This window comes from Podarcis melisellensis, assembly GCF_964234715.1.
Source record: "Podarcis melisellensis genome assembly, chromosome: 7".
Classification (NCBI taxonomy): Eukaryota; Metazoa; Chordata; class Lepidosauria; order Squamata; family Lacertidae; genus Podarcis; species Podarcis melisellensis.
This window is the reverse complement of record NC_138539.1, coordinates 10,257,067-10,390,285: the sequence shown is the minus strand read 5'-3', so window position 1 is coordinate 10,390,285 and position 133,219 is coordinate 10,257,067. Positions and strand designations below refer to the sequence as shown.

Genomic DNA, 133,219 nt, shown 5'->3' with positions numbered 1-133,219 from the left:
TCTAAGAAAATGCAGGTCCCAGGATGCTTTGGGGGAAAGCCATTTGCTGTTGATACACAGCTGTCAGGAACAAGCAGGAGTCTGAAGGATGGACAGAGAAGGCAGTAAGGAGAGAAACAGAGAGGAGAGAGGGAGACCAAAAATGCAAAATACAGTGGTACCTCAGGTTACATACGCTTCAGGTTACATATGCTTCAGGTTACAAACTCCGCTAACCCAGAAATAGTGCTTCAGGTTAAGAACTTTGCTTCAGGATGAGAACAGAAATTGTGCTCTGACAGAGAGGCGGCAGCAGGAGGCCCCATTAGCTAAAGTGGTGCTTCAGGTTAAGAACAGATTCAGGTTAAGTACCGACCTCCGGAACAAATTAAGTACTTAACCCAAGGTACCACTGTACATTAGACCACTAAGTCAGTTAGGGAACAAAAAATGACAGCGGGTGACTCTTGCAAAAGAGGAATTGCTGCTGCACACAGATTTGCAGTGAATGTTCAGAAGCCACGTGGCAGCCTAGTTCTTCCTCAACGTGGTCCTGGGCATGTTCCCAAGAGATACTCAAGTGTGTCACAGCATATAAAGAATGAAGCGACCTGTTTGTAAATCAGAAATAAGGCCAAGAGATTGTAAGCAGATGACTTATTGGCTGAAGCTACTGGACAGCATCCACGGTGCATATTTCATTTCGGGGCTGTGGAGTGTGTGTTTGTGTGTGTGTGCGTGTGTGTGTGTTTGTGTGTGTGTGTGTGTTTGTGTGTGTGTGTGTGTGTGTTTGTGTGTGATCCCTGTTTACGCATATACTATGCACCTTTGAAGCAAGCCAGCTGAACACAAAGTGCTAAAAAAAGCCCTCTCTTTCTAACAGTTTCCTAAAGAACGTTCCAGAATTTAGCGCTCCAACTATCAAGTAGAGATTGATTTAGAAGAATTATTTTGGGGTGGTTTTAAAACGGCCAAGCCGTACTCTCTCCAAACGGGATGCTTGCCTGACTCTAAAACAAATAATTATTTTACTTGACAGTCCAAGCGAAAGTCTGCTGTTTGTTGTTGATTCCTTGGGTGTTTCTCATACAAGGCTTCACACCAGTCCTTCCCTTCAATCTGGCTGTCAGATCTACAGGGGCCAGAATGCTCACTTGTATCACCAAGGCCAGCTCACTGGTGTAGTGGTTAAGAGCAGTGGACTCGTAATCTGGTGAACCGGGTTCGATTCCCTGCTCCTCCACATGCAGCTGCTGGGTGACCTTGGGCCAGTCACACTTCTTTGAAGTCTCTTTGCCCCACTCACCCCACAGAATGTTTGTTGTGGGGGAGGAGGGCAAAGGAGATTGTTAGTTGCTTTGAGACTCCTTCGGGTAGTGATAAAGCGGGATATCAAATCCAAACTCACCACTTTCTCTTCTCAATTAGCAACCAGGACTGGCCCAAGGCACTGAAAGCTGCTGTCCACTGATGCCAGACTGTTGACCCATTTGGCACAGTAATGTCTACACTGACTGGTAGCAGCTGTCCAGTATTTCAGGCAGGAGACTTTTCCCAGCCCTACCTGGAGATGCTGGGGACTGAACCTGGCGTGAGATAACCAACCTCATATAACCAAGATGCTTAAGTCTAACTGATACATGAAAGGGTTAAGACCATAGAGTAAGCTGTCTTGTCAGACTTAACCTAGGTCACTCCCCCTCATCTTGGGAGGAAGAGTAAAAAGCTTTTAGTCTACCTGAGAAGCTCAGCATGTGAGGAGGTCTCAGCTGGTTGCTCCAAGCTCAAACCGCATGGCTCTCACAAGCCACTCTTGTGCTAGGAACTTTCACCACTTTGCAATGAAACCAAATTTTACTACCTTTGCAACTTTTCTGGCTGATGTATGGAAAAGCACATGAACCCGACCTTTGAAGAGTTTGTAAGAAAACCGATTTTTAACTCACCAAACGTGTGGACTTTCCCCCCTATACCGAGGGGAAAGGAACATTTTGGAATTCACAAGTTACCAAAGAGTACTTGTCCCAAACCTGGATCTTGGCATCCAAGGAATTATCGTTTTATACCTATTTTTTCCTTGTACCAAAACCTGGGACCTTCTGACACAGCGTGGCTGTTCTGCCAGTGAGCTACAGGCCGCCTTTCCCCTTTTGCTGACTGAGGTGAAAGACACAATGGAGCTCACTCAGAGATGAATGAATCTGTCAATTTTGGTTTCCCTTTGTTTCTCATTTTTTGAAGTCTTACGTCCAGTTCCATGCATTTCCACACAAGTTTGTGAGTTCTTTGAAAAAAGTCCTCATGAAAATGTGCCACCATTTTGGTGCAAATTTCTCATAAAATACACACTTTAGAGAATCTGCTGCTACAGGGTGTGGTTATGGTCACTGACGGCTTTACTAAGGGCTAGGCAATTTCACTGAGAATATCCATCAGGATTAGTAATGATAACTGATTTTGAGAATATTCAGAATTGGTACATCTCTGAATTCCAGTTGCCAGGGAACCAGACAGAAGGGCAGCTATTGCACTGATGTCCTGCTTACAGGTTTCTGAGATGCGTCTGTTTTCATAATTTAATACTACCATTTCAGAATTTGCTTTTTCACTTCCTTTATTTTTTGCAGCAACAATAGGTAAAGGGACCCCTGACCATTAGGTCCAGTCATGACCGACTCTGGGGTTGTGGTGCTCATCTCGCTTTATTGGCCAAGGGAGCCGGTGTACAGCTTCCGGATCATGTGGCCAGCATGACTAAGCCGCTTCTGGCGAACCAGAGCAGCGCACGAAAATGCCTATTTATCTACTTGCACTTTGACGTGCTTTTGAACTGCTAGGTGGGCAGGAGCAGAGACCGAACAATGGGAGCTCACCCCATCACGGGGATTCGAACCACCGACCTTCTGATCGGCAAGCCCTAGGCTCTGTGGTTTAATCCACAGCGCCACCCACGTCCCTGCAGCAACAATAGTCTTAGGGTATTTCCCTCGTAGAACCACAGTTGCCAGAGTTCCTTTGAGAAGAGCGACTGATTGTTAAACCACTCTAGGAATTGCAGCTCTAATGAGGGGGATAGGAGACCTGCTAACAACTCTCACACCCTTAACAAGCCACAGCTCCCAGAATTCTTTGGGGGAAGCCTGGCGTGCCAACTCTATGGGGCTGAGGCCTCTACAGCCCTTCCAATGTCCACTGGGAGATGACTCAGCCTCCCCCAATCTTGAGGGGGCAGAGGAGGCCTGGTGGGATGTCACCTTGACATGGCTTGGCCTGGCGGGAAGTTGACCCGGGCTGACCAGTGTGGCCTGGTGCGCAAATATCGCATTACGAGGAGCTCTGGTTGACCTCTCCTGATGTTGTCATGCTGTTCTCGTGGACTCCTTCCTTCCATCGCCCCTCTTTCTGGGAGCCTTGGGCTGCACAGCCCCCATCTTGACAAGCGTTTTGGATGAGATTTGTATCACTCGCTTGCAAAAAAAAGGAAAAGAAATATTGTTGTTCCAATCCAGCCAGGACCTGTTGGCAAGGCCTCCAGTGCAGTGCTCCTTGCTGTGTGCGGAGAAATGAGCAGGTGTTTTCCATTAGCGGAGAGATGGAGAAAGCACAGAGGGCATGTGACCTTGGCTGGCTTTGGGGGAACAGCAGCAGGAAGCTAAAAAATTGAGGAGGGGAAGGGGTGGGCAGGGAGCCAGGGTTGTCCTCAAACCATTAGCAGTGGTATGTTGAGGACCTCTTGGACAAGGTGTTAAGAGCCGAGACTGAAATGTGGCACCGTTTGGTCTGCAAGGTGAGCAACAAACACCTTATGTGCTATAAAGGACATTAGCCAGAAGGAGATTATCTATGACTCACCTACGCAAGCCATTTAGCCTGGGAGGAAAGACTGTGAGTCTGGGGACATTAAGGGAGAAGCTTGTGGCAGGCTCAGCCTTATAAGCACCAACTTACCAGCCCACATAAAAAGTGTTTTGGAGGCAAAGGCTCCATCTGCCTCACCTTGCCCTATGTCTGTTCATGGGGGATAGGGTTGCAATGGCTTCAGACCTTGAGAGATATGTTCTGCCTCTGTTGTAGACAGTAATGCTTCCGAATACCAGTTTCTGGAAACCACAGGAGGAGAGAGTGGTGTTATGCTCATTACCTGCTTATGGGCTTCCCACTTGATGCTGGCCTGGATGGGCCACTGGCCCATAACTGTGCGGACCATTTATAGCAGAGATGGGAACCCTCTGCCCGTTATTGGATTGCAACACACACCATCATTGAATATTCCAAGGAAAAGTAATAATAATAATAATAATAATAATAATAATAATAATAATAATACAGTGGTACCTCTGGTTACGTTCTTAATTCATTTCGGAGGTCTGTTCCTAACCTGAAACTGTTCTTAACCTGAAGCACCACTTTAGCTGCACGATTTCTGTTCTCATCCTGAAGCAAATTTCTTAACCCGTAGTACTATTTCTGGGTTAGTGGGGTCTGTAACCTGAAGCGTATGTAACCCAATGTACCACCGTAATAATTATTCTTATTTATACCCCGCCCATCTGGCTGGGCTTCCCCAGCCACTCTGGGTGGCTTCCAGAAAAATATTAAAATACAGTAATGCATCAAACATTAAAAGCTTCCCTAAACAGGGCTGCCTTCAGATGTCTTCTAAAAGTCTGGTAGTTGTTTTTCTCTTTGACATCTAGTGGGAGGGCATTCCACAGGGTGGGTGCCACTACTGAGAAGGCCCTCTGCCCGGTTCCCTGTAACTTGGCTTCTCGCATTGAGGGAACCAGCAGAAGGCCCTCAGCACTGGACCTCAGTGTCTGGGTAGAACAATGGGGGTGGAGATGCTCCTTCAGGTATACTGAACCGAAATTGTTCCACTTAACGCAATGACTATGTTCAAGTCAACCCAAAGTTCTTTTGCTGCTCTTGGTCAGGACTGGAGAAGGGGAGGCGTGACCAGGCCTTCTTCCCATGGTGACCTTCAGATATTTCGGAGTATAACTCAGCAGCACCCCAGACTAATGATCTAGCTGGAACTGGTGAGGGTTGCTGGTCTAGTCAGATGGAGATTGGGTTCTCCATCAGCCTCCATATGTCTTATGCCCATCAAGATAGCTGAGTGTTATCAAGAAGTAACCCAATGCCAGGAATGAAAGTCTCGCACAGTCTTAGGGTGGCTTGGTATCACTTCTGTGGATCTGCAGTTCCTCCTCTCTCTGCTGTGTCGATTACTTTCTTCTTTAACGAAGGAGCCGAGAGAGGCTGGGAGTGCAGCCAGCATCTTCTTTGGAGTCCAACTTCAAGGACCAAGGAGAGGCTACGATGCCAGGGAAACACATTAGAGGCTTAAAAGGGGGAAGAGAAGGAGAGGACTGAGAAGAAACAGGGCCAGCCAAGCTGACCTGGATCCAGGACAATCAAAAATGTTCAGCTTGGCTTTCAGGGTCAAGATTGCACACACACACACACACACACACACACACACACACAGAGCTCTCCTTAGAGTGAGTTTTGATGAGCGTTTTCATGGGTCTTCATCAGAGAACTACTTCCGCAAAAGGCCCCCTTTCTCCATCCAGCACTGGAGAGGAGGATGAATGAAAAAGAAAATGTCTTGCAAGGAGGAGAAAAGCCTAGCAGAAACTATGCTACTGACATATACACATGCAAGAATGGAGCCCTTTGCGCCAGCAGAGCAAAAGACTTGGTGCTACTTTGGGTACAAGAGCTGGCACCCTCCAGATGTTTCGTACTATAGCTCCCATCAGTTTGTGAATTTTTTTAAAAAGAAGTCCTCACAATAATTCAGTGAGCATTTACTGTGCATTTCTCTCTCTCTCCACACGCACACAAACACACACATGCATTTCTGTGTGCAATTGTATCTAAACTGATGCATTTCTGTATGTTATTTCACATTTTTTTATGTACACTTACACCCAATACACACCTGTTTTATGCACATTCTTTGGTCACAGACCTGCATCATAAAATTCAGAAGTTTGGGGATTTTGAAGGATAGCTGTGCTTTAGTTCACTTATCGTTATCAGAAAGTGCAAAAGAGATCAGTATGAACTAAAATGCAAACCAAACTAAATCTCTCCTCCATGAACATTCAGAAATTTGCAAAATATTCATTGTGGCTCTTCTTCAAAACGACCGCAAAGGCATTTAACCAAACTTGTGACACTTATTTCTGAGTAAAGGGCTATAGCTCAGTAGGAGAGCCATGGATATGGATGCTTATATGTTTGTTTATATTATTATTATTATTATTATTATTATTATTATTATTATTATTATTATTATTATTATTACAGTCATATCTCATGTTATGTTTGCTTCATGTTACGTTCTTTCAGCTTACGTCCTGTGGTGACCCGGAAGTACTGGAAAGGGTTACTTCCGGGTTTCACCACTCGTGCATTGCGCACAAGTGCCAAATTGCACCACGCACCTGTGCAGATACGGCGCTTCAGGTTGCGCTCTTTTCATGTTGCAAATGGGCATCCAGAATGGATCCCGTTCGCAACCAGAGGTACCACTATATTATTAATTATTATTATTATTAGTTATTTATTAATTTTCAATACAGCCCTTCATCCAAGGATCACAAGGCATCTCACAATATAAAAAACACAAAAATGCATGACATAGAAACAAACGAAAACAATAACCCCTACCTTACACATTTATATTTATTCGATTTCTATATGTGTGGAATGTGTGGACATTGGGATTGTGTCTGGATCCTGCCATTGATTTCTCCATGTTTCTCCCAAACTGTGATCACAGCCTACACAGGCTTTAGATCAATGAGTAGGTGTCAGGGCAGACAAATAGATGCAACCCTGATCCCCCATACATTCACATTCATAGATACAGTGGTACCTCTGGTTACGTACTTAATACGTTCCGAAGGTCCGTTCTTAACCTGAAACACCACTTTAGCTAATGGGGCCTTCCGCTGCTGCCGTGTCGCCAGAGCACAATTTCTGTTCTCATCCTGAAGCAAAGTTCTTAACCCGAGGTAATATTTCTGGGTTAGCGGAGTCTGTAACCTGAAGTGTATGTAACCCGAGGTACCACTGTACGTCACTTGCAACAGTCAATGAGAATCTGTGATCAAACAGCCCTAGAATTATAAAGTCAGGGCATTAAGCAGCCATGGTCTTACTCTGCAAACAGAGTCTACTAAGAAAACAGTCTTTTAAGGACAAACCAGCACTGGAGACTCTACCTGCGTTGCCAAGTTATATTCTGCTTGGAGAGTTGTTTGTGTTGGTAGGGTGCATTTTAGCCTGTTAAAAATTATTTCCCTACATAGTCAGAGCATGAAAAGAGGCTCCTTTGTTACCATGTTATTTGCTTTGCATACCAGGGACAAATTTACTGAAGAGAATAATTATTTGGAAGGGAAATGTTTGTTAGGCTGCTTCTGACGAGAGGATCCGCAGAACAGGGAGTGTTTTCACATACGGAGTACGTTCAGAGAAAACAGCTGTGCTTGGGGGCAAGTACTGTTCATACTTTGTAGCTTAAATTTGGCTTTCTCGTTGGGTGACCATGGTTCAGGGTAATGGACCTTGGATCCCCAGATATTGTTGAACTTTGTTGTTTAGTCATTTAGTCGTGTCCGACTCTTCATGACCCCATGGACCAGAACATACCAGGCACTTCTGTTTTCCACTGCCTCCCGCAGTTTGGTCAAACTCATGCTGGTAGCTTCGAGAACACTGTCCAACCATCTCATCAGTGTGGTGTAGTGCTTCAGAGCGGTAGTCTTGTAATCTGGGGAAGCGGGTTCGCGTCTCCGCTCCTCCACATGCAGCTGCTGGGTGACCTTGGGCTAGTCACCCTTCTTTGAAGTCTCTCAGCCCCACTTACCTCACAGAGTGTTTGTTGTGGGGGAGGAAGGGAAAGGAGAATGTTAGCCGCTTTGAGTCTCCTTAAAGGGAGTGAAAGGCGGGATATCAAATCCAAACTCTTCTTCTTCTCTTCTTCGTCCTCTGTCCTTCTCCTTGTGCCCTCCATCTTTCCAACATCAGGGTCTTTTCCAGGGAGTCTTCTCTTCTCATGAGGTGGCCAAAGTCTTGGAGCCTCAGCTTCAGGATCTGTCCTTCCAGTGAGCACTCAGGGCTGATTTCCTTCAGAATGGAGAGGTTTGATCTTCTTGCAGTCCATGGGACTCTCAAGAGTCTCCTCCAGCACCATAATTCAAAAGCATTTATTCTTCAGCGATCAGCCTTCTTTATGGTCCAGCTCTCACTTCCATACATCACTACTGGGAAAACCATAGCTTTAACTACACAGACCTTTAATCTCCAACTAACTTAGCCAAGAGACAGTGATGATGGGAGCTGTGGTTCTAGATGATCCGGTAGGGTGCAACCTTGAAAAACAATGCCAGTAATTTACTAGGACTGGCCAATTTGCCAGGAATCTACTGGGGTTCAAATATTTGGGAGCTGTCGAAACCCACAGATTAACTTCACAGATCGATGATGGAGTCTCTTTTCCTGAATGAATGCATGTCCCTTTATCTGGTGCACTCAGGACCACACTAAACCACAGAACTGCAATTTGGCCGGGACATTTTGGACGTTTAGCCCAATGCCATGCTTGATACAGGAAGTTCAGAACTAGGGTGTCCCCAACAGAATAGGTGTCCAGTCCCTGGCTGAAGACCTCCAGTGAGAGACAGCTCACCAGCCCTTCCTTGGAGAGGACCTGAGATTGGCTTCCCTAGCCCTTCAATTACAAAAATAAATAAATACATGAAGTACCCTCAGGATCAAGTCATTTGCACATCAAGTCCAGCATCTGTATTTACAGGACCACCTCTCCTGGTATGCACCGCAGAGGACCTTAAGGTCCATGAATAATCATAGTTTAGAGGTCCCGGGCCCTGAGGAAGTCAGATTATCCTCCACCAGGGCCAGGGCCTTCTCAGTGATGGCTCCGACCTGGTGGAATGCTCTGTCCCAGGAGACTAGGGCCCTCTAGGATTTAACTTCCTTCCGCAGGGCCTGTAAGACAGAGCTATTTCACCTGGCTTTCAATTTGAAGTTAGCCTGATCTTTTATTCCCCTTCCTTCCTTCCCTCCGCCTCCCCTTTTTATGAAGATTATCCACTCTGGGATCCCACAGCTAATTCTCCCCTGGTCTCCTCGCTGGCCCAAGTGGGACTGATTTAGCCAGCTAGCCCTGGTGATCATCTAAAGTTTATTGGATGGACTTCCCCCCTAAATTGATTTTTTAATTCTGAATTTATTGTTATTCACGTTTTATACTGTATTTTATGATGTTTTTTGTTGCATCAAAGTGTTTTAAATTTGTTATTAGCCACCCCGAGGCCGGTTTTCTGAACCGGGAAGGGCAGGGTATAAATAAAAAAATTATTTATTTATTATTTATCCTTCCCTCACAGTGGCCAACCAGATATCTCTGAGATTCCCACAAGCAAGACCTGAGAACAACAGCACTTGCCTCTTCTGCAGCTTTCAGCAACAGTTATTCAGAAGCATATCGCCTCCAACAGTGGATAGGTAGCCATGGGTTGCCATACGTCCGGATTTCCCTGGACATTTAAGCAATTTCCGACCGGACACTGTTTCCGATGGCCGAATCCTGGCTATGGCCTGGAAATTCCAGACATGTGCTAACCCTAAATTTGTCCAGTCTTCTTTTAAAACCATCCACGTCCTGGGGGAGCGAGTGCCACAAGGCACTGCATGAAAACTTGTTTCCTTTTCTCTGTCTTGAACTTCGCAACATTCACAGATGTCCACGGTGTTTCGATTTCTGGCAATGGAGTTGAGAGACGACTTAACCTGGGTTGAAAACAGCAAAGACCTTATGAAGAGAGCACAGCAGAGGTTATATTTTCTGAGAATCCTCCAGAAAAACAATTTCTCAAAGGACCTGTTGATGGCATTTTACCATTGCACTGTGGAGAGTGTATTAACTTATGGTCTGTGTGTGTGGTTTGGGAGCTGCACGGGAAAACAATGCTGTCCAGGGTTGTAAAGACTGCAGAGAGAATAACTGGGTGCCCTCTTCCCACCTTAGATCAAATCTATGCTGCCAGGTGCCATAAGAAAGCGGCAGAGATAGCGCAGGATAGTGCGCACCCCGGAAATGATCTCTTTCAGCTTCTGCCTTCTGGAAGAAGGTACTGGGTTATAAAGACTGAGAAACAGTTTCTATTCAAATGCAATTTTGGTTCTAAATGCAGTATAAGGTGTCTCTACAGGAGTATATTGTATTTTAAAATGGGGTTTCAGAGTTTTTAGGGGGGGTGAATGTTTTATGTAGTTTTTCAGTTTCATTGTTCTGCATGGGACAATGACAATAAAGATATCGTATATCGTATATATAGAATTCTAGTGTTATAGGAGAGGGAGCAAAACTTTTCTCTATCCACTTTCTCCCCCCATGCATGATGCTATAAATTCCTGTCATGTCATCTCTCACTTGCTTTTTCTCCCAAAAAATAAACCAACCAACACCCCCTGAAGAAATGTGGAGAACTAAATTTAAGACTGGAAAAATGAGAAAGCAAGAGAACCAAAATCAACAGTCTCTGCCATCTCCACTTTGGAGGTACTTTGCCGGGATATTAATAATTTCAAAATGAGCTGGATGACAGGGAAAATGTAGCACCTCCTGCCACTACAAGTTCTCACATCTATTGGTCCGGCAAATTACATGTAAGTCCACATCCCTGTGATGTACAGATTAATCATCTTCTTCTTATTTGGTGATCACTCATAGCAGTGTAAGATTGTCTTCCATAAACACGGTGTTAACAATGAGTCCGTAAGTGACTGTGGAGGCCAATTCTGGATCCACATGTCCTTCCACAGTGGGGACATAGGTTTCCAGGCGGGGGTTGATCGCAGTGTGGATTTGCCAAGCATGCTTTCCTCTTAGCATGTTTCTCCCTTGTGACCTGAGTTCGAGTGTCTTCAAAGCCCATGACACCTTTGGAAAAGGCTGTTCTCCAACTGGAGCGCTCGCAGGCCAGTGTTTCCCAGTTGTCAGTGTTTATACTACATTTTTAAAGATTTGCCTTGAGACAGTCTTTAAACCTCTTTTGTTGACCACCAGCATTACACTTTCCATTTTTAAGTTCAGAATAGAGTAGTAGCTTTGGAAGATAATCAGGCATCGGCACAACATGACCAGTCCAATGAAGTTGATGTTGAAGAATCATTGCTTCAACACTGGTGATCTTTGCTTCTTCCAGTACACTGGTATTCGTTTGCCTGTCTTCCCAAGTGATGTGTAAAAATTTTCGGAGACAATGTTGATGGAATCTTTCAAGGAGTTGGAGATGGCATTTATAAGTGGTCCATGTTTCACAAGCATACAGTAAGGTTGGTAGTACAATAGCTTTGTAAACAAGCATTTTGATTTCCCTGTGAATGTCCTGGTCCTCAAACACTCTGCACTTCAATCAGGAGAAAGCCATACTTGCAGAGCTCAGGCGATGCTGAATTTCGGCATCAATGTCAGCCCTTGTGGAAAGATAACTGCCCAGGTAGGAGAAGTGATCGACATTTTCCAACGTTACACCATTGAGTTGGATTTGTGGTGCTGAAGAGGGGTTATTTTGTGCTTGTTGGTGCAGCTCTTTGGTTTTTTGGGATGTTGAGTGATAGGCCAAGCTTTTTGTAAGCTTCTGCGGTGATATTTAAGATTAATATTGGCATCTTGGTACATGAACTCTTTCAGATAAAAACACTTCTCTACACTTAGTTTAAGTAAACAGTTTCCTCATACTGCAAGTTGAGGGGGGAAACTGTGATTAATGACTCCTGTGGTTACTGGCTGAGCAAATGTATGTTCTTGGAGTTTGCCGAAACCAAGGAGGATGCTTTACTTAATGTGTGTGAAGTCATATTTGAACAGAACCTTGACTAAGATCCCGTTTCCCGAGGAGAGGACAGGGTGACTCCACCGTGGTTTGGCACTCCCCGCCTGGCTCAGGCCATGCTGGTTTCAAGTTTTCTGGCATTGTCAAAGTTTTCCATTTGTCGCAGAGCACTGAGCTTTCATTTCAGACAGATAAATAAAGTGCATGACAGCTTAGGTCCCATCTTGCACCACAACCTCAAACCTTCTCTCAGGACTAAGGCCTCATTTTCACTGAGCAGGTAAAGCTGTGCATTTGGAATGTGGTGGCCCGCTGGAATGCAGAGTTGAGCAGGGTTATCAACATCACCTTGCCAACAAAGGTCCGTATACTTAAAGCTATGGTTTTCCCAGTAGTGATGCATGGAAGTGAGAGCTGGACCATAAAGAAGGCTAATCGCTGAAGAATGGATGCTTCTGAATTATGGTGCTGGAGGAGACGCTTGAGAGTCCCATGGACTGCAAGAAGATCAAACCTCTCCATTGTGAAGGAAATCAGCCCTGAGTGCTCAGTGGAAGGACAGATCGTGAAGCTGAGGCTCCAATACTTTGGCCACCTCATGAGAAGAGAAGACTCCCTGGAAAAGACCCTGATGTTGGGAAATATTGAGGGCACAAGGAGAAGGGGATGGCAGAGGACAAGATGGCTGGACAGTGTTCTTGAAGCTACCAGCATGAGTTTGACCAAACTGCGGGAGGCAGTGGAAGACAGGAGTGCCTGGCGTACTCTGGTCCATGGGGTGATGAAGAGTCGGACCCGACTAAACGACTAAACAACAACTCCCTTCCATAGAGCTGCAATTCCCAGAGTTCCCTAGGACACTGCTTCCCAATTGGTGGTCCACGTAACCCACCAGGGGGTCTGTGGCACCATTCACACAACAAAAACTACCACAAAGATATCAGAATATTCAAAAGTAGGGGGTTCATGGCTTGGCTTTTGAAAAACAGGGGGTCCGCAGCTCCTGGCTAATTGGGAAGCACAGACCTAGCACGAAGGATTTAGAGCTAAATTATTCTGGAATTTCTAGTTCTGTGATAGAAACCAGGGTCCCCTAACAACTCTCAGCACCCATAACAAACTTCAGTCCCCAGGATACTTTGGGGGAAGCCATAATTGTTTAAAGTGGCATAAAAGTACAAGCTAAGAAGTGGAAAATGCAAGAACTACCAACTGTAGAAGAATGGCAGATGAAGATGATGGATTTTTCAGAGCTAGCCGACCTGACCGGAAGAGTCCGCGACCAGAATGAGGAGGAGTATCAGGAAGAATGGATGAAATTTTATTACTATTTAGTTAAATACGTTAAGTTAAACTAACTGGAAATAGCTTGCAAGTACTAGATCGGCTTAGGATTTTAAGTTAAGTGATGAATTAATATGTTTAATCCTGAATTGAAAACATAGAATGATAATTAGTGATTAAGTTAAGCTTATAAGAACTCTGATTTGGAAAACCGTTAAAAGGATATGCATTCAAATTCAACCAAGGGGAAGCGAGGAAGTCACTTAACAATGCTAATAAGTGCAATTTTAATAAGGGTTTGTTTGTTTGTTTGTCTGTTTATAATTTTATGAAAACAAATATTTTTTTAAAAAAATAAAGTGGTATAAAAGTGCTGTAAATATACAGTGCAGATAGAGCTACAGAGCTCTTGTCTCCCCCCCAAAATATTATTTATTCCCACACAGCCAAACCTACCTTGGCTGCCAAGGGCTGCCATAAATAACCATAATTACGGGTGAACTCTGAGCATTTGAGCATGGTGTGGAAATTACAGCTTCTCGTACCGATGTGCAGCGAGTTTTCCTTTAAGGATCTTCTGGCTGAAGGCAATACTGTGCGAAGGAGGAGGTGTGGGAAGGGGAAGGGAAAAGAAAAAAAATAAAAGGCAGGAAAAGTTACTCCCGAAGAAAAATGCAGGGCTCGTCCTTTACCCTGACGTCAGATCTGTCTTCAATAAAACCTCCCTTGGAGCCCAAAGGGAAAAGTCAGACTCACTGTCAACCTCGGCTGCGCTCTGCATTCCCTCAAAGAGGTGCCTAATTTGTTCCAAAAGGAGTTTTACTTTTTTCCTTTTTAAAAGATCTGGGTTCAATCAATGTCTTTCATCCTGGCTTCCAGTGATGAGGTGGCTTTTGCCCTGGATTCTAGCAACCAACGGCATTCTGCAGGTGGGTCTTCTCCTTTTTCCTCTTGCTTCCCAAATGTTTGGTTTTTTTGCAACCTGGATGAAAGGAATGCAAAAGGCTGTTTTCTACAGGATGGGTGGCGGAGAATGCAAGAACAGAAACCCTGCGTATCTTACTAGCAATAGAGTTTGGGGAAAGAAGCAGATGAAAAGAGGGGGGAGATGTCTGGTCTGGTGAGCAAGCAAAGCCCTCTTCAAAATGCATTGTGCCCCAGAGGGAATATGTTGAGGTTTTATTGACAGCTCAAATGATGATTGAGTGATGTAGGAAGGAAGAACTCAGACGCTGCTTCAGGGACAGATCTAATTTCTGTGCAGATCTCGCCCTGTGCCACTGGGGTGGTCTTGAGATGCCAGGGTGACTTTTGAGAGTGCCCTGGTGTCCTCAAAAATAAAAAAATCGAGAAAAAGAATAGGAGATGCAAGAAGTGCTATTCAGGGGGAAAGCTCAGCAGAGCCTCAAGGAGGAGACGGAGAATATTGTTTGGCTGCTGAGCGAGGGGGGAGTGAGCCCCCAGACACACCACACGTGGCAGCAGCTGTGGGGGTGATGCAGCGCCGGGAAATGCAAGCAAAGAGAGGTCAGCAAAACTGCAAATGCTTTGCATCGGGAAGGAGAGCTGGAGAAAAGCAGTGCAAAAGAGATCTGGCCAAAGAGCTTGCAGGAGAGAGGGAAGCGGTTCAAAGAAGCAGGCGGCGTTTTTGTTCATAGTGAAGATTTATACCGGACAGCAAGCTTTTTTCAGATGCTCATCCCAGGGCAGTGTCAAAACCAGGTAGGGATATAGGAGAAACTGCTGCATGACATGCAGTCTGGACACTGGGCATGCAACGTGTTACTTAAAATAATGTTGAGTAATGTGCAGTTTTCTTTTATGCTTGGAATATGCTTTTGCAGTGGGAGGTGATATATCAGTTTCCTGGGATGCTCAGGCAGGAGAGCTGGCAAGGCGGAGTGGCAGTCTTGCAGGTCCTCTGGGGCTCTGCAAAGCACATTCAGTCATCGTCCATCGTTGGTGAACAAGAGAGGGCTAAGGATGTGTATTACTACTAGGCAGATTTTACTTAAGGAACAAGAACAGCAGCCACCAGTAAGTTCTTTATACCGCCATTCCTAAACTGACCCATTGTGGAGCAGCAAGCAGCAGGAAGAGTCTATCTTAGGAGCGAGAAAAACGAAAACTCTTTACAAGGGCCAAACCAAGAATAGCTCCTGGAGACCTTTGAAGCTCTAGGCTCAGTGGTTGCCTAAACAAGCATGCTTTTAGCAGGTGCCCAAAAAACCACAGTGAAGATGCCTGCTTTAGATCAAGAGGCAGGGAGTTCCAATGTTCAGGTGCTGCAGCAGCAAACGATTGAGTTCTTACATATGCAGAACAGGTATTATGTGGTAACAGTAGTAGACCTGATTCCTCCAGCTGAAGAGGTTGAGTGGGCACAGGTGGGGTAAGGCCATCTCATAGGTAAACTATTTCTATATTCAGGGGTCACTGTTTTTAGCACCTCTCTTCTGTGCCATTCGAGAGATGCTTCTAGCCTGGCCATCAATTCAGCCCCACTAAGTTTATTCTCAAAACGTAAGAGTTCATTCTGAAACACACACAAAATTTCCGAATGGAAGGCAGTCCGGTTTTAGAATAAACTGAATTCCCATTAAGGGAAATACTCTAGAGATGTCTTCAAGTGCTTAGCAGTCCACTTTGACAACCAGAGGTAGTCGAGATGTAGTTAAGCTTATTTGTAGTGCTTATTATGGTGTATCCTTGCGTAGTTCAGTTGGTTAGAGTGTGGTGCTGATAACACCAAGGTCGCAGGTTCGATCCCCATATGGGAAAGCTGCAAATTCCTGTATTGCAAGGGGTTGGACTAGATGATCCTTAGGGTCCCTCCTAACTCTACATTTCTATGACTCTATTATTCTAAATGGGGCATAGAATGTTTGCAAGGGAGCCTGTGTTTCATCTGGGGCTGCGACCAGACCTCCCTCCATTGTGGCTGGAGCTGTGATCCCCTGAGATTGTCCTGCTGCACTTATTATTATTATTATTATTATTATTATTATTATTATTATTATTTAATTATTTATACCCTGCCCATCTGGCTGGGTTTCCCAAGCCATTCTGTGTGGCTTCCAACAGAGCACCAAAATACAATAACCTATTAAACATTAAAAGCTTCCCTAAACAGGGCTGCCTTTAGATGTCTGGTAGTTTTTCTCTTTGACATCTGGTGGGAGGGTGTTCCACAGGGCTGGCGCCACTACCGAGAAGGCCTTCTGCCTGGTTCCCTGTAACTTGGCTTCTCACAGTGAGGGAACCACCAGAAGGCCCTTGGCGCTGGACCTCAGTTTCCAGGCAAAACGATGGGGGTGGAGATGCTCCTTCAGATATACTGGGCCGAGGCTGAGCACTGGGTGAATACCCTCCTTGGAGGTTTTTTCAGCAGAGCTTGCATGGCCCCCTGCCATGTAGGATCTAGCTGAGATTCCTGCATTCCTCAAAGGTCCCTTCCAACTCTACACTTCTATGGTTTCTAAGAAGGCTTCTCCCAGAGTTGTTAAGTCCACCTGGTGCTCGTCGATCAATTACTTTTGAATCAAGATGAGTACCTATAGAGGTAAAGGTAAAGGACCCTTGGACGGTTAAGTCCAGTCAAAGGTGACTATGGGGTTGTGGCACTCATCTCGCTTTCAGGCCAAGGGAGCTGGTGTTTGTCCACAAACAGCTTTCCGGGTCATGTGGCCAGCAGGACTAAACTGCTTCTGGCGCAACGGAACACAGTGTCAGAAGCCAGAGCGCACAGAAACGCCGTTTACCTTCCCGCTGCAGTGGTATCTATTTATCTGCTTGCACTGGTGTGCTTTCAAACTGCTAGGTTGACAGGAGCTGGGACAGAGCAACAGGAGCTCACTCTGTCCCAGGGATTCGAATCACTGACCTTTGGATCGTCAAGCCCAAGAGGCTCAGTGGTTTAGACCACAGCGCCACCTGTGTCCCATGCAATTACGTATAGAACTGCATCACTTGCTATTGAATTCTCAGTGTTTGCTTTCATGCCATTGTGATTTTTGACAGGATTCTCTATTGATGGGATTGTGGCTTGCCTGCTTTTAATGCCTTGGCAAGCTGCTGTGGGCTCAGTGCTTTGTGGTTGGAGAAGTGGCATGCATCCTGCCGGTGCTTTCTTAGAACGAAGTTTCTTGCAAGGCAACCTAGGAAGTTGCCTTGTGCAATCAGACCAATGGTCCTTCTTGCTCTGCATCATCCACCCCAAGGATGGAGAACCTCAGACCAGTGGGCCAAATGTGGTCCTTTGGGTGTGTTTGGCCCCTGGGACTCTCTCTACCACCACACCCAATCCTTAGCCCTCCATAGGCTCTGTTCTGCACTCTCTGCCAGCTCCTTTGCCTGACTAGACTGTGTCCTTGAATTGCGATCACGTCTCTTTCTGGGATGGATGGAGAGTAGAAACCTCTGGCTTTCACATGGCTGGAATGCAGCCTGGTGTACGAAAGGGAGAGTTGCATCCATTTCTCTGCCCTCTTTCACCCCTGGCCCCCGTACCACAGGCATGTGGCCCTTGGCAAGTTGCCCAGGATGGAATGTGGATCTTGGGCTGGGAATGTTCCCCTGACTGGGTGTGGCTCTCCAGGGTTACGATACGATAATCTTTATTGTCATTGTCCCATACAGAGCAACGAAATTGAAAATCTACATCAGACATTCAGAAACCAACAAGCCTGCTATCCCAGCTTGGTTAGCCCCCTAAAAACTCTGATAATTAAATACAATATACTCCCATAGAGACTACCTTACACTGCATTTAAAACCAAAACCGCATTTGGGTAGAAACTGTTTCTCAGGCAGCTAGTCCTAGTCTTTATAACCCTGTTTTAAAATCGCCGAGTGATTTTAAAAGCAAGTCTTTTTCAGGGGAACGGAGTACTCATTGGTGGAAACTCACTTCTTTTCCCCGCTCTGTAGCTTTCCTGCGTGTTCTCTGATTCCGAATAAGAGTTGAACCCCCGTAAAGAGTCTCTTACTCACCGGGTTTCTCTTTTCCAAAATGTTTCACCCCCAAACATAGCTTACTCCCCGGTTTCTTGTACTTGGAAGCGGGGCGCTAGCCTTCTGCGAGATCTGGGCTGTCCGCTACTAGGGAGGGAGGAAATGGCTGCCCTGTACCTGCTGCTTCGCGACGCCGTTCTCTTCGCCTTTTTTTTAAAGGTTACCTGATGGTGAGGCGAGCAGCGTTCAGTCCCTGCTGGGCCCCTGTATCTCCGGACACCCTCCGGACGTGTGTCTGGGGTGCTTGCGCCCTTTTGCACCCCCTTTTGCCTCCCTTGTAGGACCGGCGCTCTCAGCCGACTCCCTTCTCGCTTCGAAGACGCGCTCCACCGGAAGTCCTGGAAGCATAGATTTAATCCAAAGTGGGAAGTGTGCACCCAATTATTCTCTCCGCAGTCTGTACAACCCTGGTTTTGCATAGAAGCAAGTGTTCTTCCACTGCGGTGGCTCTTTGTGGCTCATCATATGTCTGTGTGTGTGAGAGAGGGGGGGGGGGCATTGTTCTGTGTTCAAGATGTCTGCAGATTCACAGATTACATTCTTTATAGATTGAGAATCCCAAAGCTGGGACAAGTCCTGACGCGAAGCTATTTTTACGGACTTCACCCTTCCTCATTTTCCATTTCACTTCATTGATTAGACTTATTCGTCGCCTATCTCCCAAACGACTTACATCAAAAAAGAAAATGGGGAAGGGATATTCAATATATATTACCATAGAGGAGGAAATCAGGGGGAATATATTAGTAGTTCATATAATATAACAACCATAAAACTCAAATAACAAACAAAGCAATACTGAGAACCACTAATTCACAAATAAACAAACATAAACAAAACCTCATCCTCCCCTTAGTCCAAAAATCGTTCAAGCCAACAATCTCCCCCCTTTAGACTTCCAACCCAGAAGTGTGGTGTCAAGGCCAGCTGTTGCAACTCAGTGGGTGGGGGGGTCCATTCTCCCCCGGGGTGGCCCAGCGTCTTTACTCTCTCTTCAGGGGGGAGCAGTAGCAAAGCAAGACCCACAGCCTTGGGCTTGGCTCACTTCCTTGAGCTTTGCACGTGCCGTTGATTTCTCTGCCGTGGATATCACAGGCTGATGCAGAGACTACAGACCCTCCAAGTGTCCCTATTTTCCAGGGACAGTCCCGGATTTACAGAAGCTGCTCAGGTTTCTGATTTGATCCTGGAATGTCCCACTTTTCCTTAGGACACCCCAATTTCCGATGTAGAAATGTTGGAGGGTATGGAATAGAATGTCCTTACTTTCATTGGGGAAATGTTGGAGGCTCTGGAGACTAGTTCAAGTACAAATCTCCTCATCTGTAAAATCGGTACTTCCCCTACCCTCAGAATATACTTAATTCCTTAACGGTACGCTAGAAGTGTGTGGCATGGCTTTCTGCATAAAAATATATAGACATAAAACACATTTGCGAGCAGAAATCTCAGAAGTAGCCAATAGATGTCAAGGGACTACAACTCCCATGAATCCAGCCAGCATGGCCAATGGTTAGGGATGATGGCCAGTGATCTGGAGGACCCCACACTGGCTGTTTCTGCTATACATGCTTATCATGAAATAAATGCAGGGGAATTAAACAGGGGTTATTTCTGAGTAGAGATGCATTTGACTGCACCCAAACTATTAAATGGAAACCAAGCAGCGAAAAGCGCGATATGCCCTGCTAACGTAATAAGGGGAATGGACTTAGGAATTCAGCTGAGCTCCTATCTACACACATGCAGCTATTGGGTACACAATATTTATTCTCTTTTATAGATAATTATTTGCCCAATGAGGCAGAGGAGCATGCTGACTCTTGCAACGAAACATCCCCCGGCATAGCTTCTGTCTCGCTTCCGGGACGTCTGCGATCTAGCAGACTAAACAATTTCAGCAGAAAATACTCTAGACATCCTGCCGGTGAGTGGGAGGGGAGGACGGAGTAAATATGTGGCATTATTTTTATTTTTACCCAAGCGTAAGGCAGCACCTCCCACTCCACGGACTTCAAACACACTTGCTAATCTCCTTTCATTTTGTGCCAAATTTCCCTCGTACGTAACCTCGGCTCTGCTGAAACATCCCACATTCAAACAGCGGGAAAGGTCACTTGCTGTTAATCGGAGCTGGATCAAGTCCTTTTTTCAAAGAGCAAGAATGGGGAGTTGTTTCATTATCCACACAACCATTCTGAAAGGGTTAGAATCATAGAATCATAGAATCATAGAGTTGGAAGAGACCACAAGGGCCATCGAGTCCAACCCCCTGTCAAGCAGGAAACACCATCAGAGCACTCCTGACATATGGTTGTCAAGCCTCTGCTTAAAGACCTCCAAAGAAGGAGACTCCACCACACTCCTTGGTAGCAAATTCCACTGTCGAACAGCTCTTACTGTCAGGAAGTTCTTCCTAATGTTTAGGTGGAATCTTCTTTCTTGTAGTTTGGATCCATTGCTCCGTGTCCACTTCTCTGGAGCAGCAGAAAACAACCTTTCTCCCTCCTCTATGTGACATCCTTTTATATATTTGAACATGGCTATCATATCACCCCTTAACCTCCTCTTCTCCAGGCTAAACACGCCCAGCTCCCTTAGCCGTTCCTCATAAGGCATCGTTTCCAGGCCTTTGACCATTTTGGTTGCCCTCCTCTGGACACGTTCCAGTTTGTCAGTGTCCTTCTTGAACTGTGGTGCCCAGAACTGGACACAGTACTCCAGGTGAGGTCCTGGTTGATAGTGTCTTGAGCAGCGTGTGGAATTTGAGTGTGGAATCTGAACTCGGATCCGCTGGTCTATACCAGAGTTGGGCGATATATTGATAAACTATATCAGAGCTCCACCTGCCTGCCTGCCTGCTTACCTAAGGTGGGGTGGAAGAAGCAGCTGAGTTGCATTCCAGACATCGTGATATATCAAGCATATCATGGTAATTAGCTGCTGATATCTTCTTTGGCGATCACTCGTAGCTAAGTCAGATTATTTTCCATAAACATGGTTTTAAAAGTGATTCAGTAAGTGACTGTGGAGGCCAATTCTGGATCCACGCATACTTCCAGAGTGGGGACATTGGTTCCTGGATGGGAGTTGATCACGGTGAGGGTTTGCCTCCTGCCACTACAAGTTCTCACATCTATCAGTCCGGCAAATTACGTGGAAGTCCACATGCCTGTGACGTGCAGATTAATCATCATCTTCTTATTTGGTGATCACTTGTAGCAGAATAAGATTGTCTTCCATAAACACGGTTTTAACAATGAGTCCGTACGTGACTGTGGAGGCCAATTCTGGATCCACACGTCCTTCAACAGTGGGGCCATTGGTTTCCAGGCGGGAGTTGATCACAGTGTGGATTTGCCAAGCGTGCCTTCCTCTTAGCACATTTCTTCCTTGCGTCCTGAGTTCGATTGTCTTCAAAGCCCATGATACCTTTGGTAAAGGTTGTTCTCCAACTGAAGTGCTCGCAGGCCAGTGTTTCCCAGTTGCCAGTGTTTATACTACATTTTTTTTTAGATTTGCCTTGAGACAGTCTTTAAACTTCTTTTGTTGATCACCAGCATTACGCTTTCCATTTTTTAATTAGGAATAGAGTAGTAGCTTTGGAAGACAAAAATCAGGCATCTGCTGCTGATATATTACGATGCTGAAAACCAAATATTGCCCAGCCCTAGTCTATACCCAAGATTCTGTCTAGTGTAAAGGTAAAAAAAAACTAAAGGACCTCTGGATGTTGAAGTCCAGTCAAAGGTGACTATGGGATGTAGCACTCATCTTGCTTTTTAGGCCAAGGGAGCCAATGTTTGTCCACAGACAGCTTTCTGGGTCATGAGGCCAGCATGACTAAACCGCTTCTGGCGCAATGGAACACCGTGATGAATATCCATTTCTTGCCCTACCATTAGGTAAAGCAGTGGTCAGGACTTTGGAGTTCTCAAATTTCAGTGGTGCCCTGTGCGATGCTAAAACATGGTGCACCTCCCCAGCTCTCACTCTCCATTCTACAGCATTGCTGTGGCGCTCCCTGCTGCTGTGGAGGAACTCCCACTTCGCTCAAAAGAGGCCAGCCCAACTCTACAACTCTGTGGTTCTGTAATTTCTGTATCTATAGCCTTGTCCTCTTGCCTCAAGGTCACCAGTGCAATTGGGACTGATCTGGACTGAGAGCCATGTATATATGGGCTTTTTAATTGCACAAGCAATTCATTATTTTTTTTAAAAAAAATGCCACTTTTTATATGCTTGTAGCTAGGAGGGGAGTTTGACTTGTGAGCCACTTTGAGTCCTGATTCTGGGGGAAAGGCAGGATATATTATGTGGGGAGAAGAGCGTTAGGGGGATATAACGCTTTGTCTCCCACTATGGATCAAGGCCCCTATTTGCTTCAATTTCCTATGCAGATTGAAACTCTCCTGTTCTTGCTACTATCCTGATCCATATCTGAGCTTGCAACCTGTGTGCCAAAATAACTCCTGCACTTTAGGGCACAAATATCAAGCTAGCGTCTTGCCGGTTTTAGACCAGAATACATTAGCAGCACCATATCCTGCTATGCTCTCAAGTGAAACTCAAGGAAGATGTGGCCTGTGAATTTTTATTTTTAAAGAAGAACCAAAGCAACTAAATACCCCGGCAAAAAGTTTTCACCTGCAACCCTGCCCTCCTTCATTCTCAGTCTAGTCTTTCAAGTAAAGCGTGGCCTCAATTTTGCCTCAATGCTGCCCTCTTATGTCTAAAAGTTTCTTTTTCTTTCTTTCTTTCTTTTTATCAGGGGTCAGCAAACTTTTTCAGCAGGGGGCCGGTCCACTGTCCCTCAGACCTTGTGGGGGCGGCAGAAATGTATTTTTTGGGGAGGGGAGGAATGAACAAATTCCTATGCCCCACAAATAACCCAGGGATGCATTTTAAATAAAAGGACACATTCTACTCATGTAAAAACATGCTGATTCCAGGACCGTCCGCAGACCAGATTTAGAAGGTGATTGGGCCGGATCTGGCCTCCAGGCCTTAGTTTGCCTACCCCTGCTTTTTATGACACTTCTCGCATCACAATAAAAGGCAAACTTTGTTGTTGATTAGTTGTTTAGTCGTGTCCGACTCTTTGTGACCCCATGGACCAGAGCACGCCAGGCACTCCTGTCTTCCACTGCCTCCCGCAGTTTGGTCAAACTCATGCTGGTAGCTTTGAGAACACTGCCCAGCCATCTCATCCTCTGTCATCCACTTCTCCTTGTGCCCTCCATCTTTCCCAACATCAGGGTCTTTTCCAGGGAGTATTCTCTTCTCATGAGGCGGCCAAAGTATTGGAGCCTCAGTTTCAGGATCTGTCGTTCCAGTGAGCACTCAGGGCTGATTTCCTTTAGAATGGATAGGTTTGATCTTCTTGCAGTCCATGGGATTCTCAAGAGTCTCCTCCAGCACCATAATTCAAAAGCATCAATTCTTTGGCGATCAGCCTTCTTTATGGTTCAGCTCTCACTTCCATACATCACTACTGGGAAAACCATAGCTTTTACTATACGGACCTTTGTTGGCAAAGTGATGTCTCTGTGTTTTAAGATGCTGTCCAGGTTTGTCATTGCTTTTCTCCCAAGAACCAGGCGTCTTTCAATTTCGTGACTGCTGGTCACCATCTGCAGTGATCACAGAGCCCAAGAAAGTAAAATCTCTCACTGCCTCCATTTCTTCCCCTTCTATTTGCCAGGAGGTGATGGGCCCAGTGGCCATGACCTTAGTTTTTTTTATGTTGAGCTTCAGACCATATTTTGCGCTCTCCTCTTTCACCCTCATTAAAAGGCCAACTAATTACACACAAAAAAGAAAAAGTAAAAATGAAGGGGGGAAAAGAATAGAGAAATGATAGAAGAGATGGATAAGCACAGAATCCTATCTCACAGATACATCTTAACTTTTGTCCCTCTCTTCTCCCAGTCTCTCACTTCCTGGGTGGGAGCGAAAGAGAAACTGCATGTTCCCCACAACCAGTGCAATGGTTCCATATGCAAAAGGAACTGAGATGTAATGAAAACCAAGTTACTCCACAGCTGTCTGGGTGTGCCAGAATTCTGCCCACTGTTTCTCTTTCAAACACGGAGTCCAGAACTAATAAGCAGAATCCAAAAGCCACAATTCTGAGCCCTTTTCCAGAGTCCGCCAAGTGCAGCCTCAGCCAAGGCAGCCTTGTTGACTAAATTTCCAGCCGGGGCTATTTCTGCACAGATCTCAGTGCTCTTTACAAGGTGAAGAAAAGGAGAATTACAAAAAATTTAAATGTACTGTTTGCTTTCAGGTTGCACTTTCTTGTTGATACAGCTGCATGTGTTCTACCTAGATAAACAGCTCGACTAGAAACAGGGCATTAAAAGTGGAGAACGTTTCTTAAACTTTCTGCCCTAATGCTGGGTGAGATGCAGTCAAAATTCATTGCGTCCCCCTTCCCATTGATTTCGAGTTGGTAGATATTTAAGCCTTGTACAAAGGGTAGGTGACCTTTCTCAGCCGGAGGGCTACATTTCCTTCTGGGGAACTTTGAGAGGCCCATATTATTATTATTATTATTATTATTATTATTATTATTATTATTATTAGCCTCATCATTATTTGTATAATGCCTTTCATCCATAGATCTCAGGACAGTTCACAACATAAAACCACAATACAGAAACCACAAAATACATAGTAAAAATAGTTGGTAATGGGCTAACAAGAATTAGAACAGCACCACAAAATTCAGCTCTGAAACCCTGGCAATGTCCTTGGTTCCTTGCAGCCCCTGACTTTTTGCAGACAGCCATGTACCGTAATCATGTCGTTGAGCTTTGAGGGGACACTTAAGTTTAGGAAACACCCCAGTCACATATCTTCGGGAAAATTCAACAGAAGAAAAATCTAAGCAGGTAGGGGAAATGGCTGTAAAGAGTCATGTTTATTGCATGCAACAGAATATCTGTCCAAAAAGGAGGTGGAGGAAATAGAGCAATGGACGTAAAGCTTGCTTTTCTACATTAGGGTAATTCTTGCACATGCTCAAACAGCCTTCTGTGCTCTCAATCCAGGGAAACAAGAGGAATCATGGGAATTCAGGGTCGTCCCACAGCCAGGGGAGGAGGCAGGAACGTTCAAAGTAGGACCAGTGAAGGGTTTGCCTTGGGCTGGGGGTGTAACCTGGGGAGGCTTTCAAGGGCCTATTACCAATTATTATCAATTATCAATTATTAATTATTCACCCATACCCTCCGACATTTAGCCTGTAAAAGAGGAGACTGAGAGGAGATATGCTAGCCATCTTCAAATATCTCAAGGGCTGTCACATGGAAGAGGGAATAAGCTTGCCTTCTGTTATGTATTCAGTGGTCTGTGTTTGCCTGAGCCTGAGTCCGGACTAAGTTTTCTGAGCTCCTGATTCGATACAAGATGTCCAATCACAGAACATTTCAGGATTTGGGCCACTGCCATTGGCCCTTGAACTCTGAGTCTCGATTCGCAGCTTGGAAGTTTAGACAGCCAATCACACTGGGAGTGGGAGTGGCCCAGGCTTTCAGGAATGTATATAAGCGGTTGCTTTGCCCCTGTTTCCCAGTTATGTAGTTCAATAAAGGCTCTTCTCCTGCCCTAGAGGGTAGGACTTGAACCCATGGCTTCAAGTTACAAGGAAGGAAATTCCGACTAAACATCAGGAAAAACTTTCTGACAGTAAGAGCTGTTTGACAGTGGAATAGCCTCCCTCAGGAGATTATGGACTCTACTCCCTTGGAGGTTTTTATGCAGAGGTTGGAGGGCCAGTCTGTTGAGTCTCAAAACTGGGATGCACGTCTTCCCGTGCGAGTCATCCACACAAGATCACGGAGCCCCAAAAATACACTTTTTTCAGTGTTCTGCTCTCATGGTGCCCCAAAATGTATATTTTGGGGTGGCACACAGTACCATGTACCCCCAAAGTGTTTTTTGGGAGGAGAGATCACGGTAACCAAAATGGCCGCTGTGCTCTCGTTGGGGGAAAATGGATGCCCCTTTTTTTCGGGATGTTTGTGGAGTATGAGGGCTGCAAATTGTCAACGTGGGAAAGTGAACCAGGTATTCCCCAGTTCCTACATAAATCAAACACTGTTGGCAAAGAAACCCCAAATGGAAGGAGAATCAACAGCAAACTCTTCCCGTCTCCCCCTACCCTTAACACTGAATTCCTTCTGCCTGACCAAACAGAGAAAGAAGAAAATAAGTTTGGTGACTCTTCTGGGAAAACATTCAAGAATGCTGAGCACTAAGTGCTTCTGCCAACCCAAGCAACTTTTCGACCAAGAAGAATGTATGTGGTCCTTCATTTCTCATTTTAATTAGATGTATGTGGGAATCTGGAACTCAAAAAAGACTTTCCCACATGCTTCCCACAGACATCTTTACCGCACAATGCAACTAGAAATCCTTCTTGCATCTCAGTTAAAAATAGCAGCTTGGGCTAATCCAGCCATAAGTCTCTATAGGCCAGTCTATATATTGCATCAACAAATGTAGCTTTTTTAAAAAATAAAAAGCTCTCTCTCTCTCTCTTTCTCTCGTTTCACTTGTCCTCCTTACAGCCTCGCTGGGTGGTCCCAAAAATTGCTCCTGAGGATCCTACAATCCTCCAGATTATGCATCTGGACCAATTAGGCTGGTTGTTGGGATGTGAATACATGCTAGGAGATGATATATTTATTAGGTATTATCCTTTCTTCCCCACGTTTGTGAGTTCAGCAGGATACATCCCTTTGCAACTTGAAAGGGAAGCTTAGATAGGATAGTTTTAGCCGTTTAGTTTAAGTAATCCAGGGATGGATGTACACACAGGGGGGCGGGAACTCTATAAATAAGTCAGACATTAGATCGTTATAACAATAATAACAAAAACCCCTATGGGAAAAGGTGTATAAAAATTTCCTGCTCTCTGGCGCCATCTGGTGTTGCATGTTTATAGTGCCTTCAAATCGTTGTTTCTTTACTAATGTAGCTGAGTCCCAGGACTTATTAGTTAGTCCCACTACATATTAGGAAGTCTCTATTGCCTTTTCAGGATGCGGGTGGCGCTGTGGTCAATAATAATAATAATAATAATAATAATAATAATAATAATAATAATAATTTATTATTTGTACCCCGCCCATCTGGCTGGGTTTCCCCAGCCACTCTGGGCGGCTTCCAACAAAGATGAAGATACACTAAAATGTCACATATTAAAAACTTCCCTGAACAAGGCTGCCTTCAGATGTCTTCTGAATGTCAGGTAGATGTTTATCGCTTTGACATCTGATGGGAGGGCATTCCCCAGGGCGGGCGCCATTACCGAGAAGACCCTCTGCCTGGTTCCCTGTAACTTGGCCTCTCGCAGTGAGGGAACCACCAGAAGGCCCTCGGAGCTGGACCTCAGTGTCCGGGCAGAACGATGGGGGAGGAGACGCTCCTTCAGATATACTGGACCGAGGCCGTTTAGGGCTTTAAAGGTCAGCACCAACACTTTGAATTGTGCTCGGAAACGTACTGGGAGCCAATGTAGGTCTTTCAAGACCGGTGTTATATGGTCTCGGCGGCCACTCCCAGTCACCAGTTTAGCTGCCGCATTCTGGATTAGTTGTAGTTTCCGGGTCACCTTCAAAGGTAGCCCCACATAGAGCGCATTGCAGTAGTCCAAGCGGGAGATAGCCAGAGCATGTACCACTCTGGCGAGACAGTCTGCAGGTAGATAGGGTCTTAGCCTACGTACCAGATGGAGCTGGTAAACAGCTGCCCTGGATACAGATTTGACCTGTGCCTCCATGGACAGCTGTGAGTCCAAAATGACTCCCAGGCTGCGCACCTGGTCCTTCAGGGGCACAGTTACCCCATTCAGGACCAGGGAATCCTCCACACCTGCCCGCCTCCTGTCCCCCCAAAACAGTACTTCTGTCTTGTCAGGATTCAACCTCAATCTGTTAGCCGCCATCCATCCTCCAACTGCTTCCAGACACTCACACAGGACCTTCACTGCCCTCACTGGTTCTGATTTAAAAGAAAGGTAGAGCTGGGTATCATCTGCATACTGATGAACACCCAGCCCAAACCTCCTGATGTTCTCTCCCAGTGGCTGCATGTAAATGTTGAAAAGCATGGGGGAGAGGACAGAACCCTGAGGCACCCCACAAGTGAGAGCCCAGGGGTCTGAACACTCATCCCCCACCACCACCACACGGCCCAGGAGGAAGGAGCGGAACCACTGTATGACAGTGCCCCCAGCTCCCAGCCCCTCCAGACGGTCCAGAAGGATGTTATGGTCGATGGTATCAAACGCCGCTGAGAGATCCAGCAGAACTAGGAAGCAGCTCTCACCTTTGTCCCTAGCCCACCGGAGATCATCAACCAGTGCGACCAAGGCAGTTTCAGTCCCATGATGAGGCCTGAATCCTGACTGGAAGGGATCCAAACCACAGAGCCTAGAGCTTGCCGATCAGAAGGTCGGCAGTTCGAATTCTCCTGACTGGGTGAGCTCCCATTGCTCGGTCCCTCCTCCTGCCAACCTAGCAGTTCAAAAGCATGTCAAAGTGCAAGTAGATAAATAGGTACCACTCTGGCGGGAAGGTAAACGGCGTTTCCGTGCGCTGCTCTGGTTCGCCAGAAGCGGCTTAGTCATGCTGGCCACATGACCCGGAAGCTGTACGCTGGCTCCCTCAGCCAATAAAGCGAGATGAGCGCCACAACCCCAGAGTCGTCCACAACTGGACCTAACTGTCAGGGGTCCCTTTACCTTTATCTATTGGCTTTTCGGTGCCTGTTGAAGACCTTTCTCTCCCTGCAAGCCTTCTTTTATCCAGTGCAATTTTTTTCTAGAAAAAGAGGTGCCGGAACTCACCACAAACGCCTCCCTTGTTTTCTTATAATGGCAATGGCAACCAAATGAGAGGTGCCAAAACTGAGTTCTGGTGAGTTCTGGCTGCAAAAAAGCACTGCTTTTATCCCAGTTGATCTCTGGACTGGATCTAGGCTTGTTTCTCAGGCATTTGAAATTGTACAGAGTTGTACAAATCAACAAGTGTCCGCTCCATGTTACAAACACATGTGCATTCATCCAGACAGCTTGTTCCTGTGCTCAGTGTAATGTGTGAGTAAGCCTATAGCAAAGGTGATGGGATCTGGGAGTACAAGATCAGGAGACCTGTTGGTACCCCATCCCTGATACATTGAACAGTGCCTTATTCCTCCAGAAGTATAACATTTTGTAATTCTGATTTTAGCTTGGCTGGTTCATGCTCTTTATTTTATTTTGGGTTGCATCTGCTGCTGTTGGGTGGTGTCATACTTTTCTATTATAATTTTGGTTGCTAAAAGGAGGGTTGCAGACATCACCGCCAGTGAAACTTGCAATTGCAGGCTCAGAAAATATTTGCACCACTAGGTGGAGCCGCAGGAAAAGGCAACAGAGCCTGCAGCAAGTATCTCTTTGTCATACTACTATTTACTACTGGGTAATCATTGCCAATTATTTTCAACTGTCCCATTCCAGTGCTTTGCACAATGGTGAACAACAAAATAAGGTTTCCCTTTGCTTTGTCCCTTTGCAACAAAAATGGGTCATTTGCTAAACGTAGCTTGCTTTCTAGTGGCACAAAGAAGGGAGTCAGTCTTAAGAGATGGCAACTGCGCTTTCCTTCTAATCCACAAAAACACAGTGTTCACATCAGAGGAAGTAATAGTACTGCTCTATTCATGCTTTGGTGAAACCACACCTGGAATACTGTGTCCAGCTCTGGGTGCCACAATTTAAGAAGGATGTTGACAAGCTGGAATGTGCGCAGAAGAAGGCAAGCAAGATTATCAAAGGTCTGGAAACCAAGCCTGATGAGGAACGGTTGAGGGAATTGGGGAGGTTGCCATCTTGTCTGTTATCTCAAGCACTACCAGCTCTACCATTAGGCAGGTTGGGGCAGCCACCACCATTGGCAGATTCTGAGAGATACTCACCTGCCCTGCAACCCCTATCACAGTCTAATATTCTCAGATTTGTGGAGGATGCATCCTGGTCAGCCCAGTTGGGTTTTCTATGAGGAATAAGAGGCTGCCATCTTGTCCTTTGCATCAGACAGCAAAATATCTTGGGCTGCCTCTGACCTCAGGCAGCAAAATACATTGAGCAAGATCAGATGCTGGTTATTATTAATTACGATCTACACACAGCTTTCTGATAGCTAGTTATCAACATCCCCAGTGTTACTTGTCTGTGTATGGGGTGGTTGAGGAATGATTCTGTTGCAGGCTTCTTCTTAATTAAGGTCCCTCTATATACTTAAAGGTAAAGGGACCCCTGACCATTAGGTCCAGTCGTGGCTGACTCTGGGGTTGCGGCGCTCATCTCGCTTTATTGGCCAATGGAGCCGGCGTACAGCTTCCGGGTCATGTGGCCAGCATGACTAAGCCGCTTCTGGCGAACCAGAGCAGTGCATGGAAACGCCATTTACCTTCCCACCAGAGTGGTACCTATTTATCTACTTGCACTTTGACGTGCTTTCAAACTGCTAGGTTGGCAGGAGCAGGGACCGAGCAACAGGAGCTCACCCAATCGCGGAGATTCGAACTGCCGACCTTCTGATTGGAAAGTCCTAGGCTCTGTGGTTTAACACTGAGTAAATTATAAATTATTTGTGAATTATAAATAATTTGTAAATTATTACCATGCAGGGTTGTTGTAAGTGTATATAACCTGTTTCATTCTTACATCACATGAGCTCCTTGGAGGAAGGATAGAATACTTTGCTTTTGTTTAAGTAAGAAAAAGCGGAGAACTATTACTTGAAAGTATTATTCGGTGATCAATGGGCATCAAAATGAATGGCATGTTTTACGTGACCTTGGATTCACTTATGGTCTTCAGATGAAAAGCTTCAAGAGAACCTGAAAACTATTAACTAAATGCTATTAACAAAGGGAACCAACAGATTCCATTGCTGTGGTTGTGGGAACTCCTGCCTTTTAAGCAATAGGAATGAAATGTCCTTTCTAGTCCCTATGAAAGTGACATAATTAACTTTGCAATTGAAGCTTTAATTTTGGCATTAAAGGACAGACCTTTTAAGGGTGAAAAAGCAAACGCAGAACACCCACGGTAACTTTAGATCCCAGGACAGTGAACAAAACCCATAGCTAGCATGCAAGACAGACCAATGAATAGGGGGAAGGGACCGAAAATTGCCTGCGAGAACGCCAGGCTATATTCAATTCCTACAATGACGTCCATTCCATTTCTATCTCCTGAGAACTCACTCCTGGGGTAATTGTTCAGCAGAAAGGCACTGCGTTCCCTGACAGGTGCAAGAAGCTATTCCTCTTGGGAGCCGTCCAAACTCACAGGTCAGGCGTAATCTTCTCACAGGAATAAGCAGAGGAAATAGGTCAGGCCTTGGATTGATCCCTACGGAACTGCCCAATGACCTGGGGAACATGTGCTCAGTGCAATTTACCCAATGGCAAGCAATTGTGGCCTTGCACGCCTTCCCCATCTCAAAGTGATGAAATTTCCAGACCATCATGGAATAATAATAATAATAATAATAATAATAATAATAATAATAATAATAGTAATAATAATAATAATAATAATTATTATTATTATTATTATTATTATTATTATTATTATTATTATTTATTTGTACCCCGCCCATCTGGCTGGGTTTCCCCAGCCACTCTGGGTGGCTTCCAACAAAGATGAAAGATACACTGAAATGTCACATATTAAAAACTTCCCTGAACAGGGCTGCCTTAAGATGTCTTCTGAATGTCAGGTAGTTGTTTATCGCTTTGACATCTGCTGGAAGGGCGTTCCACAGGGAGGGCGCCACTACCGAGAAGGCCCTCTGCCTGGTTCCCTGTAGCTTTGCTTCTCGCAATGAGGGAACCGCCAGAAGGCCCTCGGCGCTGGACCTCAGCGTCTGGGCAGAACGATGGGGGTGGAGACGCTCCTTCAGATATACTGGACCGAGGCCGTTTAGGGCTTTAAAGGTCAGCACCAACACTTTGAATTGTGCTCGGATGAACTGATGAACACCCAGCTCAAACCTCCTGTTGATCTCTCCCAGTGGCTGCATGTAAATGTTGAAAAGCATGGGGGAGAGGACAGAACCCTGAGGCACCCCACAAGTGAGAGCCCAGGGGTCTGAACACTCATCCCCCCCCACCACTTTCTGAACACAGCCCAGGAGGAAGGAGCGGAACCACTGTATGACAGTGCCCCCAGCTCCCAGCCCCTCAGGCTGGAACATAGGAAGCATCCTTAAACTGGGTCAGGCTATTGATCTGTCCTGCTCAGCATCATAATATTGGATAGAAGCAGTGCTTTCCTGTTAAGCATAATTGTTTAGTTGACCTTGAAATGGAAATAACTCACTGCGTGTTTGAATGTGTATTGTTGAAAGTTTAACTGGAAAATTTCATTGGGGTATATATATCCTAAAGCTAAGAAGGGCTCTCTAAGCACCTAGATGGGTTGATAATAAACTGTTGGTGTTCACTGTTAGCTCTCATGTGGTGTTTAACCTTAGGTCTTGTGAGGGAGGTGTTCAGTTGCAAATTGCCATCTTGGGGAATTGGTCCTTGAGTCTTTCTCTGGGAGCCAAAAAGAACAGAGGATGTGCTTATGAAGTCTTTCTCCTGAAGAGAAAACAGGCTAATGGAGTCTGTGTGGAGAGAGACAGACCTCTGATTCTAGGTCTGTTGGGAGTAATCTAATATTTCTAAGAAGTTGAGCCTATGCCTGGACAAACATATGATTGAATGCAACTATTTGGATGCATCATTATTTGATTTTGTATCTGTTTTGAATAAAGTTATGGGAGTGAAACTTTTGAATTATGGGTTTGGATAATTTTTATGCCAATAAGAGTCAGTTTTTAGGCATATAAAGAGTCAGTATTTAAGGCAATAAGAGCTAGTTTTTAGCTGTTTCAGCTGCTTCAAGCTGTGCAATATTAATACAGTTGTACCTTGGAAGTCGAATGGAATCTGTTCCAGAAGTTTGTCCAACTTCCAAAGCATTCAGAAACCAAAGTGCAGCTTCTGATTGGCTGCAGGAAGCTCCTGCAGCCAATCAGAAGCTGCAGAAGCCCCGTCAGATGTTCGGGTTCCAAAGAACATTCACAAACCGGCACACACACTTCCGGGTTTGCGGCGTTTGGGAGCCAAAATGTCTGAGTACCAAGGCATTCGGGATCCAAGGTACGACTGTATCTGCAATATTCCTCTCCCCTGACCTTGTTGAAATACCTTGATAATAGTGCCGGGGGTGCCAGCACAAAATGGCTGTCATGGGCAGTGGGGAAAAGACATGGCAGAGAAGAATCATAGCTCAGTGGCAGATCATCTGCATTGCAAGCAGAAGGTCCTGAGTTCAACTCATGGCATCACCAGGTAGGGCTGAGAGAGACTTCTGCCCGAAACCCTGGAGAGCTGCTGCCAGTCAGTGTAGACAATACAAGGTAGGCCAATTGCCTGACTGTACAAGTCCTAGGTTTCTATGTTCTCCATACCAGTCAGTATCAGCACCGGGTAGATCTGTGAAGCAGGAGAGATTAGTGAACCTGTCACTGGATTCCTGAAGACTTCATGAGTTTCCCTGCTAAGCTTTTTCTTCTTTTCTGACCCAGGTCTTTGCCCAGAACATCACCACGACCACGACTACCATGTCACCCCCTGCCACCTCCACCGCGACCGAGGCTTACGTGCGGACGCAGTACTGTAAGTGGCCGTGCGAATGTCCGAAGACGCCGCCCATTTGCCCGGCGGGCGTCAGCCTGATGACCGATGGCTGTGAGTGCTGCAAGACGTGTGCCAAGCAGTTGGGGGAGAACTGCACAGAGGCGGACACTTGCGACGTCCACAGGGGACTGTACTGTGACTACAGCAGAGACAGACCTAGGTACGAAATAGGAGTGTGTTCACGTAAGTGATGTACCTCTTTTTTTTTTGCCCGAGATACGGGTCATGGCGCTTCCCGTCAGTCTGAACGTGTCCCAGGCTGTTTCTTCTCTTAAAGTAGACTGGGAAAGGCAGGATATTCAGTGGTCTTGAAAGACCTACATTGGCTCCCAGTACGTTTCTGAGCACAATTCAAAGTGTTGGTGCTGACCTTTAAAGCCCTAAATGGCCTCGGTCCTGTAGGGAAGGAGCGTCTCCACCCCCATCATTCAGCCTGGACACTGAGGTCCAGCTCCAAGGGCCTTCTGGTGGTTCCCTCACTGCGAGAAGCCAAGTTACAGGGTACCAGGCAGCGGGCACCCTCTGGTAGTGGCACCCTCCTTGTGGAACGCCCTCCCACCAGATGTCAAAGAGAACAACTACCAGACTTTTAGACAACATCTGAAGGCAGCCCTGTTTAGGGAAGCTTTTAATGTTTGATGCATTACTGTATTTTAATATTGTGTTGGAAGCCTCCCAGAGTGGCTGGGGAAACCCAGCGGGGTATAAATAATATATTATTAATAATAATAATAATAATATTATACCTTGGTTTTTGAACGTCTCCGTTGACGAACATTTCGGTTTCCGAACTCCGTAAATCCGGAAGTAAACGCTTTGGTTTTCAAACACGCCTTGGAAGTCGAACATGCCACGCGACTTCTGCTGAGTGCAGGATCCTGAGGCCTAGCTGTCGGCTATTGAGTTTTCGGTTTGCAAACGTTTCAGAACTCGGTCTTCCGGAACAGATTGCGTTCAAAACAAAGGTGCCACTGTAAATGCAATAAATAAAATAGGAATAACCACAACAATGATGTTGTGAAGCAACATTCAGTTTTCTTCCTCTAGCTGGGCCACCACTTTGAGATCCTTTGCTTCTGGATTTGACTTGTTCCACTCTAGCAACATCTGGCAACGTTGCTTCTTTTTCTTTTTCTTTATGCCAGAGGTTTTCAACCTTTTTGAGTCCATGACTCCCTCAACTAACTACATTCTTTCTGCGGCACCCCTGTGGGACTCAGGAGCCCAGTTATGTCATCTCTTGCCTGCACAGCCAGCAGCCCCTCACCCCATTTAAACACCCTCCCTTGTGAAATATTCCCTCAGCCCCCTATCCTTGGGAGTCTTTTAAAGGTAAAGGTAAAGGGGTCCCTGACCATTAGGTCCAGTCGTGGCCGACTCTGGGGTTGCAGTGCTCATCTCGCTTTATTGGCCGAGGGAGCCGGCGTACAGCTTCCGGGTCATGTGGCCAGCATGACTAAGCCGCTTCTGGCGAACCAGAGCAGCACATGGAAACGCTGTTTACCTTCCCGCCGGAGCGGTACCTATTTGTCTACTTGCACTTTGAAGTGCCTTCAAACTGCTAGGTTGGCAGGAGCAGGGAGCGAGCAACGGGAGCTCACCCCGTCGCGGGGATTCGAACCGCCGACCTTCTGATCGGCAAGTCCTAGGCGGGAGTCTTCTAGGCAGCTGCAACTGCTGACCCTTGTCTCTCAGCTGCCCCTCCCCACCCCAAAGAGAGGTGCCTCCTCACACTGCCCCACAGGGGCCTGGGAAGCACCCCCTGGCCAGTCCAAGAGGCACCATTCGCCTGGGGATCTTGTAGCCAGTGCTGCTGCAACAAACAGCTGTGCAAGCCTTTGGGAGCCAGAGATGCAAGAGGGCATCAGAAGAAGGGAGGGAAGGAAAGAGGGACAGAAGCCAGTGTTGCCCGCAGCACCCCTGACCATCATTCAAGGCACCCCAGGGTGCCACAAGACACTGGTTGAAAACCACTGATTTATGCATTTTCCCATTTTCATTTTACACCATAAATATTTCCTCTGACATTGTTTCTGCGCAGATTTTCCAACCTGAACTTCAGTGGCATTCTAACAAAGCCTTAATTTGCTACATCTCCATTAATTTCTCCACCCTTTTTTAATTCTCGTCCTTTCTTACTGTTGTTCAAAGAATTACCCCTACTTGCAGGTTTACTATAATGTCATTTCTTTTTCGATATTCTGTAAGGTATTCCCACTCTCCCCCCCTGCCCTTGTCTCCCCCTCGTCCCAGTTCCTTATTTTGGCTGTAGTGTTTGCTAATTCTGTGAGCTCTATCAATTTGTACAACCATTGTTCTTCTGTTGGTATATTTTCATCTTTTCACGCTTCTTCCTTTTCTTCTTAGCATCATTTCTTTGCTTCTTTGGGTGGTCCAGCTCACGGTTAAATTCAGACCAAAATATTTATTGCACGCTGTTCCAGAAAATTCAAGTTTCCAACCAATTTGTAAGGTCTGAGGTTACACAGTAAACACTGCAAGTGTCGAAATAGGATCGCCGAGGTATTGAAAACCTGGTTTGGCTTTGAAGCCGTGCAAAACATTGGCAAACCCAGGAGTGGGGGGAAACATGCAGATCTGCTTACAACTCGATCTCAAGTTAGGGAATTTCCCCCTCTATTTAAAACAAAATCCTACAAGAACACCCCCTTCCTCACACACCCACACTCCCAAATGGGCAGGATCATTGTTGTAAAAATGGAAAAAACAGAGACTCAATGGCTCAGTCCCATTTTTGTCTGCAGTTGAAACAGGATATTCTATTAAAACTACAGGAGCTGTGCGTGTTCCTGTGGGACAGAAATAAAGCTAAACAAACTACTGTAAGCATTTGTACAAACACCTGTGAACTCAAGACAAAAGGCGTTGGTTTTGAAAGGCTGCGTGGCACAAGCCGTAACCTGCACCGTGGATTTCACATTACCTTAAAAAGGGCTGTAGTTCACCTTTGGAACATCTCGTTTGCTTATGAAATGTCACTGCTTCAATCGATCTCTGGCCTCTTCAGGTAGGATTGAAAATGTCCCCTTTCTGAAATCCTGGAGAGAACCACTGTCCTTCAGTGTAGACCATACTGAGCTAGAAGGATCAATTCTTCGGCTCAGTATAAGGGCTCACCCACAGTTACCTTTTGCCCCACACTTTATAGGCATAGACCTTGTTAAGTTGTGGGTGCACATATCAGACGACACAGCAATTCTTCAAACAGCTCTTGTTTATTCACAGGCCAGAACAGAACTGAACTGAAGGGTTCAGCCAGCCTGCTTATATAGAGCTCCAGTACAACGCAACAGTAACCATTTTCTGTAACTATCCAATCACTGAACATCACTTTTGATCCCTTATTTGCATATGTGGACCTGAACTATCTACAGTATCCCCCGGCTGGCCCAGGGTGAGAACTTCAGTACGTAACAGTCCTCACTTTTAAAGCTCTGCGTCTGAGCATTTTTTGGAGGTTCCCCATCCCCCGCCCCTTAACCCAGGAAAACCCACTCTTTAATGCCAAATCTGAACAAAGGGAAATTTGGGTTTCCAATAGACTGCCATTCGCTCTGAATGAGTTGCTAGAAAGTGTGGGATAACCAACATGCTTAAGTCGAATTAATTCGTGAAGGGGTTAATGTCATAGAGTAAGCTGTCCTGCCAGGCTTAGCTAGATCACTTCCCCTCACCTTGGGAGAAAGGAAGCCAAGATATTGTTCCTTCAGTCTACCATGTGAATTCCTGCATGGAAAGAGGTCTGGGCTGGTTGCTCCAAGCTCAGACCGCATGGCCTTTACAAGCAATTATTGTGTTCCTGTACCAATAATTTAGGAATTTTCACGACTGTAACTAAGCCAAGTTGTACTGCGTGGTACTGCATGTAAAAGCACGTGAATCTCACCAGGCAAGTACTAACACCATGCAAGTACTAACAGCACATCTCCCTTCCTCATAATATTGGAAGCTGGGGTCCAACTATGAAACTGAAAGGTCGGAGATGTACCATTGTAGCATCGTTCAGCCCGGACACTGAGGTACAGCTCTGAGGGCCTTCTGGTGGTTCCTCCACTGCAGGAAGTGAGATTACAGGGAACCAGACAGAGGTCCTGCTTGGTAGTGGCACCTGCCCTGTGGAACACCCTCCCACCAGATGTCAAGGAAATGAGCAACTATCTGACTTTTAGAAGACATCTGAAGGCAGCCCTGTTTAGGGAAGTTTTTAATGTTTGATGTTCTGTTGTGTTTTTAACTTTGTTGGGAACCGCCCAGAGTGGCGGGGTATAAATAAATTATTATTATTATTATTATTATTATTATTATTATTATTGCCAATGGAGCTGGCTTTAACATTCCTAGAGGATAATGCCGTTGGCTCCTAGTCACAATGATTAGATGCTCCTTACATGATCAGGGTAGCATGCCTCTGGGTACCAGTTTCAACCTGGGAAACAACAGAGAGAAAGAACTACTGCCTTCGTGCTCTGCCTGTTGGGCTTCCCATAGGCATCTGGTTGGCTGTTGAGGAAGGAAGGAAGGAAAGCGATGGACCACATAGGGTTTTGGTTTAATCTGGCAGTTCTTATGTAAAGAAGTTCCTTTTCTCCAGGGAAGAAAAAATCTGTGTAAATCAGACGGGTACTTACATGTCAGGAGCTCAGCCTACACTCGAGTAGGACCCCGGCAGAGACACATGCCTGACTGGCATGTTCCCTCACTCCTGGTCAATCATTCGGGAGCTTCAAAAGATTTCTTCAACCCGAACATCACAGCAACCGATGCCAACCGACACTGGCACACTTAGGGCTTCGCAGAGTTTGCGCACCTTGCGTGACAGACCTCAGCAACTCAGCATTCTGGCTAATCTACTTTATTTACATATAAACACACACAGAGCACTGCAACATGGCTCCCCCTCTCTCTAGCATCAGACAGCAAAGAGAAAAAGAACAAAGGACAATAGTCCCACTTCATGGAACACAGTAACACAAACATCTTGTCTCCATCACTTCCCACTCTGTGGAGTCAAAACACATACCGTCATGTGATAGACAATAATCCCATGACTGCAACCATGGAGCAGGAATTCTAACATTACAATCCATATATCTCATTGCCTTCTGAAAACGTCATTGTTTCACCAAGTTTTAATTAGAAAATTAAACTGGCTATTATTATTACAGTCAAACCTCAGTTCCTGAACATTTCCATTATCATACTTTTTGGCTCCCAAACATCAAAAACCTGGAAGTACAGTGAGGGGGGAAAGTATTTGATCCCCTGCTAAATTTGCCTATTTGCCCTCTGACGAAGAAATGACCAGTTGTTATTCTGTTGCTATTCCTGTTGTTATTCTGTCTCTCACAGCTACAACAAACCTACCGTTAAAATTATGGACTGGTCATTTCTTCATCAGAGGGCAAACGGGCAAATTTAGCAGGGGATCAAATACTTTCCCCCCTTACTGTAAGTGTTCCAGTTTTTGAACATTTTTCAGAAGCCGAACATCTGACCCAACTTCCCCTTGAGTGCAGGAAGTTCCTTCAGCCAATCGGAAGCCGTGCCTCAGTTGTCGAACGTTTCGGAAGCCAAACCGATTAGGTTCAACAACCAAGGTTGGACTGTATTGTTGCTATTATTATTATGAGGCCCTATACCCGTAGGTCTAAGGGAGCTTCACAACATAAAATTTGACTAATTTATGTTATTTCTGCATTTTTACGATTTTACATTGCAGTGCTTTAATTTATTGTATCCCGCCTTGATAATTTAAAGAGTGGGCAGTCTACAAAAGTAAAGGTAAAGGTAAAGGGAGCCCTGACCATTAGGTCCAGTCGCAGACGACTCTGGGGTTGCGGTGCTCATCTCGCTTTATTGGCCGAGGGAGCCAGCGTACAGCTTCCGGGTCATGGGGCCAGCATGACTAAGCGAACCAGAGCAGCGCACGGAAACACCGTTTACCTTCCCGCTGGAGCAGTACCTATTTATCTACTTGCACTTAATGTGCTTTCGAACTGCTAGGTTGGCAGGAGCAGGGACCGAGCAACGGGAGCTCACCCCGCCGTGGGGATTTGAACTGCCGACCTTCTGATCGGCAAGCCCTAGGCTCTGTGGTTTAGACCACAGGACCACCCACGTCCCTTATAAGCAAATAGATAACCTGCCCTTGCCTGGTGCTGTGTCCGAGGAAGGAAGGAAGGAAGGAAGGAAGGAAGGAAGGAAGGAAGGAAGGAAGGAAGGAAGGAAGGAAGGAAGGAAGGAAAGAAAGAAAGAAAGAAAGAAAGAAAGAAAGAAAGAAAGAAAGAAAGAAAGAAAGAAAGAAAGAAAGAAAGAAAGAAAGAAAGAAAGAAAGAAAGAGGGAGGGAAAATCTGTGTATTCAAAACCTGATTGCTGCTGTGATATCAGATGTCATGTGAGCCTGGGCTTTTGAAACTCTCTCTCTCTCTCTCTCTGCATTTCCCCTCTTCCTTTTGTAGAAATTGTCGGCCTCGACTGCATCCTCGATGGAGTCAGGTACAAGAACGGACAGTCCTTCCAGCCCAATTGCAAGTACAATTGCACCTGTATCGGAGGAGCGGTGGGCTGTGTCCCCACCTGCAGAGACTCCAAGCCGCCCCTCGTTTGGTGCCCCAACCCCAAACAGATTAAGCTGAAGGGGCAATGCTGTGAACAGTGGGTCTGCGACGAGTCCAAGAAAATCAGAAAGACTTCCCCACGGCACATCTCCTCTGCAGGTATTGGCGGTGTGTGTGTGTGTGTGTGTGTGTGTGTGTGTGTGTGTGTGGAGCACGTGAGGAGGGGCAACTTTCTAAGACTTTGGAGGAAGGAAGCTCCCCACAGCTTTTAGGGGCAAACTCCCTGCAGCATGGAGTCCCAGGTATAACTTGTTCCACCCTTTCTCTACAATGAAAAGAAAACAAATTGAAACCAACAGCCACTTGAGGGCTGGTCTTGGAGGGAAGTGAGAAGAGGTGTTGAATTTTTTATCTGCTGGCCCTTTTCCAGCTCAACATTTTCCCTTCCAAAGTGGTTTTCCTCCAGCAGGGGAAAATGGTAGAAAAGCTGTATTATACAAGGGCAGACCACTGCTTCATCTAGCTCACATTTAAGCCACATTCGCATTATACAGTCATACCTCGGGTTACAGATTCTTTAGGTTGTGTTTTTTCGGGTTACGGACTGCCAAAACCCGGAAGTACTGGAACGGATTACTTCCAGGTTTTGGTGGTTGTGCATGCGCAGAAACGCTAAGCCACGCTTTGCGGATGCGCAGAAGTGCCGAATCGCAACCGGGTTGCAAAAGCTGTGGGTTGCGAACGTGCATCCCACACGGATCACGTTCACAACCCAAGCATCCACTGTACATTTAAACAAGCATCGTACCACTTTAAGCAGACATGGCTCCCCCCCAAGAATCCTGGGATCCGTAGTTTTTTAAGGGTGCTGTGAGTTGTTAGGAGACCCCAAGTCCCCTCACAGAGCCACAATTGCCAGAGTGGTTTAACAGAAAGAAAAAAGAAAAACCCAAAACCACCAGAATGCCTATATATATATAGTACCGGTATGCACATTTTTTATATCTTTGTATGTCACTTTGGAATTTGTGTAGCTATTTATATTACAAAGCATCTATGTTAATATGATTTAGAACTATGCACAGCTGATGAAGCCCCTTTGGGCGAAACAGGGGAATATCTAGGAATCCTTGTCTCGTCTGCCTGTGCCAGCATCCATTAGTGCCAGGTTCTTTCGTCTGCCAACCCAATCATCTTCATTAGACACTTAGAAGATTATTTCATGCCACTCTTCTAAGCAATACGACAGACAGAAAAATACAAGAGAAGATGAAGAAATTAGAAAAGAATGTACTACAGCACTGACAATATAGGACTTGTATTTTGTACATACTGGACTTGGTGGTCAACTGGAAAGCTACATTTTAATATATTATGTCGCAATGTTGATTTTGACATTATAAGAAGCTGTATCTAATTTTTGAGAAGTAAAGGGACCCCGACCATTAGGTCCAGTCGTGACCGACTCTGGGGTTGCGGCGATCATCTTGCTTTATTGGCCAAGGTACAGCTTCTGAGTCATGTGGCCAGCATGACTAAGCCGCTTCTGGCGATTCAGAGCAGTGCACGGAAACGCCGTTTACCTTCCTGCCAGAGTGGTACCTATTTATCTACTTGCACTTTGTGCTTTCGAACTGCTAGGTTGGCAGGAGCAGGGACCGAGCAATGGGAGCTCACCCCGTCGCGGGGATTCGAACCGCCGACCTTCTGATCTGCACGCCCTAGGTTCTGTGGTTTAACCCAGAGTGCCACCCGCATCCCCTTTTGAGAAGTAGTTTCTAGTAAATAGCTTTGTTACTATACGGCCTATTATATTTATGTGTTTTTTTCAATTAGAGCAGTTTAACAACCAATTCCTCTTCACAGGGAATTCCTGAGGCTGGCGCATAAGCTCACCTAATGCCATGTGTTCCTTTCCTCTCTTTTTTACAGTTTACGAAGGGGAAATTGAGTCGTGGCAGAAAAACTGCATCCTCCACACCTCTTCCTGGAGTCCCTGCTCAAAGACCTGCGGGATGGGCACGTCCCAAAGAATCACGAACGAGAACGACCAGTGCCGTCTGACAAAAGAGAGCCGGCTCTGCAACATGCGCCCATGTGAAGAGGACATCGCCAAGCACATTAAGGTATGGGATAATACAGGCAGAAATCCTCCTTGTTGCTCTAGCTTCACCACATTAAACACACTAAGGTGCTGCTTGTAGGATTGCTCTGGTTTCCCCATCCACCCACAAGAAGCTCCCACAATTTCTCCGCAACAGCCACTAGCTTTTTATGGCATCTCCAGATGATGCCATTTCTACAATAAGCCCTTGGCTTCTAGTGTTTTTCCGCATTCCCTTCCCAGGTGTGGTCACTTCCTTATTTACTTAAAGGTAAAGAGACCCCTGACCGTTAGGTCCAGTCATGGCTGACTCTGGGGTTGTGGCGCTCATCTCGCTTTATTGGCCAAGGGAGCCAACATACAGCTACCAGGTCATGTGGCCAGCATGACTAAGCCGCTGCTGGTGAACCAGAGCAGCACACAGAAACACCGTTTACCTTCCCGCCGGAGTGGTACCTATTTATCTTCTTGCACTTTGACGTGCTTTCAAACTGCTAGGTTAGCAGGAGCAGGGACCAAGCAACGGGAGCTCACCCCGTCACGGGGATTCGAACCGTCGACCTTCTGATCGGCAAGTCCTAGGCTCTGTGGTTTAACCCACAGTGCCACCCATGTCCCTTATTTACTTAGGCTATCCAATTGCAGCTCTGTTCTGTCCAAAGAGATGGACAACATGATGGGGTATGAGGCTTCAGGGAATCAGCTCCCCCCCCCTTTGGCAGTAGATAAGAAGAACAAAGAGAAAGGACTCTCTTACCAGTTAGAAACTTTGATGATCACAGAGAGAGAACAAAGAATCCATTGCTAGGAATGACGGTGCTCCTAATTAAGGGTTTCACCCACTTCCTCCCTAGTCACCCACATCACTACTGCATCTTGTAACCTGATCTCACAACCACTGTGCTTACTGTGCCGCCACCTTATCTGCTCTTCTTGACATTGTGCTGAGCAGGTGAATGCTTTCCAGCGACAGTAAGTCTGTTAACTCTCTCTCTCCCAGTGCTTCTCCTCCTAGCTATTCCCCATTCAGTATTTCCCAGCTCTGCCTTCTGAACTATGTCCCTCTGCAAACCGCTGTTCCAAATCTATACTGTGGGGAGATTCAGGATCCGGAGCAGGAGCAGGAGGAGGGAGAGGCTCCCACCATTCCTCCTCAGTGCAGCTCTCCTCAGCACGGTCCCTGACATGGAGGCACAGAGGCTTCTGGGAGTTGTGGTTTAAATCAAGGGGTTTTGCAACTGGGAACAAAGACTGCATAACCCAGGGATAGTCTACCTGTAAACCTCTAGATGTTGTTGGACGCTAGCCAGCATGGCCAATGGTCAGCGATGAAGAGAGCTGAGAGTTTCTAGCACTTTCCAGCCTCTTCATAGTTCTTGGAGAAGTTTTATTCTGTTTTCAGAGTTTCGTTCTGTTTTTAATGTTCTGTTGAAAGCCGCCCAGAGTGGCTGGGGAAACCCAGCCAGATGGGCGAGGTAGAAATAATAAATTATTATGAGTATTATTATTCCTGGAAGCGTAAATAAAAATGTTTAATCGATCAAGTTGATTGCTATCATCTCTCTCTCTCTCTCATGTTGTTTCTAGCCTGGAAAGAAATGCTTAGCAGTGTACAGGAGGCAGGAGCTGATGAACTATACTCTGTCTGGATGCGTGAGCAAGGCCGCTTACCGGCCGAAATACTGCGGCGTCTGTGTGGACAATCGCTGCTGTACTCCGTACAAGTCGAAGACCATCGGCGTGAGCTTCGAGTGCCCGGATGGGACCGGGTTCTCCAAGAAAGTCATGTGGATCAACGCTTGCTTTTGCAACCTGAGCTGCAAGAGCCCCAACGACATTTTCGCTGACTTAGCTCATTATCACGATTACTCCGAAGTTGCTAATTAAGTTGGCTGGGTATGATGGCATGCGGAGGGAGGGAGGGAGGGAGGGAGGGAGGGAGGGAGCGGGGACTCCTACGTTTTATTGCTCTGATTTTACAGAGGGTTGAAAATAAAAGAGAATCTTCCGTCTGCTGTATGTGAAAGCAAAACCATTTGTTGATTTAAATACTTTTTAAAAATTTCCTTTTAATCATCCTGGCCTGAGTCTGCGTTGATTCACCCTGTCATTTTAAATGCTTTTTTAACAACAGGATTTTCTGCAGAATGCCCTGGCTCTCAAATATTTTCTGTTCTCCGGGCTGCAGTGTAGACCTTTTGAATTATTATCTCCTTTGAGGTTTTGAAGCAGAGGTTGGATGGCCATCTGCCATGGATGCTTTAGCTGAGATTCCTGCATTGCAGGGGGTTGGACTAGATGACCCTTGGGGTCCCTTCCAACTCTAAGATTCCATTACTCTTTTTAAAGGGCTTCATCTACATAAAACACTTCTTGCCCGTTTACAGTGGTACTTTGGTTTACAACCATAATCTGTTCCGGAGGTCCATTTGTAAACCAAGACAGGTTGTAACCCAAGGCACACTTTCACCAATGGGGCCTCCAAAATTTTTTTGTTCATAATCCAAAAAAATTGGGTTGTAATCCAAAAAAAAAGTTGCAAACCGGGACACACACTTCCTGGTTTGAAGTGTTTGTAATCCAAAACGTATGCAAACCAAGGTACCACTGTATTTTCTTTAAACAGGATTTCTATACCGCTTAATCCTCAAAACCTCTAAATGCTTCACATTAAATAGACATTAAAACCTACCAATTAAATCAGATGTTAAAAACAAGTTGGCTTTTAAATATAAATAAGATCAGCCATTTTTCACACAAACACACAAACTTTTTTTTTTAATAAAAAAATACATATCAAACGGCATGCCAAATTTGCATGTGTGGGTTGGCTCGCCTAAACAACAATGTTTTTAGCAGGTGCTGAAGCCAGTACAGCAAAGACACCCGTCTAGTATCAATGGGCAGGGAGTTCCAGAGCGTACTTGCAACCACAGTGAAGGATCGATTCCTTGCACCTAGCACAAGTTGGGTAGCATTTCCCAGGTGACTTGGGCCTACTCTCTTTGTGAGCTTACAGGGCATGCTGCTCTTGTGAAACACCCGCTCAGCTCAGTAGAAGCAAGTCCAAATCACCACTGGATATTGGGATGGCTTTCTACATCTGTTCAATGGGGCTGTTGCAACATCCTTGGACCCACACTTTAGCTCTGGTTCCCATGCACAGCGGGGTGTTGGTGTGGGTGGGGGCTGTGCACCGGTTTTTCCTATCCTGTTAAAGAAGAATGATTTCATGCAGGTGGCTGCTTTAAGTCACTTGTGCTCCAAATATCATGCAATTGCACTACTGGGAAGCGCAGTCATACCTTGGAAGTCGAATGGAATCCATTCTGGTAGTCCTATTGACTTCCAACGCATTCGACTTCCAAATCATGGCTTCTGATTGGCTGCAGGATGGTCCTGCAGCCAATTGGAAGCCCCATCGGATGTTTGGCGTCCAAAAGAACATTCAGAAACCAGAACAGTCACTTCCGGGTTTCGATTTTCGAGAGCCAAAACTTCCGAGTTCCAGGGCGTTTGGGAGCCGAGGTACGACTGTAGTTGTTGTGGGAGTATGCAGACCCCTCGAGTGGCCATCCTAGATCACAGAAGCCTATCCCGGCTTCCCCTGGGATCCTGGAATGCCCTGTTTTTTGTTCCGGCACTCACTCTGGTGCAAGTCTGCTGATGAGCACCAGAGCACTGGACTGGCAGACATGCTGCTCCTGACATCCCAATTTGGGGGGTGAAAATGTTGGAGAGGATGGGTGTGGGAGTTTTCAAGCAGCAAGTTCCATTCCTAAAGTAAAGGTAAAGGTAAAGGGACCCCTGACCATTAGGTCCAATTGTGGCCAACTCTGGGGTTGCTGCGCTCATCTCTCTTTATTGGCCGAGGGAGCCAGCGTACAGCTTCCGGGTCATGTGGCCAGCATGATTAAACAAACCAGAGCAGCACACGGAAACGCTGTTTACCTTCCTGCCGGAGAGGTACCTATTTATCTACTTGCACTTTGACATGCTTTCAAACTGCTAGGTTGGCAGGAGCAGGGACCGAGCAATGGGAGCTCACCCCGTCACGGGGATTCGAACCGCCGACCTTCGGATCGGCAAGTCCTAGGCTCTGTGGTTTAACCCACAGCGCCACCCGCGTCCCATTCCTAAAGTAGGCAAACACATAACAAATGGCCTCTGAGTGTGTACAGAGTAACTAGTGAGGGAACTGGGGACCTTTGCAAACAGTTCCTTCATAGTGCAGCCAATGCACAGTCATTTATTTGGGAGAAATGATACTCCCCATGTGTACTAGGCCATACCACATCCTCTTCCTCTGCATCATGCCTTTGCTGAGAATCCCAGGTACAGCAATAAGTAACCAAACCAACCCCTGGGTTGCAAAGAGAAAGTCAGCCATGTCCAGGCTGACCATGTACATATGCAATAGACAATCTTTATAGAATTCCTTCAAACCATAACAAGTACAAAATGAAATCTTTAGTCTCAAAGTCTCTGAAAATCTTTAAATGAAGTGAGGTACCTGCCAACCTAGCAGTTCAAAAGCACATCAAAGTGCAAGTAGATCAATAGGTACAGCTCCAGCGGGAAGGTAAATGGCATTTCCGTACGCTGCTCTGGTTCGCCAGAAGCAGCTTAGTCATGCTGGCCACATGACCCGGAAGCTGTATGCCGGCTCCCTCGGCCAATAAAGCGAGATGAGTGCCACAACCCCAGAGTTGGGCACGAATGGACCTAATCGTCAGGGGTCCTCTTACCTTTACCAGACTTTGTACGATGAAAGACAAGCTGTGAAGCTTTGTGCATTCAGCAAATATGATTTCCAACACTGAACAGTGATTCCGGATATTGACTACTGTTTCGTAGAATTCTTCATCAGCGTGGTGGGAGGATATGGAATAGCTTCAGAAAACCATCTTATTTCAAATGAATGTATGTCAACGAAAATATCAAATGCTGTGGAACAGTGCTCATGTAATAATGTAGTCACTGCTTCTCACACGCATGTGTTTGGCCACTGTGAGAACAGGGTACTGGACTAAATGGGCCATTGGCTTGATCCAGCAGAATCAGGTTATGTTCTTACCCTAGAGCCTTTAAACTGGAGACACCGGTGCATAAACAATGTGCAAAACTTCTGTGGTCTTGGCCTTCTCTTAGTGAACAGATTCAGCCCAAGGTGCTGCGGTCAGGTGTAAGGAAACCAAACTATACGATCAAGAGATGATGCGGGAATATTCCAGCGGCTGGAGAATTGCGTTTAAGGGATGGAACAGCCTGTGATCTGACGAGAGTCTGGCAGCAGAAGAGGCACCACAATTATCTCATGCTACACAGACTTCTCAACAAAGCGTTGCCCAGGCAGGGCGCAGTCCCTATTCATTGAGTTCTGAAAGTCCCTATTGTGAGACGGCGCATGACGGTCACATTGTGGAATGGGCAGCTATGAGCGGCCCAGAAGAACAAAGCGCCTCTTCAGAATTCTGCGCTGCAAACAATGCTCCCAAGGTGAGACGGTACAGAAAAGGGGAAAACATTGAGGAGGCCAGGATTGGGTTAAGTGGGAAATGCCTCCTTCAAAAGGAGGTTGGAGACAGACAACGGTTTGCAAGAGGGTTCAAAGTGGTTGTTGAGAAGGGACACGTATTCCCGTGTTGCACAGAGCTCTTTTGTGCTTTCCTTGTGTCTCAGGCTAAACGGGGTTTTGGAAATGAATGGGACAGGCAGCTACAGAAATTGGATTTCAGGTTGCCCTTAAAGGCAAGTCTTCCTAAGTCACACTTCCAGAAACAACAAGTGCTGGACTACTGCAAATTTAAAGGTGCGGTTCTCCAGCCAAGCGGTGTGTACAGAAATGTCTATATCAGGATAAAGTGCACGTAATGATGCATATTATAGTGAAAATAACACAAAAAGGTATTCTATTTAGGGAACACTAATTGCAAGCTGTGGAAGTTGTGTGGAACATTTGGGTTCCAAAGAATGTTCGCAAACCAGAACACCCCCTTCTGGGTTTGCGACATTAGGGAACAAAAACAAGGTATGTTTTTGGAATCCAAGTTATGGCTGTATAAACTCTTACCCTGCCCTGACTGATCCCGCAATAGGGGGTTGTTAAAAGCAACTAAGGCAGTACCTCCTGTGGCTCCCCACAGCTTTCTGCCCCAAACACAGCAGGTCGATTCATTTATCATTGAATCCAAAGGTGCCCTTCAGCACAGCAAATGTAGCTTCCGTCAGACCATCACAAGAGGCTGACCCCAATCGTAACCTCCTGCTGGGTACTTCCAGGCACGAGTCACACAGACTGTCCTCCTTTGCCTGGGCAGGAATAGGATTTGGTCCGTGTCAAATGTGGGTCTGCCAACAAGGTTTCGGTGTTCACGTCACGCTGCCTTGCCAAGGGCTTTTCACAGCAGCAGGTGTGTGCCCAGTTATCTCAAGGAGGATTTGATTGCATCCTGCCCCGTCTTAAAGCTAAGCTGCTTACAGAGCGAGCCAGGCCCATGTAGATGGGACAATTATCTGTATCTGGGACAAGGCTCAGAAATAGCATAATGTACGCTTGGCGAAAGCGTCACGTTGTGGCGGCTTGTTCTAAGCAGACAGCACATGTGAACGTGCTTCTCCTCTTCTGTACCTGAGCTGCCCCCCACAGCAGTAGAGTTCTGTCACGAAGAGGTTTGGCTCCAAGCTACAAGAAAGAAGATTCCACCTAAACATTAGGAAGAACTTCCTGACAGTAAGAGCTGTTTGACAGTGGAATTTGCTGCCAAGGAGTGTGGTGGAGTCTCCTTCTTTGGAGGTCTTTAAGCAGAGGCTTGACAACCATATGTCAGCAGTGCTCTGATGGTGTTTCCTGCTTGTCAGGGGGTTGGACTCGATGGCCCTTGTGGTCTCTTCCAACTCTATGATTCTAGGTGGGCTTCGTCAAACAGGTAGATTTTTAGAAACGAAATGGATGGAGAAAGGAAAACTCTCCTGCCTTGTCAGGAATACATTCAAAATTAAGGTTCTTGAAAGCTCCAGGCTTTAATTGGATAAATTAATGTATCCATGCATAAGTCAAATGTGTGTTGATCTGTCAGCATGCAACACCGGTCACACCCCAGGAAATGGCTTTGACTGGATGGCTAAAGCAGCTCAGGATTAACCACCAGAGCACTCCTGACATATGGTTGTCAAGCCTCTGCTTAAAGACCTCCAAAGAAGGAGACTCCACCACACTCCTTGGCAACAAATTCCACTGTCAAACAGCTCTTACTGTCAGGAAGTTCTTCCTGATGTTTAGGTGGAATCTTCTTTCTTCTTTCACCTGACTGGTCTCAAACCCTCTGTGAGTTAGGGACGTCCCCTGCATGCAAAGACGGGCTCCAGCAGATTGTGTGGACAATAGTGGGTCCTATGGTCAAAAAGGCAGTTTCTGCATGTACAGTAGAGGGAAGTGAAACAGATGGGTCTCGCCAAACTTGGAAGGTAGCCCATCTAGGAGAAAGAAAATATCCTTCTCCTTGACCCTAGATCTCTGATGCCTTGCATAATATCTTTGGGAGAAGAAAAGGCAAAGGAGTAAACCCTACACAAATCCAGAGTCGATCCCTAAGATGGTTGCATGGCATCTTGTAGGTCTCATTCTGGCAACTGCTGCAGCAGAGCTGGTGCCAAATGCATTGCTCTGCTTTCCTTTGGACCAAGTCAGGGAGGTTGAGAGGTGGGTCTTGTCGTCAGGGCAGCTCAGGACCTCTTTATACTTGAAGGCCCGGTATACCTGAAGGAACGTCTCCACCCCTATCGCTCAGCCCAGACACTGAGGTCCACCTCCAAGGGTCTTCTGCTGGTTCCCTCACTGCGAGAAGTTAAAGGCTAAGGGCCTTCTCGGTAGTAGCACCCTCCCTGTGAAACACCCTCCCTTAGACATCAAGGAGCTAAAAGGACTACACAACTTTTAGAAGACATCTGAAGGCAGCCCTGTATAAGGTTTTAAATGTTTGATGTTTTATTATGTTTTTATTTATGCTGCAAGCTGCCCAGCGTGGGGAAAGCCAGCCAGATGGGCGGGGTATAAATAATGTTTTTATGGTGATGCCCAGGCTTGCATCCTGGGGAGGTCACTTAGGTGCTGCTAACACAGTGATTTAACTTCACCCCAGAGGCGCACTCCATTGTTTCTTGAGACAGTCAGGTTCCAGCAACAGTGCTAGATAAGGCAATTTGCATGTGGATTGTCCCATATTTATTCTCTGGCTCCCCCAGATTGGGCTGATAAGGACTTTTCTCAGTGTAGACCAGAGTAGGGGGACCTGAACCCCTCCAGCTACTGCTGGACTCCCATTCCTATATTCACTGACCGTTGGTGACTCTGGTTGGGGCTGCTGCTAGTTGGGAGTCCAACAGCTAGAAGGCCATAGGTTCTCAACTTTGGGTCCCCAGATGTTCTTGAACTACAACTCTCATTATCCCTGACCACTCGCCATGCTGGCTAGGAATGATGGCTACTGCAGTGCAATGTCTGAGAAAGGATGCTGTAGACAAATCTGAGCTAGATCCACTCGTGACCTGACTCTATACAGGACAGCTTCCTACGACCAACCCTATTGTAAATCACTTTAAGATGTCACCTAGGAAATTATTCATAAATGAAATCAGTCGCGATTCTCAAGGTTGTCTTCTTCCCAGTTGAAGTTAATGGTTGCACATGCTGCCTTCAACATAGCCAGATCCACCCAAATTATGCACATCCCTGATTTTCCCGTGTCACTGATAAAGGTGCATAACCCAGTGTTCATGTAAGGCCTGGCGAGTTTGGAGGTTGCCTTGGGCCTGGTCACCCTAACCTACAGGTGGCAAAGAGTAAATATAAATGTGGTTGTGGGGAAAGTCTTCCATAGCAGAATACATGCTATGCTTGGAAAAGGTCCCATCAGCAGGTAGATGGGAACAACTCCTACCCGACACCTTGGAGAACCAGCACCTGTCGATGCAGACTGTATATCATTCAGTATCTTGTTTCCAACCTGTCAACTGGATACTTCTGGATCCAGAACCCACAAACTTATTTCCAACACCTGACTGTCAGTATCCGACTCTGAATATGGGCATTCTGTTTAGCATTGTGGCCAACGGCCATAGGTAAAGGTAAAGGTACCCCTGCCCGTACGGGCCAGTCTTGCCAGACTCTGGGGTTGTGCACCCATCTCACTCAAGAGGCCAGGGGCCAGCGCTGTCCGAAGACACTTCCGGGTCACGTGGCCAGCGTGACATCGCTGCTCTGGCGAGCCAGAGCTGCACACGGAAACGCCGTTTACCTTCCCGCTAGAAAGCGGTCCCTATTTATCTACTTGCACCCGAGGGTGCTTTCGAACTGCTAGGTTGGCAGGTGCTGGGACCGAACAACGGGAGCGCACCCCGCCGCGGGGATTCGAACCGCCGACCTTTCGATCAGCAAGCCCTAGGCACTGAGGCTTTAACCCACAGCGCCACCCGCGTCCCACCCAACGGCCATAGGTATAGTTTTATCAATATGCCCAATTAGTGGCCATCATCACTTCTCAGGGTATGCAGTAAATTCCAAAAATGTGCTGTCAACTACTACTTCCACTTTTCTGTTTTGAAACTACCACCAATTTCCTTCGTTGAGTGACCCACCATTATAGTAACATGGGCTGGGGACAGAGAAATCTATTTGCTCAGCCTGTACAATTCACATTACCTGCTTTCATAACCATTTTTTTAAAAAGCAAAAGCTAACTAGTCCAAATGTGTTAGGCTTTGCATTTCACAAGTCCTTTTATTGGTCTTTTCTATACCCTTTCTGGTGTTCTATCCTCTTTGAGATGGGTCAACCAGAACTGCCACCATTTTTTATGAAGGAAATTAGGGTCATGCTTTTTCTCTTCTTTTACACTGCTGCCAACTAAGTTGACATTTCCAGCAAACTGTCCATCAAACAGCCATGTTACCTTTCCTAGCCAGAAACAGCAAATCGCACACCATCAGCATTAAAATATGAAATTCTCAACATCAACATGCTTTACACTTGCTTATATTAATCAGTCAACACAATTCTGTTTCCCAGTTTGCATGGTTCTGACTACTCTGGATCTTGAATAATTTGTTGTTATCTGCAAACTTATCTATGGCATGGCTCACCCAATCCAGGTCATTTTAAAAGTACTATCAAGCTCCAGTACAGAACTAATTTCTCCCCAATGTGAAAATGGTCCATTTATCCTCATCTTCTGCTTCCTGATGTTTAACCCATTGATGATCCATAAGAGAATGCACTCAAGGCAGTTTAAGTGATCCATACAAGTAGTGAGGTGCATTTTCAACCACCAGAGATGGACTTTCTGTTGTGTAGGGTCAACTGAAGTGCAGGGCCAACTGAAGTTGGAGAGTCAAACTCATTGGTTTTTTAATCCTTATCTCAAAGATCACCATCATTTTCAGGTCACAAAATAGATGCAAAACCACTGCAAAGTTACAAATTTATTTTTGAAATAAATACAAATAATTCATTAATAAACTTTTCTGAAATAGACAAGTTTCACCTCTCAATTACCATCTGTTCCTCCTCTCCGTGAACCACCTAAGAAACTCTGCAGTTGTCATTTTAAAAATAGGTGATTTGCCTACACTAGAGCTTAGTTCTCTTTGAAATACCAAAGATATTCAGGTGTAGAGATGCCTGATGTTTTAAATGCTTGATACCCCAAAATCATGAGCCATATTACAAATTGTGAAGTAGCAAATAGAAAGCCAGTGAAAAATAATCTGTAAAAAACAACAACCATTCTATGCTGGAAATCTGTTGCGATGCCCACTGCCCCAAAATGCAGCTCTGCAGACATCAGGACAGGCTGCAGAATCAATGCACCTCTACATTCACAGTCATCAAAATCTCCATTGCAGTCATGCACTTCTCGCTCATGAATAGTGTGGAAAGTATTCATCCAGCACTAGGTCTTAATCCTGAAATGGTAAGGGGCTGACCAACCTGGCAGCTGACTATAGAGCACTTTATAATCATTACACAACTTTTCCACCTTCTAAGACAATTTACTGCTGGTCCCCCAACCACCACACGCATTACCCTAAGTGGCCACAAGGCCAACTGATTTTGTCACCTCCAAACATCCTTTTGAGCTCCAAAACATAAGACCAAGTGCTGGCATGCTTTTGACCATAATTTGAACCTTGGCCTTTACTCGCTCAAGCAGTTTTAGTTCTAAAAGGAGAAAGACTGCCACTAAATAGCATGAAGGCTTAAGATTTTGTTTGCCTGAAATTGCAATATATTCCCTATTTTAATTATATATATGTATATATAATCATGTAGGAAAACAGGCCTTGAACACTACTCACAAGGCCAGACACAAAATCTCATTCGATTAATATGTACAGATTTGAGTAAATCCACCTTCAACCTGACTTTTAGACTTTTTCTAAAAGTCTCCAGTCATGCATTGTTTTCCCCAAAGCAAATTATTTAAAGTCACAATGGGAAAGGGCTTTTTTTAATAGTGTAAAAAAGGGAGGGGGGCAAGAGATGGATCATCTTCAAAGGCTTTGTTTCTGAACAAGATCCTAGGTAGCTTAGGTTTCAATCTTGGTGATCAAATGCTGTTAGCTTCACCACTGGACAAGTTTTAAAGCAATCTAGAATTAGTTGGAGAACAGAATAGCAGCAACCTCTGTTAAGGGAACAGAGAAACTTGAGATGCCTGCTTTATTGGTCCCTGCTGAACTCTAGGTGGGGGACAGAGTCATGTGTTACAGAAAACACTTTAGGTTAAGTATCAAGATACACAGTAGGTGGTGGTTAGGTCTCACTTCCAATTCAAGCCCCTTTCATTTAACAAGAAACTTCCATCGACTTGGGGCTGGGCTGCTCAGTGTTGTTTGCAGAGTTGGGAGTGAGCTCAATGTGAGTGTCAGTGTGAGCACGACTCCGGACGTTATCGCCAGTGTGGGACCTGCTCCTGGCACCCTCGCCAGTGTGGGCTCTGCTGCGGTTTCCTTCGCCAGTGTGGGACCTGCTCCTGCCCCCTTCGAGGGAGGAGACACTGGAACCAGATGCTGTGCGGGATCTCATCAGTCTGGTCATGCTTGCAGAAGGCACTGCAAAGGAAATGCAAGTGACAGGTGAAGATTAAAAAAAAAAGTCCTCCTGTATTGGTTAATGCAAATTATGAAGATCCGTGACCGGAATAGGCAACACACTAGACAGAAAATTAGATATGGGAGTGCATGTAATCCAAGGGGTGGGAGAAAGATAAGGTAAAGGGACCCCTGACCATTAGGTCCAGTCATGACCGACTCTGGGGTTGCGGTGCTCATCTCGCTTTATTGGTCGAGGGAGCCGGCGTACAGCTTCCAGGTCATGTGGCCAGCATGACTAAGCCACTTCTGACGAACCAGAGCAGCACACGGAAACGTCGTTTACCTTCCCACCAGAGCGGTACCTATTTATCTACTTGCACTTTGACATGCTTTTGAACTGCTAGGTTGGCAGGAGCAGGGACCGAGCAACAGGAGCTCACCCCGTCACAGGGATTCGAACTGCTGACCTTCTGATCAGCAAGTCCTAGGCTCTGTGGTTTAACCCACAGTGCCACCCGCATTCCATAAGGGAGAAAGATACAGAATATTTATAGACTATTAATAAGAAACACTGGGGAAGGAAGATGTGCTTGCATGAAATAGTTTAAGGAAAGCACACAGTCAAGTCAAGGAACAAGAACCTGAAGGAAGATTTGAGGGGAAATTGACCCAAGTGCCTAGGAACAAAAATGGATTGCAGCAGGAAGTGGATTAAGAAGGGAGGTTTGAAAGACTAAAGACAGTAAACCACAGTGCTGAGGTCAAAAGTGGCACTGGGATGTATTTGTGTGTGTGTGATGCATATGTGAGGCAGTGTGGTGTAGTAGTTAGGGTGCTGTACTACTGAGTACAACTCAAGCCATGAAGATCGCTGGGTGATCTGGTGCCAGTCACTGCCTCTCAGTCTCACCTACTTCACAGAGTAAATCAAAAAGTAAATCTAAATCAAGAAGCAAGACGGAGTTCTGAATAGGACAATTATGAGGCGGATTCAAAGTGTGTTGACCACAACACTTCAGACCTTTCTGCTTGATATCGGAAGGTCTAAGCCAAGCAGGCACATGTAGAGATCTGAGTGGTGCAGCTCCCCAAATGTATATAATAATAATAATTTATTATTTATACCCCGCCCACCTGGCTGGGCTTCCCCAGCCACTCTGGGCGGCTTCCAACAAAATATTAAAATACAGTAATATTCACCATAAACACCTGAACATGGCTAATGTGCTGCTCCAGTTTGGGACAAAGTTGATATCCCTTTAAGGGAGTCCAATACCGATGCACCCAAACTTGTACATTAAAAAACCCAACAATTCTAGAACATAACTTTCGCCAACAAGAGAGATCTGTTTAGTATGGCAGCTTAAAAGGACACTGCACATTTATTTCGAAACAAACATGTACTTACTGTATCCCATGCCCTGTATGAAGTACTTGAAAGCTTCAGCGAGCTTTGCAGGCTGTTAAAAGAAAATACCACATTTTTTAAAAAATTGCAAGTTACCAATGGCAAACTGTTTTCAGTTTTGGACTCCAATCTTCCAGTAACAGTAAGCCATGGAAATTTGAAAATGCTACCATGGCATGTTATCACTGCTAGGCCAGAAGCCAATCTCCTTTAAAAAGTGTGTGCTTGTTAAAACTCCTGCTAGTGAGTACACATAACTGAGCAAGAAGACTGGAGGTTTTGATGTGTGTTGCATCATTGTAGAGAGAAGTGCAATGCATCTATGGTGACCTTTTATTGAGAGGGTAGGGATCACCATTTGGAGGGCAGGGCTACCATGGAAGCATTTTAGAAAGGATGTATATTTTAGAAAGCAGTTGCAAACAGAGTTTGGCATTCTGTAACAGGGTCTCTAAGAAACCCATCACTGCAAAGCTATAGTACTCAAGGCCAAACCAGTAATATTAGGTTTTAATTCATAGCAGAGTGTGATTTCACTCTTGTCATTGTGTTCCCCACACCTTCAAACATTCTGGACTTCCCCACCCCAGCATGCATTCTGTTCAGTAAAATCTTACCTGAGAAACCTGAGGAAGACCACCACAGTCAGCCATCTGCAAAAATGAATAAAAGTATTAACCAGTCATTTATTGTGTTTGACTAAAAGCCATTACACATTCAGTTACAGATCCAGCAAGTCAATTAAAACCTGTTAAACGAAATGTAGAGATATACATCCATTTACAATAGGTCAAATTAATTTATCACCTGCACAGTTTACAGCATTGTCTTTTATATAGCTGGCACGAATACTTTTAGCAGCTTTAGCAAATAGGGCTGTTTCGTATGTGACATGCGGATCACAGTCAGATAATAGCCAACATATTTTCACTTCAGGGTTCTGTCCCAGTAGCGGTGCCAGCATCTGTTCCAAAAATCTCTTTTTGGGGTTTTGATAGAGCTGACAATGGAGTATATTATGGGGGAGATCTTCTTACCTCACCAACCCCACAAATACAATGTCTTAAATGCCTTAGAACATTTATATATCTTTGACCTAAGAGTAAGATTAAAATATATGTCTAAATGCGGGTTCTTTTTGTGTTGAGGAATTACTCATTAAACAATCCTATTTTGTTATGCCAGATTTACAATCTACTCACAAATTCCCTCCAACACCCCAGTACACCTAAAACTAGGGTGGGTAAAAATCAATGATTTTTTTTAATTGATTTTTAACAATTTAAATCGGATTTTTAAAATAAAATGTTTTAGGAGGCAAAATCTTTCTAAAGATAGTTTTCTATTTAAGTGACATTATAGTCCAAAGGCTATTCAGGAAATAATGATTTGTTTAAAGTTTTTCATGTGTGCTAAAACTCAGTCTAAGTTGTTGTTTTTTTTTAAATTGTTTAACCACATTGGTTAACAAACATGGATACATATGCTATAATGTTATTGTTTTAGTTAAATAAAGTGTTTAAATTGTTATTAAGGAAATGGTTATTTTTCTCCTTCCAATAAAGTACAGCAGAAAAGTTATCCAAATATAAACAATAATTTCATAATTATCTGTCTATGTATTTCTGATAGTATAACCAAATCAATCATTTTTGATGTAACTGTAAAAACTACTCTGGAAGTTTATTATTCCAAAAATGAAACCTTCTGCTGGTTGTTAATATTAAGTGGATGCCAGCAAGGTTGAACCTTTCCGTAAGCAAATTATTTAACTCAAGCCTTACTGACTAGTGATTTAAATCAATTTGATTTAAATCAAATCCACCCTGCCTAAGAATCATACTTTTGTATTTACATGTGTGAAAAGGAGTTTCACATAAGAAAAGCACAACTTCCGATTTCATTTGGGGGCAACGTGCTTCTGTTTTGAGGAGGGTGCAATAGGCTTCTTGGGATAATGTTTGTGCAAGATGTCAATGGGAAGGGCAGGAGAAGTGCAGATGCCAGAGCTTGCACACAGGAAGAGTTTAGGCTTTTTGCAAAGACATACCAAATTAGAATCAGCCAGACTTTTTTTTAAAAAGGCCTTTACAATTAGAACAGTGTTTCACTGTGGTACAGATGTCACAGTGTCCTTTTGTAGATTAGTGACAAGCATGTTAAATCCCTTGGCTGTTCTGGGAGCATAACATTAATCTGTAACCTCAGGGAGGGGATCATCCCCTGAATGTTGTTGACCAATAAACTTGCTCTTCATCAAGAATGAGATGCTCAGCTTTTACTAACAAGGGCACTGCAACTCAGCTGTGCAATCCCACAGAAACCAAGAGGTCAGGGCTCATCATGCACAAGGCTACCTTGCTTAGTGTATCTTTCATCTTTGTTGGAAGCCGCCCAGAGTGGCTGGGGAAACCCAGCCAGATGGGCGGGGTACAAATAATAAATTATTATTATTATTATATTCTGGTGAGGAAGTAATTCACCTTGCCCAGAAGCAGATTCTGCACATTACTGCTTAACAGACTGTTTTAGAGTGTACATGTTGTTTTTATTTATTTCTGGACTGGATGGGAACATGGGATGGGAGTGTGCTGAAAGTGAAGGATATGCACATTAAATGTTAAATTCCTTAGTGAGCAGCTAGGTACAAAATGACCTCATGCAACCAAACAAAATCACATAAGGCAGTGATGTGTGCCACTTTTCCCTAATAGTAACCAGAATACAGACATAAACTGGAGACAGATTAAATTTACAATGTGTAACTGAAATTCAGCACACTTATCGGTTCTCATAAAAAGAGGATGGAAGCATCTAGTGGAGGCCACTATTTCTCAGTTCCTCACCACAAGTCCAACAAGGAAATGCCAATGCAGGTAAAAGCTGGTTTGCTTGCAAATAAAAATCAGTAGCTTCAGGTAAACTAATGATCTTGCATATGATGAAAGAGGCAGCCAGGATTACCAATCTCTCAGTTCAGACTTTTTGATTTGACAATATTGATATAGACAGCTCTCACACTGGGCAGTCTTTAGATGCAGAAAGGCTTTATAACAGGGGTCTCTAATATCTGATCTCTCAGATGTTCAACTACAACTCCCGTCACCTGACCCATTGGTCACGCGGGTTGCAACTGATGGACGTTTCAAGTCCAACAACTTCTGGAGGGCCACAGGCTCCCCACCCCTGCTGCTGATTAAATGGTTTGAATTGCACAACGGCATTACTATACGATACAGGACATTCAAATGACCAAACTGTCAAACACTGGAAAAACTCCATCAAAGGCCAAGGACTTAAGCTATTTTCACCATCTTTGGCATGGTATAGATATATCTTCTCACCAGCCAGGGGGCAACAATGGGAGGAGATGAACTGCTGGAGTTCGTTATGTGACCTTCTGAAACTAACTACTGGCAGGATTAAAATCCATTATGGAATGAGTTTCTGGATGTAGTACTGGTAGCATTATCATCTTTTGCTGTCTAACAATGCTTACAGTCCTAATGCATGTAGAAAAATATAGGCCAGCTATTCTGTCTATAGTAGAGCAAAGGGGTGGGGCCTTAATGCTGCTGCAACTTTCTCCCCTACAGTGATTTTTTTACAGCTGTTATCTACAACATTCCCTGTCTAAGCAAGACACTTGCCAACAAGCAGCAGTCACTGTGTTTAAATACTCTAGAAAACATGAACTCCTCTGATTCTGGAGAAAAGTGCTTATGTTTATTACCTTTAAGAGTGTGGTCTTTGTTGGGTCAAGTTTAGCATTGCAGTCAACCTGTTTGGAAAAGGGAGGGGAGAAGAGTGAGCTTTATTTTTACGCTTAACACAAAAACGTTTGCAACACAGCCCTTATGGCTCTGACTTCAAAATGCCTCAGGAAGCAAAGAGCCGCAAAGGCATCCCGCAACCTCCAAGCAGTGATACTGCAGATAGAAGGGAGCCTCCACAATGTGGTTAAGCCTGCAAACCATAGAATTAAGGACCAAGCTGCACGTGATGCTCGTTGTATCACTGGTAGTTGTATTAAAACCAGAAACACACACCAGGGACACACCAACACCAATTGGGACTACGGTGTTTGGGGTTTATCCCTTTCCGTGTGTGTGTGTGTGTGTGTGTGTTGTTGTTGTTTTTTAAGGAACCCTGGATAAGCTGTCATTTTCCAGACTTTATTTTCCCATCTGCAAATTGGAAGTATGGACCACCTTACAGATTTGCTTAGAACAGTACGATAAATCACTTTGAACATTAGGAGAGATAAAAGATTCAATAATTCAAAAATTGATTGGTATTACAGTGCGATCAGTGTAATGGATTCCCAGCAGTGGATTATTGTGACACCTCTAAAGCTAATCTGTACGTACCACAGCATCAACTGCAGGAGAGCTGTCTCCAACCACCAACAGTGAAGGGCACCTGAAAGGAAATAACTGAAATTGCAGTCATTGCTATATAATTCACTCTCAATATACAAGATTTCTAAAACAAAAGTTTTTGTAACAAATTACTGAAGAAACAGACAGCTTCTGTATAAACCACAGAATCTCAAGATATTTGTTGGTGAGTTAACTGTCACTAAGAGGAATGCACAGAACTATTTGAAGCTGGAGCCAGCATATAGCTCAAAGAAATAATCCCCAACACTCTGGAGCCAATTTCTTGCAGTACCAAACTACTTTGTAATAGCAAAAATACATAATCCAAACAAACAAATGAACCTCAGCCCCAAAGTAACAACGAGCAGGAAGAGAGGACATGGAAGGGTGAAAAATAACTAGACAAACATCCCTTAGCAAGATGCATATCAAAGCAGAAAACAGTAAGGCAGCCATGATGAAATTGTCTACACCAGGCATTGTCAAACTCGGCCCTCCAGATGTTTTGGGACTACAACTCCCATCATCCCTGCCCACTGGTCCTGTTAGCTAGGGATGATGGGAGTTGTAGTCCCAAAACATCTGGAGGGCCGAGTTTGCCTATGCCTGGTCCACATTCCAACAAGGTGGCTTGTGGGCATCTGATGTTACCCTTAATGGTAGCTGTCACTAAATCACAGTAGTTATGATTCTATTTTGCTTCTCAAGCCTTAAGCAAATGTTTAGTTTCTTACCCATTTACAGCTAAGCTTTCATGATGTTTTGCACAACTTGCCATACCATGACACTTGTTTCTCAAGTCACAGCTCACTGCTGTGTACCTCAGTAACTGGGACAGCCCAGGAATAAACCACATACATCTCTAAGCGGTTAAGTCCTGTAAGCTTCGGTTTGTTGAGACATCAACAAGGTAGGAGATTAAGACATGCCCATGGCACGTTCTTCATAAATGAGATTAAAGTGCAAAGTATTCCCTTCCTTATGTTTGTTCAAATTAATACTTGAAATGGTATAGAAGAAATAGCTGAGGAAGGAGGAGCTTGATTGGGTATGAAAAGGAGGACAAGACACAGTCATAAAGAGCCCTTTGAAGATGATACTACAATTATAGCTGGTATGTCTAGGGCATTGTGCCTCTTGATTCTGCCACTGAAATTCTTGCTATCAATTTAGTGGCAAAAAAATGGCAACCATGAGAATTATACACTCAGTTTGACATACCAGTTTTATCTATAGATTTGTTTCAGAAATTAGCCACAACCAGATGACTACAACAGAATTAAAATGGAATATGAAAAATCCTTACTGTAGAGTTACAACAGTTGTTCCAGGTATAGGCCGCTCAATGTCTAGATCTCTTCGGCTGAAAAAAAAAAATGAACAGGAGACAAGTAAGCAGAAGGCCTCCATTTAACTTCTAAGCACTGTTCCTATAAAAAGGCAAGGAGAAGCCATAACTCAGAGTTGATTACATGCAATTTGAGGGCCACATGGAGTCCCTAAGGCATGTGGTCCATGAATGCTTGTCAGAGTTGGGCTCTACTTCAGCTTTCAGTTCTTCGAAAAGACCTAAATATGTCGGATACCACTACAGCAAGTCCATCTGACAAAGCTCATGTTTAGAACGAAGATTGTGCTAGCAGCAGTCTTCAAGAGAGATCTTTGGCCTTCCAGACATTGCTGACCTATGATTCCAGTCTGACCCCATTAGCATGCCAGTGATCCAGGGACATAGGAAGCTGCCTTATACACAATCAGAACATTGGTCCATTTAGCTCAGCACTGTCTACACTGACTGTCAGTGGCTCTCCAGAGTTTCAGAAAGGGGTCTCTCCCAGCCTAACCTGGAGGGACTGAATCTGGAACCTTTTCCATGCAAAGCATATGCTCTACTTCTGAGCTATGGCCCCTTTAACAAAATCTGGAGGGCCCAAGGTTCTTCATTGCGGATTCTGGAAGACTTCAAGGCATTCTGTGGCTGATTGGACTCAAATGGGTGCAGCTTGTTATCCCAAGTAATCCAGATGATCCCCAATAGCAGATTACCTGTTGTATGAGTTGACAAAGAGATGCAGATTGTTTTGATTCATATCATTGATGATGTGCTGGCGGTAAGTATGCATCAAATCCTGATGGTTGTGAATCTCTTCCTAAATTCAAAAAAAGCTCTCATTATATTTGGTAGATCAATACCGGCTTTTTATAACAGCTAAATGTTCTTTTCCAAGTGCTCCCTATACATCCGTAATCCCATTTCCTCCAGACAGTAAAATACTTGACAGTAAAGTATGTAACATGGAGCCCTGTCTCCGAAAGATAAACAGCAACATGCTACAGTGGGCTATTTTTCAATAGACGTTTTAGAACAGTAACACTAAAATAGCAGTTGAACTCCTGCCAGTATTGCCACATTTCAGTTACACAAACTGCCTGGTGTCTAAATCTTCCAGGTTTAATGTAGCGCTCTTAAATTTCAACATCAGAACCCACAAGGAGCAAAGTGCACAAGCTAAAGCCTGTCACCATTGAAAAGCAGAAGTCTTCATGAAGTGAGGGGCGAGGAATTCTGTCCAAGGGATTAGCATAATAAAGCCTACTAAAATGTAAACAGATATACCTGCCCATGTCCTTAAGTATCAGAATTCAAAACACTGCTAAGATACTGCTGCATGTCAGTTACTAGTACCTTTTCCCTACATGAGAAAGGCAACAGGAGGAATCTTCAAAATCTGAATGTTATAATACACACATACCTTGCTAAAAAGGTGGGAGATGACCATATCTGGCAGTGCATGAGCCCATCCAGAAATCTACAGAATTCAGAAAAATATGCATTAGGACAGTTCACACTGTCTTGCACAGCGGTCTTTCATACTCCAGTGGTAAAACAAGTCATAGTCAAATTACATATCCAATTCTTGCCATGCTGGAGTAATTACTTTGAGTACTGTGTTAACCATTCATTCATTAGACCTTTTAAGGGTATGTGTTTTGTGTGTCACTATGGCTCCCATATTGCCATGAGTTTGTAAGATCAATCAACTTTAAGCACATAATGATTTGCTCAGAATCTACCACAACAGAAATTGCACCAGTTTAACCATTTGCTGATGCAATTCAATGTATAAAAATCGTGGTGTTCAAAGTAAATTTAACTCCATCATGCAATGCACTTATGTTTCAAAGCCAATCTGGAACTAATGTACAGTTTTATCAAAGCGACTTCAAAAAGGATGCCTATCAACATGGATTTTTCCAATCAGTCAAAGAAGGGGAGATTAGAAATTCGTATAGGTCTCAGGGGTATGCTTGGGTGCCGGTGCAAAATCTTTCCAACGACAAGCATTTGGTATTTTATGAAAAAGAATTAACATGTTTTAAAATTAAATTTAAAAGATGCAGTATCTTACCTTAGTTGCTGCCCAGTCCATCCATCCTTCAGCACATGGGTTGACATTAATAAGAACGAGTCCTTCCACCATATCAGGATGATTAAGCTGCAAATTGAAGAGTCATGTAAACAAACATGCAGATGCACTGAAGTAGCAACAAACAGGCAAGATTTTGCTTTTAGGAAATCAATTTGGGGGAAAACACAGAGCCCCTTTCAATTTGAAGGCCTGTGAAAGGTGAAATTCCTCTTTGTAAAGGTACCTTAACCTATCTGTTTTCAGTCACTGTGTTCAAGTGGAGAGAACTAAATTTAATGTAAATATCTCGGGCAAACTAAGGCAGATCATCTGCCAATTAATCCTGGACTAGCAGGAATCAGAGCAATTTTTTCAGTGGGGCCATGTGCAAAATTTGAACAGTAGTTTAGCTTGTGGTTTGGATAAATTTGTTCCCTGTGCTTTTGTTACCCAGATGTTAATATACCAAAAATTGCAAGGAAGTTATGGACTTTGATTTTTAAAACAAACCATGCACTAGCCAGTTTTCATTCAGCATGACAGAAGCTGTAAAACCACTGAAAGCATAGACTCTGGTAATTGGCAGGCAATAGCATCGAGATTTTAAACCCCTACCCACCATAGAAACAAGCAAACAACTTACAGCAAATCTGGTTAAGATGTAGGCACCAGCTCCAGTTCCCATTCCAATCACACTTTTCAACCTACATAAAGAAATTATGAATAATGTTTTTTAAAAAGGTCTGATTTCTAACAGCAGCACCCCCCCAATTTCCAAACATACCTATTTTACATTAAGCTACACTGAATAGCAGCTCCATGTCTGTTCAGACGTGTTAAAACAAATAGCACTGGCCTGTCCTCATGCAGCGTATCAGCCACAGTATTACTGTTACTAATTACTATTCTTACTCAGAGTTTGCCATGAGGTCCCAGGTACGGTTTCAACAACTGAATACACAATATTAAAACCAGATAAAACAGATTAGTCAGGAGAATAAGGTGGCTCCTAATACATATTGTGTATCAATGGTCCCAAGAAGAGTTGCATCTTCAACATTCAACATAAGCTACATAATGAAGGTGCCCAGATACAACCCTTTGGGGAGGTAATTCCAGAGTTTAGAGGCTGCCAAACAATGTGCTCTCCTGGGCTGCCACCCCCTGAACTTCTAAGGTGAACCATAGGGAAGGAGGTGGGGCCTATGTGAGAACCTTGAACTGGCCCAGCAACCATTGCAGCTGGGTTAAAACAGAGGTTGTGCAAGTTCTAAATCGAACCCAGGTAAATGAATTGCTGCTGCACTTGACATTTCCAAGTAATAATCCAATGTGGAAGCTACCGGAGCACAAGAGTTATCTCTGTGCAAAAGGGGCTGTAGCTGGCAAACCAGCCGTAACTCAGAAAAGGCACTTCTAGCATACTGACCCTCCAGCAGCAAAGTTGGATCCACAATATCCCCCCAAGCTACAGAAAATCTCGTTCTGGAAGAGTGCAACCCTGCCCAGAACATCTCTGGGACTAAAGAACTTGTATCTTATCAGGATACAACTTCAATACTGTATAACCCTTATGCCACGCACCCAAATAAGCATGGTGCACACATGCTTATTTGCCTACATGTGTTAGCATAAGTAATTCAGATTGGGTTAATCCATTGCCTGTGCTTCACAATTCTGCCCTACAGGACATAGCCAGTTTCACATGAGGACAATTAGAAGTATGGAAAGTTGTATTTGGTTTGCTTAGCATTTGTCTTGGTAACTAACCATAGAGACATGAGGCACTCAATGACCATTTGTTTTTTCAATATTTAAGTGATAATAAGCTATGCCAAAACCAAGTACCAGTTTCCAGCGATGCATAATTCAATTTAACTACTAAATTACTAAAAATGTTCACAAGGCAATCTTCAGAATCTGTAGTGTCTCTTGACTAGACCAGATAGAATCCAAGAGTAAAGGAGAAGCAAAACATTTCACAATGGCAGTGTGCCAAACAATGTCAGTGGGGGGAAAAACAGTAGATAAGCAAAGTGAACTCTTATTTACTACAAGCCGATCACCATCTTTATTTAGACAATCACATTTTCTCCATTGCCAGTAACTTCTGTAGCCCATAGGTAGGGCCATAGGTGCCCAAGCACCCACAAAATTCCCCTTGAAGGGGCTGGGCACCCACAAATTTCAGTGCCAGGGCCTTGCACATTGCCTGGCACCCACAGACCCTGGCACCCATGGTCATAGGGCCAAGTTGGCGCTCCTGCTGTAGCCACAGTGATGTGGGTTCCCTGTGCAGCCCGACTACAGAAAGATTCGACATACAATGGATTCCAGAGCCACTACACTTCAAATAAGCCCTACAGAACTCAGCTAGGTAGAAATAAGCATGACAGAGTCCACTAAGTGGTAAACTCAGGCAGCCATGGAATACTGTCATGCAATGGGAAAGTTAATTTTTCAATCTGCACTGAAAACCCTGAGTGATGCTACTTACCCAAACTGTTTCAGAATTCCAGGAAGCATTTCAGCCAGTTGATCCATTGAAGGGTACATGTATCTGCAACAGTGATGATTGAAGACACAATTTAGTCAAGGTTCAGTTGCCTTATAAAAAGGCAATGTACGAACAAAGCACCGGAACTCATTCAACAAAAGTTTGGTGCTAGAGAACAAACTATACCAGTTTACCTCCACTGGGGCTATAATCTGCAAGACAAATGCATAGCTGGCAAGTGTCCCTTATTTGAAGGGTCAGTCCCTTATTCCAGCGCCATGCCCCGCTGCTGTCCCTTATTAATGGATGTCCCTTAAATGTCTCTTAAAGGATGTCCCTTTCAAAGAAAGCAGCTCCTCTCCCTCCCTCCCTGCCGGCCAGGGAGGAGGGAGGCTCCAACTGTGTTGCTTGGATGTGTTGCTCACCCAATAAGAAGTCTAAGAATGACTGGGGGTGGTTTACATGCCTTGTGTATGGCTAGTTAATGCAAGCTGAGGGGTTTTTGAATTCTGGATGCCATTTTGTTGCACGTGCTGCTGCAAACTTTGCAGTGCAAAGCCAGGCCGGGGAGCCATCTTAAGTTGAGGCTGCATAGGCCTTGTGGTGATTCAGATTCTATTCAGTTGAACCTCTGGTTACAAAGTTGGTTGGACAGTGTTTTCGAAGCTACCAGCATGAGTTTGACCAGACTGCAGGAGGACAGGAAGATTGGAGTGCCTGGAACAGGTGAGGCTGCAGGTCCCTTATTTTGGCTGCTGATCCCTTATTTTCAAGGCTGCTGGTCCCTTATTTTCAAATCTGTAAGTTGACAGCTATGCAAATGTTCTTCAGAAGCAAAATGTCAGGTCTAACTAGCTCAATTCATTCATACTGTGTGCCAGGTCACTTCATTAATATTAGTATTATTTCCATGTTTTGGAACTGAGGTTGACTCTACAGCAATAGTTCCATTCCCTCATTCTAGAATAGCTAGGATTAACCTTGACAATAGATAATTGCCATTGTGACATTACATATATAGGCACGTGGCCAAGTACAGCAGATGGGACGCACACATGCAAGAACTTTGTGGACAGAACATTATTCATTCATAAAACTGCAGCATGCACACAGCAAGTTATGTTTCTAGGCAGATACATTTCACCGGTGGCAGGAAGCTGGGATGGAATATGTTTGCTTGCTACCACTTAATTTGTGAAGCAGCCCTGAAAAGCCTGTTATTCTGGACTGGTTCAAAACTCCCAAATTATTCATATGGCAACTCTCACCATGAAGCATGTTACTCCAGGAAGAAAAGAAAGAAAAGGCTGACATTTGCAACAAGAAGGGATGCAAGACCATATACTTTCGGCACCATAAGGAGCAATTTTGGACAAAGATGTATCTCCACTACCAACAGTTTTTAATTCCTCTGTGCCCTTCCCCCACTCACCCTCCAAACATACCTACAGTCTCATGTGTTCATGCTGTCAATATTCAATGACACCTTAAAGACCAACTAAGTCAGTTCTTCAGATACACCTCAGTGTATCTGAAGAAGTGTGCATGCACACAAAAGCTCATACCAAGAACTGACTTAGTTGGTCTTTAAGGTGCTACTGGAAGGAATTTTTTTTTTGTTTTGACTATGGCAGGCCAACACGGCTACCTATCTGTAACTGGAAATATTCAATGAAGTATTCATGTCACTTAAAGTTTATCCCTAAGAATGATTTATGAAATCTGTCTGCTCTTTAAAATCATCCTCCAAGGGTCTGCTCAGGGTACCTCCCATATTCAGAGTTTAGGCATGTGGCTACTGGAGACAAAGCCATCTCTGTAGTCAAGCCCCAGTGATGAAATTCCCTTCTCTGGAAATGTCCAGCCAGGGCCAACTCCATTATTATTATTTTCTGCTGTGTTAAAGAGGGTTTCATTTAGTGGGCTTTTAACGGAAGATTGAATTTTGTTTCCTTTTCTCTTTTAAACTGGATTTCATATTACTGTGCAGTAAGTTTGCAGAACTTACCCAGGTGGAAAAGAGGCTGCCCCATCTTGCTGTCCAGGCGCATCCACGTGGCAGACTGCAAAATGTTGTGTGATTTCTTGCATGTCTTCAAAATTGAAGAGGGGGTTGAAGCAAGTTTTGTCTTTAAGGAAGAAGGGCAGAGAGCAAGAAGAGAAGGTAGAAACATCAATGAGAGAACAGCAGTTGTCAGTCCTTGACACCTTGCAAATTGAGACCTCCATCCCCCAAATCTCGAAACAAGAAGTTCACTTAGACAAGTTATTCTTTTTTTAAAAAAAGAGAGGAAAAAGTAAGTTTGCTTGATAGGTACCAAGTAAAAAGAGGCCTTTCAAATCAATGCCACTGCTCTAGTTCTATGTGTTTTTGTAGCACAAATTCTAAGAGCAGGTTTTCATAAAGGTTTTACCACTGTCTAGTTCAGTTCATGCCTCATTTATATTTGTTTTATATGGTCCTAAGCAAAGTGCTAAGTACCAGATTAAACAAATATACAGTAGGAAACACAGCACTGCTGCCATGAGCTGCCATACGTCTGGATTTTCCTGGACGTGTCGCCCAGACACTGCTGCCCACTGTAGTATTCTGGGCATGCCTGGAAAATGCTTTGGTGCATGTAGAAGTTGGGCCTGCTTAAGAGTGCTTAATTACTGTGCAGGCAATGTACATAAATCAGCAAATGCAGTCCCATGGATCAGTATGGATAAGAACTAAGCTAGAATTAATGCACTTTATCACAAGAGAAGCAGCTGTTTGTGCACACTTGTTATGAGAGCAGCGAAGGCGTGCTCCACCTTGCTGATACATTATCACACTTACGATTGAGTCCAATATCATGGTATGTTAGAATGGCAGGCCTATTTCCTCGGGGAGTCCCACACATGGTAACATGGACAGAGCCATGTACTGTCTCAATATCTTGTTCCTGTAGGAGAGGGCGACCATTAGTAGGCAGCAAAAATAAGGATTTTACATTCAACAAAATGTACCCTAATTAACAATCAGATAGTTACCTAGCACCACTTTTGACTGGTGCTGAATGGATCTATTTACTACTACCAGAATTTCCAGTAGTAAATCCTTCACTTTTCACTGATTGGCTACCAACTTGCACTTTCAAATGGTGCAGAATTCCTTCACAGGACTACAACAATTTTGTTTAGACATCAATTGCCCTCAGTTCGCTACATACATATGCTAAAAAGACTACTGTGTGCTAGCAACTCAAAACTGATACCGTGATTTGAGAAGAAGAAGAAGTATTAGTAGTAGTAGTTTGGATTTGATATCCCGCCTTTCACTCCCCTTCAGGAGTCTCAAAGCGGCTAACAATCTCCTTTTCCCTTCCTCCCCCACAACAAACACTCTGTGAGGTGAGTAGGGCTGAGAGACTTCAAAGAAGTGTGACTGGCCCAAGGTCACCCAGCAGCTGCATGTGGAGGAGCGGAGTCTCGAACCCGGTTCCCCAGATTACGTGACTACCGCTCTTAACCACTACACCACACTGAGTACTTAATTCTGCAATCTAAACTAGGAAAATGAAGCCCGTGAACACAATCACAGTGGAACACTATCAGGACCTTGTTATGCTGAAAATATTCAGCAATTACATTGCTTATTCTAGCAAGGGAATGGGTCTAAAGGCATATGATATAGCAATCCTGCTGAAGAAAAGTGGACCTGGTAGAAAGGTTGAAAATAAAAATATTTGTCCATTAGAAGTATTGGCTTTAGGATACATAGGACTTCTTGTAGGATCTACAAAAAAAATAAACAAGTATTCTTGTCCACTGCCAGTCCTGCAACCAATAATAGTTTTTCAAACGGTTGTCTGAAATTATTATGTACACATTTAGAAAGCTGCTACCTACACTGTTGACTGCTACCCTCCTGTGGTAAAACTGTATATGTATATAGGACAGATTTCTTCATACAAGAATAATCACCCCTGACAAATCTATTGCTACTCTCTAGTAATCTATTTGCTACCATTACTGTCTGGTATTAGTATAAGAACTGCTTAGAAGTAGGTCTGACCTCAACCTACAAATTACAGCAATTTAGTAATTTTACTTGCTATGAAAATTTAAAGCAGACATCTACAAATATGTTCCACTCCACAACATGCTCTTATATGTAGACAGAAAAGTGCCCATTATACAATTGTTTGACAATCAAAACCTCTCACCATTTAGAATTCTGAAAGGCTGCTATTACAAAATGTAGGATACAATTTGTTTACCAAGCATGTTTTCCTTGCTGCACATAAACCTTAGAAACAGAAAGCTCACTCAAGGTCACATAACTCAAGAGTGCACCTCTCTGCATCTAGGATTCCATAACCTCAAGAAACTGACAGACCATAAAAGGATGGCTCATCTTACTCCAAAGTTTTATCACATATAAAGCACTACAGTATGCAAATACTGAACACCCATACCAGTCTTTAAAGAAGAACTATACATTTTAGTTTTTACTTTACTTTTCCCATTGGAAGTACTTACAGCATTATGTAATAAATAGGCAGTATCTTCCACATCCAGCACCATTTTTAGACAGTGCAGTTTGATATTAATCTCAAGGAGTCCAGAGAGAAATAAGGATCAGATTTTACTTGGACCCTATGGTAAGCTGGGTTATATAGCCAAGCTGTTGCTCTGCCTAAGCCCACAACTCCCATAATGCCCCATCAGAAAAACTAACACAAACTAGTTCAGAAGGACGTCATTCTTAAGTAGGATTTAAGACCGGTTTAACCGCAAGTGCCCATACCATACAGGTCAGACATCCACAGTGGGGGCAGGGAAGGGGCAAGGCAATACTGGGTTTTACTGTCTGGAATAGCCCTTGGTTTATGTGTAGCAGTAGAGTCGTGCTAATGCCATACAGTATCTCGAGGAGGAAATCCATCTGCATGGAGAGCCTTGCCACTGGGTGAGCACAATGTGCCAGATTATTTTTGACCCAGTTGAAAGATCCTACTTATGAAAGCCTTCTGTTCTGTCAATGTCACCCCGTTTCATGAAAGGCCTAGGTGGGGCATGGGGGAAGATTAAGGTCTTAAAACTAACACTGGTTTGGTGCTCTGAGGGTACAGGGAAGAGCACGCAGTCAAGAGTGTAAATGACTAAGTGTTTAGAAGTGTCAAAAAAAAATCACTTAGGTCATATAGGAGGAGAGAGCAGTATAGAACACTATCTGACCCTTGTGGTGAAATCAGTGTGTAGGACCTGCTTCTCATAAATACAGTTGTTATGGTAGAATGATCTGATGCAAATTCCACTTGGAAGTTGCTTTTTAAAAATTAATCTCTGGAATTCCTGAAGATCACAAACTGCGGCAACACTCTCTTAAACCCCAGGTGCAAACTGGCTTGTTCGGGGGAAATGTACCACTACTGTTACCACTTTGAGATATTTTATATACTGGTGACTCCCTACATACACAGGGGTTCCGATCCAGGTTCCCCACGTGCATATGTGAAATCGCATAAAATGGAAAATGGGGAGTACTCTGGAGAGTCCGGGTGGCTCATGTGGAGACTCATCCCACAGCCCGAAGAGGACCTGTTCGGGCTCCACAGAGGATCTCTTCATGAACCGAAGGAGCAGTGGGGCTTTGTTGAGCTACTCAGCCTCACTGCCTAATAGCTGATTTGTGAGGTAGCGCAGCAGCAGTCACTGCTTTCCGCGCATCAGCAAGCCCTGCTGCTTAACAAAGTTCCCTAACCCCCAGCTCACAGGAGCCTGCGCAGCATGGAGGTTTGCTCAGCTGATGCACAGGGAAGCAGTGACTGCTACCGTACTCCACTGAGACATATACAACTATTAGGCAGGAAAGATGCATGCAATTGGCGCTTTAGGTGCATGTCAGAGCCTTTTAATGAAGGTCCAAAGTTAAGAACAACTTCCAAAGAGCTGCATCATTCACAATCTCATTTTTACAACACCATCAAGTAATGCAGTGGTGTGCAGAGAATCACGTAAAGCTGCTACTCAAGAGCAACATGGAAGAGCAGCCCTGAAGAAATGTTCAAGTGTCCTCTGCAGGAGAGCCATATCATGTAATGCAATCCATAGTTATATGCTACAATGTCTGCTGTGATGCAAGAGTGAAGTAAAAAAAGGAAGCTATACATCTTTTAAAAAACACATAACAGACATGTGTCACAGAGCCAAAACCAAATTGTGCTCCAGTGAATTTCTCAAAGGATGTGGATATATACACCTCCCTTTCATACAGAGTAGGGGCTTTCTCCTTCAGGGCCACCATGCAGGCACATCCACCCCTTTTGACTTGTTTGATCTTGGGCATTGTTCTTTAACGTAGACCAATTATTCTTCTGAGACTCAACTGCTCCTATGAGGTGATGAGCATCAGGTGCACTGCTGCTTTAACCCAACTCCCCACAAGGTGATTTGCCTGCTGGTTGGAAAGGACTCAATCTCCCTAGGTGTGAGGATGTCTCTATTATAGTTCCAGGTGAGAGATGGTAAAGTGTTTGCTTTTTTCTGCTGCTTTTGGATTGTTTTTATTTAGTGGATCTATTTTTCTGTATGTGGTTAATGGACTGTTTTGAGTGTTTTAGTGACATGAATAGATGGGGGCTGTGTGCTTTGGTTTTGTGCAAGTGGAATGAGCTAAGTGACTATGGATTTCTTGAACTATTTATGAGATCTTTATGTTGGAACTGTAATTATGTTGCATGTTATGTTTCTTGATGTTTGTATACAATTTGTTTTGTGGTACTTAGTTTAAAGTATGTAAAATAATGTTACAAACATTGGTTTTGAATATGGAATTTGTACTGTGCTTCTTTTACAGAATTCTTGTTGGGATTTGTTAAAAAGAAAGAAAAATGAAGTCATCTATAAACAAACTAAATCAATGCATAAAAAATAGTACAACAAACATTGTTGTGTAAAACGGCTTTTTGTTTGTTTTAGGTGCACTCACAGAAACTTTATTTTTTTTAATTTCTGTTGTAGAACACGTGGCTCCCATAGCTATAGATTGTAACTCCTGCCTCCTCACAAATAACATAATTCCAGCTTATTTTAAGACCATGTCCCCAGATTGTTAATTGGATTGAAAACTTTCCCATGCAGGAGCACATTTGCAAAAAGAATTCATGACAAGCACAAAGTACAGCCAAATCAAAGCCTTCTTCCCAACAACAAAGCTCCAAGCTTCATATCACAACTGACCTGTTTGTCTGATTTCAGGGAAGATTTTTTTCAATAAAGATGTAGCATACTGAAAACAGATGGCATCATCCCCTAATCAACGTCAGTGTTGTAGTAAGAGGCTCTTTACTGACCGATCTGTATTAAAACACTATCTTGGGGGCGGATGGGGGGGGACCAAGGTACACTAATCCGATAGAAGGATAAAAACAAATGTGCCATCTGGTCACGTTATCTCTTGCTTTTAAAGAGGCAGTTTTCTGCTCACTAGACTAAACAATTGCATGTGAGCATTAGTCAAACACATCCAAGAGGTGCCATCATAGCTTGAACTAGACTGGAGCAGTTACACTTTGGCAACTGTCAACAGGAAACATTTGCATGTCAACTCCAAATGAACAACCACATTAATGGCAGGAATACACAAAGAGCTGTGGCACTTGTGGAGGGTAACTATTTTTATTTGGCAAGAAATCAGATAGCCACTAAGCCACTGGATACCAAACCAAGAAACACCAGGACTGGTTTGATGAGGATGACAGCAAAATTGAACACATGATTGACAAGAAAAGGAAGGCCTTTCAGATCTGGCAAAGAGATAGAAACTGTGCCACTAAGGGGGCGGGGGGAACCTACCTTGTAGGTAGCATGCTGTACTTGTATACTCCATGTCTGAGGAAGCTTTAAGGAAGCATCAAGCATTTAAGACTAGCCATGTTTCTCAAGGGGGCTCTGCACATTCCTCACTTTGTTTTAAACAAAGTATTGTAACAGTCAAGCTTTTGAGCCAAAACTGGCTCAACAAAGTAGGCAGCTGTCAATTTAGGCATGCAACACTTACAACAATGAACCAATTAAATTCAGCAGAAGAAAGAACCAACAATAGCAAGAGACTCAAAGAAGATGCCTAAGCTAGCCTGCAAACAGTTATTACCTATATTTGTTTGAAATGTAAAGCCACATACCCACTCTGTTTGTAGCACACTCCTTTAAGACTTGTCAGTGTTGTGCATGTGTGGCACAAAGCCAAGAATCAAACAACACACCATGCTACAACCAGGGAGTTTCAGATATAATCCTATAATCAAAACAGTCAGGTCTGTCTCATAAAGCACGCAGCCTTGGTGTGGATAGGGCTACAGAAGGATCTATTTTAAATTTAGTAGCCATGTATGTTTTAACAGAAGCACCCACATATTCTGTGGAACAAATACTGTTCTAACAAGGTACAGGAAATTTCTCACCTATTTACTGTTATGTTAACTGGACTTTTTGCATCATGGGTACAAAAAAAGTGTAGATTTGCCGTTTCAAAAGTTACAGCCAGTCCTCCTCCTGCAACCAAGCAGCAACTCCAGCCCATTCCAACCAAAGTAGGTCTTAACACTTCAAAGACATCCCATTTATAATAACCACTTTCTATAGTTACGCATCTGATACAAATTTACCACAACTCAAGTCTACGTAGTCTACCTCTAGGCTGTACTGAATAATTGAATGCTCCCTACGGGGGGGGGGGTGCTATTTCCTTCAAAAAAAGATGGAAGAGAATCCTTCCAGGAAGACACTAGGTGTTAGTGAAAAGGCTAGTCTAGAATCCTTTCCCTCCAAATATGCTTCTTTTTTCTGTTTTAAAGATGGAGGGAATGCTTTCATACAGACAGAAATCAGTCCTGCAAGCCTTTTACTGTCTAGACGCAGATAGGCCTTGTTATGGAAATGGTCAAACAAGCCTAGTTTGGGCAGGAAAAAAAGTACATCACAAGCTTGATTAGCATGTAATGAGCACACAGTTCTCCAAGTTCCTTTATCTAACAATTTTAATATTTTTCTATGCTTAGGGCATAACACGGGGTAGACATTAGGTGCCTATTTATGTGCCCTGCTTGCTTGCTGATTTGAAACTTCGGGAATGTTGTGCAAATTTTTTCTAGGTATTTAACTACAGGAATTTCTCTTCCTCCCACCCCCATTGCACTGTCACCATGTGGATAGATCAATACAGCTATTTCAATAGAACAGAACAAACTCATCTTGTTACAGTACAAGAAAGGTTTGGTTCACTAAACACACAACACGATGAAGAGTTCAAATCCTGGTCATTAAAGAATGGCCAAGAGCTATGCTACTTTAACTGATTGCTTGACTCCTCTTCACCACTTGTAGTTGTGTGGTAGCGGAGGCACAAGTCTCAGATTGCAGGCTGGACTACACTACTACAGTGTAAGTAATAACTTCCGTATGGACTCCTGTGAGCTTCATGCAAGCATTCAGAGGCTCCTGAATCTCTGGATGATTCCCTGCTATGGGCTTGTCTCATATCATATTGCATTATATCATATCTAGAGTTACTCCCAGATCAGTAATGTACAAATATACATGACTGCTCTGAGGCTTTGACAACATGTATAACCATGTATTATTTGTTTCTACTTGGAATCGGTAGTTTACCTAACTGTAGGGTAATTTGAAGCCTAGCAAATCTTTAACCTAAAGCTGACCCAGTAAAGATCTGGCAAACATTTATTTTCTTCAGTACAAACATTGACACATTTAATACAAATCAATCAACAATTCAGCCAACAGGTTCTCAAGCCACCACCCTTTGCTGTTTCTATTTGTAAGTTTTTAGAAACCAGTATGAGAAATGTGTGTGGCAGAAAAAACATAAGATGGAACAGAGGCAGCATGCTAGAAAAGTAACTACTAGGGTACCTGAAGCAATTTATTTACTCATGCTGCTGCAACAGCATTTTTACATAAATTGATATTTTCATTTGATTTTCTGTCTGGCGTTCACCATACGAACCCAGAGCAGGTTACAACAATAAAATATACAATTATGAAAACAAACAAAACCATTACAATTATAAAACATAAAACTGTTCCGAAAGGAGCAGAACAGTATTAACATGGTTTCGACAAGATTTACGAAGGTTTATTAAAATAATCATGGAGTAGTTTTAGTTTTGCTAAGCAGGGCATAAATAAAAAACATAGTTAAGAATTTACAAGTTGATTATATGTATGTCCATAATTTAAGAGTTCTGAAATAAGTTTTTACTAAGTTGGAAGCTTCACTTACCTGAACATCAAAGTCAGGTAGGAGATGTGTGATTGCCTAGAAAAGCATCATACAGAAAAGGAGGTCAGGGGAAACGAATCCAGGTGGTTTGATTTCAATTTCAAAATGCAAACAAACAGCACCAGCAACACAATATTTCATTGTGGAATTTCAACTGCTCATGGCTGGCTGGCTCTCTCTACTCCCCTTTTCCAGGACACTCCATTCCATTCTCCCCCTCTTTGGTATTCCACCCCCTCCCCTCCATCAGTCATCCAGCATTCAATTACCACTGGGCATGCTCAGTCCTCATTGGGCTGCTTTCTGTTCGAATCCCCATGCAGCAAATGTTCTCTCTCTCTCTCTCTCTCTCTCTCTCTCTCTCTCCATACATATTGTAAACCTTTAGGCTTCCCCACCCCACACAATCCTGCTGATAACATTTCTCTTCTGTGTTGATGGTGCATAAGGACCAGCACTCAAGAGAATAGAGATAATTATTAGTACAGTGGTACCTCGGGTTAAGTACTTAATTCGTTCCGGAGGTCTGTTCTTAACCTGAAACTGTTCTTAACCTGAAGTACCACTTTAGCTAATGGGGCCTCCTGCTGCCACCACTCGATTTCTGTTCTCATCCTGACGCAAAGTTCTTAACCCGAGGTACTATTTCTGGGTTAGTGGAGTCTGTAACCTGAAGCATCTAACCCGAGGTACCACTGTACATGATGGTGTTAGAAGATCAGGATGGGGAACTGTATCTGCCTGGTGGGATGGATCCCTAATTCTCCCACTCTTCCTTTGTCAACTTTAACAGGTGGGTGTACAACCCACATATCAGTCATTGGAAACAAGATTAAGATGTTGGGCAAATGGCACCTGCCAAAATTCAAAAGGGCTCACTGTGACTGCTGATCAACTGATCAACAGTTACAGTGACCTCCTTTGAAGGTGCACTTCAAAGCGTGCCTTTTTCAAAGGGTTTTTTCCTATTTCAATCTGCTTCTCAAAATGAAGCTTTGATTTGGGAAGTGGCTTGAAAGTGGACAAGCTACTTTGAAGGCACACTCTTATGCCAGCTGGCGCTTGGAACATACCTTCTGAGAAGCTTGCTCCATTTGCTCTGCAGAGTGGGGGGACAGCACCATTTTAGGAAGCAGTTTGAATGCAAACTGTTTCAACACGGAGCAAACAAGCCCTACTGGGGAACTCCCTGCATGCAGCTGATCCCAGGGAGGCTTCCTCTCAGCACTGATCAGCAATGACAGAAAGCTCAACTTGCAAAGGAATAACTGGAAGTTCACATTAAGTTCCTAATCATTCATTTGCATCCATGTCTGTACAGGCCCCACACCTGAAGTCATATAGAATGTCAGCTGAAGGGCAGGTGGCTGTGGTTTGTGCAAAACATCCATGTGGGCCAAACTGGAACCAGTGCCAGGACTAATTAAACCCACAGGCTGCATGTTCCCCACTGCTGTTTAATTTTGTCTTAACAGAATTTCTAGTTTTTAGAACTAGGGTTTGTGAAACTTGGAACTCTAAGAGAATAGTAGTATTCAGTGTAACATTAGTTACGAGCCGTGGTTAGTGCACACAGCCGGAGGATTTCTGCTTTGCTCCTCCCTTGCTCCCAATGGGGAAACAAATCACAAAGGTCATATTAGCATTAAATTCGAAATGGAATGTGTGGTCTCCTTTGCCCAAAATCTAGGGGCAACAAGTTGGGGAAGGCTGCTTTAGAGCATTATGCTTTACAGGAGGACAACTGGATGATCCAGTGTGATCTTGTGCTCTCCCAACACCAACGCTACTATCAATAGTAAGGTACCTAGGCTCCCCGTGCACCCTTAGGTAAGGAGTTGTACTGGTGAACCCCTGTCCCTTGTGTCCTTGGCAAGATGTTGGCAGCCCAGAGCAGTGGAGAAGTGGCCTGAAGAGCACATGGACCGACACGTGGGCTCCTAGTCACTCCCAGTCAACACTCCTGGCAAGCGTGCTAACATGAAAATTCAGCTGCTAGCATTTCCAAAGCAAAAGTTAAGTCATGTGAAGTGATGCTTTATTCTGTTTCACTTATGTAAACCCAGTCCTTTGGTTCTCTTATTCCCAGGGTGGCATAAGAACAGAAAGTGAAGCAATTTTTAAAAGGCAGGGTAAAACAAACATTAAAAACGGGCCTACCTTATGTTATAAAATTCTTGGGCAAATAATACATTCTTTATTTGGTGGCAGAAGACATAAGATTGAGGGTCACATGTGGGCTATGGTGGACCTTTTTCTGGTGGTCATGCACCTAACCTCAGAAGGCAGGGGCATCTGAAGAAGGGCTTCAAAAGATAGCCTCTGCCTTAGGACAAATTCATGTGGGCGTCAGTGGTCCATCATCAGCAGGTTTAGCTTACCTCTTCTCTCTCCACTAATGGTTTCACCTCCGTAATGTGAGCGTCAGGGCCGTCTGCCGACATTGTCAGTAGCTGGTACCTAAAAATGTGAAGAACAACAGTCCTGAGTACAACTAATATTTACTACATATAAAAATAGATTTCTAAAATTTTATGAAATTTCTCAAGAGTGAAAAATGTAAAGGCATACAGAACACTGCAAAGATGAAAAGTATGGCACATAGACTAAATGAGGCAATGGAAATTTATCATTGTTTCTTTCATCTGGAGTTACAAGATTACATGGACGTTCCGTATTTTAATACCCAGGTATATACTCATTCTATGAATCAATCTTACGTGGCATCTTGAACCCAGATTGCTTGAATTAACAGAAACTAGATTAAGAGAAAGTATTAGGAACACTATGGACTATTAGTTTTTTTATTAGTACACCGAAAGGAACATGCCAGTCTATTTGTTTCAAGTAAAGTGCATAAAATAATGAAGGAAACCACAGGAGGGGAAGCTGAATAATAAGTTCCTGCAGTTTTCCAGCAGGAGCTGGCTAAAGGAACAAGCCTGCAGCCTGTGTAACACACAACAAAGTTTAGACACAGTAGCTTTGGGTCAGCTACAAAGTCCTGGATGTCCTTTAAACAGGAATGCAATTTTCCAACATAGGTTTAAGAACTGAAGCATTAAGAACTGGCTTTTAACAGTTACACTTTTTATATGGCTTCTGGTTTCTTTTGAAAAAGGATTACATATTTCTACACAATCTTAACCAAGGAGTGTTAACTTGCAAAAGAAAAACAGATTAAATGAAATACTTGGTTGTTGATTATTTAAAGAAACTGTGAAGGATGTGCCACAAAGGGAAAGTCAGTTGCAAAAATTGGTTTAGCATGAAGTGCCACTTATAATGAGGAAAATGGCAGTTTGTGTTCTGTCGAACATCAAAGGCTCCCTATCAAGATTCAACCTCTAGAGGGAGTTAAGAGCACATGGACAAACTACTTATCTTATAAATGCAAGTCAAAGGAATGCTTCTTCAAGTTCATCTCATGATAAAATAGAGGAGGATTTATACAATGTCATAGCCACTGATGGGTTTGTTGGAGTGAGTGAATCAGGCTTAACAGCCTATGACATGGGAAGGCTGTGTGTCTTTCTACAATGCACCGCCAGTGGAAGCTGGTTCATTAGAGGAAATGGGCACTGGTTCTCACCAAGCTCAGACAGCCCCCACCTGCCTGCCTTCTTACTTGCAACCAGTCCAGGCGGTGGATTTAGCTGTCAACACCATCCTTTTTATTCTGTGTTGCCCTTGTAGAACTCAGCAGGCAGGAGGCTGAAGGCAAAACTAAACTTTGTTGGCTCTGGCTCCACCCAATTTTGGTCTCCCTGCCTTCTGCCCTTCCAATCGTAATGGGCACCAGCTACCACTGATGCACTGAGAACAAAAAGCAAAGTTTTGCTCTCCTGAGCAAGTTGACAAGGAAATGTTACATTTCCATGGAGTCAATATGAGTACAAATGCATAGGAAGCTCAAGGTGGTTTTTTTCTTAAATGGTTGGAGATCATTCAAGGATGAATTTGAAAACTTCAGCTCCAAAGTGGGATCCCTGCCCATTAAGATATGTCAACGTCAATTAATCATTAGATCTTGTCTCTTCTAATGGATGCCACAGCAGAAAGTGTATTATTTTATCTATCCAGTGCACACAGATACAGCTAGAAGAATGAGGTGCTGGGAGAAATGTAACTGCATAATTAGAATACTTGCATTAGCTGTAATTTGAGAAAAATTCCTATGTTCAATAGGCCAAAATACAAAACTTGTTTTATATCTGTAGTTATTCCTGCTAGCAAATTTACAGATGGATTTTAACAAGGTTCTCTACTGGGGCCCCTCTCCACCTTTTGCTACTTTATAGGTCATAAGGTCTTCTAAATAGAATAGCCTGCTTATGCAGTCATAATAGGTTCCCATCAACCTCAGTCTCATTAATGCAATTGTGGCCAATCTAGTTAAGGATTAAAGCCCAACACTGTCACTCTTGTTAGAATTAATGACCCTTAATTGTGTAGCAAATTCCCCTTCAAATGGATCACGTACTTATGCCAAACTGGGAAGGAGAAAACAAAGTCACCGTGCGACCTCAAAAAGCATGACTAGGCATTGTGACTCCACAGCCTGGGTCTTCCAAGAGCCAACTATGCCACTGGTGTAGTTCTCATCTCCATCTGTAGAGCCTCCCTCCTCCCATGGCTTAACACAGAGACAAGAGCGGAGGTTGCCATCTGTGAATATAATTCTTCCCAGCATTTGTAGGACCCTGAGCTCTGGTACTTGAGGCAGCCAACACACACCCTCACCTTCAGTCCCCAAACTTTCTCAACGTTTCTTGCTTTCAAGCTTGTTCTCAGGTGCTATATCACTTGTGTCAACTAAGTTACGATCTATAGGCATATTACAATTAAAACTTAAAAGATCAGGAGTATACATTTGCCATTCTGGTTTTTGTTATGAACTTTTAATAATAGTTGACTTCTAAAACCTATTATGAATTACATTTTAACCCTTTATCAATTTAGTGGCTTAGACTTAGTGAACCTAGTAGTAGAGTTCATTTTGTATTTAAGTACAACAGAGTTTCAACAGCTGAAAGTGACCCAATCAAATCAACCTTTTTCTGGTTTATGTTTGGGTTATGCAAGTAATTTCCAAATTAAGTTATTTGTTTCATTGTTTCCACAATGTATATAAATTAGGAGGTATAATCTTACAAGCCACATCTTGTTTAACAGCTCCTATTTGAAAGGGGATATATAGAAAAGTATTTAACGTATTGATGACGTTTTTTGTGGAATGCCCTCCTTAGTGAGGTGAGCCTGTCCCCTTCATTACTGAACTTCAGTTGAAATTTAACAACATCCTGTTAACCCAAGCATATTATTCCTGTCACTGATCTATCAATCGCCTTCTAAGAAACTGCCTTGGCGATGTACACTGAAGATAATCAGAAACAGCTTAAAGAACAAAAACAGCAAATACATTTAAAACAAAACTGAAACCATACAAAGTAAACACTCGTGATAAAGACCTATTTATCCAGTTGGGAAAATCTGTGGCTGATGTCTTCAATTGTTTCTGGACAGTGCAGGTGTCTGTCAAGGTAGGACAGGAATGATATTCCACAAAACAGGGGCGGCCACATTAAAGCCCTGCTGGCTGAGAGATACTGGCTGTGGCAACAGTGAATTAAAAAACACTGATTTCAAATGGTTTTAAATGGGTTTATATTTGATTTTAAATTGTACCGTTTTAACATTTAGCTGTTTGCCACCTTGGGTTCCTCTGGGAGGAATAGCAGGAAACAATTTTTAATAAATATATTTTGGAACATGGTTCTTCATATTCCAGCAATTATAAGGGACAATAGATAACCCTTACTACTTCTACTCTACTTGTTCTAGTCTCTCAACTGTATCTTTATTATACCCATATTCTACAATTTTTCCAGAGGCTGTTATCTAACTGTTCTAGACAAACAGAAACCAAATTCATTTTATTTTTTTCAAGAATTCTATACCACCCCTATACCGCAGAAGAGTCTATGGTGACTTAGTCAAGACAGTCATTTAAAATACAACATATACAACATCATCCACGAAATAAAATAAATCCATAACAGCCAGACAATTGTGCTAAAAGCGTGGTACTAGTAACCAGAAAATGCCTGGATGAACAAATTAGGAAGTGTCAAAAATCAGCTAATCCAGATTCACTGCCCTCACACAGAAGTTCATCTATTTAATTAGATTCATATGGCACCATTTATCAAAAGATCCACATTTTATGCACATTTTACAGAATTTCAAAATACTTCTATTAAAAACTGCATCAGAACATCTATATTTTTCCAAATGTGTGCAGTCACACTGAGGGAAGGGTATGCGCATTTTGATATGCAACCATAGAAATGACATTTCCCACTGAAAGCTGGACAGCTGGACAGACCATAGCTACTGCAAACACAGATAATCTTTTGGCAAAATAAGAAAAGTGCTTCCCTTCTGATCCTTATTGGCATTGTCATAATTACTTATTGAAATAGACCACACACACACACACACACAGCATTTTTCTCAGTAATTTAACATGTTTCTCCTAAAGGTGCTTATCTTTACACAGAAGTCAAATCGAATGCTATGGGAAGTCATTCCTTGATTTCACCACCAAAATGAATTCAGGGGAGATGAACGCTAGGTAAGTCAATGTTTTCCCCTTTTCAACATTCTAGCCCAGGGCTGCAAGAGGCAACAGAAGAAGGCAAGACTACACACTCACTCTCTCTTTAACATGATAGTTTTCTACATGCAAGGAATTTTTAATAAGACACTCAAATGTGGGGAACCTTTTCTTCAAGGAGTCACAGTATGGCATCAATATGTCTTTAATCAGACTGTTAACTTTCATCCATTGCCACTACTGATTAGTTGAAGCCATAGGCTACTAAACAGTTACAACACTTGGCACAGAAAAGTATTTCATCAGAGGGCTTGAAAGAGAAGTAAATAAAATATGCAAAGGAAAAAATGCTATTTTGACATGAAAATTTATGGGGTAACTGAAAAGTTTTCAACCTAACCCAAACGAAACTCAATTTCAACTCAAATTCTCCCTGGTTTATGTGGAAAACAAGTACCAATGAATTCAACAGACCTTATTCCCAAGTTTATGTAACAATAAAGCCTTAGAATCAGAACTTCAACATCTCTCATCTGCAAGCGCTAATCTGTTTTCCAAATTGTAACTGGATTAATCCTTTATTATATCCCAAAGTAAAAGGCGGATGGGCTTTGCTCTATTGCCTTCTCACATTTTTAACAGAACATTTGAGAAATATTTTGTGAGGCATGTTAAAATCTTTCTCTAATTATGTATTGGAAATATGTTAGAAATATTAATAAAGAAATCAGAAATTTTGATTTCTAACTCTGACTTCAAGAAGGGAGCGTCATCAACAGCTCAGAATCAGCTATTTTTTGCAGACTGTATAGGTACTACTGATGCTTCATTTACCTTTGTGAAATACTAGAGTTCTTGTATTTTTTACTTTGTATTTTATGATTATCTGGATAGTTAGTTAGGGCTTTGTATTTGTTTTCCATATTAAAATAGTCACTGTTACCAATCACTGATACAGATTGACTTGTAATACTGATGACTTGCCCCCCCCCCTTCTTGCAATAAAATTCCCAAGAACAATTCTTCCTCAAAGCAGACTATTTCAGTACAGTGGTACCTCAGGTTAAGAACTTAATTCGTTCTGGAGGTCCGTTCTTAACCTGAAACTGTTCTTAACCTGAAGCACCACTTTAGCTAATGGGGCCTCCTGCTGCCGCTGCGCTGCCGGAGCACGATTTCTGTTCTCATCCTGAAGCAAAGTTCTTAACCCAAGGTAATATTTCTGGGTTAGCGGAGTCTGTAACCTGAAGCATATGTAACCCGAGGTACCACTGTTTATGTAAGCTACCTTTCTGCACTTTTATTCTTGCGTATATTAAAATTGGTTTGTGGACCGCATTAGAAACCGCACATGCACACCATGAAAAACATGTGCACATTTGTGTATGTATGGATCAATCTAAATCAACAAAACCACCATAATCATAAGGATATCAGCTAAGCTAAAACAGTTAAAACTGTAGTTATCTGGGACCACCACCACAAAAGTCATAATCCAGCTACCAACAAGTATCTGCTTGGAGAAATATCCTCTACCTGCAAATTTCTTTTTAAATCTTTAATCATACCAAAGTCTAAAAACAAGTTCTCTGTTCAGTATTTTTTAAAAAAAACAATGACTATGCCCAAGAATTCCCTAACCTAAAAACTCACATACCACATTGCTAACTTTGCTTTGCCAGAGTAAATACCTTTACTATCTCCAAGAACCTTGAACTTCGTCACAGATCTTGTGAGCCAACCTCCTTCACCTCTTCCCTTTCAGTTTATTGTTCAACTATGTTCTTTGGGACTTTGTTACTGCTAATATCAGGGACCTCTTATTTCACTTCGGTTTGTGCTTGCCTTCACTATTTTCTACATTGTTACTGGCCAGAATTCTTAGAAATACAGTCGTACCTTGTGTTGCATTAGGTTCATGTTGTGTCTTTTTGGCTTGCGAACGCGGCAAAATCGGAAGTGTATACTTCTGGGTTTCCCCGTGCGCCCAAGTGCAGAAACATTCTGCGCGCTTGCACAGAAGAGCCACTCTAGTTGCAACTTTTCAGGATGCGAACAGCACCCAGAATGGATTGTTTCCACAACTAGAGGTACCGTCGTATTTCTTTAGGTTGCTTGCAAGGGACCATCCACCCACCCAACAAAGAGTTGCTTTTTCTGCTTTTCAGCATCCCGGGGAGTACAGTGGTACCTCGGGTTACATACACTTCAGGTTACATACGCTTCAAGTTACAGACTCCGCTAACCCAGAAATATTACCTCGGGTTAAGAACTTTGCTTCAGGATGAGAACAGAAATCGTGCTCCGGCAGTGCAGCAGCAGCAGGAGGCCCCATTAGCTAAAGTGGTAATTCAGGTTAAGAACAGTTTCAGGTTAAGAACAGACCTTTGGAATGAATTAAGTACTTAACCCGAGGTACCACTGTATTATTTCTTTCCCCAATAGTAGTAGTCCTAATAAAAGAAAGAAGAGGGGCTAGGTTTTTTTTTTAAGAGTTGAATATGGTTTGAAAACAAAATTGCTGCTTGAAATGTGTACACATCCACTTTCACCTCTGAAAGAATAAAAACCATCTCTGAGCAGAGGCACACCGTGAGAAGCACAATATCTCAAATCCCTTTCATCTCTTTAAAAATTATGTCTCCAAATAAATTTCTACCCAACAAGTTATAAAGCTATTTTTTCCAGTACTGCAATTATTTCAAGGTTGTACATCATTGGCTGGTGTTTTTTTAAAAATACACTGAAGGGAAAGAAAGCAGAACATAAAACCAAGCAAATGTGCATCCATAAAGACAAGAAATAATTGACCTATACAGTTGAAAAGTATGGCAAATCTATAGAATCACATAAGAAGGTAAACGTGTCTTTTTTTCTTGATGAATATTCCAATGAACCAAAAAAACCCATGCCATTTCTGTAAGAAGTCACTCCTGTTCCCATATCAATTTCCATGTTCATTCATCTACCCACCTTTCACTACCTACATCTATAACTTTCACTAATTAATTTGATAGCTCTAAGAGGATTAGACTAATTTATGGAGGATAAGACTAGCAATGAATACAATTCATGGTCACTATATGCTACCTCTAGGATCAGAGACAGAATATTTCTAAGTACCAGTTGCTGGGGAACAGCACAATAATGCTATTGCCCTCATGTCCTGTCCCTGCGCTTCCTCTTAGACATCTGGTTGTGGGTAAACTAGATAGGCCTTTTGTCTGATTCACCATTTGGTCTCAATGGTCATATCTATCATTTTAAGTGTATCAGCTGCTTCGCAATAGCTGGCGGGAACAAGTTATGTTACGACCAACATATTCTCTGGCAACAGTTTAGGCCTTCTATAATGAACACCTTCAAGGTATCCAAGAACTAAGGTGATTTAACTCAGTTTCCCTTTGCTTTGTGAGCTATCCCTTCAAGAATAATTGCAAAAATATCTGAAAGCTTTTGAGGTTTCCTCCATCTTACAAGCAATTAATTAATTAATTAATAATTTATTATTTATACCCCGCCCACTACAGGCGGCTTCCAACAAAAGAGTAAAAATACATTAAAACATCAGTCATTAAAAACTTCCCTAAACAGGGCTGCCTTCAGATGTCTTCTAAACGTCAGACAGTTCTTTACTTCTTTGACACCTGATGGGAGGGCGTTCGACAGGGCAGGTGCCACTACTGAGAAGGCCCTCTGTCTGGTTCCCTGTAACTTTGCTTCTCGCAGTGGGGGAACCACCAGAAGACCCTCGGTATTGGACTTCAGTGTCCGGGCTGAACGAAGGGGGTGGAGATGCTTCTTCGGGTATAAGCAAATAAAGTTCAAGTATTAAAATTCAATTTAATCCCTGTAACCTGGAAAATAATGTGCTCAGCTTGGTTCCAACAAGCCTCAGTTTGCAGGCACAGCTAGACCTGGCAGAAATATTCATGACAAACACTATACATCCAACATGTGAAAGCATTAACCATGACCCCCCCCCAAAAAAAAAACAACCAGTTCAGCCTTTACATTATCATATGCCCTCTATAATTGATTTTATACTGCACTTCATTCAAGTGAGCCTAGGCTAAACAAAGTTTTCAAGGAACAACTGTGCTTCCTAAAAGGTAAAGGTATCCCTGCCTGTATGGGCCAGCCGTATCCGACTCTAGGGTTGTGCGCCCATCTCACTTAAGAGGCCCGGGGCCAGCGCTGTCCGGAGACACTTCCGGGTCACGTGGCCAGCGTGCCGAAGCTGCTCTGGCGAGCCAGCACCAGCACAGCACATGGAAACGCCGTTTACCTTCCCGCTTTTAAAGTGGTACCTATTTATCTACTTGCACTTAGGGGTGCTTTCGAACTGCTAGGTGGGCAGGAGCTGGGACAGAAAGACGGGAGCTCACCCCACCGCGGGGATTCGATCAGCAAGTCCTAGGCACTGAGGTTTTACCCACAGCGCCACCCGCGTCCCATTTGTGCTTCCTACCTTAGCTTTAAATTCTGTAGTCACAAATTAGTGCAAGAACTGCTGTAGAAATGCTGGCTTAAAGAAACTGTGCTTGGAATGAACTCAGGGAGTGTAACTTAGATGTTGAACAACACTCTCCATGTATCCAATACCCTTCCAAGCTGCCAAAAAACAAATCACATTTCTTTCCCCATGCCTACCAGTGATGTGGAGCAGGGGAACCCATGCTATCATATCCCACCACACATTTCATTAGATTATGTCCTGGAGGAGCAGAAAGAAAGCCATACATGAGTGGCAGAAACACACTGTTTTTGGTGGCAGTCATGTGGGCTTTTCGTAACTTCTCATTTCACCCTCCGAAACATGCAAGTCCAACTGGATCCAACTGGGGGAAAATCCAGCTGAAGAAAACAAGGCTATTGATTCATCTTCTTGCCATAATTTATATATTTAGATTTATATATTGATTTTCTGCCTGAATAAGTAAACTTCCAAGAAACCAAAAGTTAACATACTAAGTGCTTCTTAGCTTTCCAGAAAATGCTACTTGTTATCCTACATGTTTATTAAACAATGGACCCATCCTGGCAGTTATCAAGATCCATTTTGCACCTTCAGCATGATGGCAACTGTGCAAAACAGTGTGCTTCTCAACTGGTCAATGCTATCGCATGGAGCTGGCCAGCTCTGCAACGTTCAGGAATCATCTTGTGTGACAAACATTCTGAAATAATCCAGGGGAATACACTTGGCAGTCTGAATGTTTTCTCTCCAATTCAACCATTTTAGAAGATTTGCATTTGCCCGCTGAAACATCAAAATCCTCTTAGCAGCAATATTACATCAGGAGTTTATTTTATCTATTACAAGCCCAGCCCCATCACTCCTCTTCTCAATACCCCACTTTTGTAAACATGACCTAGATGTACACAGCAGCATTTAATATACCTAAACTTAGCCAGTCCACCAAACAATTCATCCTATTACAAACTGTGACAGAAGTGCAAGTGGAAGAATGACTGACAGTAGGGGAGTGGGGTGGAATATTGGGCAGTTAGAGCAAACAACTGGTAAGAAATGTTGCTTGGAAAATGGCAGAGTTGTAGTTGCAAAGGAAAGAGAGGGAAAGGGGGGATGAAATGGGAATAATAATGAAATGTATGTAAGAGTTGGAATAGCAATTATAAAAGGTCAGTAAATCAGAACTCAAGACTTCTGAATAAAATGACCACTTCTGAACATTATGTTCCTAAGTAAATATAAGCTAATATTTTAATTGTACTGTATTGTATTGTGTTGTGTTCTGGTAGGATGTTGTGATAAACTTATCTCACCCATGTGTCTTGTACAGATGTACTTGAGTAAGAATATAAATGGAGAATCTCACTGCTCTCTGCAAGTCAGAAGGTAGTGCCAGCTGGCTGGACTCAGCATAGCTGCAGAGAGACTAACCTTGGTAACCACTGCAAGACAAGCGCTTCTTATGGGGGATCCCAGAAATGTCACAATACGCTTATCAGCAAGTTTGGCTTACTGCACACAGTATATAAATATGCTAAGATTAAGACTGCTAGACAGTAATAATTTATATGTTAATGAGGTCTGGCCACAATGGCCTTTCACATCTCCAAGGTCAGCGACAGAAAGCACTTTTCTTCTCTAGAAACTAGACTGCATTGCACTTTGATAGCAAAGGTTCTAACCTCAAACACGTATATCCCAGAATTGGAGTCTATGCTAATCATGACCACTGCGCTTCACAATTGCTGTTTATGACATCTACAGTTGCAGAAATACCACATTATGACACCTCAGCATGGCAGTTAAGCCAGTAATATTGTATCCATATGTAGCTATGGGCCAGAGATTGAGAAGAAATGACTTGCCTAGGGCTGCCCAATGAGTCTGGTTTCAAATTTGCTTCTCGAACTCTTAAATTTATTATAATCATCCAAATAATTTATATAAAGTTAAACCAGATTCAAACTCCTGAAATTCAGGAGCAAAGCTACTGCCAGCTGAGCCAGCCCAAGCCTAGCAAAGGGAGAACAAGACTTTAAAATATAGTTTGACTTGCATTACCCTTTTTGATGGTGCACATTCTGCCAGCTTGCCAGGACATGTGAACAGAACCAGGATCCACTTTAAGTTTCCCCTGCCAAGTCCTGTCCTCACCATGTCTGCTTTTGAAGATTTACACAAGTCTCAGTTCAGACAGCTTCAGCACGCCTGGCTAAGTTGCTTTGGTGTATCTTCAGCTGAGCCACAGCTAGGGACTCAGCCAGAAAGGTGCTACATCCTAACTTGCTCATCCTGGTGGATCTTTAGGACTGCCCCCTAACAGGTTTCCATTAAAAGGTTCTTGCTAGTCTCTTTTAATCAGCCCCTGATCAGTTTCAGGCAAAACTATAAACATTGTGCAAAACACTGCAGCTGTCAGTTCTGCTAACATGCTGCTGCTATAAGATTTGCAAGCACAAAAGCTTGCAAAATAAAAGCACCCACTCTTTCCCCCCCTATAAATTATGATTAGACATAGCTCAAGAATTACCTTTGTGGATTAGACAATGGTCCATTTAGTACAACATTCCGTGTCTAACAGCTGCGGGTCACAAGCATGACATTCAAAAGAAAGATATTTCCTTGTCAATTAGCAATTCTGTATTTATATTTTGCTTTTCTAGTCAAGGCAGATCTCCCCAGTGGCTAATTAAAAACAATCCATTAAAAGGACCTTTCACCTTGACACAGCCTTTCCTAACCTGGCACCCTCCAGATGTTCTTATCTACAACTCCATCAGGCTCGGTCAACATAGCTGATGGTCAGGGCTGATGGGAGATGTAGTCCAAAACATCTGGATGACATCTGTCAGGGAACGCTGCTGAAAAATGTCAAAGGTATCTCTAGGCATTTTCTTTCACTGTGAATACTTGTGGAATCCTAATACTTTTTCAGTTTCAACAGCACACCAAGGAGGAAAAAGCTGTCTAAAAATGCTCTATAAAAATCTTGACTTTCAGGAGACCTCTCTACTTGCTTTTCTAACTACAAAATGACATTATTTACTCTTGTCTTCAATCTCACTACAGCATCTCTTTGTAACTGTGGCTCAGCCCTAACTTTACTGTAATGCAACTTTCATTTTTGTCCAAAATCCTTCACAGCATCTCACTTTCTCATAATCCTATAGCTTAGTTTGTAATTCACCACCTTTGACTCAAACCCTTTAACCATTTTAACTAAACAGATTATCTTCCCTCATTTCTTATCTTTCTCCCTGCATTTTCTGCAATTTTCCTCATTTTGTTTTAACTTTTCTTCTGACACACTTCTCATAATTTTCTCTTTCCTTTACCTTTATTTTCCCCTGCAAACATTCATTTGAAAATATAGCCCAAACATCTTCAGCAGCAAATCCTCAATAACTAGAAGCTCTGAGTTGAATCCAGAGCTAGGTTGTTCTCAAATGCTGCATTTATTGATCAGTAATCCCAATCTGTTTGCACAAAGTTTGTGGTAAGGTTATACAACACCTGTTTATTCATCATTCATTCTGGTTTGTTTGTGGTGAGGTCACATGATGTCACATAGAGCAATTGTTACCTCACAGTTATCAGTACATTTCCCTATCAACTTCCTTACTGCAAAAGTCTATACCTGGAAAATAATATGCCTGGAAGTGACTTAAGTCATACTTTGAGAAGACCCACTGAAATCAGTGGGACTTACGTTAGCCATAACTAAGTTCTGTTGAGTTCACTGTGTCTGAATTCAACCCTATACTCCTGCAATGTCTATAAATGGTTCCAGCTTCCCCAACCCATATTGAGATTGTAATTTATTTTACCTGCTTAAGAGTCTAGGTTTATCTGATATAGTAGACATTCTATGTTAAGTAAAACTACATAACTGATCATGAACCAAAGTGGACAAATATTTTTTAAAAGATTCAATTATTAATACGTTGTGTCTAAATAACTGCTTATCTTATTCCTTAATCCATGCAAATTAACAACATTGTAAGAAGAACATTGGACTGCATCAAGTTAAAGGCCCATCTAGTCCAGCATCCTGTTCTCATAGTGGCCAACCAGATGCCAGTGAGATGCCCACAAAATCAATAATAATACTGATTAAGCATTAAGACACTGAATGGGTCCATAACAGCCAAGTCAGAAACTGCTTAGAGGTTTTCTTACAACCAAGCAGTATTTAAATTGCTAAATAAATAAATAAATTGTTAAATAAATAAATCATCAGTCATAAAAATCTGCATCAATAGTAGTGGTAAATTCTGCAGTAGTAAGGTCAATAGTGGAGCCAATAGTAACAATAAATTCAATTCAAAAAAATACTGTTGATTAGTAGTCATAACATTGAAAAGATTAGTTGTTATAATAAGTTTAACAGCTATAGTAATTATCAGTGAGTTCAACAGCAGTAAAATCAATTATGTCAGTGAGTAGTAAGTAGAAGTTTCAGTTGAGCAGCACCAATTAGAAATAGTTGTAATGTTTTTTCCCCAACTGGGTAGAAAAAGATGCATACCATATAGACACTTCATTTGACTATGGAAGAATTGTGCTCACACAAAGTATCTTTACTCACTGTAATTAATCATTGTCCACAAGCTTTTTCTTTTGTTCACCTTTAAATACAAGACCTTGCTTCGGCATTCACTCTTCCTATACGTATAACTATATGAGCTACCAGTAGAGGGAGCAGAAATTTGCTTTTCCACCAAGCAAGTTAGAAAACCTCCTAAAGCTTATGGATGCAGTCCTGTATTGACTTTTCCACATCACCCATTACTCAGTTCTCAAACGTGCACTTATGGCTGCACTTGCACTGCTGGAAAGATCCCCAAGGCACTTCCTCAGTCCCAGAAAAATCCTTCAAGGTAAGGACCCAGAAGTGCCCCCCCCGACACCCAATGCTGGCTGCTTCAGACCCCCCCCTTTGCCTCATAAAGGATCAATCAGGCTGTGATCCCCAAATCAGCCTTGGAGAGGAGACAGCTTGACAGGGTTGGTTACTGTTCCTGCATAGATATCCTAAGGCACTACCTTAATATTTGTACCCTGCTGTTTTACCCAAGGAAGATCTCCACGATGGCTGGCATTATTAAAAGCTTTTCTGTTAAAATGGTTAAAGATAAATGCATATCCACACTAACATACAAAAGGAGCAGCCAGTTAATCAAATCAAGATCACCTTAGCAAAAATGAAGGTTTTTTACTGGCCCCGCAAAACCTAATAATGTATATTTTTGAGAATGAAGCCAGATTCTGTTCTCCCACTTGATCTAAAGGTGGCATCACATGAATTAAGGCCTCAGAAGAAGATCTTAATATATGGGGTGATTTTTATCGGAGTTGGTTGCTACTTATAGCAAAACTCCTGTGATCATGATCACTAGAAACCTGCCTATGAGTCATATATGCAAACTCTTGTTAACCAATATAAAAACCCGCAATAAGCTTTCAAATCACAAAAGCAGTTTAAAAGTACAGGCTTTAATTTCTTTTCCTCATTGAAGTCTAGTACAGGGCCAAGCAACAGCTGCTGAGATTACGAAAGATTGGGAGGTGGGGAAAACCAGAAGCGGAATTCTGTGACAGACTGTGGGTTGTTTTGCTGCCAGAAATGGATCCCTGTATTATTTGACTCTATGCTAACCACACACTCTCAATTGGCCACCATTCTGCATCTGACTGCAACTGGAGGACCTCATTTTGGATTTTATTTTTTTTTTATAAAAAGAACGACTTCACAATGCTTAAGAATGCCACCCCATAGTCTAGTAGAAACAGGAGCATTTCTTTACACAGCTTTTTATAGAAAAGGGAAACAGGAAGACAGGGTAACACTGGCAGAGTTTAAGGGGTGCTATAATTATGCATTCTTTTTTGTGTTTTTCTTTGATTTGACGATCTGGGCATAACTCCTAAAGCAAGCAGTCACTAGTAAACTACAACAGCAGCAAAGGAGCCAATGAAATTGAAGAAATAACAGTCTGCTGCAACTTTTTGCAGTTCTGCTTATAAATGTTTGCAACTTGCCAGTTCTAATTTCAGTGTCTGCCGCCACCTCCCTACAGAGTGACAACTTGTTTCCCTATTCCAAGTCCAGCCCAATTGGCTAACTTCTAGAGGTTTCCAGCTGTTTCTACTGTTTTCCAAGGAAGAACATTTGATGTCAAAACGCAAACTGCTAGAATTTCCTTTCCTGTAGAGGTCCTTTCCAAACCAGTAGAATACCAGATCTTTGTTCTCTTCTCTACATGCAAATGTTAGGAGCCCTACACCAAGGATCTCCATAAAACTGGAGTGCCACTAGAAGGAGAGCTCCAGGATGCAAGACATTTTCTTTACCCTTTTCTCTAAAGGGAAACACTTCTATCCACCTCCACACCACTAACTGATACGATTCCATTCTAAAAAAACACCATTTTACAACAAAGAACATCTGCCTAGTCATCCTACTGTATGCCTACAGTGCCAGGGATAAGAGCAGGCATCACTGTTTCCCAAGCTGCTGCCCTTGGAAACTCATGGGTGGTTGTGTGTGTGTGTGTGTATGGTTGTTATACACTTTCCCAGAAAAGAACATGTTTAGACTTGAAAATACTTGTTGATTCCAACTTAATGTGCTTTGCATGGTAGCCCCAGTCACCCAAACATCCCATTTTATGAAAACTTGCCAACTTTCATCAGACAAGCAGCCATTTCTAGCACTTGAGAGTCTATGTATGCTTTCATCAACAAATATGTTACTCTACTTCAGGCAGTAACCACTTTCCTCACCACATCAATTAAAAACAAACAAACCACATGCACTAGTAAATTCCTAGAGAGGTAGCCATGTTGCAGCGGGAAAGCAGAGTCTCATTTAATAAAAATAATAAGAATCTAACAAATAATTATAAGGGAATGGCGTTAGAACTATTCAAAATTGTGATTTAAAAAAATCCCATGGCACTTTAAAGACTACCAGATGCATACATTTTTGTGGACTAGAGCTGACTTCAACTGAGAAAGTGAGCTCAAGTCCATGAAAACGTATGCCACATGTTGTTTTTATGTGTGCTGTTGCAGACTAAGAGCTACACCTCTGGAATTGAAGATCTGGAGTGTATATTTTCAAGTTTCATCTTACCCACGAAAAGAACAAGCACCTGGAAGATACTGCAACCAATATATTTTTGTGGATGGAACAGAGCCATGAAGATGCCACCCATCCACTTTGAATCCAACTCTTCCCCAAAAACTTTCATGGGAAAGCTCGTGCTTAACCCCTGCATAGGTCGTGACAAACTTGTTTTGCTCTTCAGACCACTCTAGTAGAGCATTCTGCTCCCTTCCTAGAAATAAGAAATAGTACACCTCATCTATGCCCAGAATATTGAACTAGTCTATATTGCCCCTAAACACAAGGGATTTGTGAATGCTTCATCATTTTAGCTTTCCCCATCTTTTTTTCTCTTTCCCCCTCTGCTAATCAAGGAAAAAAAGATGGTTCAATTCCTTCTTAACCTTCATACACCTGAAAACTGCCAAACCTAAATAGCCTTTTCAGAAGAAGATCCATTAACCATGAGGACCAGGCAGAACCTTCATGTGCAAAGGCAGGATAACTCAATACCAGATGTAGGGAAAACAACAACAAAGGAGGCCTGTTGCCTCTCTGCCCCACATTATGAGCTCTCCGGAGACAACTAAATGACCATTTGTTGGATACAGGGTGCTACAGGGAGATGAAATATAAGATGAAATATTGGTCTAATCCAACAGGCTGTTTCTTCTGTCATGAACAATTAAAGTAAAGCATTTTAAAATGAATAAAGTGGGGGGATAGTGGAAGAGAAGGAGACAACAAGAAGACCGGAACAGATCTATTCTCCTCCAAACAAAAATACCTGAAGTTGGGGAAGGGGTCCCCTTTTGCCACCATCCAAAGAGAAGCAAGTTCCGTTATTTGAGGCAACATCAGAGAAGATTTTGTGAAGCTGAATTCAGTTTGCTGTTACAGAGACTCTCTTGGGTCATCCAAAGAGCCCTGTTGACAATCAGCTATTCTCTATTGTTTATTATGAAGCCTTTGCACAGTAATGGCCCGTAACCTTGTGTATTTTCTTAAAAAACAGTAATCATGCTGGGCTACCATCTATTTGATACTTATGTGACTTTTCCTACCTGTTTATGACTTGTTTGTTTTTAAAAACCCAGCAACAATGAAAGGCCCATTATTTGAGGTGACAATAAGACTTGAAAGAGACATCAAACCTGTCATCTTCACACTGGGATGGTTTGGGCCAGGGGAAAAGCAAAGGAAGAAAAGAGAAAATCCAGAACAACAGAAAACAGGACCAACTTTTGAGCAGTAGGATGAGAGCTGGGGGGGGGTGCAGGTAGGGCAGAAAATACATGAAGTGGAAAGGAGGAAATCACAGGTGGGGAAAGGAGGACTTTTAAGGCACCCTCAAAGGGAAAGCTAACTAAAGATCTCGCCTTTCCCCTTTGGAGAACCACCATCTTGGGACGAAATATTCACTTATCATCCTTACACCCCCACCTTTCCTCACAAAGCTGCATGCATCCCTTCCCACCACTTCTACCCATCGCATTGTCCTTATGACAACCCTGTGGAGTAGGGCCAGGCTGAAGGTGAGGTGCGTTGTTTTTGTTGCGGCCACATGTTTTTCACAGATCATGGACAGACAGCTTTATTTCTATTAATGCTTAATTGTTTAAAGTGACAATTTCTCTGCTTTATAGCTGTTAAACGTTCACAGAACTAAGTGACTGGCGCTTATGTTTTATAGTTTGTTATAAGAAAAAAATGCTCCTTTATCCCTTATGGGTATCCAAATGCCCGTATAGAGTCCTTATGTAGGATTTCTATCCATAGGAGAAAATAACAGATGCCAACCAGAGAATATTGAGAAGGAAAAGTTCTAAGTTGTATCTGTAAACCGCCTGGAGTCTCTGTTGGGGGGCAAAGGCAGGGTATAAATAAATGTATAACGATAACAGTGGTCAAATTCTTGGGGTGGGATTCATGGGTGTAGCTAGGGAGCAGGGAGGAATTTAGCTCTCCCCCCCCCCAAAGAAAAAATCAAGTAAATAAATAAAAATACTTAACTAAAAGTAGAAATTTTGAGATTTTTCTGAGCACTTGGTGTCAAAAGAAAGCCATTTAACATACATTTAAAGACTGGGAAACATTTATTGAATACGTGGAAAACAACTGTACACAGCTGAAAACGTTGGCAGGATTGAGATAAATTCAATCTTTGATGGCTGTAAAAGTGGAAAACTGATTTAAATGGTTACAGTAAAAACACGCAAATACATGTATATGACATGTAAAATGGAAAGAGAAGAAGGGAAGCCATTGGATCATTTCAAAGTTTGTTACTTGGAAATGTAAAACTTGAAAATGTAATAAAAATGATGATCAAGAAAAAAAGGCAAAGCCATTTGAAACTGCTGTCGTTGGGACACTTCGCTCTGAATCTAACTAGACAGAATCCGACAGAGGATGGTGACAGGTGGATGTCCCGTCTCTCTCCCGCCCCCCATTTCCAAAAAAAAAACACACACACACCAAAAAACCCCAACGTAAAGCAACGGCTCCGCCCAGGGTGGGATTCGAACTCGCGACCCTGCCATCGGAACCGTTAACGCCACAAACGCGCACGCGCAAACCGCCGTTCCTCCGCCGCCGCCGCCGCCTCACCTCTTACCTGGGTAGGGGGTGTTGGTGGACCTGCCTCCTCACAAGAAATCCGCGCCAGAAACCGGACCCCTCCCAATAAGGCGAGGAAGTGAGGGGGGAGAAGTACCACAAAGTTTAAACGAATAAAAAGAGAGAGAAAAACGTCGACGGAGAAACGGAGGCTTCGAGAGAAAGACTAACGACCAACCGCCTCACGAGCTTTCAGGGTATCGGCGCGCGCGAGGGGCTTTTATAGGCTAACTCCCGGCCGAGGGCCACGCCCCCTCGCTCGCGCCCACCTTTGAATGCGACGCCTCGGGCGTGGCCACGCCCTCCTCCCGCCCACTGGAGGGAAGACTGGACCACACGCACGTCTCTCTTTCTCCCCCGCGGCTCCTCCTCCTCCTATTCCTAGCCACGCCTATCGTTCTAGCTCCGCCCCCGCCCCAATCTCGCCGCATCGCTCAACCTGTTGCTGCGCGGCGCCTCTTCCGCGGACCCTTTGCGCGGCTTTTTTCCCCCGCGGGCATCCGCATAAATGCAGTTTTCGCTTGCTTTGCATGTTCACAGCAGCCCTGGAGGAATCCTCCTCTTCTTGCAAAATAAGAGATTGCAAAATAAGCAACAGCTAAAGCGTTGCAGAGAGAGGCTTGCCAACTTTGCAAGGCGATGCCTGCCTGCGCGCGATTGTTTGGAAAAGTTTACCCCTTCCCGTTGAATTGTGTTTTTTTAAAATAATATTTATTAAGAATTTAAGAATTACAAAAAGAAAAAAAAAGAATTAAACATAACAATACAATACAGAAACAAAAACACTTCGTATACATAACAAGACAAGACAAAAACAATTAAAAACACATCCAATACTTTCAATATTATTATCTTCCATTTACTTGTTTCAGCGACCTCCTTGGACCTCCCTTTTTTGTATTCCACTTCAATTGATTGTTTCAGCAAATCCTTTCCATCTTCCTCAATTTTCTGTTCTATAATTTATCTTAACACATTCTAACCTTATTTTTCCCTTTAATCCATTTACCATCTATTGTACTTAATTCTTTATAGCATTTCTGCTAAGGCCATGTAACTTCATTCCAACATCTTTCTAACATTCATTAATTTTACAGTATTTCTGTAGATAATCTTTAAATTTCTTCCAATCTTCTTCCACCGACTCTTCTCCCTGGTCTCGGATTCTGCCAGTCATTTCCGCCAATTCCATATAGTCCATCAACTTCATCTGCCATTCTTCCCGGGTGGGAAAATCTTGTGTCTTCCAGTACTTTGCGATGAGTATTCTTGCTGCTGTTTTTGCATACATAAAGAAAGTTCTGTCCTTCTTTGGCACCAATTGGCCGACCATGCCCAGGAGAAAGGCCTCTGGTTTCTTCAGGAAGGTATATTTAAATACCTTTTTCATTTCGTTATAAATCATCTCCCAGAATGTCTTAATCCTTGGGCACGTCCACCAAAGGTGAAAGAATGTACCTTCAGTCTCTTTACATCCCTTCCCATTGAATTGAACCGGGAGTTACTCCTGAGTAAGCGGGCAGAGAGGGTATTGCAAACAAAATAAAAGCATAACAACAGCAACTGGGCATGCAGAGAGGATTGCAAATTGGAATTCAGTGCCTGCGCGCGCTTATTTTAAGAAATCATCTGCAGTTCTACGGAGGAGATTTAGCTCTTGAGTAGAACCGAAAGCGAGGAGGATCGGGGCTGCACATTGTTATCATTCAGGTTATTGGAAGATCCCCACCGTAGCACAGTGGCGTAGCGTGGGTTGTCAGCACCCGGGGCAAGGCTAGTAATTTGACCCCCTAACCCGTGGATTTGAGCCCCCTAATCCGTGGATTTGCCCCCTAACCCTAACCCCCAGATGTTGCACCCGGTGCGGCCGCCCCCCCCTGCACCCCCCCACGCTATGCCACTGCCGTAGCATTCAAGTGGGACTTGCCTACGAGTAAACGCGCCCAAGGATCGAGCAAGGCAAAAGAAAAATAGAAAGCGCTTGTGTGGAGCGGTGTGCGCGTCAAACTTTCCAGGATTTTAAAGTTCCCCGATTAAGCTCTTCCTTTGATACCGCATGTGTGGCAGGTGAATGGTGGATTTTAGCACAGGCATTTTAATTTATTCATCTGTTGCACTGGATACCACGTTTTGCTCCAAGAAGTGCATCGTGGTCTAAAACCATAGAATTACAGAATTTTAGAGTTGGAAGGGACCCTGAGGATCCAACCCCCTGAAATGCAGGAATATGCAGCTGTTCCTTTCAGGGACCGAACCTGCAACCGTGGCATTATCAGCACCGCGCCCTGACCAACTGAGCTATCCAAACTGTGCAGCTGGTTCTCCACTGGCTGAGAGGCAGTGGATCACACAGCGACCTGCCAATCACAGGAAGAGGCTAATTATGTCCCCATCCTCCCTGCTGAAGTTTACAAGGGCAAAAATGAGGCTTAAGACGGGAGGCAGCAGCCAACTAACACCACACACACCTCCCACTGCCCAGGCCAGCTAGAAGTAAAAAGGAACTGATAATATCCTGATTCTTGCCCAAAAGCATCTTTAAAAACCAGCAGTGGGTGCCAGAACAAAATTAAAGTGTATGGGTGGTGGTGGTGGGGAGTATGAAAACACACAATTCCTTACACAATTATACTTTCCGTATTCCTACTTTGGGGACTGTGCAAACTGTTTATATATCCTGCTATTGGCCAGCTGAGGGGTTTTTCCCCCAGGGTAGCAAGAAGGGAAGCAGCCGTCACTAAGTGTTTGCTCTGATTTTAAACAGAGTTGTGTGTGCAAATCAGGCCCAAGTGGCCCTGCAGAGTTCCTTGGAATTAAATGTTCCCAGCAAGATGCTGGCAACACCACCATCAAATGTGATAAAGATACATACACACACACACACACACACACACACATCCAGTAGGCAGGAAAACAATTTTTTCTGGAAATATTTTATCGGTTCTGATAGCGCAAATCTTTAAGAATCCTTTCGCAAGAGGGATGGCCACCAACTTGGAAGGTTAGGCAAATTCACAGAGGATAAGTATCAAATCCTATTGCATAAACACGCAACAACTTAGTTGAATTCTGTCCAGAATCACCAGAGTCCCAGCTAAGCAAAGCATTTTTTTACAGATTAAATCAGAATGGCTGCAATGTATGGGCTATGCATCGGTGTCTGACAATGACATTTGTATTCCACTTTGTTGCTCCGAAACGCCCCTAAAGCAGTGAGCAACATATTGGTACAAAATGAAAAGTAAAACAAACAGAAAGCAATTGATCGATATAAAACAGCAAAATCAGCAAGTGCCCACTCATTGCATGTGTGAACTGTGTTTTGTGGTCTCACGGCAGACACAGGTCCCCAACAACCCACGTCTCACTTGGAAGCCAAGTTAACTCCCCTCCCTGTAGTCTCAGGAGCAGCTCAGCAATAAAACAGCCGGTGTCAGTGAAGCGCAGACCTAGTGATCACAGCCACTCTTCCCAGTGGGTCTTGCTCCAATGAGGCAGTTGCGAGGACTGGAGGATCCCGCCTTCCCACCGCTCTCTAAGTCTCCTCCTCCTCATCCTGAGACTCCTTCATCTTGTCTGTCTTTGCCCTGCCCTCTTCATACCTCCTTGGGTTCTGGGAGACCACGTGGAGAGGGTAGCTGGTTGCTGCAGGAGGGGAAGACTCCTTGGCTTCTTCAGAAGGTCTCCTGATCTCTGCCTCTTGACTTCCCCTTCTCAGCCTCTACTTCTGCCTCCAATTCTGGACTGCTCTCTGCCACAGCCTCTTCCCGCTCACTAAACCCTGTTACCTTCAGTTTCCAACACCTCCTCTTCCCAATCTGCTCCCTCTGACCACAAATCATCATCTCATCATCAATCCACTGGCTCTGAGCCTTCTTCCCCTGGGGGTTTCCTTTGGGGTTCCCCAGCTCTCACCACTCCTCAGCATCCAGTCACTCCATGGAATCTAGATTCCCCATCAGGGCCAGCGTCCCACTGTCAGTCTCAAAATGAATAGGCTCCTCCACACACACACACAACCCGGGAAAGTCGCCATTGTTGGCTGGGCTAGCTGGCTGAACTTTCTGACTCCTCTGATGCGCAGCTCTTCCGCCGATGTAGCAGAAAAGATCGTCACCACCTCCCAGCCTGCTGCTATCTGTCCCCAGAGAGAGGAAATTCCACAGCTTTGGGGGCCATTGGCAAAAAGGCCATGTTTGCTTTCACTGTCAGTTGGGCCTCTGATGTTGTGTTGTCCCCTTGACAGCACATATAGGTAAAGGGACCCCTGACCATTAAGTCCAGTCATGACCAACTCTGGGGTTGCGGCGCTCATCTCGCTTTATTGGCCAAGGGAGCCGGCCAAGGGAGCCGACGTACAGCTTCCGGCCATGTGGCCAGCATGACTAAGCTGCTTCTGGCGAACCAGAGCAGCGCAAGGAAACGCCGTTTACCTTTCCGCCGGAGCGGTACCTATTTATCTACTTGCACGTTGATGTGCTTTCGGACTGCTAGGTTGGCAGGAGCAGGGACTGAGCAACGGGAGCTCACCCCATTGCGGGGATTCGAACCGCCAACCTTCTGATCGGCAAGTCCTAGGCTCTGTGGTTTAGCCCACAGCGCCACCCGCGTCCCTATGTGCTTATGTGCTTATAAGCAACAGCAAATTTCTGAGTGTTGTCAAGTGAACAGAGACAAATGCCTGGACCGGGTTGCTCTGCATGTAGATCACTCACCAGAAAAACAAGGGGCAAGGCTCAGCTGTTTTCATTCATTGGCTGTGCATCCTTGCTGAACAGTCAGCCCTTGTGCTGGGCTGTGGAGCAGGCAAACATCTAATTGGGAAATGTGTGTCTCTCTGGATGTTCCTGAACTACAATTCCCATCAGCCTCAGCAAGCCTGGTCAACGGTCAGGGATCATGGGAGATGTAGTCCAGCCACATCTGGAGGGCCACAGATTGCCCATCCTTGAGTGCAATTCCTTTCTAGGCCGTGGCAGCAGTGCGAAAAGTTGAGCTTCCCATTTCGTGAAACCTCCCCTTGCAAATAACAAGTCTCCAAAACCATTCAGCAAAAGAGATTTCCGCTCTGTAGCTATCATGAGCTGCAAAGCGGCAAGTCAGATTGCAGAAAAATAGACGAACACAGAAACTCTTCCCCATTAGGATATTTTGCTTTTTTTATAAAAAAAGTTGCACCGTTCACACCCAACACAATTAGCTTCTCTGCACAAGTAACTCTGGAGTTTTCCATTTATTCATAATGATGCTGCGGTTGGCGAGTGTTTAACTAGACAGCATATTGCAAGTTGAATGAGATGTTTGCTCAGCCATGTCTCGGTTAAGCACGAGTCTGTTATGGGGACCATACTGTTTACAGAACATGCCACCGTTTATGACTCAGCATGGCTTCTCTTGCCACAGGGAGACAATATAAAACGCTGAAGATTCACTCCATGGATTCACTCCACTCACGTGAAAACAAATTCAAGGGGTTTCCATGTGCTAACCACATTTTAAATTTCCAGCACCATGAATGGAAGAGGGAATTCTCATTGCTGTTTGGGTCCATTCATGTTGTTATACAGTACTTAATAATCATAATGTTATTATTTGTCCCCCGCCCATCTGACTGGAAACCCCAGCCACTCTGGGCGGCTTCCAGCATATATAAAAACAGAACAAAACATTAAAAACTCCCCTATACAGGGCTGCCTTGAACCTCAGTTTGGGAGAAAGGTGTGGTAGAAATGCATTTGCAACAACTTGTTGTCTGACATTCTGGCCTCCTTTGGGATAAAAGATGGGATGTGAATCTAATAAGAAAGATAGGTGTCTTGATTTCATCGTAAAAATATTTGCAGCGGGGAAAATTAAACCCCTCTCTAGTGACATGAGCCTGAAGTAAATCCTACTCCTTGCTAAAACTGCTCTTTTCAAAAGACAACAATGCAGGATTTCCTCTTGAACCATCTAGTTTGAGCCTAGCCTGTCACCATAGCCTGGGGGGAACTGACATCTACACATCAGATCAATTGCCCTTTTAACAAACACCCATTGCAGATCCGTAGGGTGGAGGATGACCTCAATTACTAGCATCGGAATAATTTCACTATGGGATCAAAAGCTGCCAGGAAAATAACAACAACAACACTCCCCCAAGGGCTGTCGTGGCATGCAAAAGCCCTATTCTGCTCTTGAGTCAGAGACTCACCTGCAGTTGCTCACGTCCCTGCTGAAGAATTTCCCACCTCGAGTTTTTAAGCCAAACCGCTTCCAGCAGGTTCTCCTGACTAGTTTCAGAAAGAGTTTGCAGGAGGAGGTGTCTGCTGCTTCCATTGCTGGCCGATTCAGAGGAGGACCAGGAGAAAAAAAAAGGCCTTCTAATATCTACCAGATGGTTCAGGAGTGCTGTCTGTGCATCTCTTTGAAAGCTACGCTGTAGCTCTTTGCATCAGGGGCACCTGTGCAAAAAAATCTCACACGCAGCGCTTTAGCCTGATTAACAGCTTGCATTCTGGGAATGCTGAGCCCACAATTTCATTGGCTGTCTGTGCCACATTCACAAAACAATGGACTATGTCAAACTCTGCCTGGATCCTAAAAAAGGGGGTGCTATATCTCATGTCCTCAATCAATTCAATATACACGCTCTTTTTCTGGAGTAAAAATACACAGGAGAGCCTGGAAAATAGACAGAGGAGAGAGAGACTTTCTCTCCCTCTCTCATAATAGTACATAACCCAATGAGGGCATCCAATGAACGGGTGGGGAATCTTTGGCTTCCTAGATGTTGTTGTTGTTTAGTCGTTTAGTCGTGTCCGACTCTTCGTGACCCCATGGACCAGAGCATGCCAGGCACTCCTGTCTTCCACTGCCTCCCACAGTTTGGTCAGACTCATGTTTGTAGCTTCGATAACACTATCCAACCATCTCGTCCTCTGTCGTCCCCTTCTCCTTGTGCCCTCCATCTTCCCCAACATCAGGGTCTTTTCCAGGGAGTCTTCTCTTCTCATGAGGCGGCCAAAGTATTGGAGCCTCAGCTTCAGGATCTGTCCTTCCAGTGAGCACTCAGGGCTGATTTCCTTCAGAATGGATTGGTTTGTTCTTCTTGCAGTCCATGGGACTCTCAAGAGTCTCCTCCAGCACCATAATTCAAAAGCATCAATTCTTTGGTGATCAGCCTTCTTTATGGTCCAGCTCTCACTTCCATACATCATTACTGGGAAAACCATAGCTTGAACTATATGGACCTTTGTTGGCAAGGTGATGTCTCTACTTTTTAAGATGCTGTCTAGGTTTGTCATTGCTTTTCTCCCAAGAAGCAGGCGTCTTTTAATTTCGTGGCTGCTGTTGTCACCATCTGCAGTGATCATGGAGCCCAAGAAAGTAAAATCTCTCACTGCCTCTGAACTACAACTCCCATCAGTCCCAGCACTCCCAGGGATGATGGGAGTTGAAGTTCAGCCCCGCCTAGAGGCCCAATGATTGCCCACACGTGATGAAGACTCTGCATGTCATGTTCTCCGTCCTTCCTGAATTCAATCAAACCTTCTGTTCACTCTGTGTGTGGCTTGCTCTCCTCTGCTGTTCTGCCCTGAAGTGCTAGCATATTATATTAAATTGCAAGCACAGAACTTTCAGGGTAGGGTGTTCAACTGCACCAAGCTTCCTTTTCAGTTAAATTAGATGTGGGGGACTTTGGCCTTCCAAATGTTGCTGAACAAACAGCTCCCATCGTGCCTGCTCATTGCCCATGGTTGCAAGCATTGGTGGGAGTTGTAGTTCAGCAATATATGGAGGACCAAAGGTTCTTCACACCTTATTGTAGAGGCTGGACAGCTATATCTATCTATTTATCTATATAGACAGCTAAACTGGTGACTGGCAGTGGTCGCCGGGATCATATAACACCGGTCCTAAAGGATCTTCACCAGCTCCCAGTATGTTTCCAAGCACAATTCAAAGTGTTGGTTGGCTTCAAAGCCCTAAACAGCCTTGGCCCAGTATACCTGAAGGAGCGTCTTCACCCCCATCGTTCAGCCTGAGGTCCAGCTCCCACAGCCTTCTGGCGGTTCCCTCACTGCAAGAAGTGAGGTTACAGGGAACTAGGCAGTGGGCCTTCTTGGTAGTGGCACCCGCCCTGTGGAACACCCACCCAGCAGATGTCAAGGAGATAAAGAACTACAGTGGTACCTCGGGTTACAGACGCTTCAGGTTACAGACTCCGCCAACCCAGAAATAGTACCTCGGGCTAAGAACTTTGCTTCAGGATGAGAACAGAAATTGCGCAGCGGCGGTGTGGCAACAGTGCGAGGCCTCATTAGCTAAAGTGGTACTTCAGGTTTAGAACAGTTTCAGGTTAAGGACAGACCTCCAGAACGAATTAAGTTCTTAACCCGAGATACCACTGTGCATTACTTTTATAAGGTCCCAACCAGAGAAGAATGGATAATGAAGATGATGGACTATGCTGAAATTGCAAAATTGACCAGCAGAATCAGGAACCAAGAAGACAAGAAATTTAATAAAGGATGGGGGAAAGTTTATAGACTACCTTAAAGAGCACTGTAAACATCTAAAAACGTTAGCAGAACTGGTATAACACTTGTAATGTATGAATTTTATGGTTAAAATGGGATATAAACAAAATCTGGATAAATATTATAAGATGCAGTAGGAAAAGTTTTGCAATGGAAACCATGATGGGGCAGGGGGAGGTCTAAGGATTCAGGGAATCCAATATATGTACAAAACAGATTTTATTTGAATGTAAATGATGTATGAAAAAACTGGGAAGAAAATTGAAAAAAGAGAGAACTAAATAACTTTTAGAAAACATCTGAAGGTAGCCCTTTATCAGGAAGTTTATAATGTTTGATATTTTATTATGTTTTATATATGCTGAAAGCAACCCAGAGTGGCTGGGGAACCCCAGCCACATGGGCGGGTTAGAAATATCAGCAGCAGCAGGCATAGTCAAAGTCCGGCCCTCCAGATGTTTGGGACTACAACTCCCATCATCCCTAGCTAACTGGACCAGTGGTCAGGGATGATGGGAATTGTAGTCCCAAACATCTGGAGGGCCGGAGTTTGCCTATGCCTGATCCTGAGGATGCTGTAACTCTAGATTCCCTGCATCAAGCAGAGAGTTAGCCTGCCATGAACCTCACCCCCATTCTTTTAAAGACATAATTGAGCCCACTGCAGGTCAGCGAGTGTGAAGAATCAGTTTGGTTGATGGGAACGGCCCCAGGAACTCTCTCCAAGACTTTCAAGGGCAGTCATGGGGCTTTGAATCACCACAGTGTGCAAGACGTTAGGACTGCCTTGCAGCACGTTGCCTCAGCTTTGAAGGAGTGTCTGGGTTGCAGGCAAGAAGTCAAGGCTTTCAAGTACGGATGAGTCACCCTGATTATTTCCAGAACACACACACACACACACACACATACCCCTGCTAGACAAAGCTTGTCAAACCGAGGACCATCACAGCCCATAATGCAAAGGGTCCTTAATTTAGGTTTCCTTAGCGAGAGCAGTTCCTGAACGGACCTGATAAGCAAATCAAACACATACTTCTTTGTTATTTTTTAAAAAACAAAGTCACATAAAATCACCTCTTCTGCACGGAATGCATTCGGTCTCTAAATAGAACAGGAAGGGAGTTCCTCTTCTGCACACTTAAATACAGGCAGAAATCGCTATGAATTGGGCCAAAGTCAGGACATTTGATAAGAGTCTGTGTGGCATAGTGGACACGAGCAGCTGAAAAAAAGCAAGAAAATTACACATCGACGAACCTTAGCAGTGTGGTTCACTTGGCTTGCCTCTCCAAAATGGTATGGGAGAATGCAACAATGGAGGATTGCACCTTTGGGGGGGGGTGAAGTCAAACCATTGGAGAGTTACAGCGCCTGCTGTGGCTGTAGAGACTGACACAGGAGAGACATGTTTTGTTGCAGGTGGGAAAGAGGAAGGCACTCAGTTGTGCTGATGAAGATGCACCAGGGCGTTTCTTCTCTCTGTGGTCCTCCCAGCTTTAATTCCTCTTCTGGTCACTGCTATGGATGCAAGACCTGCTGTCTGTCTCCAGGCACTGCAGTCATCTGGGAACAGATCTGGAACTGCCACTCTTTAGGTTCAAGGAGTTCAGCAACAGGTTTGGTTCATTATCCTGGAGAGGAAGTTAAATGCAGAGCCGAATGTATCCGAAAAAGCCCAAGCCAAGAACAAAAATAGGCTTTGGCCAGAAGTGGCTGTGCAGACTTCCGGACTTCCACAGCTGTTTGAAGCTGTTTCCTAGTAGTAATGGGAGGGCAGGAGTTTTCTTGCTTCACTATTACCAGTTTGACGCCAGTTTGAAGGCTCCTACAGGAGCCCGTCCATGCAATTAGGAAAAGCACATGGCCCAGCCCTCTCAGAGAGGACCATTTCAGAACGTACGGGGCACAGAGTCCGAATGCCTGTGTTAGTAAATCAGGGTGATTTACTAGCACAAGTCTGCAGTATCATGTTCATCTCCATACCTGGTACTTTCCTATTCATTGTTTCCTGTTTGGAAAGGAATGGTGACCTGCAGGTTTACAGGACTTTGCAAAGCTGCGAGGGTCATTTTATGCCCTCCAGCCTAGTCTCCTTACTGCAGTGCATTTGCAGCATTTTTCAGCAGCAGTGTGTTATTGCATAGCGTTCAGCACCACCCAATTCAAGCTTGTCCACAACGCTTGCGCTCAGTTCATATAACCACGGCATTTCGCAGGCAGGAGTAGAGTTGCCATGTCATCGCCACAAGGACTAGGCTGAAAAACAAGCCAACTGTTGGGTTATTTTAAGGTTACAACAGCCTAGATTCTTGCTCCCAAGATCTTCTGGGTGCTCTAGTTTTGCAATCAAAGAAAAAGATCCCAGTTGAGTACCAAAGTGTTTCAGACAGTTTCCACAACACAGAGTGCATCCGGGTTTCTTCATTCGTTCCATTGATGGACAACAGTCCCCTAACCCCAAGGGTATATATAACAACAACAACAACAATAATAATAAAAACTGGGCTCAGGATGGCTAACAACAAATTTAAAACACTTAATTGATGCAATAAAAAACAGCATAAAATACAGTATAAAACATGAATAACAATAAATTCAGAATTCAAAAATTAAAAATCAATTTAGGGGGAAAATCCATCCAATAAACATTAGATGATCACCACGGCTAGCTGGCTATAGTCCTATTTGGGCCAGCAAGGAGACCAGGGGAGAATTAGCTGTGGGATCCCAGAGCGGGTAATCTTCATAAAAAGGAGAGGGGGAGGTAAGGAATGGGAATAAAAGATCAGGCTAAGTTCAAATTGAAAGCCAGGCAGAATAGCTCTGTCTTACAGGCCCTGTGGAAGGAAGTTAAATCCTGCAGGGCCCTGGTCCCATGGGACAGAACATTCCACCAGGTCGGAGCCATCACTGAGAAGGCCCTGGCCCTGGTGGAGGCTAATCTGACTTCCTTAGGGCCCAGGACCTCTAAACTGTGATTATTCATGGACCTTAAGGTCCTCTGCGGGGCATATCAGGAGAGGCGGTCCTGTAAATACATATGGAGAGCCTCTGGCAGAGAAGACCATTTGGGGCAGGAAAAACAAATTGCCTGACTCAATATGAGGGCCAAACTAACTGTCTGTCTGTCTATCTATCTATCTATCTATCTATCTATCTATCTATCTATCTACCATCTATCTATCTATCCATCACATTTATATACCACCTCTCCAAAGAACTTAAGGTGCTGTACCTGGTTCACTGCTCCAATTTTATCCTCCCAACTGTGGGGTAAGTTGGCTGAGGGACCGCCACTGATCCAAGGTCACGTAGTGAGCTTCTGGGTGATAGAGGATATATGACTGATAGAGGATTTGAAACCTGGTCTCCCGGGCAATAGTGCAGATCTAACTATCACATCACCTTGCCAACAAAGGTCCGTATAGTTAAAGTTATGGTTTTCCCAGTAGTGATGTATGGAAGTGAGAGCTGGACCATAAAGAAGGCTGATTGCCAAAGAATTGATGCTTTTGAATTATGGTGCTGGAGGAGACTCTTGAGAGTCCCATGGACTGCAAGAAGATCAAACCTATCCATTCTTAAGGAAATCAGCCCTGAGTGCTCACTGGAAGGACAGGTCCTGAAGCTGAGGCTCCAATACCTTGGCCACCTCATGAGAAGAGAAGATTCCCTGGAAAAGACCCTGATGTTGGGAAAGATGGAGGGCACAAGGAGAAGGGGACGACAGAGGATGAGATGGCTGGATAGTGTTCTCGAAGCTACCAGCATGAGTTTGACCAAACTGCGGGAGGCAGTGGAAGACAGGAGTGCCTGGCATGCTCTGGTCCAGGGGGTCACGAAGAGTCGGACACGACTAAATGACTAAACAACAACAACTACCACACCGGACTGACTCCATTAACATAACTACCAGTTATGTTAGCAACAGAGCTATGCCTTTAAGTCGGGGTGGAGAACCTCAGGCATGGGAATTGAATGCAGCCCTCCCAAGAAGAACTGTTATTTCAGGTTTAGTTGCACATGCTTCTTAATGAGCAACAAACAATCTAGAATGAACATACTGGACGACAGACACATTCCTCTGAAAGTAAGGAAGCAAGGCTGACTCATCCATGCTGCATTGGAAGCCAGTCTACGGTAGAGAAAGTGCGTAATTTGCAATGCATCCGGTTCAAAAATCAAGACCTGGGAGAGAGCTCAGAGGAAATAAGCAGTGGCCGGTTTTCAACCCAAAGTGCTTTGAGACAAAAGCGTTTCACAGAAACTGTCCCCCAAAGAGTAGGCCCACCGGTTACAGGGAAAGTGAGCTGGAAAGATCTAATTTTCAAGGGAAAGATGTTTGCAAAACAAGAGCATGTGTTTCCTCCCTGCCCCCACTTGCACTTCCTGAAGAAATGATGACAACCAGAAAGGCTTTCAAGGTCAAGCATCCAAGTGCCCCCTATCGAAAGGCAGCGGACATGATTCTGGTTCTGAAAACGTGGAATCTTCTGTTTATTTTGCCTGGAAAACCACAGACTCTGTTTCTTTGCCTCTTGTTACTCCTCTCTGCAAGTGTAGCCCCAGAGAGAAATGTTTGTAGTTTGTGCCTCTTGCTCCTATCGTTTATTTAAATAGTGTCTTAAGAGTTGGAAAGAGCCTTGCAAATCCATCTTGTCACCCCGTTGCTTAAAGGCAGGAAAACCAAAAGAGCTGCTGTGGCAGGGTGGTTAGGATTGAATTAGGACCTGAGAGGTAAAGGTAAAGGGACCCCTGACCATTAGGTCCAGTTGTGGCCGGCTCTGGGTTTGCGGCGCTCATCTTGCTTTATTGGCCGAGGGAGCCGGTGTACAGCTTCTGAGTCATGTGGCCAGCATAACTAAGCCGCTTCTGGCGAACCAGAGCAGCGCACGGAAACGCTGTTTACCTTCCCGCTAGAGCAGTACCTATTTATCTACTTGCACTTTGACATGCTTTAGAACTGCTAGGTTGACAGGAGCTGGGACCGAGCAACGGGAGCTCACCCCGTCGTGGGGATTCGAACCACCGACCTTCTGATCGGCAAGTCCTAGGCTCTGTGGCTTAACCGAGAGTGCCACTCATGTCTCTAGGACCTGAGAGACCAGGGTTCAAATCCCTACTCCTACATGAAACTCACAGGGTCGCCTTGAGCCAGCCACCAAGTCCCAGCCTAACCTACCCCATAAGGTTGTTGTGGGATGGAATGAGGAAGCAGAGAACCAGTCACAACACTTTGAGCTCCTTGCAGAAAGGGTATTGTATAAAGGCAAGCGGAACAGGTATTAATAGAGCATGATATACACAAAACAAAACCTGGAATGAGTCGTGGCCAGATACTGCCTCCATATTCTCAACCCATCAGTCTGTGGAGTTAGAAACATAAAGGTTTGGATGGATGGAAGTATTCTGCACCAGAAAACACATCCTCCCTCTGTACAGCAAGCCTATAGACTAGTGAACGCTGCACATCAGCTCCTTGTCTGGTTTGTTTCAAAAAAAGCAACTGTAGCATTTTCCCTATTCGCTGGAGTTTTCTAAATGGGAGCATTGTTTCTTGGGCTGGCAATAACGTTCTCTCTGTCATTTGTTTGTGTCAATGTCTTCCTAACCCTTTCATTTTTGTTTGACTTAGAAAAAATCTATAATAATCAATGCCCTTAGCAGCGGGCATAAAGCAATTGAAAGCCACTGTTCATGTGCAAGGAACAGGTACGTAACCTGTTTACATTTATTTTTTTTTAATTAAGTCTCTCAAATAGCACCACGACAAGGCTTAAAAGGTAAAGGGGTAAAGGGACCCCTGACCATTAGGTCCAGTCGTGGCCGGCTCTGGGGTTGCAGCGCTCATCTCGCTTTACTGGCCGAGGGAGCCGGCGTACAGCTTCCGGGTCATGTGGCCAGCATGACTGAGCCGCTTCTGGCGAACCAGAGCAGCGCACGGAAACACCATTTACCTTCCTGCCGGAGCAGTACCTATTTATCTACTTGCACTTTGATGTACTTTCAAACTGCTAGGTTGGCAGGAGCAGGGACCGAGCAACGGGAGCTCATCCCGTCGCGGGGATTCGGACCGCCAACCTTCTGATTGGCAGTCTAACTCTCTGCAATGCAGGAATCTCAACTAAAGCATCCCTGAAAGATGGCCACCCTACCTCTGCTTAAAAACCTCCAAGGAAGGAAAGTCTCTACAGAGGGTGGCGAACACAGCGCATGATATCATGGGCTGTCCCCTGAGCCCGCTAGATGACATCGCAAGGGATCGTTGCCTTAGGAGAGCGAGAAAAATCCTCAGCGATGATTCACACCCGGGCCAGCACCTCTTTAATCTTCTACCCTTGGGCAGGAGATATAGAAGTATAATTAGTTCTACCAACAGGCTAAAAAACAGTTTCTATCCATGGGCTGTTAGGCTGCTGAGCGCAAAATAATATAGTGCAACTGACTTTTGGAGTTGGTGTGTTGTGCGACAAGCACACAGAGTGCAATGAGATTGAGTGTTTGTGTGGGGGGGAGGAAGGCTCAGTTAATTTCATTGTACACAAGTTGTACATTGACAATAAAGGTATTATTCTTATTATTACCAACTTCTAAGGGAGTCCATTCCACAAATGACTTACGGTTTTTTAGGGCTGTTTACAGCTGTAGCATCATCAATGGCTTCTTTGCCATCTGGAAGTCAAATGCTGTTTCTACAATTATGAACTCTTCACCCACCTAGTTACTATTGCATACACTTTACAACAGTGGGTGAAATATCCCAAAATAAGAATCCAGGGTCATGTGTTCACCACTTAATCAAGACTGGACGCAGGTGGTGCTGTGGTCTAAATCACTGAGCCTCTTGGGTTTGCCGATCAGAAGGTCAGTTGTTCAAATCCCCATGACGGGGTGAGTTCCTGTTGCTCTGTCTCAGCTCCTGCCAACCTAGCAGTTCGAAAGCACGCTAGTGCAAGTAGATAAATAGGTACCGTGCAGCGGGAAGGTAAACAGCATTTCCGTGCACTCTGGTTTGTCATGGTGTTCTGTTGCACCACAGTCATGCTGGCCACAAGACCCGGAAAACTGTCTGTGGACAAACACTGGCTGAAAGTGAGATGAGCACCGCAACCCCATAGTCACCTTTGATTGGACTTAACCATCCAGGGGTCCTTTACCTTTTAATGGCATGTTGCGTCACCCAGGAGTTGTGCTGTATGCACCAAGAGATGCATTCCGTTCCTTTGCAGTGCAACAGAGGCTCACCTCTCAAATGCTCCTTTGCTGATACCCTTAAAAGGCTGCTTGCCCAATGATTCAGAATAAATGTTATGAGGGCTCTTACTAATTTATGAGTTAGTGGATCCTGCACATGCAGGAGAAAAACGCTACAATGGCATCTTTCTTTCTTTCTTTCTTTCTTTCTTTCTTTCTTTCTTTCTTTCTTTCTTTCTTTCTTTCTTTCTTTCGACAATGTCTTGCTTGACTTGGACCAAAAATGTCAGCAAATTCCTGGCTTTGCAAAAACGATCTGGTTCTTTCAAGAGCAGCGGTGGTGGAGTTTGTTCTGGCCATTTCTGAGCTTTGGCACAGACTTTGGCTCAAACATCTAGTAGTTCTCTTCTAGGCTCATTCCTTGCAAAGATAAAAGTCTTGATTTGCCTTTGAAGTAGGGTGAGGGGAAATAGCCTTTTTGAAAGGTTAGCCAACGGTGCTTACTTTAGAGTCCAACAATACTTATTTAAGGCTTTGTCCACAATTTCACGGGACGCGGGTGGCGCTGTGGGTAAAAGCCTCAGCACCTAGGGCTTGCCGATCGAAAGGTCGGCAGTTCGAATCCCCGCGGCGGGGTGCGCTCCCGTCTTTCGGTCCCAGCGCCTGCCAACCTAGCAGTTCGAAAGCACCCTCGGGTGCAAGTAGATAAATAGGGACCGCTTACTAGCGGGAAGGTAAACGGCGTTTCCGTGTGCAGCTCTGGCTCGCCAGAGCAGCGATGTCACGCTGGCCACGTGACCCGGAAGTGTCTTCGGACAGCGCTGGCCCCTGGCCTCTTGAGTGAGATGGACGCACAACCCCAGAGTCTGGCAAGACTGGCCCGTACGGGCAGGGGTACCTTTACCTTTACTTTACCACAATTCCACAAATTATATATATTCGGGGAAGCATTTAACCTTTAAAAAGGGGTGACTATGTCAGCATTACAGAAGGTTGTGATTTTTTTTGGTATTTGTTCCCCCTGGTATTAATTCTGTGGGTTGCTGCAGGATTTTATCCCCAGTGCTATTCAAGATCTCTATAAAGGGAGTGGTCCATAGATTTGAGATGACACTCAGCTCTGTTTCTCCACAACATCTGAATCCGGTGAGACCATGTAGACCAGGGGTCAGAAACCTAAGGCCCATGGGCCGGAAGCAGCCTGCAGAGGTCGTTTGACTGGCTCATGACCTGCCCACAAACTGAGTTGCCCGCTCGCACACTGTGCTAAAGCGGTGCAGCACGGCGTGGGGACTCGCTTCCATGGCACCAGCCCATGGAGGGATCTTCATGGGACCGATCCTGCCCAGGCAAGATAAACCTTGCTGACCTCTGATGTAGACCCTTGACCAGAGTCTGGATGCAGCAGATGAGAGTGAATAGGCTAAATATTAGGAATAACTTCCTAATATATGTTGGAAATGCAAGGAAAAAGAAGGGACTTTTTATTGTATGTGATGGGAATGTAGAGAAATTTTTAAAAATTGGGAAATGATATATAATGAGTTGAAGAAAATGTTTAGATTAACATTTGTAAAAAAGCCTGAAGCATTTTTGTTACAGGTTGTAGGGAAAGACCTGCCAAGGGAAATGAAGAACATATCTATGTATGTGACAATGGCAGTAAGAGTCTTAATAGCACAAGGATGGAAGAATGAAGAAATCCTGACAAAAGAACAGTGGCAAGAGAAATTGATGGGCTATGCAGAACTGGAAAAACTGACGCACAAACTACGTGATAAGGACAACTGTGACTTTAAAGAAGAATGGGAACCTTTTACAAAGTACTTAAAGAAACAACTAAATGAGTTGGACTCCTTGGCAGGCTTTGAATAAACATACACAAATTTATTTGTTAAAGTAATAGATGGATAACTTAGAGATTTTTACATTTTTATAATATGCAGAGAACAATATATGTTAGTAAACCAGAAAGAGGAACTGAGGGAAGCCGTAGGTGGGAGGGAGAGGGGGATATGTGGGGTGGGAGGGGGGAAATGGGGGGAAAGACAATTGTTGAAATAATTTTTATGTGAAAATAGTCAATTTTTTTTTATTTAAAAAATATTAGGAATAACTTTCTGACCGTAAGAGCTGTCCAACAGTAGAATGGTCTCCCTTGGGAGATTGTGGACTCTCCTTCTTTGGAGGTTTTTAAGCAGAGGTCGGATGTCCATCTGTCATAGCTGAGATTCCAGGGGGTTCGACTAGATGACCCTTGAAGGTCCTTTCCAACTCTACAATTCTATGAACTTTCATCATCCCTGACATCTGCATGCTGTGGCTAATAGGAGTTGCCATTCCAAACATCTGGCAGGCCCCACATTGCCTACCCCTGAAATTAGACTAGAAGTCATGATGTACGGGGAAGTAAATTTGTAAGCGGCAATATATATGAACATTGCACAGACATCTCAGGTGCTTATCAGTCTATAAGAAATGGAAATGTTTCATTTTGTTATCACCACCGCCCTGCCTCTTTCCTTGTTGTGACTGCAGGCTCACAAAATATGGAAGGAAGGAGGAAGAGTCATGTGGTATCCTGAAGGCTAACCAAGTTTTTCTGGCATAAGCTTTTTTGATAACCAGAAATTCAATCAAAGAACTCCTCAATTCAAATGAGTCAAGGCATTCTGAGCCTAATATTGCCAGATATTCCATTCAAATGTGTCAAGGCCAGTTTCCTTCTGTGCCTAATATTGCTAAAAATAAATAAAAAATCAGGTAACGAGATGTATATTCCTATTTGACAAAGGAATGTGTTATTTGCAATAGCGTATGGAGCAAGGCTTCAAGTTCCGCAGGACAGGAAGAACAGGAAATGTAGCTGAAACAAAGCTTTTGAGATAGCAGCGCTCCTTAAGGAACCCAAATATCTTCATAGGCATTTCCGATGGGTAGAAGCCAGGTCAGAAAAACTGTAAGGACTTTTAAGCACACGTGATAACAGAGCTGAAAACAGCTCTGAACACACCCACAACACAAAGCCTCACGTAAGTCATCGCTGGCGCTCATTGAGTCTGGTAGGGTGGAAGGCAGGGAGGCCAACAGTAGGTGGCGCTAGAGCCCATGACGGGCAGAGCTATCCCGCTTCCTGGTTGTAAGAAAGAAGGCAGGAAGGTGGGGGCTTGCTGAGCTCAGAGTAAAGTTGGCAGGGCAGCGGTCCATTCATCCTAATGGACCAGTCTTCACTGCTTCCAATATTTCACTGGTGGAAGCACAGCTGTTCCCCATATCCCTTACATTGCCTTTAGAGCCTGTGGGTCGCAATCTGAAATCCAAAGTCTTACTGGGAGTTATGGGCCAGAGATGACGTTCAATCCCTGAACAGCAGCAGCAGCAGCTGGCAACTGCTTTTAGAGGAAGTGTCCTGATGCGTCGTGCTACAATATCAGAGTAGCTGTTAACAGGATGGGACATGACATTGATGATCCAATTAGTGAGACCTGAATGAATTACAAGAAGGCAGACAGGCAACTGTTTAGTGGGAAGATGGAATATGTTTTATTATATTATGGAATAGTAAAACACAAGACAATGTGCAGCCATATTAGGAAATATTGGGAGTACTAAAAGTCTGGATGATGTTTATGATGATGCTCCTAAACATGACAGATGACTGGTGATTTTTATGTTGCTGGAACACAAACTTTAGGAGGGCCATAGCTCAGCTGGAGAGCATCTGCTTTGCATGCAGAAGATCTCAAATTCAATCCCTGACATCTCCAGTTGTTGTTGTTTAGTCGTTTAGTCATGTCCGACTCCTCGTGACCCAGAGCACGCCAGGCACTCCTGTCTTCCACTGCCTCCCGCAGTTTGGTCAAACTCATCCTGGTAGCTTCAAGAACACTTTCCAACCATCTTGTCCTCTGTCGTCCCCTTCTCCTTGTGCCCTCCATCTTTCCCAACATCAGGGTCCTTTCCAGGGAATCTTCTCTTCTCATGAGGTGGCCAAAGTATTGGAGCCTCAGCTTCACGATCTGTCCTTCCAGTGAGCACTCAGGGCTGATTTCCTTCAGAATGGAGAGGTTTGATCTTCTTGCAGTCCATGGGACTCTCAAGAGTCTCCTCCAGCACCAGAATTCAAAAGCATCAATTCTTTGGCGATCAGCCTTCTTTATGGTCCAGCTCTCACTTCCATACATCACTACTGGGATAGTATACGGTCCGTATAGTAAAAGCATCTCTGGTTAGGGCTGAGGAATAGAGCTTCTGCCATTCAGTGCAGACAACACTGAGGTGGATGGACCAGTTACCTGAATTGGAATAAGGCAGGATATTAATAGACAGGATAGCAAATTATTTTTTTTATGCAATAACGGCAGCAAGAATATTATTGGCACAGAAATGGAAGGAAGAAGAACTACCGACGAAAGAAGAGTGGCAAATGAAATCAATGGACTACGCAGAATTAGATAAGATGACAGGAAGGATCTGAAATCTGCGGGACCAGAGATTCTTAGAGGACTGGAGTAAATATCTGAACTATTTGAAAAGCAATTGTAATAAAAACAGATTACGCTAGTAGGACTGCAAGAAGTTTTGTAAGGAGGACCGCAGGAAATAGTGCAATGAAGACTATGCAGAGCGTTATTAGTTAAGGACGATTAAAAGTAATAGAGAAATTAAGAAATGTAGACTAAGTGATAAAGATTGAAAAATCTTCAGAGGTGGCTGATGGAAGTCCAAAACATTGTATAAGATAAGAAAATATGTTAAATGATGTTGGAAATGATATGTTAAAAATATATATATATATATAAAAAGAGAGGTTGGGGTTGGCCTAAGGTGTGGTTGTTTATTTGTGATTGGCTGTGGTGAACTTAGTTTTCATGTGTGACTGGGGTGGGTGGGTGTTTTTGAGTCAGGTTAGCCATATTAATTCATATGCTATTGGTGGATTTTTGTCATTGTCTTGTTGCGCTGTGTATATGATAAAGCGGAGCCCTACCATGAAGGCGTCTTCTTCTATTTGTCCCCGTGTCAGTTTCAGTTTATTGGTTAGTTTCTCTAATAAGGCTGTTTCCCCTACTGTTTGGTACCATTGGTCCATGCTTACTCCTGACAGGTCTCTCCAGTATCTGGTTATGGTGTTTCCGGCTGCTGAGAGTAGGTGCATTACAGGTGTGCCTTTTTATCCTCACTCACCTCACAGAGTGTTTGTTGTGGGGGAGGAAGGGAAAGGAGATTGTTAGCCACTTTGAGACTCCTTAGGGTAGTGATAAAGCGGGATATCAAATCCAAACTCTTCTTCTTCCTTCTCCTCCTCCTCCTCCTCCTCCTCCTCCTCCTCCTCTCTTCTTCTTCTTCTTCTTCTTCTTCTTCTTCTTCTTCTTCTTCTAAATATGGTGTTATTGATTTGCATTATATAATAACAATTATGAAAGAAGAAAATTAAAGAAAAAACCTGCAAAAACAAAATCCTAATTTAACCTCCTCTCCTCTCCAGGAAGGACCAGTCTATTTAAGTTTGCCGAAGTCCAAAAACCATCTGCTAAATAAATAAATGTGAACCCTCTCTCCTATAAATAGGACTTTTAACAGTGCTTATCATTGGCCGGATCATGTCCTCGATGCGCAACAAACATCTCACCCATATCCTGGTTTGCGCCCTCTGAGCGCAACTTGCCTGGCAGCAGAACGAAGTCGAAAAGTTTAAACAGTGGCCACATTTTATAGCCACCCTTTTCATTAAATTGGAAGAAAAAAAAGAAGGAGGACGAAAGGGGAGGCAGCAGAGATCAAAGTGCCCCACCATAAACGTTAATTGCAGTCACACACTCGAATGTTCATGGGCGTTTGAAATGTTTCCAAATAAGACACTGTTGTAGCGGGGTGAGGGTGGGGGAATGGGTCGGAGCGAGCTAATCATTTGCCGAGCTTGTTTACTTTGTCTCAGGCTTATCTGGTAAAGATTTCAACTACTTTCATGGCCGAGGTGGAATTCTGACCCTCTTTAAGTCAACCCGAGTTGGGTTATTGATTCCGGTGGGTCAAAAACTCACCCCCGTGACTTGCAAGCTTGCATGATTGTAGGGTCAGCCTGCGAGGGCTGCCAAACCTTCGAGCTTCAGTAGGAAAACAAGCCATGTGATCCATCAGTTAAGACTGCAGACTTTGGACAGTGTGTGTGTGTGTGTGATCCATTCAGTTCAAAAGTGCCAAGGATGCACACATGGCACCTCTCCTATAAGCGCAGGCAGTTGGCGTTGTACCTACCCAACATGGGTACCCAAACCTCCATCTAAAACCCCAAATGCTTCAGTGGGTTGGGGGCAACACCCATCAACGCTGCTCTGATTTGGCCCATGTGGCTCCCTTCCTCAAATGGAGACCCCATTCCTCAACAGACCACTGGACACAGATCGAGAGAAGCCAAATTGCAGGCCGGTAGCTGGTGCCTTAGAATAAGTAGTATTATCTTGATCCTGCAGCACACACAAACACCAACTGCGCATTGTGCCTTTGGGCTTGAAGCACAAATAAAATCTCACCGGTGTTTAGAGTGTCAGACTAGGACCTGGGAGACCAGGGTTCAAATCCCCACTGGGCCATGAAGCTCACTGGCTGACCTAGAGTCCAGCTATCCTTTGTCAACAACAAATTGTCGCTGTTTTTTTGTGTTGAATATATGCTATATGGTAATTTATGAACCTAATAGGTATCTAAAGCCATTTGCACATAACAAAATATGTATTTTATCAAAGTAATTGTTGAACTGAAATACAATTAAGAAGAAGTATATTTTTGGGGTGCCCCCAAGAGAGTGGGGCTCTAAATTACAGCTTGTTTATCTTACACGTAAATCCAGCACTGGTTGTGGGATTAAATGAGGAGAACCATGGACGCCACTTGGAGCTCCTTGGAGAAAAAAGTGGGATGTGAATGCAATAGATTAACTTAGAAATAATAATAATCCTGGAGCCACAAATGTTGACTGCCTTTATTTGTGGTTGTCATCAACTCCAAGATTATTTAGGAGTGTATAGGACAGCACCAGAATCTCAAACCCTCCAACATTTCTCTGATGCAAATAGGGACGTCCTATTCATTAATAATAATAATAATAATAATAATAATAATATCATCCCACCAATCTGACAAGGTTGCCCCAGCTACTCTAGGTGGCTTCCAACTTACAGTGGTACCTTGGGTTACAGATGCTTCAGGTTACAGACTCCGCTAACCCAGAAGTAGTACCTCAGGTTAAGAACTTTACCTCAGGATGAGAACAGAAATTGCACGACGCAGCGCAGCAGCAGCAGGAGGCCCCATTAGCTAAAGTGGTGCCTCAGGTTAAGAACGGACCACCAGAACAAATTAAGTTCTTAACCTGAGGTACCACTGTATATAAAAACATAGTAAAACATTAAGCATTTTTAAATTTCCCTATACCGAACTGCCTTCAGATGTCTTCCAAATGTTGTATAGTTACTTATTTCCAGTGCTTTTTTTCCTGGGGGGGGGGGGGACGCAGGGGTATACATACCCCTAAACATTTTGTGAATCTTTGTACTTTTGTTCATTTACTGTATTTATTTCCCCCGATTTGAACTATAAGATGGTGATTTTCTTGAGTCAAAATGAGGGTACCCCTAAACATTTTAAATAGAAAAAAACACTGCCTATTTCCTTGACTTGGGATCACCTGACTCCATACCCACTGATGAAAATGAGGATGTCTTCCAATACCCTACAACATTTCTCCAATTCTGAGATCAAACCAGAAACCGGGGTGGCTTCTTTAAATCCAGAACTGTCCCTGGAAAATAGGGACACTTGGAGGGTCTTCTCTGGTCTGGAGGGTCGGAGAAATTCTCAGAGGAGACAGCCTCTCTGAAAGGCTGTTTTGCTCTTTTTTCAAATGTTATAAGAACGTAAGGTCTCAAATATATAAATATAATGTTCATAAATGTACAAGGCAAACGCATACATAAATATACAAACCACATGTCTGAAACAGTACAGGAAGACAGTCCTGAAACCATTTTGACTCTCCCAAACCGACCTCAAATGTTTCTCTGCAAGGGACTTCCGGGTTAACGCGATCGGCTAATGGCGGATTCCCTCCGAGCTCCGGAGGGAATCGGCTCTACTGAAGACGGGTCTTGCCGCGCCGGCGACACGGGGACCCTCAGAAACCACAGGTGCGGATGCCTGTGGACTTGGTGACTCAGCGGGCACCTTAAGCGCCCTCCCCGACCCACGAAGAGCCTTTTTAAAGGCTACGGAGAGGGTACGGAGAGTGGCGTAGTGCTGGGAGTAGACCGCTACTTCAGTGGAGCGAAGCCGCGAGCCATGGCCGGAGAGCGCTAACTTTTTTCCCGAAATTTGGACTGGAAACAAATAACCCGTGAGTAGAAGGAAATTCGGACTTTAAAAATCTCTATCTTTAATTCGGTACGACCGGGGGGATGTGCTAAAGGGAAGTCCGCACCCCCCCTACCTACAAACGATCTAAAGCAAGGATCGGAGAACTAAGGTCGAGAGAACAGTGTGCTTTCGGTGTTTGATAAAGATATTCCATGAATTTGACAGAAGAAGTTTTTTGTGCTGGAGAGAAGAGAGGAACTTTAGAAACTTTTGCGTAACCCCCCCCCCCGACCCGGGAGCGTCCTACGTGTGAGTCTAGCGAAAAAGAATAAGGAGTTTGACAGCTGTCAAAGGAGCTGTCAAACGGGTGGATAAAGCTAAGAATTGCATTACTTAATATCTCTCTGGACTAAAGGTGTTACATTTAACTAGAAGTGGTTGGAAACCAAGTAACAACAAATAACAAAGTAACGGATTGTTGGAAAAGAACTATTGAGCAACTGGAATCCCCCTAGGGGGAACTAGTGACATTACAATGGCTGCAGAGGGGAAATTACTGGCAGAAATAGAAAGAGCTTTCTTTCTCGTGGGAATTTTGCAAGAGTAGAGCATGGCTATGAACAAAGAACTTACGACCTTGATTTCCAAAACAAGCAACCCTGCTGATGAAACAAAGGACTTGACTGGGAAAAAATCTGCAGCTGAATCAGAAGAGACATCTTTGGAATTGGTGGAAAAGGAAGAAGGAGGGGAGAAAGTACAGGCAGAAAATACCAAGCAGAAGCCTACGTTGCCAGGAAATGAAGAAGAAGATCTTTGGATTACAAATTTGGGAAAGATGAGAAAGATGAGAAAGATAAAGGAGGAAGTCTCTGGATTTTTTGGAACACTGGAATTTAAAAGAATAAAGAAATATGACTAGGACTTCCTCTTCTTCTCTGAGTTTGAGTATGGGAGATCTTTGGCTGATCTTTGGCAGCAATTACTCTCAACTATTTTGGGCGCAAGAGAAGGTGATGTGGCTGCGATAGATCTCCCTCGAGACCTGAGGACCAACAAAAAGGACTACCAACAAAACCGACAGAGAGAGACTGACAGAGATTTGAAGGCCTCGGATGTGAGGAATCCGGGCTAGGAACTGTATGGGTGGATATTTATCTGGGAAGGGACGGAAACCGGGGTAGGGAGGGAGGGGGAGAGCAGAATTTTGAAAATTTATGACTTTTGTGTTTGGTTATTTTGACCTATATTTTAAGATAAAAAAGGGGAAATTTGTGGATGAGAACCTAGGTCGACCTTAGAAAAAGGATTTAATGTTTATAAGAGAATGGGATAAGTAAAATTTGGTCTATTAAAAAGAATCAAGTTTAAAAACAACAAGAATAGGTTAAAGGGAGGGACAAGAACTTGCTGAACTAACTATGGAAATTGGGATGTATGAGGGGTGGGTGGGGGGAAGTCAGGGAAAGGGGGTTAAGAAAGTAAGGATATGAAATTATACATGTTTTGTCTTTGTCTTTTTTTGTGTGTGATGTCTTTATAAAATGTGAAAATCCAATAAAAATTTATAAAAAAACAACAACAAATGTTTCTCTGCAAGGAGGGAGGAAATAAAATAACCATTGTCTCTTTGCTTACAAATCCTGCCTTAAGGGCACATTTAATATATGAATAGGGTGAGTCTGTGACCTGGACTCAGAAATTAGGTATTTACCATCACAAAAGGCTGATCACCGAAGAATTGATGCTTTTGAATTATGGTGCTGGAGGAGACTCTTGAGAGTCCCATGGACTGCAAGAAGATCAAACCTCTCCATTCTGAAGGAAATCAGCCCTGAGTGCTCACTGGAAGGACAGATCCTGAAGCTAAGGCTCCAATATTTTGGCCACCTCATGAGAAGAGAAGACTCCCTGGAAAAGACCCTGATGTTGGGAAAGATGGAGGGCACAAGGAGAAGGGGACGACAGAGGATGAGATGGTTGGACAGTGTTGTCGAAGCTACCAGCATGAGTTTGACCAAACTGCGGGAGGCAGTGGAAGACAGGAGTGCCTGGCGTGCTCTGGTCCATGGGGTCATGAAGAGTTGGACACGACTAAACGACTAAACAACCACAACATCACAAAAGGATGGCCAGGCTCTTCATGTAAACACATCAACAGGCTTCCTGCCAGACAGGATTCTGTTGTAGACATCCCTTCTGTGTTGTATGTATGATGTATTAGGGGGGTGGTTTTGGGCTGCAGGGTGGCAATTTAAAAAGTCTATATAAAGACATGCACACCATTGTTCTGGGTTGCTCCTCCCTCCTTCGTTTGGTGAGTGAGGACCCTGTTGCAACAGTTCAATAACGATCAGGATTACTAAACTGTTTTGCATCTCAATATTCTCTGCTTGGCCTCTGTTATTTTCTCCTACCGATAGAGAACCCACTTAAGGACTCTACACAGGCTCTTGGATACCCCATAAGGGAAAAAGGGCAGATTTTGTTTACAAGAGGCGGAAGATGTATTAGACTGCAACATGGACCAAGTTCAGCAGGCAACATTGTGCAGGCCTTGCTGTTAACGTTGAACTCTGCGCCTTGGCTAACCCACTGAGTTGCCCGCAAGACAGTTCAAATGAAACCTTCCCCTGGCTTGGTCTGAACAGGGCCTGAGATGGATCCGAAGACTAGAGATGGGCATGACTTCCTAAAGGGCACCTCTCAGCTCTCTCCCGCCCTCCCTGTCCTTTAGTTTTTACAAAAGGAATTGTCTCCTGCCCCAAGAAAGGCGTTTGTCTGAAAAGGTCAAGGCCCTCAGCTGCTGCCGTTCCGGAGCATCGTTGCTGCCAAACACGACTCTGTTGTTTATGGGTGCCAAGGATTAATTATGAGGTTCAAATGACTTGCCCGTTTGGAAACCCACAAAAGGAGGTTTTGCACAATTGCACACCTGATTTATGTGACCTCTCCAGCCAAGAGTGGCACCAGTTTTAATGGGAAGAAAAGGAAATTTGGCTCCAGCCCTACAGCATCTTAGCAAAGCCCCAAGGCAGCGAAACTTGAACCTGTTATGTACTGAGCTGAATCCTAGAACAATAGGATCCAGAATGCAGCAGTCTGATTGGTCCGCAGAAGCCACCCAATCCAGCTCCAGGTGGAAGTGAATCAGCAACCTGATTGGCCTGCAGGAGCAGCCAATCAGGCTTCTGGAGGAAGTGAATCCACAACCTGATTGGCCTACAGGAGCAGCTTGGAATTAGCCAATCACGAGGGGCCCATTGTGTAAATAATGTATGTGTAGCTAGACGTTTGGGACGCGGGTGGTGCTGTGGGTTAAATCACAGAGCCTAGGACTTGCTGATCAGAAGGCTTGAATCCCCGTGACGGGGTGAGCTCCCATTGCTCGGTCCCTGCTTCTGCCAACCTAGCAGTTCAAAGCACGTCAACTGCAAGTAGATAAATAGGTACTGCTCCAGCGGGAAGGTAAACGGCGTTTCCATGCGCTGCTCTGGTTCGCCAGAAGTGGCTTAGTCATGCTGGCCACATGACCCGGAAGCTGTACACCGGCTCCCTTGGCCAGTAAAGCGAGATGAGCACCACAACCCCAGAGTCGGCCATGACTGGACCTAATGGTCAGGGGTCCCTTTACTTTTAGCTAGATGTTTGGGGAAAAGTTTCATTCATTGCTACTAGGAGCTGAATAAAGAGCATGAAATTCACAATCAACTCAGAGTATATTTTAGAACCCAAACCAGGTGATGTATTAGTTTTGTCTCTGTGTCCTCAGGAAACAGGGGTGTTGTTGGTGATCTCTACAAAAATTGCCGCATTGAGCGCCTAGTGTGGGGGTTCAGAAGGCCTAATCCTTTGCCTTCCACTATGGCTATGATTTGATCGCAAACACACACCATTGCATACAATTTGCAAAGGGGGGGGGACTACCATTCATTAAATGGGAGCTTTTTCCCTATGAAAATTGCGGAGCTGATTTGAATTTAAATTTGATTTGATTTGACTTGAATTGAAATGAGAGAATAGCAAAGGGGTACAGGATTAAAGCCTTCTGGGTCGAAATCTTTAGCAATTTGCATAAATCAGGGGCACCAACTATAGGGGGCAGAAAGGGCTTCAGCCCCCTCAATATTTCTGGACTGGGTGCCAAGCTCCCCCCCAAATTTTGAGGGGGCCTCCATCCCCCACTGCCGCTGGGCAAGTACTGACCCCTATGGGTCACGTGACACCAGCCCCCTTGATGTGGGGGGCAAATTAGAGCCCCCGGTGTAAAGTATCTTGCATTTAAGTAAACGGTTTAAATCACACATCTATACGTAGAAGTCAAATTTTAGGAGAAATCTTTTCCTGAATCTCATGTATTAATTTCCAACTTGTTGTTGTTTCACTACGTTCTTCTCTCCCAAGGAACGCAAAGGCACTTTTCAAAAATCAAAACACACAGTGCAATGTGACCGAAAACAGGGTTAACAATAAGAGAAAGGCAAGTCTAAGGAAGTTTTTAATGTTTGATATTTTATCGCTTTTTTATTGTCATTATTAATATTCTGTTGGGAGCTGCCCAGAGTGGCTGGGGAAACCCAGCCAGATGGGTGGGGTATAAATAAATTATTATTATTATTATTATTATTATTATTAGCAGCAGCAGCAGCAGCAGCAGCAGCAGACAAAGCATTAAAACAGTTTAATGAAAAGAACCAAAGGACCATTAGCAATATTTGTATCCTCGTCGTGATTTGCAATAATAAAAACATTGTGATACTCGAGCCCTTTCAGAGCGAACTGCTCTTGGCATCTCTCCTCATCCTGCAATTTCACAGTTTGTGCAAAGTCCAATTACACAGGCACATGACTGAATCCTCATTTGAACTAATTTTGTAACGTGAAAACTGCTCAATGTTTCCCTTACGCATTTCCTTAGCATTTCCGCAACACATTCTATATCTATTCCAAAAAATAAAATAAAATATCCCTGGTGATAGTTTGCTAACATGTTTTGTAGCTTATCAAAGTCATTTGGCCTTTATTGGGTTTTCTTCCTTACCCCCTCCTCCTTTTGTATTGTTAGCTGCCTTTGATCAGGCACGACTAATATCATTAAGATCTCACTTGGTGCTAATGTGGTGTTTTCTGTCCTGCGTGTTTCATTTTCATAGTAAGGAAAAGATGAACTTTCACCGTCACAACATCTAAACTCAAAGCCTCTTTCAAAGAGGTCAGTTGCAAATCTTTACCCTCCCCAAGGCACTGAGCCCGGTGAAAATTGCCACACTGTTCTCAGCCTTGCAGAAGACCTTGGGCCGGCAGTGACTGTATCCAACAAAAGTTATTTGCTCAAGCACTTATGACAGAAACGTCTGCAAGATTGCTACAGAAGCGGATCACGTGGGAAGCATAAAATAAATAGTAAAAACAGGAATGATTAAACCAAGATGTATCTTCAAAAGGGATTTTGAAGATAGCAACACACGGAATTGCTTATTGCTTGCTTTTTTTCCTTGCAAAGTTCCTTCCAAATGAGCTGCCACATAAGGCCTCTTGGGTTGAATTTTCACTCATCTGGTGCAGAGAGCAGAGCAAAGCTAGTAAGAAAGAGTGGCTAGAAATCTGAGCTAAGAGAATCATATAGTCATAGAATTGTAGCGTTGGAAGGGAGCCTTAGGGTCATCTAGTCCAACCCCCTGCAATGCAGGAATCTTTTGCCCAATGTGGGGCTTGAACACACAAGCCGGAGATTAAGAGCCTCATGGTGTACCTGTTGAGAAGAATTACTGTATTTTTCGCTCCATAGGACGCACTTTTTTCTTCCTAAAAAGTAAGGGGAAATGTCTGTGCGTCCTATGGAGCGAATGCGTGGTCCCTGGAGCCGAATTACCCGGGACGAAAGGCAGATCATGCTTTTTTTTTTTTTTTTGAAAGAGGGAAGTAGGTGTTGAAACAAAGCTGCTGATCGGCAAGCGATTGGGAGGGAGGATAAGGGACGCTAGAGATAAAGGAGGCTGCCTGGGAGGGAGGAGGTAAAGACAGCAAACTTGCAAGGAAAGGAGAGGAGACAGGAAGACTACAGCAATGAGGAGAGAAATTAGAAGAAAAGGGGGAGCAAAAAACTGCTCCAGCTAAGAAAAAGACACTAAGGCAAACAAGAGAGAAGGGGGTATTGAAAGGAAGCAGCTGATCGGTAAGTGATCGGGAGGGAGATAAGGGACGCTAGCAATAAAGGAGGCTGCCTGGGAAGGGGGCGGTAAAAGCACATGGATCCTCAGGATTTTTGCATTGGGTCACCCCAAATTCACCATCAGATCGCATAGCATGTCCATGGCTACAGCCTGCACCAAAAAAAACCACACGCACCCACTGTTGTGTGGGGCCGCAATGGCTCAAAAACGTGGTTACAAAGCACAGATCTACATGGATCCTCAGGATTTTTGCATTGAGTCACCCCAAATTCATCATCAGATCACATAGCATGTCCATGGCTATAGCCTTTACCAAAAAAATCACACATCCACTGTTTCATGGGGCCGCAATGGCTCCAAAACGTGGTTAGAAAGCACGGATCCACATGGATTCTAGAATTTTTACTTTGGGCTACCCCAAACTCACCATCAAATCACATGTCTGTGGCCACAGCATGAACCACAAAAATCATACATCCACTGTTTCGTTCAGAATATTTTTTTTTTCTTGTTTTCCTCCTCTAAATACTAGGTGTGTCTAATGGTTGGGTTCGTTTTATGGAGAGAGAAATACCATGCGCTGTTTGGCTATGCTCACAGTCACCACATTCCCCCTCCTTTTAAGGGATCTTGTGCCTTTCAGTCACTGCACGGATGGGCAGAAATTCAACCGGGGAAGAGTTCCCTAAAAGAAAACACTGAAAACCTGCTGAATTTCTGCCTGCCGCAAGGATGTGCAGCTGCCTGAAAAACTTGGCACTCCTAGCCATTCTTAAGGCAGATTAAATTTGCAAACAGAGCAGAATGAATTCAGTCTAGACGACTGCTTCGTTTGCTGTGGAAGGAGCTAATTAATGGACTAATTGGGAGTTAATTGGAAATGATTGCTCAGCCAGGGCAGCAGAGCTCTCTGGTCGAAGCTCTTGCTGGGAATCGATGAATTTAGATCTCGACAAAAAAATAAATCCTAAGGAAACCATGTTGAGAGTGAAAAGGATTGTAAAGGGCACAGTAAGTTCTGCTTGCCCCAGGCTCTGAGTAAGGGTGGCAACTTCAGGTTTTGTGCTCTTTAACAGTTGCTGCAAGTCACATGCATTCGGCCAGTGAAACTTTCCCCTTTTACTTGGGCCAGAAAAAGAGAGTTGCATCTCTTGTTAATTTCTTGTTAAGTCTGCAGCCTACCCCACAGGGTTGTTGTGAGAATAGTTTGGGGGAAGGGGAGAACCCTGAATACCTCACCTTGAGAAAATGGAGGGAAGGTGGGATAGACTCGCAATATAAAACTAAAACAAATAAAAAGGGATCATCTCAAAGTTCTTAAAGAATAATAGCCAAGCCTAGGACCCACGTACCTACAGGACCGCCTCTCCTGGTATGCCCCGTGGAGGACCTTAAGGTCCACAGATGACAACATTTTGGAGGTCTCAAGTCGCAAGGTGATTAGATTGGTCTCAACTAGGGTCAGGGCCTTTTCAGTACTGGCCCCGACTTGGTGGAACGCTTTGTCACAAGAGACTAGGGCCCTGCGGAACTTGACATCTTTCCGCAGGGCCTGCAAGACAGAGCTGTTCCGCCTGGCCTTTGGTTTGGACTCAGTCTGACCTTTATGTTTCGCTCCCCTTATGGTTTTGACCTATGGGCTACTATTAAAATGAGGCTGAATTTTAAATTGCATTTTAACCTATATTTTAAATTGCCCCCCCCATTATGTTTTTACTGTAATTTTACTGGTGTTAGCTGCCCTGAGCACGGCTCTGGCCGGGGAGGGGAGGGAATAAATAAAATTTTTTTATTATTATTATTATTATTATTATTATTATTATTATTATTATTATTAAGTCCAGGTGGGAAATGCACAGCCCCTAAGAGGCAGCCATCCTGAGTCTTTCTTAAACTTTTCTAGAACAGCTCAGCCTTCCTTTCCAAACTTCCACCTGCAGATGGACTATATGGAATTGGTGGAAATGACTGGCAGAATCCGAGACCTGGGAGAAGAGTTGGTGGAAGAAGACTGGAAGAAATTTAAAGACTATTTGCAGAAACACTGTAAAATTAATGAATGTTAAAATGATGTTGGATTGAAAATAAGTGGCATTAGCAACAAAGTTATTAAGAATATGCAAAAATGAATTGATAATGGATGGAAATATAGAGTTATAATATGTTAAGATATAGAGTTAAGATAAATGAATGAGGGCAAGGATTTGCTGATTTGATTATGTAAATGGGATACGAAAAGGGGAGGTGAGAGGAGGTCAAGGAAATAAGCAAATGAGTTTAAAGTTATAAAAAACGGATTTGTTTTTATTTTTTTCCTATTTTCTTTTTGTCTTTTGTATGTTGTATTTTTATTTTTATTTTTTATTTTTTCATGTATTTTTGTACTTATGTCTTTGTAAAACTTTAATTAATATTTCTTTAAAAAACAAACAAACTTCCACCTGCGTCTGCCCCACCACCTTCTCACTTAGGGCCCTGGAATGCCGGAAAGTTGGGTGTTTAACTTTTACAATTGCAGAGTTGGAAGGGACCCCGGGGCCATCTAGTCCAACCCTCTGCAATGCAGGAATCTCAGCTAAAGCATCCATGACACAAAGGCATCCAACCTCTGCTTCAAAACTTTCTTCTTCCTATACCTGTTCCCTTTGCATTTGTAGGAACCGTTCGGTGTGGGGTCCCAGTTATACTTTGGAACTCCCCGCCTATTGAAATGAAGCAGAAATCTTCACTTTACTCTATTTGGCACCTGCTAAAGAGATTCTCATTTTGACAACGCTACCCAGACGCTTTTGAAGTCGACGTGATTTTAATCTGTTTTAGTTTTTTAACCTTTGTACAGTGTTACCTCGGGTTGTGGGACGCGGGTGGTGCTGTGGGTTAAACCACAGAGCCTAGGACTTGCCAATTAGAAGGTCGGCAGTTCAAATCCCTGTTACAGGGTTAGCTCCTGTTGCTCGGTCCCTGCTCCTGCCAACCGAAAGCACGTCCAAGTGCAAATAGGTAAATAGGTACCGCTCCGGCGAGAAGGTAAACGGCGTTTCTGTGCGCTGCTCTGGTTCGCCAGAAGTGGATTAGTCATGCTGGCCACATGACCCGGAAGCTGTACGCCAGCTCCCTTGGCCAATAAAGCGAGATGAGCGCCGCAGCCCCAGAGTCGGCCAGTTCCTTTTCCTTTACCTTACCTCGGCTTGCAGATGCTTCAGGTTACAGACTCCGCTAACCCAGAAATAGTACCTTGGGTTAAGAACTTTGCTTCAGGATGAGAACAGAAATTGCACAGCGGCAGCAGGAGGCCCCATTAGCTAAAATGGTACCTCAGGTTAAGAACAGTTTCAGGTTAAGAACGGACCTCCGGAACGAATTTAGTTCTTAACCTTAGGTACCACTGTATATTTTAAAGTAGAGCTGTTGAATTTTTCCTGATTGTATAGTTTTATATTTTTGTAAACCGCTATGAGGGTTGTTTTTTTAAACACCCAAGTTTAATGATTTAATGAAATCAATCAATCAATCAATCAATCAATCAATCAATCAAATAAACACTCTTTTATCTTCCTGAAGTGTCTCCCCAACCCCTCCAGCCTCTTTGAAGCTGCTATTAGCACCCCTGGGGTGTTTTGATTGGGGAAACTGCAAGGAAATGAGCTTAGCCATTCGCTTCTCCATCAATGATGCTCCAATCCAAATCCCTCCAGCTGCTTCCCAACTTTTTCTTAAGGCATCAGGAAAGCAGATTCGGCTTTTCTGCAGCACATGATTTTTGACCCTTTTGCCGAACGAGAGGAGAGGGGCTCGCACACCTCACCAGGAATTTGCATCCTTACCCACAAGCAAATCCCCAAAGCGTTCAGTGTGACCTACGCTCAAGTTAGTGTGCCTAAGATGGCACATTTAGGAGAAAATACCCCACCCATTACAAGACTTGGGAGATATGCAACACACATAGGACAAAGCTGAGTTTTTCACCTGCCTCAAGGACAGCAGTGCTCTAGAGTTCTAGACAGCTTACGCACTTCAAATCCATGTTAAATATTTAGTCTCAGCACCTTTAAGCGTGTAGAATTTAAAAACAAACTGTATGGCAGCAGGCGGAAATTCAACAGGTGATACTCTTCCCCACCAAGGCATGCTGTCGGAAAAGCTGCAGCTGTAGGATTTCTGCCTGTTGTGCAGCTTTGAAAAGAGCCTCGCCTGAGAGGAAGGAAAGAGCGGCTTTCCTTAGAAGTAGTCAAGAAAGTTGAAAGTGCAATCTAGCGATAGAAGGAAGTGAGTCCTCTGCCCCAAGCACCTTACAGTTCAATTCAGATAGAGCTTGGAGTGGGAGGAGGGGAAGGTGAAAGTGCAAGAAAATCAATTCTAGCAACTTGCCGCAAAGCTCCAATAGCTCTTTAATAGATGGATTTTTACCTGGTAGTCGATACCGCATGCATTGATGTGTTGCTCGCTCACTCAAGTTGGGGACCAACCAGGATCCTGCCCTTCCGTCCTTGGTTTGCAGTTAAAAATGGCATGTAGTCCCTGAGAGCCGAATCGAGAAAAGCTGCCTTTTTGGGGGGGGAGGGGGAGGGAGTCAAATCATACAAGTCGAGGCATTTGTAGCAGCTCAGAGGCTGACCTGGATTTTGCCCAGCTCCAAGGCCATTTTCCCCACCCGAGCCAACAAGACTTCCTTTTTATAAACACTGTAATTATCTTCTGGACATAATTCCCGTCACAATTCTGATTGGAAAATGGAGCTGCTTAGGAAAGGCTTACAAGACAACATCTGTTCAATGGCGGACATGTGGGTCAGGGCGGGAGCTGCTGGGGAGGGAATTAAATTGCAGCACAGAAGCGAAGCGACGGCAGGGCAAGCTGGATGTGTTCCTCGCGAGGACCGGTGTTGCTTCCTAGAAGTGTGCATAAGACATATCAAGGCCAGTGGCCCTGTCTCTCTTTCCACCATTCCCCCCTCCTCCCTACTCATTCACATTGTGCGCATAATTCTGTAGGAGCGCAGAAAAACACCCGCCTAACATTGTGCTGGGCACAGAATTCAGAGATTGCATGAAAAACAGCAACAGCCATGCTATTACTCCTCACTGTTGCAAAGACATGGCTGCTTTCTGAAACCTCACCCACCTGAAGGGTGATGGAATAATGTTGACAGGGAAAGATCCTGTGAGATTTGGCTTTGGCCATTTGAATTTACTTTTTAAAATATATTTCATTTTTCATTTTTTTTTAAAAAAAACTATTTTGACAACAATACAAATCTGATATTACAATACACAAACATATCTTGACTCCCACCCCTTTTGCGGTTTCTAAATTTTATTTTAATTTGTATCACTGCATTTTCTTCGTTATTCCAATTGTTCATTACTCCTTGGTTTCCTTTTAAGTTCTATTTTAACCTTTTGGTTTAAGCTAATCCTGCCCATGAACCAGGACTGTCTTAAGCATATGAGGCACCGGGGTGCAAAGATCTACCTGGCACCCCCTGAGAGCCTGGT

General features: G+C 44.0%; 2 protein-coding genes and 1 long non-coding RNA gene across 8 annotated transcripts; 2 read left to right on the top strand and 1 right to left on the bottom strand.

The window, feature by feature from the left end:
• Window positions 1–13,822: 13,822 nt before the first annotated feature.
• Window positions 13,823–44,504, top strand: CCN4 (cellular communication network factor 4). Its single transcript, XM_081918935.1, has 5 exons — window positions 13,823–14,074; window positions 33,797–34,091; window positions 40,389–40,646; window positions 42,420–42,613; window positions 44,179–44,504. The coding sequence occupies exons 1-5, from the start codon at window positions 14,027–14,029 to the stop codon at window positions 44,476–44,478; spliced, it is 1,095 nt and encodes a 364-aa protein (XP_081775061.1). The 5' UTR covers window positions 13,823–14,026; the 3' UTR covers window positions 44,479–44,504.
• Window positions 44,505–51,592: 7,088 nt separating this feature from the next.
• On the top strand, window positions 51,593–52,565 carry LOC309374275. Its single transcript, XR_014170480.1, has 2 exons — window positions 51,593–51,711; window positions 52,087–52,565. It is a non-coding gene; the product is annotated as an uncharacterized lncRNA (long non-coding RNA).
• Window positions 52,566–53,055: 490 nt separating this feature from the next.
• On the bottom strand, window positions 53,056–132,210 carry NDRG1 (N-myc downstream regulated 1). 6 transcript variants are annotated; one of them, XM_081918897.1, is made up of 16 exons: window positions 132,132–132,210; window positions 79,039–79,117; window positions 76,658–76,693; window positions 69,206–69,311; window positions 68,390–68,510; window positions 66,382–66,444; window positions 64,528–64,588; window positions 63,885–63,971; window positions 63,228–63,284; window positions 62,521–62,624; window positions 61,781–61,837; window positions 60,463–60,514; window positions 59,826–59,873; window positions 56,710–56,745; window positions 56,093–56,144; window positions 53,056–54,702 (listed from the first exon to the last, which is right to left on the bottom strand). In XM_081918897.1, exons 1-16 carry the CDS (start codon window positions 132,152–132,154, stop codon window positions 54,437–54,439), a joined length of 1,248 nt encoding a protein of 415 aa, XP_081775023.1. In that variant the 5' UTR covers window positions 132,155–132,210; the 3' UTR covers window positions 53,056–54,436. The 6 variants fall into 6 exon arrangements, with proteins under 6 accessions (XP_081775023.1, XP_081775025.1, XP_081775021.1 ...); XM_081918899.1 differs by lacking the exon at window positions 132,132–132,210 and adding an exon at window positions 97,482–97,697; XM_081918895.1 differs by lacking the exon at window positions 132,132–132,210 and adding an exon at window positions 95,652–95,780.
• Between the last annotated feature and the right edge of the window lie 1,009 nt (window positions 132,211–133,219).

What these genes read in the sequence shown, in the direction of transcription:
- CCN4 (XM_081918935.1), top strand. Translation starts at nt 14,027, where the DNA reads ATGAGGTGGCTTTTGCCCTGGATTCTAGCAACCAACGGCATTCTGCAG. An exon ending in CAACCAACGGCATTCTGCAG is followed by an intron (nt 14,075 to 33,796) that starts GTGGGTCTTCTC and finishes TTTCTGACCCAG; the next exon opens with GTCTTTGCCCAGAACATCAC. An exon ending in ACATCGCCAAGCACATTAAG is followed by an intron (nt 42,614 to 44,178) that starts GTATGGGATAAT and finishes TGTTGTTTCTAG; the next exon opens with CCTGGAAAGAAATGCTTAGC.
- NDRG1 (XM_081918895.1), bottom strand. Translation starts at nt 95,722, where the DNA reads ATGTTGCCTCAAATAACGGAACTTGCTTCTCTTTGGATGGTGGCAAAA. An exon ending in TGGACTGGGCAGCAACTAAG is followed by an intron (nt 63,285 to 63,884) that starts GTAAGATACTGC and finishes TGAATTCTGTAG; the next exon opens with ATTTCTGGATGGGCTCATGC. An exon ending in CAAAGACCACACTCTTAAAG is followed by an intron (nt 56,746 to 59,825) that starts GTAATAAACATA and finishes TCATTTTTGCAG; the next exon opens with ATGGCTGACTGTGGTGGTCT.